General features: G+C 41.9%; 4 protein-coding genes across 14 annotated transcripts; 2 read left to right on the forward strand and 2 right to left on the reverse strand.

Annotated features, from left to right (window-relative positions):
* Positions 1 to 26,465: 26,465 nt before the first annotated feature.
* On the forward strand, positions 26,466 to 91,676 carry LOC101118514 (boLa class II histocompatibility antigen, DQB*0101 beta chain). Of its 7 annotated transcripts, none has more exons than XR_009597737.1 (6): positions 26,466 to 26,652; positions 28,354 to 28,623; positions 34,583 to 34,864; positions 35,042 to 35,115; positions 35,341 to 35,451; positions 91,312 to 91,676. XR_009597737.1 is itself a non-coding variant. In XM_042237015.2 (6 exons), exons 1-5 carry the CDS (start codon positions 26,544 to 26,546, stop codon positions 39,002 to 39,004), a joined length of 804 nt encoding a protein of 267 aa, XP_042092949.1. In that variant the 5' UTR covers positions 26,466 to 26,543; the 3' UTR covers positions 39,005 to 39,022; positions 41,247 to 49,617. The 7 variants fall into 7 exon arrangements, 5 of the variants coding, with proteins under 5 accessions (XP_042092949.1, XP_027814917.1, XP_060259711.1 ...); XR_009597738.1 differs by lacking the exon at positions 91,312 to 91,676 and adding an exon at positions 38,973 to 38,995; XM_042237015.2 differs by lacking the exons at positions 35,042 to 35,115; positions 91,312 to 91,676 and adding exons at positions 38,973 to 39,022; positions 41,247 to 49,617.
* DQA (HLA class II histocompatibility antigen, DQ alpha 2 chain) lies at positions 53,294 to 64,589 on the reverse strand. Of its 4 annotated transcripts, none has more exons than XM_027958340.3 (5): positions 64,443 to 64,589; positions 60,098 to 60,346; positions 59,371 to 59,652; positions 58,933 to 59,107; positions 53,294 to 53,441 (listed from the first exon to the last, which is right to left on the reverse strand). In XM_027958340.3, exons 1-4 carry the CDS (start codon positions 64,522 to 64,524, stop codon positions 58,953 to 58,955), a joined length of 768 nt encoding a protein of 255 aa, XP_027814141.1. In that variant the 5' UTR covers positions 64,525 to 64,589; the 3' UTR covers positions 53,294 to 53,441; positions 58,933 to 58,952.
* Positions 78,546 to 91,676, forward strand: LOC101120392 (boLa class II histocompatibility antigen, DQB*0101 beta chain). 2 transcript variants are annotated; one of them, XM_027959118.2, is made up of 5 exons: positions 78,546 to 78,714; positions 80,125 to 80,394; positions 89,458 to 89,739; positions 90,238 to 90,348; positions 91,312 to 91,676. In XM_027959118.2, the coding sequence occupies exons 1-5, from the start codon at positions 78,606 to 78,608 to the stop codon at positions 91,323 to 91,325; spliced, it is 786 nt and encodes a 261-aa protein (XP_027814919.1). In that variant the 5' UTR covers positions 78,546 to 78,605; the 3' UTR covers positions 91,326 to 91,676. The 2 variants fall into 2 exon arrangements, with proteins under 2 accessions (XP_027814919.1, XP_060259709.1); XM_060403726.1 differs by having other exon boundaries at positions 90,238 to 91,676.
* A 10,343-nt stretch (positions 91,677 to 102,019) lies between these two features.
* LOC101108696 (SLA class II histocompatibility antigen, DQ haplotype D alpha chain-like) lies at positions 102,020 to 106,084 on the reverse strand. The gene is made up of 5 exons (XM_042237016.2): positions 105,948 to 106,084; positions 103,643 to 103,891; positions 102,907 to 103,188; positions 102,493 to 102,666; positions 102,020 to 102,329 (listed from the first exon to the last, which is right to left on the reverse strand). The coding sequence occupies exons 1-4, from the start codon at positions 106,027 to 106,029 to the stop codon at positions 102,512 to 102,514; spliced, it is 768 nt and encodes a 255-aa protein (XP_042092950.1). The 5' UTR covers positions 106,030 to 106,084; the 3' UTR covers positions 102,020 to 102,329; positions 102,493 to 102,511.
* Between the last annotated feature and the right edge of the window lie 38,095 nt (positions 106,085 to 144,179).

Below are 144,179 nucleotides of genomic sequence, written 5' to 3' on the forward strand. Positions count from 1 at the left end.
GACTGTAGCCTACCAGGCTCCTCTGTCCATGGGATTTTCCCAAAAAGAATATGGAGTGAGTTGCCATTTCTACCTCCAGGGCATCTGCCCAGCCCAGGGATCGAACCCTCATCTCTTGTGTCTCCTGCATTGGCAGGCAGATTCTTAACTACGGAGCTACCTGGGAAGCCCAGCTTGTAGTGACTGTGAGTTACATGATTCCAAGATGGTCAGAGGTGCCAGAGAGTCTTCTTCTAATACTTGATCAGTTCCAGAAAATGCTGGGAGTGAAATCCAGTCTGAGGCTAAGAAAGAGCATAATTTGTTTAAAAGATTAAACAAATTGTTTAATCTTTTTGTTTAAACATAAACAAATCTAATTTGTTTATGTTTAAAAGATTAAAAAAATAGTTGAGATAACCAAAATGCCAAGCAAGTAAACAGTCAATTTCTGACGTTCAGAATGGGGTTTTACTACAAGAAATAAAGGTAACAGAAGAAGGAGTTGGAGGCAGATAGAGCATTTTCACCTTGGAGAGGTCTCAGAAGGAGAATCAGGGAAATCTCACCCTGTTCAGTCCTGAGGGATTTGGGGAAGAGGAACTGACAACGTGGTAGGCAGAGCAGATAATGAGACACATATCCTAAGAGAGGAGGTCATGTCGGATCAACTGAGGGAAACCCCAAGGGCAGAAGGGCTGGCTTCACCTTCCATGTGGGTCTTAGAGGAGGCAGCTGTGCAAAGGTCTCGTGTTAACTTAGTCTAGTAAGTTTAGGAGAGGGAAAGAGGAGAGTGGAAGGTATTGCATTTCTGAATTCCTGTGATTCTTCAAGTGGATATACTGAGTTAAGAACAATGGAGCCCAGTATAAAGATGGTGAGTTGGCCCTACATCAAATCCCGAGCCAGCGGGCAGGATAAAATATGAGACAGATGCTCAGGGGGTCTGCAACTCAGTAGGGACTGGAGGAGGGCAAGGCAGTGGTGGTGGTGGGTCAGGAGGGATCACTGCCATTGCTCTCACCTAGCTGGGAACAAATCAACCTTGGAGTCACCAGTGGCAGGAGATGCTTGCAGAACGTGTGTGGCTTGGATGGGATCAACTGTAACCCTACGGGCACCAAACCAGCCATAGTGCAGATGGCCCTAAGGAGGCTCTGAAGCACTGTTCCCTGGGGACCCTGCACTGTCTTCTGAGCTCACATTAGCCCATCTCCTCTGATGTATCAAATCCCATCTTGGCAGAAGTAGCAGTACAGCTGAAAATAGTGATGGTGGGGTGCAAACAATGAGACTAACTAGACAGTTATCTCCCCAAAATGAACATTAGCTGAAAGCACTGTTTAAATGGTTTAATCAGACTAAGAGGTACATTGGCTTAGCATTTTGTTAATCTTGCCTTCTCTTTAGCAGGTGGCCTCTTTTGGGGTGATGGATTGTTGTTGTTGTTCAATTGTTCAGTCGCATCCATGGGCTGCAGCACGCCAGGCTTCCCTGTCCTTCACCTTCTCCCATGATGCATAACGGACAAAATAAACTACATTCTCTGAGTGCACCAAAGGTTGCAATCCTTTTATATGAGCAATAGAGTAGAAAGAAAGCTTTATAAAAAAATATATGACTGTGAATTCTTGTCCTTAATAAGAAAAAGATATGAGTAGAGAAACAGGCAAAGGATTAGAAAAGTCAATTCATAGAAGAAAATAAAATGATCCATACATATACGAAAAGATGCTCAAGATCTTTTAAGGAACTACAGAGTAAAACAACAATGAGATTTTTCTTTTTACTCAGTATATTGGCATACAAGAAAAAGGTGGATAATAACCTTAACATATTTTATGTTTTAACATAAGTGTTTGCTAAAGTTTTTGATACTTTGGTTGACCAGATGGCTCCTGATTGAAAATCCATGTACATTCTCCTAATTAAGGTCATCAGTGAAATTGAACAGAAAGTCCTCTGGAAGAAATCTCAGGAGGCCCAGAAGCTAGTGGCAGCTCTGAAGCAGATTTCTTCAGTGACCTTAAGTGTAGACTTTCAGTGCCATATTCTCCTTCTAAGATTTAAGGAGGATGAGACCTACTTTTTCCATGTATCACTGAAATGTGATCAAGATTAATGGCTTAAGACAGAAACTGTTTCTAACACCTTGGAAGACCAGGCACATTATTCAACATCTGAACCTATAAATCTGGCAAAACCCGTCTAATTACTTAATTTGGAGAAAATGCTCACTTAGAACCTTACCATTTTACAACGTGCGTGGTGTTTAAAGCTGATCAAACTCAGTATTTTTCAAAACGTCCCTCAGATTGAGAGTGCTAACTCGGACTGGTTATTAACTGGTTGATTCTCAGAGGGTGTAGATTTAGAAGCCACACACACAATATCAACTAAACAAACACAGCTATTGTACTTGTTTCACATGTGAAGTACCCTTTACCCCACCCTGGGCTACACTATGGTTATGACCTTTATGTAAACAGGCATTGAAACAGTACAAAAACGCTTTGTTGCATTTTATAAAAAATGTTTTCTTAAATGATGTAACGTTATTTTTCTGAAGTAAACTAAAACCCAGTTTCTCATAGTTCATGCTGCCTTCTTTAGTAGCATTTGAGGGAGGATCTTCTGTACATTTGTAATAAGTGAAAAATAATACAGATTGTAAGTCCTGTTTTATTTTTTTCCTTTAAAAATTTTAAACCATGTAAAACTTTGGTCCAAATTATGCTAGGTTAAACTAAATTACACTGTATTAATAAATATAAATGTATTCCTGTAAATGTATTTAAGTTAAAATACACTATGTTTAAATGAAAAACTCCCAGCTCACCTAGAATCCACCCTGGGGGTGGGAGCTTGGCCCTACCCCTCCTCAACAATATGCTAAACATACAAATGTCTTCCCTGTAATAAGTGATGCTCTATGTCATGTGTTATACTTTTCTCAGCTTATTCTACCCTCAAGGTTCTATTCTCACTTTATGGATGACAGAGCTGAGCCTGGGAGGGGTTCAGTAACTTACCCAAGGTCCCACAGATGCTAGAGCCCACAAGCTTAAGAACCAAAAAGTACTCTGCCACTTTCTTCTTAAAACAAAGCAGCAACATTTTTATTGATTTTAAATATTGAGGGTTTTTTTTTCCCTGAAACTGTTGAATGCTTTCCATGGAGACTTTAGGTAACTAAAATGCAAATCTAACAGTGTTATTTCTTGGCTTGAAACCCTTGAGTAGCTTCTCATTACCTAGGGCAATGATTCTCAAAGTGTGGTCCCTGGGAGCATCGCCTGGGAGCAGACCAGCAGCATCACCTGGGAAGTGCCAGAAATGCAAATTCTCAGACCCCATCTCAGACATACTGAGTCAGAAACTGAGGGCAAGGCTCAGAAATCTGGGTATAGACAAGCCCTCTGGGTGTTTCTGATGCTGCACGCTCAAGTCGGATCTCTGCATGACATTCCACACGGCAGTATGGAATGGATTACCTACTCTAGCCTTATCTTGCTGTTCACGGGTTCACTCCTCAAAGTGCATTTGTATCCGCTAAGCATACTACAACTATTTCCCATCCAAGGACAGTGTCCCCTGGTGGTTGACAGCAAGGATTCTGGAGCCAGACTGCCTGGCCTTGGATGTCATACTAGCACTGTGATCTCCGTCAAGTGACTAAATTGTCTGAATCTTCGTTTCCCCACATATAAAATGGGGATGAAGATATGGATTATATCTAATATCTTCAAAATAGATAATAGTATCTACTTAATTTGTTGTTATGAGGATTAAATGAATCACTACCTGTGGACACCTAGAATGATGTCTGGGACACAGTGTTACTCTACAAATACATTATTGTACAGATGGTCCCCAACTCAGGATGGGATTGATTTATGATGGCTCAGCTTATGATTGTTTGACACTATGATGATATGAAAGTGATATGCTTTCAATAGAAACCATGTTTTAGCATTTTGAATTTTGATCTCTGGGGCTAGTGATATGGGGTAAGATGCTCTCTGGTGATGCTGGGGAGTGAGCCTCAGCTCCCCATAAGCCACACAATCATGAGGGTGAAAAACTGATACACCCACGTCCACTGGTGCCCAGATAACCACTCTATTTTTTCACTTTCAGGAGAATGTTCAGTTAAATTATATGAGATAGTCAAACACTATGATGAAATAGGCTTTGTGTTAGGTGATTTTACCCAATGCAGGCTCCTGGAAGTGTTCTGAGCACGTTGAAGGCAGCCTGGGCTAAGCTGTGATGTTGGGAAGTTAGGTGTATTAAATGCATTTTTAACTTTTGCTATTTTGAGATTAATGATGGATTTTATTGGGACATAACTCCATTATAAGCTAAAGAAGACCTGCATTTGCTTGTTGTGTTAATTTCATGTGGCTTTCATAACAAAGTACCACAAACGTGGTGCCTTATACACGATAGGCGTTGATCTTTCCAAGTTCCGGAGGCTGGAATTCAACATCAGTTTCGCAGGGCTGAAGTTAGGGTTATCGGTAGGTCAGCACTCCCTCTAGAGGCTTTAGGGGAGACTACATTCCTGTCCCTTCAGCTCTTGGTAGTAGCCCGATTCCTCTACTTACGGACAGGTCGTGCTAATCTCTGCCTGAATTTTCACTTTGCCTTTTTCTCCTCTGTGTGTGTAGTCTCTCTCTACTTCTCTCCTAAGGACACTTGTGACTGAGTTTAGAGCCCACTCAAATAATTCAGGATAACCTCCCCAAGGCAAGGTTTTTAATCACATCTGCAAAGGCCCCCTTTCCTTACATTTGCAGGTTCCAGGAATCAGGGCTTGACATCTTTGGGCAGCCATCATTCAGCTTACAACACGTGTGCTCTCCTGTTTTCCCCTGGTACCCTTTCCTCTGTTTCTGCCTTCTCTTTGACTCAGAGTTCGCCTCCTTCAGGAAGCCTTCCCTCACTTCCTCTGTGCCAGGTTTAGTTTGGCTCCTCTATGCTCCCATAACATCCCAAACACATCTTCTCACTATCATTTATTTAAAAATAAACTTTATTATTATTTTTAATAGTTTTTTCTCCCAGTTTAAAAACTGTTAGTTTTATCCATCTGTTTGGCTGTACTGGGTCTTAGTTGCTGCGGCAGGATCTTAGCTGTGGCATGTGGGATCCAGTTCCCTGACCAGGGGTCGAACCGGAGCCCCCTGCATTGGGGGCATGGGGTCTTAACCGCTGGGACCATCTTCCAGTTTTATTGAGATATAGTTGACACAGCACTGCATATGTTTAAGATGTACAGCATAATGACCTAACTTACTTTATGAAATGATTACCATAGGTTTAGTGAACATCCATCATCTCATATAGACATAAAATTAAATAAATAGAAAACAAATGCTTTTCTTTTGATGAGAACTTTTAGAATTTACTCTCTTTACCCCTGTTATATACAACATGTGCTTGTGTGCTAAGTCACTTCAGTCGTGTCTGACTCTTTGTGACCCTTTGGACTGTAGCCTGCCAGGCTCCTCTGTCCATGGGGATTCTCCAGGCAAGAAAACTGGAGTGGGCTGCCATGCCCTCTTTCAAGGGGATCCTCCCAACCCAGGGATCAAGCCCGTATCTCCTGTGGCTCCTGCATTACAGGTGAATTATTTACTCTGAGCCACCAGGGCAGCCCCACATACAACCTACAACAGGGTAAGTTGTATTTATCATATTGTACATTATATTCCTACTCCTTACTTTTCTTAAAACTGGAAATTTGTACCTTTTGACTGCCTTCATTTTTGAGCAGTTTTAGTTTTATACAAAGTATGGAAAGTACAAAGAGTTTCTATATACACCCTCTTCCTGACCCCTCTTTACAAGTTCCCCTATTAATAACATCTTGCACTAGTATGGTGCATTTGTTATAATCGATGAATCAGTATTGATTCTTTATTAGTGGAAGTCCGTAATTTACATTAGGGGTCACTCTTCCTGTTTTATTGCTCTAAGGGTTTTGATACATAATGTTTTGCATCCACCTAACACACAGAATGGAGAAGACAATGGCACCCCACTCCAGTACTCTTGCCTGGAAAATCCCACGGGCAGAGGAGCCTGGTGGGCTGCAGTCCATGGGGTTGCGAAGAGTCAGACATGACTGAGCGACTTCACTTTCACTTTTCACTTTCATGCATTGGAGAAGGACATGGCAACCCACTCCAGTGTTCTTGCCTGGAGAATCCCAGGGACGGGGGAGCCTGGTGGGCTGCCGTCTATGGGGTCGCACAGAGTCAGACACGACTGAAGTGACTTAGCAGCAGCAGCAGCAACAACAGACAGAATAGTTTCACTGTCCTAGAAGTCTCTGGTGCTTCACCTATCCATCCTGTTCCCCATTCCCCTGAATTCTCGGCAACTACTGATCTTTTTATTGTCTCTATACTTTTGCCTTTTCCAGAATGCCATGTAGTTGGAAACACACAGTACGTGGCCTTTTCAGATTGACTTCTTTCACCTAGCCATATGCACTTAAGTTTCCTCCAGGTTTTTTGTAGCTTGCAAGTTTATTTCTTTCCATTGCTGAACAATATTCCCTTGTTTGGATGTCCCACACTTTATCCATTCACCTATTGAAAGACAACTTGGTTGCTTTCAAGTTTTGATAATTTTAAATAAAGCTTCTATATGACATGCCTGTGCAGATTTTTCTGTGGATGTAAAGTTTCATCTCCTTTGTGTAAATATCAAGGAGTGCAATTGCTGAACTGTGTGGGAAGAGTAGGTTTAGTGATGTGAGAAACTGCCAAAATAATCTTCCCAAGTGGCTCTTCCATTTTGCATTCCCACCAGCTGTGAGTGAGCGTTCCTGTTCCTCTACTTCCTTGCCGGCATTTGGTGTTGTCAGTGTTTTTGGATTCTTACAATTTCAATATGTGATATATGATTGTTCTAATTTGCATTTCCCTGATGACATGTGGTGCAGAGTGGATTTCATATGCTTATTTGCCATGCGTCTATCTCCTTTGATGAGGAGTCTGTTTAGAACTTTTGTCTATTTTTAAATTGGATAGTTTGTTTTCTTATTGTTGAGTTTAATGTTTCTTTGTGTATTTTAGATACCTGTCTTTTATCAGATATGTGTTTTGCAATATATCAGAGAAGTCTCCCAGTCCATGGTTTGGTTTTTCATTCTTTTATCAGTCTTTTGCAGAACAGTTATTTTAATTTTAGTGAAGTCCAACTTAATTTTTTTTCCCATGGATTGTGCTTTTGGTATCTAAAAAGCCATTGCTAAACCTAAGGTCTCTTAGTTCTAGCCAGATTTGATATATCAGTATTTATTTATAAAAAAATGAATGTATTTAGACTTACCATGTATCTTCTAGTAATTTTATCCTTTTGCATTTTATATTTAGATCTGCCTTCCCTTTGAGTTATGTCAGTGTCTTTTGATTGTTCTTGCCTCCTGCTTTTTGTTACCTGTCTGTGAGTTTTCCTTGAGATTATGGACATCTTATGTATTCTAGTACTCTTACTAATAAGTAGGCCTCAAAAAATAATTGAGGGTGTTGACAAAAATAATCAACAAACAATCTATAATAGGAATAGAAATGAGTTTTATTTGAACTAAACTGAGAGCTATAGCCCAGAAGTCAGCCTCTCAGATAACTCTGAGGCATTGCTCTGCAGAAGCAGGGTTTTCAGCACAGTTTTATGTCTTGTTACAACAAAGAACAGCAAATAAGTCAGGGGATACTTTCCCTTAGGATTTCAGGAAACCAGATCAGCATAGACACAGCAAGTCAGCATGGCCCTGGCACCTGGGAAAGGAGTTTTATGATCAAAGTAGGCCCAGCACTGTCCACAAGGGAGACTTTTAATCTTTGTTGTTAGCATGGACATTCTTTACTTCTGGTCCATGTGCCCTTTTCTTTAAAAATTAAATCAGATGTACAGTGTATGAGGGCTTTCTTGGTGGCTCAGTGGTGAAGGATCCACCTGTAAGGCAGGAGATGCGAGTTCAGTTCCTGGGTCAAGAAGATCTCCTGGAGGAGGAAATTGCAATCCACTCCAGTATTCTTGCCTGGAAAATCCCATGGACAGAGGAGCCTGCTGGGCTACAGTCCATGGGGTCATAAAAGAGTTGGACATGCCTCAGTGACTAAAACAACAACAACAACAAAATGTACAATCGACAGGTCACATCCAGGCAGTTCTAGTTAGCATCAAATTCAAGTTAACTCATGTATGTGCCCAAATGACTTCCCCACACCTTACAGCTGAACATTTTTTCATTGCTATCAAAGGGAGTATCTTTATCTTGCTCAAAAACCCAACCAATCTTTTTTTTAGTTGAAGTATAGTTGATTTATAGTATTGTGTTAGCTTTAGGTATACAGCAAAGTATATATACTGTATATATTCTTTTCCCATATAGGTTATTACAAAATATTGAATGTAGTTCCTTGTGCTATAAGTAGGTGCTTATTGTTTATCTATTTTATATATAGTAATGTGTATATGTTACTCGTATATTCCTAATTTATCCCCACCCCTGGCTGCTACCCTTTTCCTTTGGAAACCATAAATTTGTTTTCCATGTCTGTGAGTCTGTTTCTATGTTGTCAATCAGTTCACTTGTATCGTTTTTTAGATTGCACAGTCTTTCCCTGTCCGACTTACTGACTTACTTCGCTTACTATGATAATCTCTAGGTCCATCCATGTTGCCGCGAATGGCATTGTTTCCTTAGCAGCTCAACCCTTCTTAAAGCAGCATGGCTGCTTGGGGCTTGGCCTGCAGAAAAGACTCAGGACCCTTGGGCAGGCCCTTGCTGCATAAACATGAAGCAGCCGCTTCCTCAGGCCTTCAAGGACTCGCGCGGTGGTGCAGGAAGGTCTCCGAGTGTCAACAATGCTGTCTTGTTAAAAGACAAACAATAGATGAGGCTTTTGTTTTCCTTGGAACTGGACTGACTTACTTCCAGCAGCATCCTACAAAAGAATGTCCTATGGGAAGGGGTCAAGGTGGGATTGGAGAGTCAAAGTTCAAGGGTTATGTGCCCATTCACCAATTCAACGTGACTCAATGTTTCCTGGGTTATATATTATTTTTCTACTTATATGCCTATGGATTTGTAAATAAAAGCAAGCCCCTTAATCAGGGAAAGAATATAGAATATGTGTTTCTATTCTAATGAGAGAAATATCTGTATTAACTCCAATTTCCTTTTTCACGGGGAGATATACACAGAAATCAAATGTGAGATTCTATTGGTACAGTGATCAAACACACCATTTTTCTGCGACAGTGTCAAACAAATGTGATTTAACTTAAAGTTTCAAAAACTTTTTATACAAACACATTCACAAATTAGGAAAATTCTTTTTTTGGTCTCTCTTGGAAGATGTCCCTGGGACATTCCTCTCTTGGAGCCTGAGGTTCACCAAGCCAACATTACTTTGGTTCCAGATTCTCCTTTAAAGTCTTAGAGCATCACCCTTAAGCTTAACAAGTCAAGCTGCAATTAAAGTACAGTGCAGCGATTTTGTTTATTCCCCCTGTGCTCTTTGGGTTTCCCAGTGGCTCAGCAGTAAAGAATCTTCCTGCAGTGCAGGAGACAGAGGAGACGTGGGTTCGATCCCTGGGTAGGGAGAATCCCCTGGAGTAGGAAATGGCAGTCCATTCCAGTATTCTTGCCTGGACAATCCCGTGGACAGAGGAGCCTGGTGGGGTACATCCATGGGGTCGCAAAATAGTCGGACATGACTGAGCAACTAAACAACAGCAGTGTGTTCTTCGCAATGAAAACGTGTACTTATCCTTTTGAGTATTTTGGGGGAATATATTTTTAAAGGATCGGTGGTTTACTTGTGTTTGGTGGACTATTTGACCATCTAGTACAAGTCAGATTTTACTTCTGGGCCTTCCAGCAGGGAGGGAATGTCAGTAGGGAATGTCCAGTGGTCAGTTTTGCATGGAACAGTGATTGGGAACCACAGAAATCTGAAACAAATCACCTCTGACCTCCAGTTCCCCACCTTTCAAATATGAAGATGAAAACAGCTCTCAGTCCTTCCAGGTGCTCAGAATTAAAAAGCCAGTTCTCTTTTTGATAAATCATAAGTCTCAGTTTCTTAATCCAGCATCTTTCTTCATATTAGTGAAACTTTGAGGCTGTTCAAACCTTGTTGGCAGAGATATGAACATCAGCTCTAGTGACAGTCATTAAGGGTGCTTACAAGAGGGAAATTCATTACAGTTTTCCTCCTCCATCTTTTTTTAAGCACACTAGGAAGTTCAGACAAAAATTGTGAATTGTTAATTTACCTTCTTGCAGTTTCGAATAAGTCCAAGCAGAGACACCTTCCTAGGTAAGGTTGGCAGCTGCAATCATGTGCTTCATTGACTCAAGTAGTGCATTTGCTGAATTTTTTAAGGTATATTTTGTTGTTCAGTTCAGTCGCTCAGTTGTGTCTGACTCTTTGGGACCCCATGGACTGCAGCATGCCAGGCTTCTCTCTCTTTCACTATCTCATGAAGTTTGCTCAGACTCATGTCCATTGAGTCAACGATGCCATCTGACCATCTAATCCTCTGTTGCCCCCTTCTCTTCCTGCCCTCAATCTTTCCCAGCATTAGAATCTTTTCTAATGAGTTGGCTCTTCACACCAAGTGGCCAAACTATTGGAGCTTCAGCTTCAGCATCAGTCCTTCTAATGAATATTCAGAGTTGATTTCCTTCAGGATTGACTGTTTGGATCTCCTTGCAGTCCAAGGGACTCTCTCAAGAGTTTTCTCCAGCACCACAGTTGAAGAGCATCAATTCTTTGGCACTCTGCCTTCTTTATGATCTAACTCTCACATCCATACATGACCACTGGAAAAACCACAGCTTTGACTATAGGGACCTTACATATGGGCCCTGAGAAGGATGAGTCTTAAAAAATGCTAATAATTTGGAGCACGATGGGATCTTATTAATCTTTGGTTATAGAAAGAAGTACAGTTATGAGCATAGAGGTTAATAGATGTTCAAAAAACAGTTCAAAAAATTTTTTCCATCATCCACTATGTAACACATAGAGAAAACGCATATTTTTATATTTCAGTGGAAGATATTATGACATAGGACAAAATACCAGTAAACACAGAATTTTCACTTTCACAAATTTCTTAATGATTAAGCTTTACATACACACACATATAAACACACAGAGCCCTTCCTGTTCAGTCTGTCATTCACTCAGGAAGGTCGGTTCTGATCCAAAGTGGATGCAGCCTTAGATTCTGAGGTGGTGTGGGTAGGTCATTGCCATGAGCTTTCCATTCTCAAGGCCGTCTAGTATAAGCTTGAGCAAGTTGATTAGACCTCTCTGCCTACGCAGATCTCCCTAACCAGGTAGTGTTCAATGAAGCAGGGACATATTTGATCTTGGGTTAAGGGCTCGATGCCACTGGATAAAACTAATAGTCAGAGGCTGAAAACAGAGACCCCAGCAACAGCAACTGCTGCTGCTTCACTCCCCAGACCACTGGCCAAACGCGCAAGGCTCGAGGGCCAAGGTCAACCCTGGCTCCGATAGAAGAGTGACTTAAAGAAGGAGGCTCAGAGCCAACAGGGAGGCCTGGCGTGCTGCGATTCATGGGGTCGCAAAGAGTTGGACATGACTGGGTGACTGAACTGAACTGAACTGAACAGAAGTGGTGCCCACTGCTTGGCTTTTCGGGGTGTCACAGATCTGAGCTGGGAAAACTTCACTGCTCTCCCTAAATAGGGGAATCCCTGCAAAGCAGACAGAGTGGCACAAGGGAGGGGATTAAGAGAGAATATGACCATTCAATGGTTCCATTCACTCTCACTTTTGGAGAAGGATGTAGGAAATTGCCTAAAAGGAAGTGTTTAGGTGACTGTGATTTCAGCTTTTATGTGTAGCCATGCCTTCTATTACCAGGAATAATAGTCAACTGACTTGCAGGGAAATGAGGAGAAGTCAGTGGTTTAATGATTGATGGCAGTTTGGAATGAAAAGCAAGATTATTACTGTGAGAAAAGTTCCTCAAAATGTTGCAGAAACCAGTACTCGAGAAACCAAGCACCATACTCAGAGAGTTGGAGAACTCCGGTTTATTAGGCCAGTGGACCCAGAGGAGTTAACAGTCCAAGCTCTCAGCCCCGAACAAAGGGGTTACCGAGTTTTTATAGACAGACTATAGTGGGCAACACTAGCTGTTAGTAGGCTGGTATAAACTAAGGGGCTTTGTGCGTGCAGGAACAGCAGTCAAGGTGGCGAGCAGGATGCCTGACCTTTGCACGGAGAGGCATGATTAAGCAGGTGTGCAGGGGCCGGGCAATTGCAAAGAGCAGGACAAGGACAAGTGTGATAAGCTCCAGTTCCTAGTATTGTAAGTCCCCACTTTCTGAGACTACGTGGCGCACATGATCCAGACTTTGCAAGGAGCAAGCTGAGTTACAGAGGCGGAAGGAGCAGGAGGTTATGTAAAATTTTAACTTTTCCTCTTCAGGTACACTGGTTGATGAGTGAGGAGAGGTGCTGGCCTTCTGCAGGCTCCAACCAAACATCCCAGATTCTTTAGGCAAATGCTTTTTATCTAGGGAAAATGACATTAAAACCTAGGCTATGCTTGTTCTTTAAGGCAAGCTGGCAAATAGAACATAGACTTTCAAACATTTTAACTATGAGTCACAGTGAGAAGTACATTTTATATCATAGTATATTTGCCCTCTGAATCTCAGTCTCATACACACGCACACACACCCCCACACCCACAAACACCCCAACACCCCCCCCCCACACACACACTGGAAATAAGTTTTAAATGCAATACTCTTTGGGAATAACATGCTGAGATATTTTCTATTCTTCTCTGCCCTAGTGCATTAAAATTACAATTATTTGCAATCCACTGAATTACTTTACTGATGGGTCATAATTTGCCATTTGGAATTTGGTAATGTAACAGAGGATGGACAGAACTAACACCGTGTTGAACTGCCTCCCTCCTTCTTTGTCTATATATTCTATTACCAGGGCCTTCCTATTGCTTCCTCCTCCCAGACCCTGGAAACCACCAATCTGCTTTCTGTTCACCCTCTCTGGATATTTCATATAAAAGGAATCAAACAACATGTGGCACTTTGTGTCTGACTTCTTTCCTGTGGCATAAAGTTTTCAAGATTCACCTATGGGGTCACATCTATCCGTTCCTCATCCCCTTTTATGGCTGAATAATACTCCATTGCATGGATAGACCACAGAGAAGGCAATGGCACCCCACTCCAGTACTCTTGCCTGGAAAATCCCATGGACGGAGGAGCCTCGTAGGCTGCAGTCCATGGGGTCGCTGAGGATTGGACACGACTGAGCGACTTCACTTTCACTTTTCACTTTCTTGCATTGGAGAAGGCAATGGCAACCCACTCCAGTGTTCTTGCCTGGAGAGTCCCACGGATGGGGGAGCCTGGCGGGCTGCCGTCTATGGGGTCGCACAGAGTTGGACACGACTGACGCAACTTAGCAACAGCAGCATGGATAGACCACATTTGTGTGTCCATTCATTCCCTGATGGACATTGGGTTACTTCTATTTGTTGTCTGTTGTGTATAGTGCTGCACAGAACATGCATGTGGAAAATAACGCTCTTCCTTGAGCCGCCTCAAAAGATGGGGATTGGAGAAACTTCACCTGACTTTACTCCAGTGCTTCTTCTACTTCACCTCTTCAGTTTCCGTCTTATCCCAGATGAAAGCCTGTTTCATCACTGGACGGGAACAGGCAGCGCTCATGTCGCCTTTGGAGGCAGCATAGTGTGTTGGTGTGTGTCTGCTTGGTGCATGCCCAGTAAGTTCAGTACTGACCCTGCAGATGACCAGGAAATGCTGGAGAAATGATTCCCACATGTGGTCAGCTATACGAAACTCTTAACTTGGTCCATGATGATAAATGATTTTTCCAAAGCCTGGAAGGTGTCAGTTCTTTGTGGTGACAGGCCAGGTTCCCCGCCCTTCAATCCTTCTCTTCTACACTGGATTACTTCTACCCACCATAGTTCTCTGCCTCAGAGCCCACTCTATAAAACTGGGAGTCTGCTTTTCACTTAGTAAGTCCTTCAGGGCACTAGGGCCTTTGATGGGCTCTGTCTTGAGACCTAAATCAACATTTCCTCGGCAGCTCTATCACTGTTGCCGACCCGGGTTCTTGGACACTTTAATCAAAAGACATTGATGAGGCCAGACGAGGAATTCAGGCAAGGCTTTGCTGGGACCTGCAGACCTGGAACAACTAACATGTGCCTTTGCTCTTTCCCCACAAGGGGGCGAGCTGGTTCCTTAAATGGGGTGAAGAGCAGGGGCGGATCAGCAAGTCAGCCTGGAGGGGTGCCTTAGGCGGTCTGCTCACCCCTGGGTGGTGCTGTGTGCAGGGGTCACACGCAGGACCCTGCTTTTGCTCAGTTCAGTTCAGTTCAGTCGTTCAGTCGTGTCCAACTCTTTGCGACCCCATGGACTGCTACATAACGCCAGGCCTCCCGGAGGAGTAACTCCCGGAGTTTACTCAAACTCCTGTCCATTGAATCGGTGATGCCATCCAACCATCTCATCCTCTGTCGTCCCCTTCTCCTGCCTTCAATCTTTCCCACCATCAGGGTCTTTTCTAATGAGTCAGTTCTTTGCATCAGGTGGCCAAAGTGTTGGAGTTTCAGCTTCAGCATCAGTCATGTCAATGAGTATCAGGACTGATTTCCTTTAGATGGACTGGTTGGATTTCCTTGCAGTCCAAGGGACTCCCAAGAGTCTTCTCCAATACCACAGTTCAAAGAGCAGCAATTCATTGTTGCTCAGCTTTCTTTATAGTCCAACTCACACATTCATACATGACTACTGGAAAAGCCATAGCTTTGACTAGATGGACCTTTGTCTGCAAAGTAACATCTCTGCTTTTTAATATGCTGTCTAGGTTGGTTATAACTTTTCTTCCAAGGAGCAAGTGTTTTATTTCATGGCTGAAGTCACCATCTGCAGTGATTTTGGAGGCTGCCCCCCCCCCCCCAAAAAAAACAACTCTGTCACTGTTTCCATTGCTTCCCCATCTATTTGCCATGAAGTGATGGGACCAGATGCCATGATCTTCGTTTTCTGAATGTTGAGCTTTAAGCCAACATTTTCACTGTCCTCTTTCACTTTTATCAAGAGGCTCTTTAATCCTTCTTCACTTTCAACCATATGGGTGGTGTCATCTGCATATCTGAGGTTATTGATATTTCTCCCAGCAATCTTGATTCCAGCTTGTACTTCATTCAGGCCAGTGTTTCTCATGATGTACTCTGCATATAAGTTAAATAAGCAGGGTGACCATTTACAGCCTTGACGTACTCCTTTCCCAATTTGGAACCAGCCTGTTGTTCCGTGTCCAGTTCTAACTGTTGCTTCCTGACCTCCATACAGATTTCTCAGGAGGGCAGGTCAGGTGGTCTGGTATTCCCATCTCTTTAACAGTTTTCCACAGTTTGTGGTGATTCACACAGTCAGAGGCTTTGGTATAGTCAATAAAGCAGAAATAGATGTTTTTCTGGAACTCTTTTGCTTTTTTTGACGATCCAGTGGATGTTGGCAATTTGATCTCTGGTTCCTCTGTCTTTTCTAAATCCAGCTTGAACATCTGGAAATTCTCGGTTCACGTACTATTGAAGCCTGGCTTGAAAAATTTTGAGCATTACCTTGCTAGCGTGTGAGATGAGTGCAATTGTGTGGTAGTTTGAGCATTCTTTGGGATTGCCTTTCTTTGGGATTGGAATGAAAACTGACCTTTTCCAGTCCTGTGGCCATTGCTGAGTTTTCCAAATGTGCTGGCATATTGAGTGCAGCACTTTCACAGCATCATCTTTCAGGATTTGAAATAGCTCCACTGGAATTCCATCACCTCCACTAGCTTTGTTCATAGTGATGCTTCTTAAGGCCCACTTGACTTGGCATTCCAGGATGTCGGGCTCTAGGTGAGTGATCATACATTGTAATTATCTGGGTTGTGAAGATCTTCTTTGTACCGTTCTTTTGTGTATTCTTGCCACCTCTTCTTAATATCTTCTGCTTCTGTTAGGTCCGTATTATTTCTGTCCTTTATTGTGCCCGTCTTTGCACCTTGGTATCTCTAGTTCTCTTGAAGAGATAGCTAGTATTTCCCAGTCTATTGTCTTCCTCTATTTCCTTGCATTGATCACTGAGGAAGGCTTTCTTATCTCTCCTTGCTATTCTTTGGAACTCTGCATTCAAATGGGTGTATTTTTCCTTTTCTTCTTTGCCTTTAGCTTCTCTTCTTCTCACAACTATTTGTAACGCCTTCTCAGACATGCATTTTGCTTTTTTATATTTCTTTTTCTTGGGAATGGTCTTGATCACTGCCTCCTGTACGATGTCACGAACCTCCGCCCATAGTTCTTCAGGCACTCTGACTATCAGATCTTTGCTCTCTGCTTTTGCTTTTGCTCTCTGCACCCCAGAAGTGGCAGCTGAGTTTTGGTCTTTTTGTATTTCGTTCATAATTTACCCCAAGTATGCACATAGTTATCGTTAGTCCCTTAACAGTTTCTTTGCATTCTGTTGCTGGAGATGTTTATCCAGGTGCAAGTACTGCAGCAAAAGGTCCCAGATCCCAGGTTCCCCTGTCTCATCACCACACTCCTTATTGTCACAATACTTACTTCTCTGAGCTACAGTTAAATTATTTCCATAACCACTATGCCCACTCATGAAAAATGGGGATCCTGACTTCTACCACTCAATGATTACGTAAGATAAGCAATGTTCCTCCCAGTACATGGAAGGCTCACCTTAAATGAGAGTGGTTGTCTTACTACAATCCTCCTCTCCTTACCTCTTGCTGAATCACTCTGAAGTTGGTCCCTGTAATTTTCCTTTCCTGCCAACTGCTCCCTGCCTGCATGCTTGATTTCTGCTTCAATCCTTTCCCCACTCCTGGGCCTGCCCCCAGTCATACATTGCATTCCAGGACTCATGTATCCTTTACATGTGCAGGCCTCTCCTACAGGGCAAGACCATGAACTCTGACCTCTCAGTCTAGGGTGATTCGCTTGGTCAACATGACTACAGAAGAAATGAAGGGCCGCTTAGGTACATACGGGCAGCTTTCTTATTTGAAAGGTAAAACAGTTGTGTTAAGGATGGAAATGGGCCCTGTAGCAATATAAGATGCTGCTCTTTGTCACTCTTCTGAATCACTGTAATCAAAGCTGGCACACAACCAGATCAAGCTCTCGTTGTTTCTCCATTATGGGAGAAGGAGCTGAAGGTGGGAGGTGGAGGTTGGGTGGGGTGGGGAAATGACTTTTCGAATGCGGCAGTGAAGTCTCCCAGGCCAAAGGTTTGGGGCAATAATATGCATCATTTTATATTCCTTTTAGTTTGTAAGAAACATTGCATTTCATCCTCACAGAAGCCAAGGGTAGCACAGCCCACATGTGCAACCTGTGAGGATGCAAAGAAAGAAAGTGTAAACAAGAATGGTGTCTTGCACATATGAGTGAAGTGAGAGTCACTCAGTCGTGTCCGACTCTGCAACCCCATGGACTACACAGTTCATGAAGTTCTCCAGGCCAGAATACTGGAGTGGGTAGCCTTTCCCTTCTCCAGGGGATAGTCCCAACCCAGGGATCAAACCCAGTTCTCTCGCATTGGAGGCAGATTCTTTACCAGCTGAGTCACTAGGGAAGCCCCTTGCACATATGAGGGCATCCCTAAATGTCCCTTTCATTTCCTCCCTGGCTGCCTATTCCTCTTTCTTAGTTTCTGGTGTCAGTTAGGCAATGTTTCTGGAGAGACCTGCAGACAAAGGATCCAGGCTGCCACTAGCCTCTGGCCTCCTGGATGCCACCCACTGCCTAACGCACCCTAGCTTCCGATTCACCTGAGAGAGGTGGCTGAGCAGGGGCACAGAGGCTAGTATTGACCAGGTCATACGGAAGACAAGAAGGTATCAGTGTCTTTCTTAAGACCTACCCTAATGTGGCTTCAACCTAAGTTTTAAAATTTACTTCTCACCATTTCCACCACATGCCTTCACTCTACTTGACAATTTTCTGACTCAGAAACTCATAACCACTCCCTGCCGCCCTGCCTTTCTTGATTTCCTCTACACAGAGCTTTTTCCCCACTTCTCCTTTGAAAGCCCACAGTCTTTAAAACGCATCATTCCCAAGAAGTCTGGTGCCCTATAAGCAAGCCTTCTTACTACTGTTCCTCACTCCATAGCCCCATGGTGCTCAATCCACCAGACGATGCAATCTATTTCCCTTGAACTCGCAAATTCTATCTTTGCATCTCTCATGCAACATATATTTTGCATTTCTACCCTGTCTTCACACAGAAAGGAATCAAGGCATGTGCTTCAGTTATTTCCATTTCTCTGTGAAGTGTCTAGGGTGTAAACTCCTTGAGGTCAGCAGTTATATCCTCATCTTTGCACGTCCCTCCACTACCGAGCTGATTTTTCCCAGAAGGGGCTAAAATTTTATTGAACTGATTTCAACTTATTTCCCCCTGTTTTACTGGAAGCTGAGGGGAGGGAATGGGATCCTCAGAGTTGTCAGATAAACCACAGGATGGTCTGTTAAATATGAACTCCAGATAAACAGAGAGTAATTTTCAGTATATCTCAAATATTGCACAGGATATACTTAAACTAAAATTCTATGTGTTGTGTAAAGTTCCAACTTAACTGGCTAGCCCATATTTCTATTTGCTACACCTGGCAGCTCTGGGAAACATGCTGCAATGGGTAACGGTGGGGGAACACACCGTATTCATCTGAAGTATGTTAGAGGCAGAGACTCAAAGTGGATGCAGTTAATGCAGTTTTTTGATGCGCTCCTTAGAAAACTGCGGCAACTTTTGTGTCTCACCTCTTCTGTCTGTTGCCAGCATTCACCTCTTCCACAGTAGCATCTTCTCTCACCTGAGAGACACACAGGCTGCTGTGGCCCTAACGAAACTCCCATGATGTCAGCAGGTGGGCCCAAAGCCTGTTACACCTTGCTGTTCCCGCACACCTTCTTGAGCCAGATCATTAGTTCAAACAGAGGAGAAGGATCAAGGAGATCAAGGAGATGATTTTTCTAGACAAAAGCACTAGGTTAACCCAAGTGACGTATCAAGCCAGGAATGACCTCCTTCTGCTATATCTGAGTAAACATTTGTGCCCTTTATGTAACTTTGTATGTAATCTGCATGCTCAGTCAAACAAACGAAGCAGCAGCCTCTCAAAGGTTGCCTTCTTACCTCTCACTCTCCTTCCACCCGCTGCCACAAAGCAGCTCATCTGATGTCTCCTAGTCTGTCCATGGCCCGTCCTGGACCCTGCTCTCCAGGCCTTCACTCTGTTCCTTTTCTTGTTATCGTTTCTTCTACCTGATCTTGGATGTAATTCTATCAGTTCTTCCTCCATAACATCTCTTGGCTCTCTCCCTTTCTTTTGATTCCCATGCCTCCTTCAAGGTTGAAGTTTATTTTTTAAAATTAACTTTTTCATTGAAGTATAGTTGATTTGCAATATTATACTAGTTTTAGATATACAGCAAAGTGTTCAAAATGGTGAAGACTTTCAAGCCAAGGGCAGCAGAGCATTCAAACAAGTGTGGGGCCTTTCGGAGTACAGGGCCCTGTGCGGCCACTGGTCCTGCACCCTTGAGGCTGGCCTTGACTTTGAATGTGGCGTTTGGGTAGAGGGACAGCTCACATTGGCCTCCTGCTCATTTAGAGCAGAGGAATGCAACCCACTGTCAGAGTAGTGGGCCCCAGATGGAACGGTGCAGGAAATTCTCTTACAATCATTTCACTCTCTTTAAAGAGAGGATGGAATCAATCTTCCACACTGTTGTTCTGAAACAACAAGGCTCACACACGTGAGCATGCACACATGTGCACACACACACACACACAAACACACATAAACACACATGACATTTGAGTCAAATCCACACCAGCCTTACCTAGAGTCCTCTCTGTATTCTCAGGGATGCCCAGAGGCCCGAGAATGTTAAGTTAGAAATCAGCTGGAAACAGCCTTTATTCAGCCTGTTTCCCAGGGCTCACTGCAGGCTGGGTGCTGTCCTAGAGGCTTACAAGGCACTGCTGAACACAGAAGCCCCTGCAGCCTCAGGACTCACTGGCAGAGGCAGACGGTAACCATAACATGTAAATCATAACATACAATCAGATCATGACATGTGCAATGAGGGAAAACAGGAGAGGTGTGGAGCGTGACTGTGTGACCTCTGTTTAGACAGGGGTCAGTGAAGGCTTCCTGAGAGGGCTCCATTTGTAGGAAAAGGCCTGGACTGAGGAGTGAGTTGCCCGAGGAGTGTGGAAGAGAGTGGAGAGCGTCCCAGGCAGGGGGAATGGCAAGCACAAAGGCCCTGGGGCAGGGTGTGCCTCACAGCTAGAGCGATGGGAAGGAGCCCAGTGTGATTGAGCGGAGTGAGCTAGAAGATGAGATCTGAGAGGTAATGAGGGAGTCCTGTGCCGCTTGCAGACTGAAGGTGGGTTTGGGGGTTTAAGAGACACCGACCTCAATTTTGAAAGATGATAACAATCACCCAACAGATAGGAGGTTGAAAAATTCCAAGTAGTGAAACAGCTCAAGCAGTGGTGCCGAGATGGGGCTGGCCGGTGTCTTGGGAGAGTAGCTGAGAGTTGATATTGGTGGAGCTGAGGGCGAGGAGAGGTGAGCCTGTGAGGGAGGTGGGGGCCAGGCCAGCCCCCTACGGAGCCGCCGCAGAGTGGGCCTGGTGTGACGGAAGGCCCTGGGGGGAGGGGTCTGCTGAGATCTGTGCTGTCCCCAGCAGAGAAGAGCTCATCCAGTCCTCGGGGGATTTCTTTCGCAGCCATTGTGTCCTCTTTCCTGAGCTCCGAAGCTCTGCTACTTCTCCCTGAGATGGGAGGAATTTCACAACTGGGCATGGCTGTGTGCTTGGAGCTGGGAGGCTGAAGGGTAAAGCACAAAGCTTGTGGAGGAACGAGCAGTTTGGGGCAGGAGGGGTGGACCTGCTGGGAGCCAGGCTGGAACCTGAGGGACAGAGTCTTCTCTCAGTCGGGGAGGGCCTGTTCCCACGGGGCCTGCTGCAGCCTCATCTCACGCCGCCCTCACATCAGCTCCCGGGAAGCAGTGCTGGCTGGTTTTTGCTCTGGTCTCAGTGACAGTGTCAGCGGCTTGGGCTTCACGGTCACTGCCATCAGGGTACTGGGAGGCTTCTGCATCAAGTACTCATTCCCAAAGGCCAGGCGAGGGGCCTAAGTTTGGGTGGAACGGGCAAAGAGCCACTCACTTCTGAGATTGGAGATTGGAAACTGCGCTTTTGCTCGCTTTGCCTACAAAGAAAGACATGATTTTAGAGCAGTGCTTAATCTGATGAAGGAAAGCCTCTGCAGTGACTGGTAGTGGAGAGCTGTAATGGAATAGAGCTTGCCTCCTTCTGTGGAAATTATGTGTTCCCTCATTTCTGTGACCAAAATTTTTGGAGTACCTCCTATATGACAGGCGTTGTTCAAGCTGCCCCAGTTATAAAAGTAAACATATATCCTGTTGTTAAAGTAAACATATATCCTGTTGTTTCATATTTTAATATTATTTAGGGATAAGAACAGAATCAAAGAAGATTGGGAAAAATCTTTCTCCTCTCCTAGTATATCTTAATAATGAGTCATCACAGAACATTCTAGAACACTGAGAGGGGCTGGTGACCTGGCTAGATCATTCGAGAAGCTTAGCACATGTCAATCATTTCTGACTGGCCAATCAACTGGGGGGCTCAGACTAGGAGCCAGTAGGTAAGTAATGTTGATTAGTCTTTAATTTGTGTCTGATTCTTTGCAACCCCATGGACTGTAGCCTGCCAGGCTCCTCTGTCCATGGGATTCTCCAGGCAAGAACACTGGATTGGGTTGCCATTCCCTTCTCCAGGAGATCTTCCCGATCCAGGGATCAAAGCTGATCTCAAGCAGATTCTTTACTGAGACACCAGGGAAGCCCCCAGAAAAATAATAGGTATTCTAAAAGGTAGGTAAACTTTGAAAATACAGAGATATGCTTCATCCAGTAATCACCAAGTTTCAGCTCTTTCTGATTACTTTCCTAAGGCTGCTGTTAACAGTACAACTAACAAGTTGGTTTAAAACGACAGAAATTTTTTCTCTCGTAGTTCTAGAGGTTAGAAGTCTGAAACCAAGGTGTCTGCAAGGTTATGATCCCTCTGAATGCTCTAGGGAAATATTCATCCTTGTCTCTTCTAGTTTATGGTGGTTTCTGGTTGTCTTTAATTTTTAATATTTTAGTTATAATGTATCTTGGTATGGATCCTTTGGATTGTTACTTGAACTCTCAGCTTCCTGGATCTGGACGTCTATTTCTTTCCCCAGGTTAAGGAAGGTTTTAGCCATTATTTATTCAAATAAAATTTATTCAAATAAAATTTCTGCCCCATTTTTTCTTTTCCTCTAGGACTTTTAGTGAAGTTGCTCAGTACTGTGCGACTCTTTGCGATCCCATGGGCTGTAGCCTACCAGGCTCCTCTGTCCATGGAATTTTCCAGGCAAGAGTACTGGAGTGAGTAGCCATTCCCTTCTCCAGGGGATCTTCCAGACCCTGGGGATTGAGCCCAGGTCTCCTGCATTGCAGGCAGACACTTTACCCTCTGAGCCACCAGGGAAACCAAGCAAGTTAGTTTGCTTGAGGTTGTCCTGTAAACCCCTTAAGCTTTACCTTTATTCCCCCACTTCCCTGCCTTTTTTGCCTTTTTTTTTTTTCCTGCTCTGATTAAACAAGTTATTGCTCTGGTTTTTCTCCAAGTTTGCTGATCCTTCTTCTGCCTCATTTATTCATGTGTTTGAACCTCTCTCATGTATTTTTCAGTTTAGTTATTGTATTTCAACTCTGTGTGTTCTGTTTTAATTTTCTTATATTTTCCCTTTCTGTTGAAGTTCTCACTGTATTCATTTAGTTTTATGATCCCATCATCTACCCACATGAAGTACACACTTCCCTCATCCTAAGCTCCCTGTAGGGTGATTCAGGTGACCACCTGGAATCAGAATGTTTGTCCATTTTGCCTTCTCGCAGGCCAGGCCAGCAGTGACTGTCCTGAGTAACTCAGCAGAGATAAGGATGGTGCAGAGAACTCTAGAAAATGTAGAGAATGCAGTCTGGCTTAGGGGGAAGCAGCAGGCAGAAGCCCAAACCACAGCCTTGCAGATGAGGTTTTAGCCAATCAGAAAAAGGAATTTAAGCTGACACCCTTGTTGGTAGTAGAAATATTGCATGAAGAGGCCTGTGAGATCCAGCAATTCCCAGATGTGTTGCAGCCTCCACTGTACAGCCCCAGAATAGAGCGGAGGCCACTTCCCCCTTATGACAAGGGGGAGGGGATGGGCCAGAAGCCTCTGTTTATTCTGAGAGACCTTGAAGTGGAGCCTGAGGGGACTGAGGCACCTTCAGAATCCCTCTCTGAATTTCTTTGTTGCCCCCTTCAACACTATTACTGGTCTCAGTTTTAAGCTTCTATCCCACCCTGTAAACCCTCCTAGCCTGGAGCTACCCTGGTCCTGAGTGCACCACTGCGGTTGTGGAAGCCCAGTGACAGGTTCTAAGTCTCAGGTGCTCTGAGATTATGCACATAATTCAGAATATTGAAATAACTCATTGTCTTCATGTGCACTAAAGGAAACTTCTTGATGTTGCTTCTTCCCTATTTCTTTTTACCTGGTAAACTTACTTATTTATTTTTTAAAAATCCTGTTCACACTGTTTTTGGAGAAGGCAATGGCAATCCACTCCAGTACTCTTGCCTGGAAAATCCCATGGATGGAGGAGCCTGGTAGGCTGCAGTCCATGGGGTTGCTGAGTTGGGCACGACTGAGTGACTTCACTTTCACTTTTCACTTTCATGCATTGGAGAAGGCAATGGCAACCCACTCCAGTGTTCTTGCCTGGAGAATCCCAGGGACGGGGGAGCCTGGTGGGCTGCCATCTATGGGGTCGCACAGAGTCAGACACGACTGAAGTGACTTAGCAGCAGCAGCACACTGTTTTGAAAGGAGACCCTAAAATTCAGGAGAGAGAAAGAAAAGAGACACTTACTGTCTTATTAATTTTTCCAGGTACTATTCTAATTGCTCTATAATCTTTTAATACTGCCCCTAATTATGGGTAAGATGCATCTGATAAATGAAAAAAATATTAAAAAAAAACACAATTGATATTTCTGCTATTGGAGATTTGATGCTTAGGCCTGGCACAATTCAATCTGTATCTACAAGCATCCATTCCCTCATTAACACTATAGAAGCTCCAGGAAATGCTTCTCCACAACTTTTGCTGTCTTCTGTGTCTGAATGGTGTTAATATTTTTGGATTGTGTCTCTGCTGACATCAGATGGTTCAGGGAGGATCTGAATAGCTGAAGAGATTTTTAAGAGAAAAGTCAACTTAATTTTCTAAACATTTTCATTCAAAGAAAAGAATGCAGTGTATTCTTGTATAATAAAAAATCACTTTCCAACAGGACTGGTTGACAAATTTTGTTTGTTTTCTTGTTCCACATATCGACCTCATGGTAGATGAGGAACATTTAACAATATTAAACAAGTCATATCACATGCTAGCAATGTAATGTTCAAAATCCTTCAAGCTAGGCTTCAGCAGTATATGAACTTCCAGATGTACAAGTAGGATTTAGAAGAAGCGAAGAACCAGAGATCAAACTGCCAAAGCCGTTGGATCATGGAAAAGGCAAGGGAATTCCAGAAAACATCTACTTCTTCACTAATTATGTTAAAGCCTTTGTGTGGATCACAACAAACTGTAAAATTCTTAAAGAGATGGTAATAACAGACTACCTTACCTGCTTCTTAAGAAACTTTTATCCAGGTCAAGAAGCAACAGTAGAACCAGACATGCAGCAACACACTGGTTCAAAATTGGGAAAGGCATATATCAAGGCTGTATATTGTCACCTGGCTTATTTAATTTATATGTAGAGTATGTCATATGAAATGCTGAGTTTTATTGCTCTAAGTACAGAGGGATGAATCACAAGCTGGAATCAAGGTTACTGGGAGAAATAGCAACAACCTCAGCAAGATGATACCATTCTAATGGCAGAAACTAAGAGGAACTGAAGAGCTTCTTGATAAGGGTGAAAGAAGAGAGTGAAAGAGCTGGCTTAAAACTCAACATTCAAAAACTAAGATCATGGCATCTGCTCCCATAACTTCATGGCAAAGAGATGGGGAAAAAGTAGAAACAGTGACAGATTTTATTTTCCTGGGCTCCAAAATCACTGCGGATAGTGACTGTAGCCATGAAGTTAAAACATGCTTGCTCCTTGGAAGAAAAGCTGTGATAAACCTAGACAGCATATTAAAAAGCAGAGACATCACTTTACTGACAAAGGTCCAGATAGTCAAATAGATGGTTTTTCTAGTAGTCATGTACAGATGTGAGGGTTGGACCATAAAGAAAGCAGAGCACCGTAGGATTGATGATTTCAAATTGTGTTGCTGGAGAAGACTCGTGAGAGTCCCTTGGACTGCAAAGAAATCCAACCAGTCCATCCTAAAGAAAATCAGTCCTTATTATTCATTGGAAGGACAGATGCTGAAGCTGAAGCTCCAATACTTTGACTACCTGATGCGAAGAGCTGACTCTTTGGAAAAGGCCCTGATGCTGGGTAAGATTACAGGCATGGATGAGAAGGAGGTGACACAGGATGAGACGGCTGGATGGCATCTCAGTGGACATAAGTTTGAGCAAATTTGGGAGACAGTGAAGAAAAAGGAAGCCTGGCAAGCTGCAGTCCATGTGGCTGCAAAGAGTTGGACACGTCTTAGCGACTGAACAACAACATCATTCTTAAGTTTGTAAATATGAGGGCCTAGATATAAAATGAAGCAGGATTCACATTTTACATAGAGAAGTCTGAGTCAAAAAGGTTTAGTATTTTGCTGATTGCCATAAAGCATATCAGTGGTAGAACTGCAGCCCCAAACCATTTCCTTCAAGAGCTCTGTTCTTCCCATGGAATCTTAAGACCTCTCAGAGTGTCTAAGCTAATACGGTGATCATCTCTGTGACAATAATTTTATCTCCTTGAAATATGATCTCCACTTATTTTCCCCTACCCTCAAACCCCAAAACAATAGGTTTTAGTAAATATCACAGACGTGTCTACTTTTGAATCACTTTTTTCTTTTCATTCTTTAAACACCTGAGGCATTCAATCTTCAGATCTTGTATAACAGAGAAAATCTTCACCTGAAATGTTTATTCAGTGTAATTTGATGAAGACAGTGCCAGGCATTAGATTGAGAACCTTTGAAAATAATGGTCTGCCCAGGGACAGATGAGGTATTTCAGCTCCAGTGCTGATTGGTTCCTTTCTGAGGGACTCTCCAATCCTGCCATACATGGGAGCACCCATAGACTTTTATTCTGTGAAGTGAGTTCACCAGATCCACCGTGTTTGAGCTGTGTTGGCCACCATTACTTCTTCCTTTGTTCTCTATTATGTCTGGGATGGTGGCTCTGCAGATCCCCAGAGGCCTTTGGACGGCAGCTGTGATGGTGACACTGGCGGTGCTGAGCACCCCAGGGGCTGAGGGCAGAGACTCGCCACGTAAGTGCAGGGCAGCTGCTCCCTGGAGCCACCACTCTGGGGAGCAGGCTCTGAGGGACCCTTGGGCTGGGGTATGATCTCCCGATACTGTCTTTCATCACACATTTCCTCCCATCGGGAATGAGGGCTATGTTACATTCTCATTTCCACCCTCTAAGGACAAGGTGAGGACAATCCCCCTCTTAAAGGTTTGAGCCTGGGTGTAACAGGGAGGAGGAGACAGAGTGTGTATCTACTGTAAGTGCCAGGACAAAGTGCGCATGGGCATCTCCCCCTCCCCTTTTTAGAAGATACCAATTTCTCCAAAGAAGACACAGCATAATTTGTCATTTCAGGGTCCCCCAAGATCTTGTCTGGACTAAATACTGTGGGGTCCTGGGTTGGCAGGAAATGTAGGCCAGTAGTAGTCTCTAGGTTCAGAATTTGAGCAAAAGACTGTACAGTCCTGACTCTGAGTGGAAGGTTTATGAAAGCAACTCCTGGTATTGGAGGAGCTCCTTGGGTGACCACAGACAGAAACTTAGCCTCAGGTTTCACTGATTTATGGTCAAGTAGTGACTTGAGTGGGATTCAGAGACTTAAGTGGGGGTGGACTGGATTTAGGAGCAAAGAAATTGTAAGAACGGAATCGGAATGATATAAATGTTGAGAAACCATTCACTTTAGACACAGGATTATAGGATTAATAATATAGGATTAAGGATTAATATCTTAATATAAATTCGCTCTCAATCTTCCTAAAAGCCCTACATGTAGGTATAATGACTTTTTCCACAATTATACTTATGATACATTTACTCTATTAAGGAACCTGCCCAAGTTGGTATCTATCTCAGTTTAATTGGAATCCAATTTATCTCATTTGAAAGTCTGTGCTCTTTCCATGAATAAGATGTTCCTTTCTGTGACTGGGAAGTTGTTGGTTCCTTCTAAGCACATAGGTGTCGGTGGGGGTGGCAGAAACTAGGAGTAAACCCAGGTGTTGTAAGGAAGACACTTTGTCGGGGAAAAAGAGAATATGTATGCCGGTCAGGCTGATTCCCTGGTGGCTCAGACCGTAAAGTGTCTGCCCGCAATGCGGGACACCCACGTTCGATCCCTGGGTCAGGAAGATCCCCGGGGGAAGGAAATGGCAACCCAATCCAGTACTCTTGCCTGGAAAATTCCATGGATGGAGGAGCCTGGTGGGCTGCAGTCCATAGGGTCACAAAAAGTCGGACACGATTGAGCGATTAGATTTCACTTTCTTTCAGGCTGAGGACAAACTTCTTTTCTCCGCCTCTTTTGTCATTCCCTGAACTCTTGCGTTTATGTCGACATTACTTTGCCTCTGAGGTTCCCAGTAGTTAAGGGAAACTGAGATTTCTGTGAGAACATCCTGATCTCTCTTAGTACAGAGCGATGGATGATCAAGCCGACAGACACGGCCCCGTTTACTGAGTTCTCAGCCTCCTGTTTCCTGACGTCCCAAGGCCTCCTCACATCCTGGGGGCCTCAGAGGGGGCGGGAGGCCGGGGAGGAGCCGCGGGAGGACCCGGGTCGCAGCGGGAGGCGCAGGGCCGGGCAGGGAACAGGGGCTGAGCGGCGGCGGGTTGCCGGTTTCGGGACCCCGCTGGCGGCGGCCGGCACCTCCGCATCTGGCCGCGCGGCCCCGCGTGGGGCTGTGGGGCCGAGCCTGACCGAGCGGCTGTCTCCCCGCAGAGGATTTCCTGGTCCAGTTTAAGTGCCACTGTTACTTCACCAACGGGACGGAGCGGGTGCGGTACGTGACCAGATACATCTACAACCGGGAGGAGTACGCGCGCTTCGACAGCGACTGGGGCGAGTACCGGGCGGTGACGCCGCCGGGGCAGCGGCAAGCCGAGTACTGGAACAGCCAGAAGGACATCATGGAGCGGGTGCGGGCCGAGGTGGACACGGTGTGCAGAAACAACTACCGGGTGTATGCCCCCTTCACCTGGCAGCGGCGAGGTGAGTGCCGGCCGCCCTCCGCCCGGGACTCAGCGCGCGAGGGGCCGGGTCTCCGGGGCGGGGTCCCCAGGCCCGCGGAGGGGTCAGCGAGGCCGGGGCGCCGGCGCGGAGGGCGGGGGCGGAGGCGCCGCGGGGAATGGACACTCGCAGCCCCGGACCTCTCCCCGCAGGGGCGGCGCGGCCTGCCCAGGGTGGGCCCCCTCTGAAGGCCGCGCGCTGGGCAGCTCTCTCCACTAATTCAGCTCGTTCCCGCCTCGCTCGCGCCTTTGGTGTGTTCCGATGTCTGACCGCCCCGCCTGGTCACGGCAGCTCCACTGCTTAGCTCAGGGCACCCTGCGCGCGTGGTGATAAATAACAGTCATGAAATAATACCTTTTCACTTTTTGGTTTCACATCATTATTCACCTTAATCTTGGTTTCCTAAATGGATGTCACTGTATCACTTGTTCTGGACCTCTTTCGAGTAAGGGACGGTGTTGATTATTACCGTGTGCCTGTTCGCACAGTGGCAGGTAGTGTGAGTTCTTTAAACCTCTGTTAAATAAATCCATAAATGGACTCGGTTTTTCATCCATTTAGGTTCACGAGAAAACAAGTAAATAGAGCCTTAAAAACTGATTTTGTTAATTATTCTTTACTATTTTACTTAACTCTTTAAAGTTAACTCTTATTGACTTGGATCTTAACAACTTAAAATTTGTGAAAGCAAAGTCTGAGGAAAAAAATGTTTACTAAGAATAGAAACAACTCTTGAATGGTGTTGTAAGGCTGAGTTACAATTTCTTAGAAAAGCTCAACAAATGGCATAATAAAAAGAGTTGGAGTTTTGGGGTAAATAAGTCTATGCCATTTAATTGAATAAAAATATCTTCAGGTTTATTTTGGCCTAAACCCTATCCTCTCCCTCCAGGCCCCAAAAGTCACCATGCATCTCAGGGATACACCTTCTGAAAGTTAATTATACCCATTTAATGGGAACCTATTTGTAGACAATTATATTACCAAATACTGTCTGTATTATGCCACTTAATTTCACAACAACCTTGGGTTTTAACAGTTAGCATCAACACTTTATATATGTTAATGTTGGCACATATAAACAGCTTAAGTAGTTAGGCACAGTTATTCACTGTTATGAAGTGTCCCCGAATACACAGCAGTCATCATGTTCTTTACTAATGTATATAGAGTCTAATGGAAGCAAAGCCTCCTTAAAGTCAGTTATGACCAGAGACAGCGGTGTGAGTCTGTTCCTGCCTATTTTCAAATTGGTGGGACAAAATGATACATTGAGGGGATTGAAAACTCACTGATTAATCCCTAGTCTGACCTCAGTGTTATCTATACACGTTCACATAACTTTTAGCTTACTTTACACTCTTTTACCTTCTTCATCCTAATGATACCAAGTTTAATATATGCTTATATTTTTTGCTATTTCAGTTCTTTTCCTATAAACATTACTCTAACAATTCTCTCTTGAACTTGTGACCTTCATTTTTCACTCCCAATCTGTTTGAGATGAACAGATTTTGTAAGTCCACATACCTGACCAAGATTTCAATCAGACTCCAGCAACGAGGACCTAAACAAGAGTTAAAGTCCCAATTGAAAGCATGATTCTTTCCAGATGATGGCTCATGAGTACCATGTAACTGGGGTGACAAGATTGCCTCCTGACCTCAGCAAGTCCCAGTTATACTTTATGTTCACAGTGCTTTCTCATGAACCCTGACCAACTTCTGCAAGAATTGCAAAATGTTTTCTATAGAGAACATACATGATAATCATGTCTGATTTCTGAACAAGGAAGTTATTCTTAAAAGCGAGAGGATGGAATAGGGTAGGCAGCTAGTAGTTAAATTCACTTGAATGTTAAAAGGAAATTAGGGGGGGAAAGAAAAGAGTATGTAGTATGTTATTAAATAAATAAGTAAAACATGTATGAAATATTTACTATAGTTTCACACTAAGAGAATGAGGGAGATGCAGTGAAACAACTGGAGAGGTCGAGGATAAGATGTGTAGAATAGATGAGGAAGTGGGTTGTATTTGACCATGACTAACAAGCTGTTTTTAGAAAAGGCAGAGGAACCAGAGATCAAATTGCCAACACCCAGTGGATCATCGAAAAAGCAAGAGAGTTCCAGAAAAACATCTATTTCTGCTTTATTGACTATGCCAAAGTCTTTGACTCTGTGGATCACAATAAACTGTGGAAAATTCTGAAAGAGATGGGAATACCAGACCACCTGACTTGCCTCTTGAGAAAACTATATGCAGGTCAGGAAGCAACAGTTAGAACTGGACATGGAACAACAGACTGGTTCCAAATAGGAAAAGGAGTACGTCAAGGCTGTATATTGTCACCCTGCTTATTTAACTTCTATGCAGAGTACATCATGAGAAACGCTGGGCTGGAAGAAGCACAAGCTGGAATCAAGATTGCTGGGAGAAATATCAATAACTTCAGATATGCAGATGACACCATCTTTATGGCAGAAAGTGAAGAGGAACTAAAAAGCCTCTTGATGAAGGTGAAAGAGGAGAGTGAAAAAGTTGGCTTAAAGCTCAACATTCAGAAAACAAAGATCATGGCATCTGGTCCCATCACTTCATGGGAAATAGATGGGAAACAGTGGAAACAGTGTCAGACTTTATTTTTTTGGGCTCCAAAATCACTGCAGATGGTGACTGCAGCCATGAAATTAAAAGACGCTTACTCCTTGAAAGGAGAGTTATGACCAACCAACCAAAGATAGCATTTTGAAAAGCAGAGACATTACGTTGCCAACAAAAGTCCCGTCTAGTTGGTTTTTCCAGTGGTCATGTATGGATGTGAGAGTTGGACTGTGAAGTACTGAAGAACTGATGCTTTTGAACTGTGGTGTTGGAGAAGACTCTTGAGAGTCCCTTGGACTGCAGGAGATCCAACCAGTCCATCCTAAAGGAGATCAGTCCTGGATGTTCATTGGAAGGACTGATGCTGAAGCTGAAACTCCAGTACTTTGGCTACCTCATGCGAAGAGTTGACTCATTGGAAAAGACCCTGATGCTGGGAGGGATTGGGGGCAGGAGGAGAAGGGGACGACAGAGGATGAGATGGCTGGATGGCATCACCAACTGGATGGACATGAGTTTGAATGAACTCCAGGAGCTGGTGATGGACAGGGAGGCCTGGCATGCTGTGATTCATGGGGTGGCAAAGAGTCGGACATGACTGAGCAATTGAACTGAATTGAACTGAACATCCTAAGACGATAAAGGAATTGAGGTATGGGCAAACAAATGATGTTTTATCACTGTTGCTTGTTTTCAGGTTCCCTTTCTTTTCTTTCAAAATTTATAAAATGTTACTTAGTTTATATAATGTTACAAGCCAGGTTTCAACATATGTGAACCGTGAACTTCCAGATGTTCAAGCTGGATTTAGAAAAGGCAGAGGAACCAGAGATCAAATTGCCAACATCTGTCATATCATCGAAAAAGCAAGAAAGTTCCAGAAAAACATCTACTTCTGCTTTATTGACTATGCTAAAGCCTTTGACTGTGTGGATCACAACAAACTGTGGCAAATTCTGAGAGAGATGGGAATACCAGACCATATGACCTGCCTTCTAAGAAATCTGTATGCAGCTGAAGAAGCAACAGTTAGAACTGGACATGGAACAGACTGGTTCCCAATTGGGCAAGGAATATGTCAAGGCCCTATATGGTCACCCTGCTTACTTAACTTATATGCAGGGCACATCATGAGAAATGTTGGGCTGGATGAAGCACAAGGTGGAATTAAGATTGCCGGGAAAAATGTCGGTAACCTCAGATATTCAGATGACATCACCCTTATGGCAGAAAGCGAAGAAGAACTAAAGAGCTTCTCAATGAAAGTGAAAGAGGAGAGTGAAAAAGTTGGCTTAAAACTCAACATTCAGGAAATGAAGATTATGGCATCCAGTCCCATCACTTCATGGCAAATAGATGGGGAAATAAATGGAAACAATGAGAGAGTTTATTTTGGGGGACTCTGAAATCACGGTAGATGGTGACTGCAGCCATGAAATTAAAAGATGCTTGCTCCTTGGAAGAAAAGCTAGGACCAATCTGGACAGCATATTAAAAAGCAGAGACATTACTTTGCTGACAAAGGTCCATCTAGTCAAAGCTATGTGTTTTTTTTTTTTTTCCAGTAGTCATGTGTGGATGTCAGAGTTGGACTATAAAGAAAGCTGAGCACTGAAGAATTGATGCTTTTGGACTGTGGTGTTGGAGAAGACTCTTGAGAGTCCCTTGGACTGCAAGGAGATCCAACCAGTCCATTCTAAAGGAGATCAGTCCTGAATATTCATTGGAAGGACAGATGCTGAAGCTGAAACTCCAATAGTTTGGCCACCTGATTGGAAGAACTGACTCATTTGAAAAGACCCTGATGCTGGGAAAGATTGAAGGTGGGAGGAGGAGGAGTTGACAGAGGATGAGATGGTTGGATGGCATCACCGACTCAATGGACATGAGTTTGAGCAAGCTGTGGGAGTTGGTGATGAACAGGGAAGATTGGTATGCTTCAGTCCATGGGGTCACAAAGTGTTGGACACGACTGAGCCACTGAGCTACTGAACTGACTAAGTTTGTAACATTGTGTGTGTTTGCTGTTACAAGATTGCAAAGTCTATAAAAGCAGGGACTATGGTCTGTTGTTATCTTTGGATTACCAGAGAATCTAAATTGTCATATATATAATTGTTGAATGAATGAATAAGTGAATCAATAGATCAATCAAATAAGTATATGTGGCATAAATGAAGTAGAGACAGGCTGCATGCAGTGTATGTACAGGGCTTCCTTGATAGCTCAGTTGGTAAAGAATCAACCTGCAAAGCAGGAGACCCTGGTTTGGTTCCTGGATTGGGAAGATCCCCTGGAGCAGGGAAAGGCTACCTATTCCAATATTCTGGCCTGGAAAATTCCATGGAATGTATAGTCCATGGGGTTGCACAGAGTCAGACATGACTTTCACTTTTGCATATGTGGCATCAATGAAGTAGATACAGAGTGTATGTATTTAATTATGTAGATTTCTATGGGGTGTTCATCACAGAATGGCATTGGAGCTAACATAAGGCTAAAGCTGAGAGAGATGCTTTGTTGACCAGCAACATATGGGAAGTGCTCTTGCTCTCAAATGTTATGGGGCTGAGGATTATAGATGTAGCCCATGTGAGAAGAATTGCTTTGTAGGAAGGATGTGATGGTCACTCTTCTCCTATTTTATTGTACATAGAAATGTTTATTGATCCCTGGTTAAGAAAGATCCACTGGATGAGGGCGTGGCAACCCTCTCCAATACTCTTGCCGGGAGAATCCTATGGACAGAGGACCCTGGTGGGCTACAGTCCATAGGGGTGAGAGAGTCGGACATGACTAAAGCAACTTTGCATGCATGCATGCAGAAATGTCTGTGCTTTCTTAATTCTCAGTCCGTGTTGCTATTCCATGACTCTTGATCACCTCATGACCAGCAGATGGGAGTCAAAACAGCTAGATTTTCTCTATAGTGAGGAGCACTGGGACTAACCTCGCATAAGTCACTAGAGCTAGTCCTGAAGAGCACCTTCAATAGGTGTGGGGGAAAACAAGTCTGGGCTTTTTATTTTTATTTGAAAAATTTTAATGAATAGCAGCCTGTATAATATAGTAATTTATAATTAAAAGTGCTTCATGTTTATCAGTGTCAACAAAGTAACTCCCATAGAATGATGACATTTATCTCTTGAGGCTCCAAAGAGTAAACTGATGAATGTTTCTATTCAAGCTAATAATGTGGACAAGTTTGGATCCAAATCCAAGACTTGGAATCTGGGGATCTTCCCACTCTGGAACCGAGGAAGGACTCTTCTCCATGGGAGACGTGCTGTGCGGTCTCACGTATCACTGTGTCTTTTCCTGTCTGTTCCTCCCTCAGTGGAACCTACAGTGACCATCTCCCCGTCCAGGACTGAGGTTCTAAACCACCACAACCTGCTGGTCTGCTCCGTGACAGATTTCTATCCAGGCCAGATCAAGGTTCGGTGGTTCCGGAATGACCAGGAGGAGACAGCCAGAGTTGTGTCCACACCCCTTATTAGGAATGGGGACTTGACCTTCCAGATCCTCGTGATGCTGGAGATGACCCCCCAGCGAGGAGATGTGTACACCTGCCGCGTGGAGCACCCGAGCCTCCAGAGCCCCATCTCGGTGGAGTGGCGTAAGGGCACTTGGTTTCCTTTCATTGTGGGGCCTACAGGACAGGGCAGACAAGGCTTCCTGGGTCCATCCCATCTCACCTCTTGTCCCCAGCATCCCTACTGAAATCAGAGGACACAAGAGTGTTCATACCTCATAGCAGGGGCATTGGAAGAGCCTAATTACATTGTCTTTCCAGATACAGGAGCTCACTGCACACACCATGGCCCCAGAGCCCAGCCCAGGGAGCTCTGCAGGATTGACAGGTCCAAGGTTATGCATGTGTCCTTGAGGGGCAGGGATCTGCTTTCCCTGCTCATTCACCTGCCCACTCTGTCCAAGGATCTTTTGCTGGGTCCCTCACCTGGGGGTAGTTAGAATGAAGAACTGAGTTCCCCTGGTACTTCCACTTCTTGTACTTCAAACTGGACTTCAGGATTCTCAAGGGACACTGTGAGATGTGGGGACAAATGCTGACACTCAGGCTCTGTTCCCCAGGGGCGCAGTCTGAATCTGCCCAGAGCAAGATGCTGAGTGGTGTTGGGGGCTTCGTGCTGGGGCTGATCTTCCTCGGGCTGGGCCTCATTGTCCGTCACAGGAGCCAGAAGGGTAAGGAACTTTGGGGAAATGGGGAAGACTTTGGCTGAGACCCTCTTATCAGGGAGGCTTCTGTCTCTAGATGTAGCTCTTTTTCCTGATTGTAACAGAAAGGAAGTTAAGGTGGTGGCAGGAAGAAACAAGCAACCTAGGGAGACACTGAAGTCTTACTTTACGGATTGAAAGGTAGCGCTGCCACAAAACTGGCAGGTGGAATTCATTCTAGGGCTTCCTTAAAGTTCATCATTGTCTCATAGACTCCTTTCCAAAAGCTTCCTCTTTTAAGAGGGTCAGAGCACTGACTTCCCTGTCTTCCAGTGACAGTTTCATTCGTCTGGGGGATTTTAACTTTGGGCAGTTAAGACCTTGTGACTGATGGATAAGGATGAAATAAATTTAAAGAAGGTGAGTTATCATGAAATTTACTGAAAAGATTGAAATCTTCATATCCCCCAGAAGGATAACAGCTGCTCCCCAGCCTCCCGCACATCTGTGTCAGCCTGGAGCACTGCCTCCTCTTTGGGAGAGTCACCTTACCCAGGTGTTGGGGAGGTGATGATAATATGCCCTGGAGCTCAGCTTTCTCTGTCTGATGCTGCAGGGACCTTAGAGGAGGTGAGGGGCGCCTCCCTCAGGGTGCTGTGTGTGATAACTCTTTCTTCTACAGGGCTTGTGCGCTGACTCCCGAGGATACTTTGATGGAGATTGGACTTCGCTCTTCTGTAATGGCTGCCTGTTCTTGCCCAGAATTCCCAGCTGCCCGTCTCTCTGTTCCTCTGAGATCAGATCCTATAGTGACTCTGATGCAGTCACCAGGTCACTTCCTGTGACCACCTGCCCCAACAGGGATCTGGCTGTAATGATGCTGCTTCCTGCACCTTCCTGTGTGCTGCCAACTGCATCTCCTCAGACCCTGAGAATTGTTTCTATTCCCATTTTCATTCCCATGTTCAGCCTGTCCTCCTCTGAGATCATAGTCTTTCTTAGATTAACTCTGACACAGTCACCAGGTCACCCCTTGTGACCCCTGCCCTAAGGATTTGGCTGCGATGCTGCTTCCTGCATGGACCCTGGAGCCTCTGCCTGTGCACTGCCAGCAGCATCTACACAGACCCCAAGGGATTTTTCTGTTTCCATTCTGCCTCTGCAGATCGTTCAAGGGAAGCACATTGAAACATTACCTGGTTATAGAGTATATCATAATTAAACATGAATATAAATTATCTGTACCTTGAGCCTTCTTGTTTATTAAGAATTTCTATTGAGGCATAATTGATATATAACATTAATTTCAGGTATACAGCATGGTGATATATTTGTTTATATTGTAAAATGACCACTATAATGTCTAGCTAACAGACATCCTATGTGACAACTGAGACATCACATAAGATACAGTAGGCAGAGCAGTACTCCAGCCTTGAAAGCTGCAGCTATATCTTCATTCATTTAGTCACATCAGCATATTTCCATGTGTTGAAGTTTATTGTGCCCTGTTAAAGAAATTTGTGGACTATTTTAGTTTTCAAATAACAGAATTGCAAATAGTGGAATCTTTACAATATTTTGAATGAAATGAGGAATACCCATCACAATCTTTTGTGTCACAGAGAGGTTTGTGAGTTGTCATGGGTCAATAAAGTATAGTCAAACTTAAAAAGATTGAGCAACTTTCAAATATGCAATACAGTATTTTTAACTATGGTAGCCATGCTGCACATCACATCCTCAGGACTTACCTATATTATTAATATAACTGGAAGTGGATTCTTTACTGTTTGAGCCTCTGGATGTTGGCAGCGGGTATGTCATACATGGCCTTTATTATGTTGAGGCTTCCCAAGTGGCGCTAGTGTAAAGAACTCACCTGCCAATGCAGGAGACACCGGAGACGTGGGTTTGATTCCTGGGTTGGGAAGATCCCCTGGAGGATGGCATGGCAACCTGCTGCAGTACTCTTGTCTGGAGAATCCCAAGAACAGAGGAACTTGGCCAGTTATAGTCCATAGAGTCAGGAAGAGTTGGACATGACTGAAGTGACTTAGCACAGCACATGAACCCTCTATACCCACTTATGTTGAGAGTTTTTATCATAAACAAGTGTTGAATTTTATAAAAGGTTTTTCTGCATCTATTGAGATAATCATGGTTTTTATTCTGCGATTTGTTAATGTGATGTATCACATAAATGTTGAATTTTGCAGCCACAAAATCCAGGGTCTCAGATGGGTGTAAGAGTTCCCTTCTGAGAGCCACTGGCACTGGGCAGCATAGCAGAGGACAGTGAAATGACAGTGCCACCCTGAAAGGTCTCTGGAGAGGGTTAAAGTCAGTCCTTAGATCTTTGTTTAGTTAGAAACCTACCCCTCAGGCTACAGCTATGGTGGTAAGCTAATAGGCCTCTTTCACAGAAATGCTGTTGCCTCTTGCTGTGCCCTGGGTTGGTAGCTATTTAAGAACTTCTCTACATTTGTTATAGTGCTTTGTGACCCATGAACCTAAGCGTCACTAATCACCAGAGCGACAGTGTAGAATTATCTTCTGGTACCAGCTGGAAGAATTAGGGCACCAGACAAATGTCTAAGCTGCTTTCTGAGAGATCCCAGTGAGCGGGAGCAAGGCAGGGGAAGTGTGCAAAGATTTTGTCTACTGGCTTTGGATTCATGAGAGCACCTCTGTAGCCCCCTAGAACTGTGTCAAACCAGAAACCTGCCCTCATACCAAAGCTCCTGGATAAAAAAATAGGCCTCTTTCTTAGAAAGACCAGGAGTGTGTTTCAGTCTGCTCTTTGTGCAGTACTCTGATGGACTGCAAACTTCCATAGCCTCCAGAGCCAGGTGATCCAAAGGCATCCTCTGGGTGGCAAGCATAAAAATTGGGACACCCAGCCTATGTAAAAACTCACCTGGATGGCATAGTGGTCCTCTGGAGGATGGCACAGGAGCTACAGTGATGCAAAGGAGGAGTTAAAGACTGAACCTCTGAAAAGAAAAAAAGAAATTCCTAGAATAAAAATATAGATGCCTGCCCACTTTAGCACAGAAGAAAGAGAGAGCAAAATGGTGCCTGCCAGCCTCTGTCCCGGGAGAGTATCCTGCCAGCCCCTGTCCCTTAGGCTGACACTTTAAGGTCATCAAATGAGCCTCATTCCCATAAAATCTGAATGCTTTTCAAATGGCCGCTTCTGTGCTGGGACCTGGGTCAAATGAGTCTGTGTGTGATTCTTTTGAGAGCCCTTTTTGAGTTCACTTAAAACATGAGACCCATTGGCTTTCAAAGCTAGATATTTGTGGGGCTTATCTCTTAGGTGCAGGCCTTACCGGTTGGGATGCCCACTGTTGTGATCATACCCCTTGCTCCTCAGGAGAAGCTCTTGGTTTTGAGTTCCTTCCCAACTGTGGGTTGCTGTGCCCAGGGTGGGGTTTATGGCAAGCTTATGACTCTCCTTCTCCTGCCTTGATGTGGGTTTCTTCTCATTTGCCTGATGTGCAGGCATTGTTGAACAGATTTTTAGATTTTTTTTTTTCTTCCAGGGGAAATTATTCCATTTGTAGCTGTAGACTGAGTGTGTCCATTGGAGGAGGTGAGTTCATGACCTTCCTTCAGCTACCTCATGACCCAGACTCTTTCAGCAAGTTTTGAATGTGTCATCATTCTCTGTCCTTAAATGTAAAGTTTCTGTTGAGAAATCTGATATCCTTATTATGTTTTCTGTGTAAATTACCAGCTTAGTTTCTCTTGTTGCTTTTAAGATTATCTTCTTATCTTTGATTTTTTGCAGTTTTATTATAATGCATCTTTGAGAAAATCTATTTAAGTTGCATTTGTTTCTTAACCTTTGAGCTTCATGAACTTATATCCAACTCTCTCCTCAGATTTGGTAAGTTCTCAGCTATGGTTCGGAGAAGGCAATGGCAACCCACTCCAGTACTCTTGCCTGGAAAATCTCATGGATGGAGGAGCCTGGTAGGCTGCAGTTCATGGGGTCGCAAAGAGTCAGTGAATTCACTTTCACTTTTCACTTTCATACATTGGAGAAGGCAGTGGCAATCTACTCCAGTGTTCTTGCCTCGAAAATTCCAGGGACTGCAGAGCCTGGTAGGCTGTTGTCTATGGGGTCGCACAGAATCGAACATGACTGATGTGACTTCGCAACAGCAGCAGCAGCCATTGTTTCTTTAAACAAGCTTTTTGTGCCTTTTCCCCTCTCTCTTCTTTTGGATGCCAGTAATTCACAGAGGGTTACATTTGATGGTATTCTATAGATCACTTAGGCTTTCTTCACTTTTCATTCTTTTTTCTTTGTTTTACTCTGACTTGGATAATTCCAAAGTTCTTAGCTTCTAATTCTTTCTTCTGCTTGATACACTCTATTCTTGACACTACTGCATTTTTCATTTAATCTATTGTATTTTTCATATTCCTAATTTCTGTTTTTTATGATTTATATCTCTCTATTAAACTTCTAATTTTGTTCATGTATTGTTTTCCAGATTTTACTGAATTGTCTTACTGTGTTTTCTTGTGACTTATTGAGTTTCTTTAAAAGAGCTATTTTAAACTCTTCATTGGGTAAATTAAGGATTTCCATGTCTAGGTGTCAGTTACTGGAAGATTATTTTGATTATTTGGTGATACTATGTTTCTTTGATTTTTCATGTTAATTGAAATCTTCATTTCTGTCTCTGCATTTGAAGTAGCAATCATCTCCTCTCAGTTCAGTTCCGTCACTCAGTCGTGTCTGACTCTTTGCCACCCCAGGGACTGCAGCATGCCACTTTTCCCTGTCCATCACCAACTCCTAGAGCCTGCTCAGACTCATGTCCATTGAGTTGGTGATGCAGTCCAACCATCTCATCCTCTGTCGTCCCCTTCTCCTCCTGCCTTCAATCTTTCCCAGCATCAGGGTCAGTTTCCAATGAGTCAGTTCTTCCCATCAGGTGGCCAAAGTGTTGGAGCTTCAGCTTCAGTATCAATCCTTCCAATGAATATTCAGGACTGATTTCCTTTAGGATTGATTGGTTTGATCTCCCTGCAATCCAAGGGACTCTCAAGAGTCTTCTTCAACACCACAGTTCAAAAGCATAAATTCTTTGGTGCTCAGCTTTCTTTATGGTTCAACTCTCACATCCATACCAGTCTTTACTAGCTGACTTCAGGAAAGAAATGTTGGGTTGGCCAAAACATTCATTCAGTTTTCCTATAATATCTTTTTTTTTGCCGGTTCTTCTGAGACCCTCTCAAACCTTTTATGGATGTGTCTGCACCACACTTCTTGTTCTTTCCGGTGACAGAATTCTTGAACTTGTATGCCTTCTCATGATTCTGCGATGCAACATGCTGGATGCTGACAGCTTCCCTTTTGCTTTCCCAAGAATGGAGCTGAAGTTCAAGTTCCTGTTCTCTCCGTGGCCTACAGGGACTGGCTTTGGACTGGCTTTCTGTGCTGCTTTTTAGTTGTCTGCCAGAGCTCACTCTTGCTGCTGTCAGGAGTGCACACAGGGAGCTGACTACAGTGTGGAGTGTGTGGGTGAGGTGCAGGTACTGCTAGGAGTGCCTGGGCAGGTTGACGGGATTCAGTGATGAGGCCTCCCCAGTGGATTGTTAGTAGACTTCTTGAGGAATCTGTGCCTTTTTCATATCTTCCTAGAGTTCTATTTACCACCTTACCAGCCTCTTCCCACCCCAGTTATGTAGCTCATGACATAGTAGTCTGGATAGGGTAAGAGAGAAATGAATCTCTGGGAGTTTCCCGCACAGTTGTAGAAGACAGATGTTCCCTGACAAGTTTTCACTTTCTCCTCCAGGATAATTTGCACCAGCTGTGCTGCTTTGGGGAGAAGTGATGCTCTTCCTCCTACTCTCTCCAGTGTGTCCAAGTCATATTTCTTTGCTCCAGTGGTGTCCTTGAAGTTCTCCACTGGAAAGTTGGACTTCTACAGAGTGTCTAAGGTTGTTCTCCAGGGGCTTCCAGATCATAGCTAAGAAGCTCTGAGCCAGTTTATGGGCCATTGCAGGGTCCCTAGCCATGACCATAGTCTGTAGGCTTGTTATGTGATGCTTGGGTGGGTGAGACTCCTGGATTCTTTAGCATATGCTGTTGGATGCCATAGCTCCCACAAAGACATCTTTGTCCAGGGATGGATGTCAGATTGTTGTTGAGAGGGAGATACGAGTGAAAGACTCTTTTTTGATCATGTTGCTGATGTCATTCCCCAAGTACATTCTTATTTCCTGATTAACAACCCCACTTTACTAATTCACATTCTTAATCAGCTTTCAATAAAATGGTATGTGGTAGATACATTTTGTACCCTTTCATGTCTAACAGTACTTATATTCTTTCTTTGTACCTGATTGTGGTTTTGCAAAGGTATCTATTTATTAACAGAAAATAATTTTCCTTCAGAACTTCCAGGCATTTCTCATTTCTTAATGATAGAAGTATAAAAAAGATCTTCATGACCCAGATAATCATGATGATGTGATCACTAATCTAGAGCCAGACATCTTGGAATGTGAAGTCAAGTGGGACTTAGAGAGCATCACTACGAACAAAGCTAGTGGAGGTGATGGAATTCCAGTTGAGCTGTTTCAAATCCTGAAAGATGATGCTGTGAAAGTGCTGCACTCAATATGCCAACAAGTTTGGAAGACTCAGCAGTGGCCACAGGACTGGAAAAAGTCAGTTTTCATTCCAATTCCAAAGAAAAGCAATGCCAAAGAATGCTCAAACTACTGCACAATTGCACTCATCTCAAATGCTAGTAAAGTAATGCTCAAAATTCTCCAAGCCAGGCTTCAGCAATACATGAACCGTGAACTCCCTGATGTTCAAGCTGGTTTTAGAAAAGGCAGAGGAACCAGAAATCAAATTGCCAACATCTGCTGGATCATGGAAAAAGCAAGAGAGTGCCAGAAAAACATCTATTTCTGCTTTATTGACTATGCCAAAGCCTTTGACTCTGTGGATCACAATAAACTGTGGAAAATTCTGAGAGAGATGGGAATACCAGACCACCTAACCTGCCTCTTGAGAAATCTGTATACAAGTCAGAAAGCAACAGTTAGAACTGGACATGGAACAACAGACTGGTTCCAAATAGGAAAAGGAATATGTCAAGGCTGTATCTTGTCACCCTGCTTGTTTAACTTCTATGCAGAGTACATCATGAGAAACACTGGGCTGGAAGAAACACAAGCTGGAATCAAGATTGCTGGGAGAAATATCAGTAATCTCAGATATGCAGATGACACCATCCTTATGGCAGAAAGTGAAGAGGAAATAAGCCTCTTGATGAAAGTGAAAGAGGAGAGTAAAAAATTTGGCTTAAAGCTCAACATTCAGAAAACGAAGATTATGGCATCTGGTCCCATCGCTTCATGGGAAATAGATGGGGAAACAGTGGAAACAGTGTCAGAGTTTATTTTTTTGGGCTCCGAAATCACTGCAGATGGTGACTGCAGCCATGAAATTAAAAGACGCTTACTCCTTGGAAGAAAAGTTATGACCAACCTAGATAGTATATTCAAAAGCAGAGACATTACTTTGCTGACTAAGGTCCGTCTAGTCAAGGCTATGGTTTTTCCAGTGGTCATGTATGGATGTGAGAGTTGGACTGTGAAGAAGGCTGAGCGCCGAAGAATTGATGCTTTTGAACTGTGGTGTTGGAGAAGACTCTTGAGAGTCCCTTGGACTGCAAGGAGATCCAACCAGTCCATTCTGAAGGAGATCAGCCCTGGGATATCTTTGGAAGGAATGATGCTGAAGCTGAAACTCCAGTACTTTGGCCACCTCCTGCGAAGAGTTGACTCATTGGAAAAGACTCTGATGCTGGGAGGGATTGGGGGCAGGAGGAGAAGGGGATGACAGACGATGAGATGGCTGGCTGGCATCACGGACTAGATGGACGTGAGTCTGAGTGAACTCCGGGAGATGGTGATGGACAGGGAGGCCTGGCGTGCTGCGATTCACGGGGTCGCAAAGAGTCGGACACGACTGAGTGACTGAACTGAACTGAATGATACAAGTATTTGACAGTTTAACATAGGTCTGTTTTGTTTGTTTTGTTTTGTTTCCTCTACTGAGATGATCTTCTTTTAACACTAGAGATTTTCAGAATCCTGTTGTTGTTCAGTCTCCAAGTCGTGTCTGACTCTTCACGAATCCACGCTAGGCTTCCCTGTCTCTCACCATCTTCTGGAGGTTGGCCAAGTTCATGTCCATTGAATCGGTGATGCCATGCACCATCTCATCCTCTGTCATCCCATGCTTCTTCTTGCCTCAATCTCTCCCAGCATCAGGGTTGTTTCCAATGAGTTAGCTGTTCACATCAGGTGGCCACAGTATTGGAGATTCGATTCAGCATCAGTCCTTCCAAGTAGCCCTGAGTATTCAGGGCTAACCTCCTATATGATTGACTGGTTTGATCTCTCTGTTGTCCAAGGGACTCTCAAGCATTTTATCCAACACCACAGTTCAAAAGCATTTCTTTGGTGCTCTCTCTTCTTTGTTGTCTAGCTCTCACATTCGTATGTGACACTGGGAAGACCATAGCCTTGACTATACGGACCTTTGTCGGCAAAATGATCTCTTTGCTTTTTAACACACTGTTTAGGTTTATCATAGCTTTCCTTCCAAGAAGCAATCATCTTCTAATTTCATGGCTGCAGTCACCATCCACAGTGATTTTAGAGCCCGAGGAGAGGAAATCTGTCACTGCTTCCACCTTTCCCCTTTACTTGCCATGAAGTGATTGGACCAGATGCCATGATCTTAGTTTTTTTTAAATATTGAGTTTTACGCCAACTTTTTCACTCTCCTTCATCCTCATCAAGAGGCTCCTTAGTTCCTCTTCACTTTCTACCATTAGAGTGGTGTCATCCACATATCAGAGGTTGTTGATATTTCTAGGGACAATCTTGATTCCAGCCTGTAACTTACCCAACCCAACTTTTTGCATGATGGGCTCTGCATATAAATTAAGTAAACAGGGTGACAATAAACAACCTTGTCATACACTTTTCTCAATCCTGAAGCCTTCAGTTGTTCTATACAAGGTTATAAATGCTGCTTCTTGACCTGCATAGTGGTTTCTCAGGAGACAGGTAAGATGGTCTGGTATTCCCATCTCTTTACGAGTTTTCTACAGTTTGTTATGTTCCACACAGTCAAAGGCTTTAGCACAGTCAATGAAACAGAGGTAGATGCTTTTCTGAAATTTCCTTGTTTTCTCTAAGATCCAGTGAATGCTGGCAATTTGATTTCTGGTTTCTCTGCCTTTTCTAAAGCCAGCTTGGACATCTGGAAGTTCTCAGTTCACATACTGCTGAAGCCTAGCTTGCTGGATTTTGAGTATAACCTTACTAGTTTTGGAAATGAATGCAATTGTCTGGTGGCTTGAACATTCTTTAGTACTGCCCTTCTTGGGAATTGGGATGAGGATCGACGTTTTCCAGCCCTGTGGCCACTGCTCGGTTTTCCAAATTTGTTTACATATTGAGTGCAGCACTTTAATAGCATCATTTTTAAGGATTTTAAATGGCTTTGCTGGAATTACATTACCTCCACTAGCTTTATTGGCAGCAGTGCTTCCTAAGGCCCAGTTGACTTCACACTCCAGAATGTCTGGGTCTGGTGTGGTGAGTGACCACACCGTTGTGGTTATCCAGATTGTTAAGGTCTTTTTTGTACAGTTCTTCTGTGTGTTCTTGCAATCTATTCTTGATCTCTTCAGCTTCTATTAGGTCTTTACCGTTTCATTGTGCCTATCTTTGGATGAAATGTTCCTTTGGTATTATCAGTTTTGTTGAAGAGATCTTTGTTGTTTTCCTCTATTTCTTTGCATTGTTCATTGAAGAACACTTTCATGTCTCTCCTTGCTATTCTCTGGAACTCTGCATTTAGTTGGGTGTACCTTTCCTTTTCTCCCTTGCTTTTTGTTTCCCTTCTTTCTCTGTTTATTTATAGGAGATATTTATAAAGCCCCCCGGACAAGCACTTTCCCTTCTTGCATTTCTTTTTCTTTGGAATGGTTTTGTTCACTGTCTCTTGTACAATATTATGAAACTCTGTCCATAGATCTTCAGGCATTCTGTTTACTAGATCTAACCCCTTGAATCTATTCATCACTTCCACTGTATATTCATAGGGGATTTGATTTAAGTTGTACCTGACTGGCCTAGTGGTTTCCCCCACTTTCTTTAGTTTAATCATGAATTTTGCTATGAGGAACTGAGTTGATGAACTGAAGCTGACTGTATAGAGCTTCTACATCTTCAACTACAAGGAATATAATCAATCTGATTTTGGTATTGACCATTTGGTGATGTCCATGTGTAGAGTCTTCTCTTGTATTGTTGAAAAAGGGTGCTTGCTATGAACAGTGCATTCTCTTGGCAGAATTCTGTTAGCCTTTGCCCTGCTTCATTTGGTACTCCAAGGCCAAACTTGCCTGTTACTCCAGGTGTCTCTTGACTTCCTACTTTTGCATTCTAATCCCCTGTGGTGAATAGGACATATTTTTTTTGGTGTTAGTTCTAGCAGGTCTTCTAGTCTTCACAGAACTGATCAACTTCAGCTTCTTCAGCATCTGTGGTTGGAGCATAGACTTGTATTATTGTGATGTTGAATTGTTTACCTTAGAAACAAAACAAGATCATTCTGTTGTTTTTGAGGTTGCACCCAAGTACTGCATTTTGGACTCTTGTTGATTATGAGGGCTGCTCCATTTCTTCTCTGGGATTCTTGGCCACAGTAGTAGATATAATGGTCATCTGAGTTATATTCACCCATTCCTGTCCATTTCAGTTCACTGATTCCTAAGATGTTGATGTTTACTCTTGCCATCTCCTGCTTGACAACCTCCAGTTTACCTAACCTAGCATTCCAGGTTCCTATGCAATACTGTTCTTTACAGCATCAGATTTCACTTTCATTGCCAGACACATCCACAGCTGAGTGTGGCTTCTGCTTTGGCCCAGCCGCTTCATTTTTTCTGAGCTATTAGTAGTTGTCCTCTGCTCTTCCCCAGTAGCATATTGGACACCTTCTGGCCTGGGGAGAGGGTGGGGCTCATCTTTTGGCATCATATCTTTTTGCCTGTTTATACAGTTCATGGGGTTCTCACAGAAAGTATACTGGAGCAGTATGCCATTACCTCCTCCAGTGAATAATGTTTTATCAGAACTATCTGCTATGACCTGTTCATCTTGGGTGGCCATACAAGACTTGGCTCATGGCTTCACTGAATTATGCTATCCCATTTGCCACAAGGTAGTGATCAATGAAGAAGTTTAGAAGTTTAAAATGACTTTAAAAATTTTAAATGTATATAGTGATGAGTCTTTTTCCATTAATTTTGCTAAATATATGAAAGTTCTCATTCTATGTAAAAAATTAGGTCATTCATAACTGGAAAATTTTCCTTTACTTGCTTTCATAATTTCCCTCCTTCATGTTTCTCTTTCTCTCTGTTACTTGATATTCTGAGGTCGAGTCTCTGTGTCTTATTTTTGTACTATATATTACATTTCTTTGTCTTCTTTTTCAAGGAGATTTTGTTGATTTAATTTTCAATCTTTCTATTACATTTTCCATTTTTTTAGCCTTTCATTATTATTTCTAAAAATACAATTTCTTTTCATTAGGATTCTAGTTAGAAAGAATTTAAATAAATTTCTTGCTCTTACATAAACTTTTTTTTACTAAGTCTGTGATAATTTTATTTTTATAATCTCTTTTGTACTGCAAAATTTTCTCAAACATGTGCTCTGCCCTCCTTAACCTTGTCTTTCACTTACTATAAACCATATTATTTCATCTCACTTATTCAAGTCTTCTCTAAACTCTACCAAATTATACTTGGTTTCTGTGTAATACTTTATCATATTGCATTTCTATTTTCCTTAGCATTTATAATTATATATTTGTGAAATTATTCCATATGTGTATATTTTCTCCTCAGTTCAGTTCAGTTCAGTCACTCAGTCCTGTCTGACTTTTTGCGACCCCGTGAATCGCAGCACGCCAGGCCTCCCTGTCCATCACCAACTCCCAGAGTTCACTCAGACTCACGTCCATCGAGTCAGTGATGCTATCCAGCCATCTCATCGTCTGTCATCCCCTTCTCCTCCTGCCCCCAATCCCTCCCAGCATCAGAGTCTTTTCCAATGAGTCAACTCTTCACATGAGGTGGCCAAAGTACTGGAGTTTCAGCTTCAGCATCATTCCTTCCAAAGATATCCCAGGGCTGATCTCCTTCAGAATGGACTGGTTGGATCTCCTTGCAGTCCAAGGGACTCTCAAGAGTCTTCTCCAACACCACAGTTCAAAAGCATCAATTCTTCGGTGCTCAGCCTTCTTCACAGTCCAACTCTCACATCCATACATGACCACTGGAAAAACCATAGCCTTGACTAGACAGACCTTAGTCGGCAAAGTAATGTCTCTGCTTTTGAATATACTATCTAGGTTGGTCATAACTTTTCTTCCAAGGAGTAAGCATCTTTTAATTTCATGGCTGCAGTCACCATCTGCAGTGATTTCGGAGCCCAAAAAAATAAACTCTGACACTGTTTCCACTGTTTCCCCATCTATTTCCCATGAAGCGATGGGACCGGATGCCATGATCTTCGTTTTCTGAATGTTGAGCTTTAAGCCAAATTTTTTACTCTCCTCTTTCACTTTCATCAAGAGGCTCTTTAGCTCCTCTTCACTTTCTGCCATAAGGGTGGTGTCATCTGCATATCTGAGATTATTGATATTTCTCCCAGCAATCTTGATTCCAGCTTGTGTTTCTTCCAGCCCAGTGTTTCTCATGATGTACTCTGCATAGAAGTTAAACAAGCAGGGTGACAAGATACAGCCTTGACATATTCCTTTTCCTATTTGGAACCAGTCTGTTGTTCCATGCCCAGTTCTAACTGTTGCTTCCTGACCTGTATACAGATTTCTCAAGAGGCAGGTTAGGTGGTCTGGTATTCCCATCTCTCTCAGAATTTTCCACAGTTTATTGTGATCCACAGAGTCAAAGGCTTTGGCATAGTCAATAAAGCAGAAATAGATGTTTTCTGGCACTCTCTTGCTTTTTCCATGATCCAGCAGATGTTGGCAATTTGATTTCTGGTTCCTCTGCCTTTTCTAAAACCAGCTTGAACATCAGGAAGTTGACGGTTTACGTATTGCTGAAGCCTGGCTTGGAGAATTTTGAGCAGTACCTTACTAGCATTTGAGATGAGTGCAATTGTGTGGTAGTTTGAGCATTCTTTGGCATTGCCTTTCTTTGGGATTGGAATGAAAACGGACATTTTCCAGTCCTGTGGCCACTGCTGAGTTTTCCAAACTTGCTGGCATATTGAGTGCAGCACTTTCACAGCATCATCTTTCAGGATTTGAAAGAGCTCAACTGGAATTCCATCACCTCCACTAGCTTTGTTTGTAGTGATGCTAGAAAGCATAACTTAGATAAGGCCCACTTGGCTTCACATTCCAACATGTCTGGCTCTAGGTGAGTGATCACACCATCGTGATTATCTGGGTCATGAAGTTCTTTTTTGTACAGTTCTTCTGTGTATTCTTGCCACCTCTTCTTAATATCTTCTGCTTCTGTTAGGTCCAGACCATTTCTGTCCTTTATCGAGCCCATCCTTGCATGAAATATTCCCCTGGTATCTCTAATTTTCTTGAAGAGATCTCTAGTCTTTCCCGTTCTGTTCTTTTCCTCTATTTCTTTGCATTGATTGCTGAAGAATGCTTTCTTATCTCTTCTTGCTATTCTCTGGAATATTTCCTCCTACTGGAGTGTAAATTCTTCAAAGATGATGAATGTGTCTCTTCTCATATGACATTAATACACTTGGGGGACTTCCCTGGAGGTCCAGTGGTAGAGAGTCCACCTGCCAGTGCAGGAGACACTGGTTTGATCCCTGTGCAGGAGAATCCCACATGCTACGGGGCAGCTGAGCCTGTATGCCACAACTACTGAGCCAGCGTGCGGCAGCTGCTGAAGCCCACGAGCCCTAGAATCCACGCTCCACAAGAGAAGCCACCACAATGAGAAGATGGCACACCACAACTAGAGAGTAGCTCCTGCTCTCCAAAACTAGAGACAGTCTGTGTGCTGCAACAAAGACCCAATGCAGCCAAAAATAAATAAATAAATCTATTTAAAAATTGCACTTGGAATGTAGTATGGTATGTGTCACAACATTGCTGCTTAATGACCATTTGTGCATTATAGATTGAATTAATAATCATATCAATAGTCTGGGGCTTAGTTCAGCCAATAATAAAGTGAGCATTAACTTTGCTTTCCTTTTCTGTTATTCCTTGTGGCATGCTCACTCTTTAGGGTTACATATCTGAGAGGTTCTGTGCTCTAGAGCAGAATTTGAACTCTCTGGGTTTCCTAACTGCAATAAAAATGAGGAAAGCCTTAAAAAGCTTCATAACTTCATACAGAATGTTTCTCTGCTCTTTGGGCATTTCTGAATACTTAAAAAGACCATTGTATTATGGAAAATTTCAACTATATACAGTAGTAGGGAGAACAGGACCATGTATCAATAGTCCAGTTTTAACAAAGACCAATTCATGGACAATTCTTTAAATTCACCCACAATATTACATGCCTACTGGATTATTTTTATAATAATCTTAGATATTATGTCATTTCATTCCTAAATATTTTACTATGAAAATCTAAAATATAATAACCCTGGGAATATAAAAACAATGCCATTACCATACCTAAAGTTAGGTAAATAATTGCTTAACACAGTCACTGTTCATTTTTTCTGATTGTCTCACAAGAAGCAACTGACAAACAACTAATCTCAAAAATATACAAGCAACTTATGCAGCTCAATTCCAGAAAAATAAATGACCCAATCAAAAAATGGGCCAAAGAACTAAATAGACATTTCTCCAAAGAAGACATACGGATGGCTAACAAACACATGAAAAGATGCTCAACATCACTCATTATTAGAGAAATGCAAATCAAAGCCACAACGAGGTACCACTTCACACCAGTCAGAATGGCTGCGATCCAAAAATCTGCAAGCAATAAATGCTGGAGAGGGTGTGGAGAAAAGGGAACCCTCCTACACTGTTGGTGGGAATGCAAACTAGTACAGCCACTATGGAGAACAGTGTGGAGATTCCTTAAGAAATTGCAAATAGAACTACCTTATGACCCAGCAATCCCACTGCTAGGCATACACACCGAGGAAACCAGAATTGAAAGAGACACATGTACCCCAATGTTCATCGCAGCACTGTTTATAATAGCCAGGACATGGAAACAACCTAGATGTCCATCAGCAGATGAATGGATAAGAAAGCAGTGGTACATATACACAATGGAGTATTACTCAGCTGTTAAAAAGAATTCATTTGAATCAGTTCTGATGAGATGGATGAAACTGGAGCCAATTATACAGAGTGAAGTAAGCCAGAAAGAAAAACACCAATACAGTATACTAACACATATATATGGAATTTAGAAAGATGGCAATGACGACCCTGTATGCAAGACAGCAAAAAAGACACAGATGTGTATAACGGACTTTTGGACTCAGAGGGAGAGGGAGAGGGTGGGATGATTTGGGAGAATGGCATTCTAACATGTATACTATCATGTAAGAATTGAATCGCCAGTCTATGTCTGACGCAGGATACAGCATGCTTGGGGCTGGTGCATGGGGATAACCCAGAGAGATGTTATGGGGAGGGAGGTGGGAGGGGGAAAAAAAATAAAATAAATAGTTGTTTAGTTTGAATATGAATCCAAAAAAGCCTAGCATTTGGTTTATATGGTTCTTCAGTTTTGTTTTAAATGTGCAAGTTTCTCTGTTCATTATTTTTCCTTGCAAATTATGTGCTGAAGAAATGTGATTCTTCAATTATGTAACTTTAAAATAGTACTATATTAGATATTAACAAAGCCTTTAGTTTTTAGAATTAAACTTTTAAAGTTTGTATTCTTTATTATTTATTTCTGATTCAGAATATGAGATATATTTTAAAATAGTGTAAGCTTATTAGTTTCAGTTCAGTTCAGTCGCTCAGTCGTGTCTGACTCTTTGTGACCCCATGGACTGCAGCACGCCAGGCTTCCCTTTCCATCACCAGCTCCTGGAGTTTACTCAAACTCATGTCCATCGAATCGATGATGCCATCGAACCATCTCATCCTCTGTCATCCCCTTCTCCTCCTGCCTTCAATCTTGCCCAGCATCATGGTCTTTTCAAATGAGTCAGCTCTTCTAATCAGGTGGCCAAAGTATTGGAGCTTCAGCTTCAGCATCAGTCCTTCCAATGCACACTCAGGACCGATTTCCTTTAGGATGGACTGATTGGATCTCCTTGCAGTCCAAGGAACTCTCAAGAGTCTTCTCCAACACCACAGTTCAAAGGCATCAGTTCTTACTAGTTTACACTAAGTTAATTATATTATATTATACCTTCATTAGTCATTCATAGCAAAATAAATTCCAATTAATTAATTCTAATTTTGTTTTCATACTGTTCATGGGGTTCTCAAGAATACTGAAGTGGTTTGCCATTCCCTTCTCCAGAGGACCACATTCTGTCAGACCTCTCCACCATGACCCACCCATCTTGGGTGGCCCCACATGGCATGGCTTAGTTTCATTAGGTTAGACAAGGCTGTGGTCTGTGTGATCAGATTGACTAGTTTTCTGTGATTATGGTTTCAGTGTGTCTGCCCTCTGATGCCCTCTCGCAACACCCATCATCTTACTTGGGTTTTCCTTACCTTGGACGAGGGGTATCTCCTCACGGCTGCCCCTCCTGACCTTGAACGTGGAGTAGCTCCTCTCGGCCCTCCTGCGCCCGCACAGCTGCTGCTCCTTGGATATGGGGTTGCTCCTCTAGGCGGTTGCCCTTGACCTCAGACATGGGCTAGCTCCTCTTGGCCGTGGCCCCTGACCTTGGGCGAGGGGGAGCGCCTCTCAGACATGCTTCTGCGCGGTCCATCGCAGCTAGTGACGGACCTCAGATATGCAGATGACACCACCCTTATGGCAGAAAGTGAAGAGGAGCTAAAGAGCCTCTTGATGAAAGTGAAAAAGTTGGCTTAAAGCTCAACATTCAGAAAATGAAGATCATGGCATCTGGTCCCATCACTTCATGGGAAGTAGATGGGGAAACAGTGGAAGCAGTGTCTGACTTTATTTTTTTGGGCTCCAAAATCACTACAGATGGTGACTGCGGCCATGAAATTAAAAGACTCTTACTCCTTGGAAGGAAAGTTATGACCAACCTAGAGAGCATATTAAAAAGCAGAGACATTACTTTGCCGACTAAGGTCCGTCTAGTCAAGGCTATGGTTTTCCAGTGGTCATGTATGGGTGTGAGAGTTGGACTGTGAAAAAAGCTGAGTGCCAAAGAATTGATGCTTTTTAACTGTGGGGTTGGAGAAGACTCTTGAGAGTCCCTGGAACTGCAAGGGGATCCAACCAGTCCATCCTAAAGGAGATCAGTCCTGGGTGTTCTTTGGAAGGACTGATGCTAATGCCAAAACTCCAATACTTTGGCCACCTTATGCAAAGAGTTGACTCATTGGAAAAGACTCTGATGCTGGGAGGGATTGGGGGCAGGAGGAGAAGGGGACAACAGAGGATGAGATGGCTGGATGGCATCACTGACTCAACGGACATGAGTTTGAGTAAACTCCGGGAGTTGGTGATGGACAGGGAGGCCTGGCGTGCTGAGATTCATGGGGTTGCAGAGTCAGAGACGACTGAGCGACAGAACTGAACTGAACTGAATTTTGTTTTATATATCAATTATTTCTAGTCCCATAAACTTTTTGTTACATAATGCATAGTTTTATTTGTTTTTATTTTTAAAATTTTATTTTTTAATTGTTGTTCACAATGTTATATTAGTTTCAGGTGTACAGAATAGTGATTTGAAATTTTTATAGGGTTATACTTCATTTAAAGTATCCAGCAGATTCATTCCAGGGTAAATATCTGAAGAAAAGAAAAAAAAAATCTAATTCAAAAAGGTATATACTCCCCAATGTTCACAGTAGCATTACTTATGATAGCCAAGATATGGGAGCAAACTAAGTGTTCAACAGATTAATGGTTAAAGAAGATGTGGTATGTGTGGTATGTGTGGTATGGAATATTATTCAGCATAGAAACGAATGAAGTTTTCCTTTTGCAACAGCACAGGTAGACCTGGATTGTATTATTATGCTATGCTGAGTTCTTACCTTATGAATCATTGATACTTAAAATTTCTTACTCAAAATCCTATTGCCAAAATTCTTCTTAGTACACTTGTTCATAGGCAGGTGATCTATATTTTTTTACTGAAATTTTAATTTTATATGTTTAAGATAATAATTGCTGATATTTTCTTTCACTTAAAAATATATGTAGTATATTGATGCATATACATGGCATCTGAAAAAGTTGATTTAGACAATCTTATTTACAAAGCAGAAACAGAGACACAGATGTAGAGAAACAGATGTGTGGATATGGAGTCTGGGGGGGGGAGGGGGATGAATTCGAAGAGTAACATTGACATATGTTCACTACCATGTGTGAAGTAACTAGCTAATGGGAACATGCTGTATAGCTCAGGGAGCTGAGCTTGGTGCTCTGTGATGACCTAGATGGGTGGGATGGGGGTGGGGTGGGCGGGAAGCACAAGAGGGAGGAGTATATGTATACGTATAGCTGATTCACTTTGTTGTACAGAAGACACACAACATTGCAAAGCAATTATACCCCAATTTTAAAATTTCTAAGCTAAAAATAAAAGTAAACAATCTAAAAAAAAATACACTCTATTTTAGAGAAGTTTTAGGTTCACAGCAAAGTTAAGCAGAAGGTGAAGAGATTTCTCACATACCGTTGCTCCACTAACCATATCCTGTGCTACTATCAACATCTCCTGCATTTTTTTTTACACTAGATGAATTTACATTGACACATCATTATCACCCAAAGTTCATCGTTTACTTTAGGGCTCACTCTTGATACGTATTCTATAGGACTGGACAAATGTATGACATGTATCTCCTACTACAGTTATCAGAGTAGTTTCAGTTCCCTAGAAATCCTCTGTGCTCTGTTACCTACATTTTCTTGATCACCTCTGGCTCAGATTTCCTGCATTTACTAATTCCTACTCTGCATTTTAAATTATTTTTTTATTTCTACCTTGCCGGGGTCCAGCCTTGGTGGATCCAGGGTAATTCGAAGGTGGGGACAGAATTGGCGTTCTAGGAAAAAACTTATCTAATTACAGATATAGAGAAAGATTAGAAACGGATAGTGTAGTAGGAAATATTAGTGGAGAAAAAGAGGCTGAATAACTTGGTTTATGTGGAATACCAGTCACCACCTATGTAGGCCACAGGCGTCTTTCCGTTCTCCCGGAGAGGAGGCACTGAGGCCTCCCCAGTCCTATCTTAGAAGCCCAGGCAAAATTAACAGGCTTGGTGAATACCCACATTCCAGATGGGAATTCAGCCAGAAAAATGGGGAGCAAGAAAGAAACGACATGGGGGAATCAGTCTTTCTAGAAACTGATCCGAATTTTTTATTTTTAGGTTTGCTTATATACCTTTTGTTACACATAGGGATGAATACAGAGTCACACGGGGGTCAGCAGTCCAGACCTTTATCAAAATCAGGTGCTTTACATAAAAAAAAGATCTTAGGGGTTTTACATTACCTTCTGGCCATGAGGCCTGCTGACATTTTACAACCCTTTCTTTCTGATAACCAAAAAACTTATTTTTTCCAAGAGTGTTTTTTCTTAAACCAGGCGCCACCCTCTGAAGGTAGCAGATAAAGTTGCATTGCTATGGGGTGAGGGTGTAATGGGTTACAACTAAGAAAGGAATTGATTTAACCTAAGGTTAACATGATTAATCTTAAAAGTTAATATTTATTTCTCCTATATGCTAGTTATATTCATTATAAGGGCAAGGAATATGGAGATTTAGCAGCAAACATCAGCCCAACAAATGAAAACCTTTCACCAATGTTCCCCTTAAGATCTATTTACTCTTAAGATAGTGATAAAGTTACATTTTTACATAGCAAGGACACAGTGATTTATAACAAAGTACAGTGATCTATAACAAAAGAGAAAATTCATTAACTCAAAAAGTCTAGTATTGCTAACATCAAAAACTACTATATTTCCTTTTCTATATTCCAAATACATCAATTAATATATTCCCAGGTGCCTAAGGATATGGAGGCCTGGCGGCAATCATTGACTCAACAATGAGAAAAGCCCTATGCTAATTAAGACTCTCAAAATACTCCAAACTCTCTGTGCTGTTTATGGTTGAGAGGTTGTCATACAAGCTAGTCTGTCAGCAGAGAGGTTTGACCTGAGACACCCTTGTCACACCCAGGGCAGGGAATTAACAGTAATTATTGGCACAACAAATGAAAAAACCCTTCACCAATATAATTCCTAACCAACCCACTATACTAATAATTTCTAACTTCCCAAAAGAATCTGCCTTTAGTAAGTCTAAAACATCTTGTGCCTCTCATGGTTGGGAGGCTGTAAACAATCACATATGGCCAGATGAACCTATACAGGCAGGCTAGATAACCTTCAGAGGAATTTGTAAGTTGAAACACTCTTGTCATGCCCAGGAATTTTTATTGACTTGGAGCTGCACGTTTACTCCTTCTCCAAGAGGACCGGTGGGGAACAGCCCCCCATAAAGTCAGAGGTGTAGGCGAGAGCATGAAACAGTAAAGCAGGTAGACTCTGGTTTTGGGGTAGATGCTCGGGAACAGGGGGTTTCCTGAGGCTTGATCATGCCTTTGCGTATGCTAAGCCTCCTTCCTTGTGACCTTTGCCATGGGCGGAGTTCCTCATGCTAGCTCCTGGCACTATCTCACAGCTAGCTTTTTCTCCTTGAATCTTCCCTACTCCTCCAAGTAAACATGCATAAATATCCATTTACATGTAACATAGCTCGACTAAAAATTATAGGTCATGGGAGAGTGGAACATATTTTTTGTTAGAGAGTAACAAATCCAAAATCAAATGTTACAATTTTCCTGAAGAGTTCTCTTAGCAACCCCTTCACCAATGATAGGTCATTGACAACTGGACCCTACTTATCCTCTCAGTCTAACTCAATCTCAGCTTCTCTCATTCTGGAAAAAAATAATTGTTCAACTAATATGTGAAAAAGTTAATCCATACTCCATGTATGGAGTCTCTTAAATCATTAAAACAAATCTCTTAAAACATTAAAAGGCCCAGGAAAAGTGCTTTCTATATGATTTGATCTATTCTTTTTAATAAACTAATTGTGAATATAACTAGCAATGTTTTTCTTATGTATTTGTATACTATGTGTAAGACATTTCCTATGTAACAAGATTATTTGAATTCTGTCACTAGGCCTACAAGAAACATATCAACACCCCATATAATGGATGAAAAAACTACAGCTTGGAAATGTTAGATACTTTAGCCAGGGTTATAAAATATAAATACTAGGTATAAAGTACTGAGTCCTGAACCTGGATTTAGGTTTCTTTGTACCAAACTAAGCTGTACGATATTGTGTTGATATTGTGTCTTTTTTCACAATTACATTTTGAGCTCCCTGATGTAGGCATGGGCAGGGACAGTCTCATACATTTCATAGCTGTTCCATAATACCTTCCAAGATGCAATGCATAGACTCAATAATTGCAGAGTGGAAAGTCTGAGGCAATGTGCCTAAAACATTCTCAAAGGCACAATGATTCCAAGTCAAGTCACTCACACTCTCGAGAGTGACGTTTGGACACACTCAGGAAAGCCAGAGGATCCATCTGTTGATTCACTTCCTCCACACGGATTTCCACTGGAGACAGTGAATCTAGAGGAGAACATCGCACTCATAGATGCTGCTACATTACCTCAATGATGTTGTCTCTCCTGGGATTTCTCTCTCATAGATTCATGCTTTCCTTAGCCAGGAGGGTCATGGGCAGAGGGCTGGGGATATTGGGATATTTTGCTATTTCCAGGGCAAACAGGGATGCACAGGAATCCAGCGTGCCTGGCTTAGGCTTATCTGCCTGGAGACACCCTGCAGTCATATTCACTCTCCCATTCCTCACAGGCCACGTCAGGAAAGTCTGTGTGCTTATATAGCAGGAATTCACCTAGCAGGTGAGACAAACTACACCTGTCTTCTAGGGACCCCAAGCATGCCTGTGATTTCTACTCCCTCCCCTCTCCCATTAGGGTTACTAACCCTAAGTAAGGACAAGTTTTTGGTCCTCAAATATCCACATTATTATCTTATTCTAATCCTCTCCTAACTGACTTTCAGTTCTTTCTATATCTAGAGAATTCTTATCCCCTAAGGGTGAGGAGAGGAGACAATGCTTTTGCTGTTATAATGCAGTCCTCACAAATTTAAGGTATTGGAAACAAATTTTGATGTTTGATACCAAAAATTTGACTTTTGGTACTTTTGAGTTCAAAATTCTTTTCTCTAATTTTTGTCATAGCTTTATAAAGCTGTATTAAAATGGGTACAGAATTGGGAATTCCCTGGCATGCCAGTGTTTATGACCCAGTTTTCTTTGCTGTGGTTCTGAGTTCGATCCCAGTTTGGGGAACTAAGATCTCACAAGCTGGACAGTGCAGCAAAAAAAAAAAAAAAAAAAAAACAAACAAACAGATGAGTACAGACTTCTCTCTTGGTTTTTGTATTTCTGCTATAAAAAATCTATACCAAGGGAAAAAGGTATATATTACTTTCACTGATGCCTGAATTAAGAGGTGGATGGCAATGCCAAGAGCCAAGAGTGGAAACAGTAGGAAGAGAGAAATATTAACCATAGTGAAATACTGAAATATTATGATTTTATACAAGTTGCTCTTATGTTCCTTGGCATGAAACATGATCTGAGAAATGAAATGAAGGGGCCTAAAGCATAAGAGAATATGATCTTGGTTAGCCCTGAGATGAAAGACAGGAAAAATTTCTATTGAAGGGGAGTTTATTGCTTCCATGGTGATATGGGGTCCGGGTCACTAGGGAATAGGTAGCTGGGTGGAATACCCCAGTGATATCATGGTAGGCAACTATTGAGAACAGAAAAAATATCAGAAAGTTAGGGGAGAACTCTGAGGTATATGTGAGGTCTGAGATGATACAGCATCTTAAGTCCCAGAGAAGAGAGGAGGGGCAGAGTATAGGGGGAGAGAGACTATATGATGAACTTGGCCAGAAAATAGTTCTAGGTTGTCTAGCGCGTCCACTCTTCTGCTCTCATAGATGGGCAGAGCACCTGCAACAGGAAAGGCATGAGACTGATGAGTCCTAGGGAGCTTCTGTGCTGTAGTCATGCTGGTTCCCAATTCTCCCACAACGTTTCAACCACGTTTGTGTCTGCAACTTCTTCCCGCTTCGCTTTCTCCTGAAGTGTGTCTGTGGCACTGACAAATATTGATCCTTACCTTCCTTTCTAGGGTGCGACTCACAAGGGACCCTGGTGTCTGGAGGCCCCACCTGAGCGCAGGCCTTGGATGATGAAGATGGTGCCCACCACGATGCCCACGAGGCCCATGGTCAACCCCAGGGCACAGACCACAGTCTCTGTCAGCTCTGACATAGGGGCTGGAATCTCAGGCTCTGGAAACGTGAAGTTATGAAAGTCAGAATACTGAGTGTTGGTTCATGTGCCTGTGCATGAGATTGGGCAGGAGGTGTGTTGTTCATGCTACAAAAACTCAGGGCACCAGGCTTAGGGAAGAGAATGAAGGTTTCTATAATTTTAGAAACCTTGAAGTGTGGAAAACCAGCTTTGGACTGTGAGATTGAGGGACCAAAACTCAGCGTGTTTTGTACTTGGTAGAAAAAGAGAGAGTACTGATAGGAGTGGAGCTTGTACATACCCCAGTGTTTGAGCAGTGGCTCCTCCAGGCCCCAGTGTTCCACTTTGCAGTCATAAACGTCATCATCAGAAGGGAGGAAGGTGAGATAACCAAACTTGAAGAAGGAATGATCATCCTTGGGGAGGAAGCTGGTCTCATAAACACCCTTCGTGACTGCATGCCCGTTCTTCAGCCATGTAATGTTGATCACAGGGGGGAAAATGTTGTCCACGTGACAGATGAGGGTGTTGGGCTGACCCAGCATCACGGGAGACTTGGAAAACACAGTCACCTCAGGAACCTCTATGGTGAGGAAACAGCACAGATGTGAAATGGGAAAAGCTTGGCCCTGATTCTGCACTGCCTCCTGGGGGAGCCCGCCCACCAACGTTTCCCAGTCTGAGAGGAGGAGGAGCTCTTGTTTGCCTTCTGCTGGGAGATGCTATACTCTGCCCACGCTTTATCCCCGTGCTGTCTGTGGGCATGCTTGTTAAGGAGGGAGGCGTGTGGGACTCCTCCTTGAGGGATTCAAGGAATATGTTATGGGAGTAAGGGTCCTTATATTACATGGAAATATGTGATCTTTGAGATGGGAGAGGATGAGTGGTCAATAATTACTATGACACCTGGGGACCCTTGGAAAAGTTTCATAGAGTGGTGAAGGATATCCCTCCTTAGAGAAGAAGGGAGTGAAGCCTGATATGAAAGAATAGATTCAGGAAAGAGAAGTAGAATGGTGGACACTTACCATTGATAACTGGGGTAAAGTTGTACCATTTAGTCATGACATCCAAGTTGTGTTTCTCTGTAGCTATGTTACTCAGTGCAACTTGAATGTGAAAACCTGCAAACTGGCCAAACATAGGCAGCCGCCAGACAGTCTCTTTCTTCTCCAGGTCCACATAAAGCAGCTCGTCTTCGTCAAATTCCTGGGTGTACTCGCTAGAGGGACCATGAGATTGGTAGAATTCTGCGCCATAGGTGCCAACGTGGTCAGCTGATAAGTGAGGGTGAGAAGCAGGAAAGTGGAAAACAGAGAGAAAGAACATATTAAAAAAAGTAGAAGAGACTAACTTTCAAAGACTGCGGGGTTCATCTTTAGCACAAAGTCTCTAAGCAAAATTCCCAGTATCGGCTTCCTTCTCCCTCAGTGTTGGTAGCTGTCCTGTTAGAATCCTCGCTGTTTTTGCACTGTAACACGTGTGATTCTTGGGCTTCCTTTGTGGCCTGGTGGGTAAAGAATCTGTGTGCAATGCAGGAGACCTGGGTTCAGTCCCTGGGTTGGGAAGATCCCCTGGAGACGGGAAAGGCTACCCACTCCAGTATGCTGGCCTGGAGAATTCCATGGACTACAGTCCATGGGGTCGCAGAGTTGGACATGACTGAGCTGCTTTCACTTTCACTTTCATATGCTCACAAGGGCAGGATTTCACAGGCTTTGTTTACTGCTATTTCCTGCCTGCCCAGCTCAGTGCCTGGCACATTGTAGGTCTGTAATAAAGAATATAATGGAAAGAAAGAAGAAAGAAGGGAATGAATGAATTATCCTGGTATTAGCTTTCTTCTCGCTTCTTCAAAAGTTTTTTCTCTCACTTAATTTTTCATCAGATAAAAATACATTCATTGTGATTCTTCTCCCCTCAGGCTGACTCAGAGCAGAACATTTACTGCATAGAGATTCCTTCTTTTTTTTTTTTTAACCAAGGAGAAGCCCACATGATTTTACTAGTTTAAAAGAATATCCTCTTTTATAAGATATAAGAAACAGTATGACAAGGACAGTGGCAATGTAACAAAGCATATAAAGAATAAACAATGCTTCTAAGGTGTACATCTTGTTAACTGTAGTGATTCTTAAAGAAGAATGCCTGATTCTTTCTGAAATTAAAAAAATGGAAGTTTTATTTTGCATTTCTGACATTTCCTCCCCCTATTTTTTTTCTTTAAAGTGAAAGTCACTCAGTCGTGTCCGACTTTTTGCGACCTCATTGACTTGAGCCTGCCGGGTTCCTCTGTCAGTGGAATTCTCCAGGCAAGAATATTGTAGTGGGTAGGCTTTTCCTTCTCCTTCTCCAGGGGATCTTCCCAACCCAGGGATCAAACCCAGGTCTCCCGCATTGCAGGTGAATTCTTTACCATCTGAGCCATCAGGGAAGACCATTTTTTTTTTTTTTTCTTTAAGGAGGTAATGAAACTTTTTCTGATTCAACACATACTTGTTGAAGACTCAGAGTGAATTATAACCCTTTTCTTCAAATGGACAATGTACTTTTCTGAGGATGCTAAAGAAAAATGGCAACCAACTCAGTTTGACTCTGCCAAAATCTGGACAGTTTTGTCCAGACACATATTAGTCTTTTAATATTTTCTCTTTCCCAGCTTCCTCATTTCATGAATATCAACAGGGTTTCAGACATTGGCAGAGACAAAGAATAAAACATCTATCAGGCATGTCTCTGTCAACAAGGAGTCTGTTGAGTAATGGGAGTCAGGTGAGAAAAGGACCAAGTGCTGTGTACTGATCAGTGTACTGTGATGGGTATATCCTATGTCCTCATCTGACCTCATCTGTCAATCAAACCAAATGAGATTTTCCTTTCATGTTCATTGGTCTTTTCAGGGGTCTGTTTTTCGCCCTTGGAATGAAATGATCTTTTAAGATTTTTTTGGACACCTCTAGCTCATTCCTGAAGTTTCTACTTAGTTATCAACTGTTTTAATCAAGTTCTCTCATTACACATTTAAAAAAATTGCATTATAATTTCCAATCTCCCCATTCCAATGTCCTGCTTTCAAGTTAGTCTATTGCTCATCCTTTACCCCCTTTCTGGATCAGTTATAATTAAAGGCCTTCTAACAAAATTTCTTTATCCTTGTAATGAATATTCTTGACTCCTTTTCAAACATGAATATATGCAATTATTCCTTTTCATCTGGTACTTGTCCTGGGTTGCCCACAGTGAACCGCATCATACTGCTGTGCCAACTGGAACCAATCACTTTTATAGCTTCACCCTCAGCTGGGTCCATTGCCCTGCTCAGCAATACTCCTGCTTTTCTACACCATTTTCTTAGCATGACTAATCTTAGCACTCCGAATGAGGCAGATAGCGTGTCTTTTCATTTTTGATTCCCCCAAAACTTAGCTTGCTATATGCTCAAAATTGTGTACAAAATGTCAATTACTATTCTTGAGGATCAAAGAAACTTTGGGGAAGACTTAAAGACACAGAGGTAGCAGAGCTATATGAAGGTCAGAATCAGCAGTGACCAGGGAAGCATTATGACTTGTGAGCCTTAAGCACTGTTGCTCAGGTGGGCCCACCTCCATAAAAATACTAAAGGCCATATTTTATGACCATATTGGCATAAAGACAAAAATAATACAGGCTAAACTAAAATTAAAACATTTTCTTCTACCATAAATTTTCACTTTTTCTAATTAAAATAATAAAGTATTTTCATGGGGCCTTACAAGCATTCAGGCCCTTGGCACTGTGCCCACTGTGCCTAATGGGTAAGTTGAGCTTGACCAGGACACTCTGGTGTGATGCTGAAGAAAGAAAATGTGGAAGTGCTCTGGAGAAGCAGGTGAAACTTGCTATCACACAAAATTAGAAAGGGAGCAGCCACGGCTAATAAAGTTGCTGAAGATTAGAGTAACCTCCTTTTCTCTTCCCCTTTGAACTATCTGGCCATTCTACTTTGGTTTTACAAACTCACTCTTCTTGTTCATAAACAACAGAGATGTGGGCAAGGGATGGATCTTGGAAGGAAAGGAAGATAAAGAAATGTATGAACAGAGGGTAGAAAGAGGGGGACAGCAAAGGCAGAGTGGCCTAAGGGACCAAAAAAATAACCTGTGCTTGCCCATTCTTCTTGAAGGACTTCTATAGATGGGGTGAAGAACAGGTAATTTGGACTGACAGTTTGAAAACAATACAATTTAATTCAGCAAGTTTTTTTTATCATAAAGTTCTCAATTTTAAAATAAAAAGGAACATTTTTACTTTGTTAAAGAAAAAAAATCAAGCTACACTTATAATGGTAATACTAAAAAATAAGAGTCATCTTTGACATTTGTGTATCTTAATTACTTAGAAAGCATGCCTCACAACTTTATTTGTGAGGTGACATATATGAAGTAACTGAGATCAAGTGATGCCCGTGTGGCAAAGTGCTTTATATAAAGGTACTCGACTGAGCTTGCTCATCTACCCGCTGTGCCAGATGCCAGCATGGCAATGTACGTAGATCTGAGACTAAGAAAAGGTCAACCGTCTTCATATCCACACAGTATTCATAATTCATGGAACTATTCACCCCAAGATAAACTTTAGAAGAAATATATAAAAAGCTTCCAAAGTTGTTCAGATAAATTTGGGAGCGATAGTTTATGGAATTTTTGGTAACAAGACGTCTACTTGTGATAACATCGCTAATCTTTCAGGCAATAAAAAATGAGCTCATTGCCCTAGAGCCTCCAAACACATTCACTGGCTCCAGCATCAGAAACTGAGTGACGACCTTGGTGAACTCTGCAACAGCACAGGTAAGAAAGAGAGCGTGTCTGGACTCTGGTTTCCTGAAGGATAAACAACTGTAATTTTTAGATTTGCCTAATATTGAAAAGACTCTTGAGAGTCCCTTGGACTTCAAAGACATCAAACCAGTCGATCCTGAAGGAAATCAGTCCTGAATATTCATTGGAAGGACTGATGCTGAAGCTGAAGCTCCAATACTTTGGCCACCTGATGCGAAGAACTGACTCATTGGAAAAGACTCTAATGCTGGGCAAGATTAAAGGCAGGAGGAGAAGGGGTCGACACAGGATGAGATGGTTGGATGGCATCACCGACTCGATGGACATGAATTTGAGTAGGGTCTGGGAGTTGATGATGGACAGGGAAGCCTGGTGTGCTGCAGTCCATAGGATCGCAAAGAGTTGGAAACAACTGAGCGACTGAACTGACTGACTGAATATGGAGAAAGGTGTGAGGGTCTCTACTATTTCTAGGCCAATCTTTCTTGATTTTCCCTCTGATTCCCTGTTCCCCAATGCTAATCTCTACATCCCTCAACTGTGCACTCACCTACGATGTCTTCACCTCCACTGGGGCTCATCATGGTGGTCAGGGCGAGGGCCCCCAGAATCAGAGCTCTGTTCAGGACCATCCTCTTCTCACAGTGGACTCAACAGTGGCTGTTTTGAGTTGCAGAGCAATGATGAGGGCTGAGCTGAGAAGCAACTTTGAAGACACCCAAACCATACTCTGCCAGGTCAGGTTGTGGCCAATCAGAAAAATCCCCTTTGATGACACCTCAGTTGCTAGATGAAGGCTTTGTACTAAGAGGCCTGGAAGGAACTGGGAAATTCCCTGGTTCTGATGCAGCCTCCACTCAGACTGGACCAGAGGGATCTGTCTATGAATGGAGGGACAATATTAGATCAGAGTCTTTTCACATGTGTGTAAGCCCGCTCCTGACAAGAGGGGTGGGAATTTCAAAGAAACTTCATGGACAGATGAGGCCATCACTGATATGGTGTCCCAACAGGATTTTCTGGATTACAACTCCCAAGAACTCTCCCTTGAGTTGGTCCCCTCCCTGGGAGGCCCTGCCACCTCCCACCTCCCCTTTCCCCTGCCTCCATGCTGTGCTGTGCTTAATCTCTCAGTCATGTCTGACTCTTTGTGACTCTATGGACTGTAGCCCGCCAGGCTCCTCTGTCCATGGGGATTCTCCAGACAAGAATACTGGAGTTGATTGTCATGCTGTCTTTCAGGAAATCTTCCCAACCCAGGGATCGAACCCAGGTCTCCCACATTGCAGGCAGATTCTTTACCAGCTGAGCCACTAAGGAAGCCCAGGAATGCTGGAGTGGGCAGCCTATGCCGTTTCCAGGGGATCTTCCTGAGCTAGGAATCGAACCGGAGTCTCCTGTATTGCAGGCAGATTCTTTACCAGCTGAGTTACCAGGGAAGCCCAGTGCCTCCATATGTAGATTAACTGTCTTTCTCTTTGCTTCCATAGTGCAACAGAATTCTCTAAATATTGAGCTGACCCAGGGGAATTTTGTTAGTGGCAGCCAAGAAATACCATTGCCCATCCTCCACCCAGCAGCACTGGTTGGTCCTAGAAGTGCTTTCTGCCACCATGGATGACACAGGCTTGGTCTGAATGGAAGTCCCAGTGGTATAACATAAATGAAACAGACCAGAATAGCACTAAAGGGGATCCTAAAACAAAACTTTTTAGAACCACAGCTTGAAAATTAGGCCAGGAACAAGTGCCAAGATCAAGAAGAGTGTTGTTGTTCTGTCTCCAAGTCGTGTCTGACTGTTTGTAATACCATAGACTGTGGCACACACATCCTTCCTGTCCCTCACCATCTCCTGAAGTTTGCCCAAGTTCATGTCTATTGAACCCACTCACCCCAGTCATCCACCCCCAATGCATTCCAGCTGCCATCAGTCTCCTGATAAAAAAAAATCAGAGTTCACCTGAATTACAGCCAAACTCTAGGTGTTGTGACATGCAAGGGATCTCTTAATATAGTCTTAATATAGTCCAAAATGACACATCCATACCTATTGGAGACAGATTCCTCAACTCTTAGAGTGATCCAGACCTGTAGACATTATTTACCAGAGACTCTATCTTGTGCTTATTTCTTCCACAAATCAACGCCAGAGAATCAACATTACTCATTATGATGGAGAACTAGTAGACAGCTTTGAGACAGTGAAGCTTTGAATAAAAGAAGCTCACCATGCCATGAATATCAAGTTGTTGTTGTTCAGTCACTAAGTCATGTCTGACTCTTTGTGACTCCATGAACTGCAGCACGCCAGGCTCCTCTGTCTTCCGCTATCTCCTGGAGTTTGCTCAAATTCACACCCATTGAGTCGGTGATGCCATCTAACCATCTCATCCTCTGCCCCCCACTTCTTCTTTTGCCTTCAATCTTTCCCAGCATGAGGGTCTTTTTCATTGAGTTGACTCTCTGCATCAGGTGGCCAAAGTATTGGAGCTTCAGCTTCAGCATCAGTCCTTCCAATGAGTATTTAGGGTTGATTTCCTTTAGAACTGGGTGACCATCAGCTAAAATAAGATATTTGAACTGAGTCCAGAGTTTCCTAACATAATAGCCAAAATGTCCAGGTTATAATAAAATATTGCTCTTGTCATACCAAGAATCAGGAAGAGAACCTTGAATGAGAAATTACAATCAACTGATACCAAGACAGGTCAGATATCGGAAGTGTCTGAGAAGAAATTTAAAACATCTGTCAAAAAGTGCTTTGATTAGCAATTATAAATTATCTCAAAACTAATGAAAATCATAGAAAATTTAAGTAAAGAAGTAGAAGTTATAAAAAAAGAGCCAAGTAGAAATCACAGAACTAAAAAATAAATAAAATAATTGTCAAAAAGATTCAATAGTAGACTGGAGACAACAGAGAATAAAATCAGTGAACTTAAGGACAGATTAATAGAATTTACTCAATTTGAGCAATAGAGAGAAAACAAACTAAAAAATATAAACTGAGACTCTGAGACTTATGGATTAATAACAGAATACCTAACATTTTAATTATCAGAGCCCAGGAGAAGGGAAAGGGAGTATTGTTGAAAAGTAGTCAAAGAAATAACGGCTAAAGAATCCCCAAGTTTGGATAAAGACATAAGAATCCTACAGATTGAAGAATCTGAACAAAACTCAAATAGGTTATACCTAAAGAAATTCACACCAAGAGACATGGATTATTAAACTTCTGAAATTAAAGGGGAAAGAAGTCTTAAAATCTGTCAGAGAAAAATGATACATTATGATAAGGGAACATCAAATTTTATGACAGATGACCATGGATTTGTCACCTGAAGCCACAGTGCCCAGACAGATGTGACACAATGGTTTGCAAGAGTTGAAAGTAAGGAACTGCCAATCATGAATTTTTCTGTATCTGACAAGACTATCCTTCAGGAATTAAGGGGAAATAAAGACATTTCTAGACAAGAGAAAACTAAGAAAATGTTTTTGGTAGTAAATCTACCCTTAAACAATGGCTAAAGGAAGTTCTCCAAACAGAAAGAAAATGATAACAGAAGAAAGTTTGGAATTTCAGAACAGAGGCAACAAGTGAATGGATAGGAATGAATTATACCTGCTGGAGTCCAGCCCCGGTGGATCCAGGGTGATTTGAAGGGGAAACGGATAGGTGAGGAAAAACTTATTTACTTAGAAATATAAGATTAGGAAAAAATAGCATAGTAGGAAAATTTAGTGGAGAAAAGAGGCTGAATAACTTGGTTTACATGGAGAACTAATAAAACTTCAGGATAAGAAGTTTGCACCATCTACGTTAGGCCACCGGCGCCAGTTTGAATATCGGAGGGTGCCCCGCCTTGGGCTCCCTCTGTCACGGATCTTAGAGGCCAGGGCAAGTAAGTAGACATGGTGAGCCTCCACGCCCCAGATGGGAATTCAGCCAGAAAATAAGGTAAAGAGGACACAGGGGAAACCAGTCTTTCCAATGACTTGCCCATCCTCTATTGTCCGGAAAGGCCTTTTATACCTTATTTTTTTGTACATAGAGATCAATGGATAATATAAAATTATGCAGCATCAGCAGCCCTGACTCTTATCGAGACCAGGCTTTCTCTCTGCATACCTAGTTGTATACACAAGTCTTAGGTGATTTACATCATCTTCTGGCCAGAAGGCCAATTTACATTTTACAGCCCTTTTCTGATAAGGGTTTGTCAACCAGAAGACTTATTTGTCCTAACAGTGTTGTTCTTCCCAAAGTCTGGTGCCACTCTCAGAAAGCACTAAATAAAGCTGCATTCTTACATAGCAAGGCTACAACAATTTTTAACAAGTAAAAGGAGTACAGTGATTTATAACAAAAGAAAAGTAATTAACTCAAAATCTAGTGTTGCTAATATCAAAACTACTATATTCCTTTTTCTATATCCCAATTGATTAATATTCTTCAGGTGTCTAAAAGATAAAGAATATGGAGGCTTGGCAGCAATCATTGATTCAACAGTGAAACCCATCACCAATATAATTTTTAGCTTTTTAGAAAAGGTTCTGTATCTTTAAGATGCTTTAAGCTTTGTGCCTCTCACGGTTGGGGGGCTGTAAACAATTCACAAGTTGTAAAAAGTCCTGGGGAACTTGTCAGGCAAGTTAGAGAGCCATCAGAAGGGTTTGAGCTGAAACACTCCATTTTTATTATATGCAGGAGACTGTTAACTGGAGCCCTGAGTTAACTCTTTCCAGAGAAAAGTGGTGGTGTGTGGAAAGCACAGTACAATAAGGCAGGCAGACCTCTGGTTTTGGGGGGTAGATGTTCAGGAAAACTCAGGTGGAACCCCTGAAGCCAGATCACGCCTTTGCGTTTTGTTGGGCTTCCTTCCTCATGACCTTTGCCATGGGCGGGATTCCTCACACTGGCTCCCGGCATGTACCAACATCCAGCAAGTTTGGGAGAGGACCTTACCCTTTAGATGAGAATTGCAATCGCAGTTTGTGACTTCAGTATGGTGAGACCTTAAGCAGAGAGACTGGCATGCACTTCTGACCAAGAACACTGGATAATAAATGAATATTCCTTAAACTGCTGAGTTTGAATTAATTTATGACAGTGGCTAAAAATAAATACAGCATTGCTGGCTCATTTAAGTTTTACATACTGAATCTTAAGCATTTCAAAAAGAATTATTTTATTGAAGTATAGTTAATTTATAATATCGTGTTGTTTCTGCTGTACTGCAGAGTGATTCAGAGAAGGCAATGGCAACCCACTCCGGTACTCTTGCCTGGAAAATCCCATGGGTGGAGGAGCCTGGTAGGCTGCAGTCCATGGGGTCGCTAAGAGTTGGACACGACTAAGGGACTTCACTTTCACTTTTCACTTTCATGCATTGGAGAAGGAAATGGCAACCCACTGCAGTGTTCTTGCCTGGAGAATCCCAGGGACGGGGGAGCCTGGCGGGCTGCCGTCTATGGGGTCTCACAGAGTCGGACACGACTGAAGTGACTTAGTAGTAGCAGCAGCAGCAGAGTGATTCAGTTATACACACACACACACACACACACACATATATATATATATACATATGTTATTTTTCATATTTTTTTCCATTATGTTTTAAATACTTATTCAAAAACATAACTAGAAAACTTAATGATTGATATGTGTTTCACATAGTAATTCCTGATTTTTCATGTAACTTGTGGTCATATGATGACTTTTTTTCCTCAGAAACTATTTTTAATTAATTTTTATTGGACTGTAGTTACTTTACAGTGTTGTGTTAGTTTCCTGCTGTATAGCAAAGTGAACCAGTCATATGTATACATATATCCACTCTTTCAGATTTCAACTTTTGAATGTAGAAATAAGAAGCTTTAAACATACAGTTGAACATTATTTTCTCTATAGTTTGTTTTTTGTTATTTAAAAGCATCCTACCACTTTAAAGAAAATAAATATTAACTTATACATATTTTTCTATATTTTGAGTTCCTTATTATTTTTCATTTGAACTTTTAATCCATCTTAATACTATTTCTGCTTGATTGACTATGCCAAAGCCTTTGACTATGTGGATCACAATAAACTGTGGAAATTTCTTAAAGAGATAGGCATACCAGACCACCTGACCTGCCTCTTGAGAAACCTGTATGCAGGTCAGGAAGCAACAGTTAGAATTGGACATGGAATAACAGACTGGTTCCAAATAGGAAAAGGAATACTTCAAGGCTGTATATTGTCATTCTGCTTATTTAACTTACATGCAGGGTACATTATGAGAAATGCTGGGCTGGAAGAAGCACAAGCTGGAATCAAGATTGCTGGGAGAAATATCAATAACTTCAGATATGCAGATGACACCACTGTTATGGCAGAAAGTGAAGAGGAACTAAAAAGCCTCTTGATGAAAGTGAAAGAGGAGAGTGAAAAAGTTGGCTTAAAGCTCAACATTCAGAACACGAAGATCATGGCATCCGGTCCCATCATTTCATGGTAGATAGATGGGGAAACAGTGGAAACAGTGTCAGACTTTATTTTTATGGGCTCCAAAATCACTGCAGATGGTGACTGCAGCCATGAAATTAAAAGATGGTTACTCCTTGGAAGGAAAATTATGACCAACCTAGACAGCATATTAAAGAGCAGAGACATTACTTTGCCAACAAAGGTCCGTCTAGTTAAGGCTATGGTTTTTCCAGTAGTCACATATGGTTGTGAGAGTTGGACTGTGAAGAAAGCTGAGCACGAAGAATTGATGCTTTTGAACTGTGGTGTTGGAGAAGACTCTTGAGAGTGTCTTGGACTGCAAGGAGATTGAACCAGTCCATCCTAAAGGAGATCAGTCCTGGGTGTTCATTGAAAGGACTGATGTTGAAGCTGAAACTGGAATATTTTGGTCACCTGATGCAAAGAGTTGACTCATTGGAAAAGACCCTGATGTTGGGAAGGACTGGGGGCAGGAGGAGAAGGGGATGACAGAGGATGAGATGGCTGGATGGCATCATCGACTTGATGGACATGAGTTTGGGTGAACTCTGGGAGTTGGTGATGGACATGGAGGCCTGGTGTGCTGCAGTTCATGGGGTTGCAAAGAGTCAAACACGACTGAGCGACTGAACTGAACTGAATTGAATACCATTCGTGTGTTTGTTCACCTATAATAAAGCAATTGACAATGCCATTTTTAGCACATTTTCGTCACTCCATTGAATTAAAAAGATTTACTTTTTATTATGCTTATACTACTTTCTGAATTTATCCAACATCAAAGTAGGATAACTTGTTCTGCCTTGAAAGTAGTCCCCAGTGTAGAATTCTTTAAATAAGCAAGAGTAAATTTCCCTGCATATAATTAAAACACAGTTCAAACCTTTATTTTAGTCTCTTGAGGAATATCAAATTGAATTATATTTCTAACACCAAGAAGTATGATGTAAAATTCTTTTCAAATATCATCTTTCCCTAAGATCTTACACTAGAATTTCCTCACTCACTGCATTTCCTCACCACCATGCTGCTTTCATTTCCATTCCACCTGTAGGTGTCATGATGATCAAGCATATCTCAAAAGTCTCTCAAAAGACTTGTCTCCTGACCTCTCATACCCCACTGACTTCCTGTCCCCATGAGCTACTGCCCTTTATCTGACAGACCAGGACTGACTACAGGGGTGTAAAGTGGCTCCCTCTGTGCCATGAAAAAGTGGAGAACACAATCTATAATATGAAAGCTTCTGTTTCCTATCTTAAAATTTTCTCACAGAACTAAACGCTTCCTCAAAATACTGTAAATAAATTTTTCAATCTCATGAATCTTAATATAATTCAGTGCAATCAATCTTATTTGACAATTGTCTTTTTTTGGTAGCTCTACAAACATATTTTAATTATTTAACTTTATAATCACTTGTACACATCTACAGAAAAACTTGGGCTTCCCAGATGGCACAGTGATCAGAAATCTGCCTGCCAATGCATGAGACACAAGAGATGAGGGTTTGATCCCTGGGTCAGGAAGGTCCTCTGGAGTAGGAAACTGCAATCCACTCCAATATTCTTGCCTGGAAAATTCCATGGACAGAGGAGCCTGGTGGGCTACCATCCATGGGGTCACAAAGAGTTGGACTGGACTGAACAACTGAGCACAGAGAAACTCATCCCACTTTTCTTATTAATAACTATTTTTGTAATGACTATTTTGTATTTATTATTACTGAAAAAAAATTTTAGTAAAAATCTATCTTATTGATATTTAGATTAAAGTAACTCCAAATCTATATCTTGTTTGGGAAATTGACAACAGCTTGCCTGTTCCAGATCATGGTATCTTTATTTATTTATTTGTTAAACTACTTTCTGTTCAACTCCTATTCTTTCCTTTAGACTGTACAAATGGCTGGTAGAGTTTATTGCTTTGATATTTTGTACATTTATTGCTCTTCTAAGTAAGTTGTTTTCTAGACCAGTCTTAGTGACTTAGTCTGCCAGAGACAAGTGACGCTGCATTATTAGCTGGAAAGGAAAGTATTTAATGGTTTGATCTACATTGTTGATTTACAACTTCTGTAATTTTTTTTAAAAGCACCATTCCATATTTGGTTACTCTGTGGTGAAGTAACCACTTTATGCTGCCAAGGACACCATCCGCTGCTCCAAGAGCCAGGCATGTGATTAAAAAGAATCCTCTGTGGTCACTTAGCTATCGTTCCTCTTGTCCTAAGTGTTTGGGCTGCTAGTTTGATAAATTAATTTCTAACTAAAGCCTTTCTTCTCAACTTCATACAGTAACTTTGGATTCACAACTATTTCAAGCTGATCTACAGTGTAATAATTTCCCACAAGTGAGAAGAATATAGATATATGTAGTTTTGAAGTAATATCCAGTACAAGAGCATAGGACAGACTGCCCAGATTCAAATATAATTTTCAACAAAGTTGTCTTTCTATAAGGTGCTTTCAAAATAATAAAACATTGATTTGATCCATGTAGACTTAGGAGGTAATATGTCAATGAAAGGCAAACACTACGTTCTGATTCAGCACATGAGAAGATGAGAGGTCAGTGAGGAAAAGGCCTTGCCCTAAAGGATAGGATATGAAATGGGCAGGATTGACATGGTCTGAATTCTAGACACATACCCTAGCTGCTAATTTGGCATCATCAACTTGAATGTTTTTGTGACATCCTGTGTTACATCTCTAATAATTCTAAGATCCAAATTGAGAGTCATTTCATTGAAACCTGTCCATAGAAACCATTAAATGGTCATATTCTCCTTTATTTTTCTTCATGCTTTTCTTGGTTTGTTTTAAAATTCAACTTATTTTGAATAACTTATACACGTTCATAGCAAAAATTTGGAACAAAGAATCATTATAGTAGAAAATTCATCATCTATTTCCCCAACCCAAACAGAGTTATCAAGTGTCCCTCCGAGAAGGCAGTCATTGTTAGCCCTTTCTGGTTATCCTTTCAGAAATATTCTAAATATATGCAAGTAAAAAATCATTTATTCCATCTAGTATCTGAATATCTGTCTATAATTAACATTAAATCATAATCAGTTCAGTCCAGTTCAGTCGCTCAATTGTGTCTGACTCTTTGTAGCAGACCCCATGGACTGCAGCACACCAGGCCTCCCTGGCATTATATGTTATAGATATTTTGATTTTTCTAATTAATCATTTATCTTTAATGTGTTTTCATATCTGAACCTAAATATCTGCTTCGTTTTGAAAATAGCCACTTAGTTGTCCGATAGTGAGAGACAGTCATGTTGTTTTCTATCTTTGTTCTTTTAAACAATGATGCAATGAATAAATTCATAAATTCATTAATTTATACACCTTCAGATATATGAAGGATAAATTGTTAGAGGTAGAATTGCTAGGTCAAAGACTTCATATTTGAAATCTTGGTCATTAGTGCCAAATTTTCCTCCATTTGCAGCTCATCATCAATGTATGAGAGTTTATTAACACTTCTTGAGATTTGCTTATTCTACAAGTAAAAATTGACTGCCTCAAAATTTCCTCCTATATTAATTAGAGTGGGTCCAACTGCTGTAACAAATTCATGAATGTATGATGGCTTCAAATACAGAAGTTTGTATCTCACTAGATAACAACAGGCAGTTGATGTTGATGATTAGTAACTCCTCTAGGTGGCGATGCAGGGACCCAGGCTCCCATATTTCAACATGTCTCCTTCCATCTTTAAATGAAAATGAACACCTCAATTTTTCAAGAAGAGACATCAGGAAAGGTGGACAATTTTGATCTGGAAGACTAAATGAAGAAGGTTAGTGAGATTTGCAACAGTGTCCACTGCTACAATCAACCTTGTGACTGTAAGTAATCTGTATCATGTCTCTCCTTCACAAGCCATTCTTGATTCCCCCATCCTATGAATTTAGTCTAGATTATTTTTCTGATTTGATTATAGAGGCTACCATCCCATAAATGTCTGTATTCTTGTTTATTCTCCACTTGTTGGATTATGATTGTTTTAGCATCTGTTGTCAGTTATTACCATACATAAAAGTACTAAAAGACTGTCAAGTAAAATTCATGGGTTGCAAATATATTCCTCCCTGTCCTTATTGGGTGTGAGCAACCTGCCTTCTATCACAATTAAGATTAGTTTCTTCATTCTGTACATTAACTCCTTTGTTTACCTCTTGGTCCACTGGCAAGCGATGGCAATCATAGTCAAATTTTATTAAAATCTTACTGTGTCATTTTGCAGAAGCATTTCTCTTCCAGGAATCAGGACATCTAAATTGGGAGAACCCAAGTTTATAGAACAGTTAGCATTAATTCCACAACTAAGTTTCATAGTAAGAGGAGTCACTCCATCTTGGTTTACATCCTTAGTTTAAGGCTGATATCACATCTTAGAGGACAGTGTCCTCCAGTCAACACTGTTCAATCATTCTATTGGGTAGATACATCTTTATAATGGGCCATGTTGCCCAATGCCTTTACTCCTTTGTTCTTAAATGGGTTCTGTGATCTGAGGCAATATTGTGGCTGGGTATTATGCCAATAAATATGATGTATCATGAATTCTTGGATGGTAATAATATTGGAGGCACTGTGGGCAAAAATAGTGAACCCATATGCGAAATACATACCAAATCTAGGAAGGAAAAATCACTTACCTACCAAGGTGGAAGGTTTTGATATAGTCAGTCTGCTGCCAATTAACTTGATCTTCCCAACGAATGATGCTATATTAAAAGTTCAGTGTCATTCTCTATTTTTGGTATGTTGGGACTCAGCTATGCCATTAACTAGATCACCCTTGTTGAGAAGAAGTCTATTAGTGAATGCATGTATATCTTTCTTCCCTGCTGTTATGGCCATGCTATTCATGGGCTCATTGCACAATCACTGCTGTGGCCAAGGAGAGAAGCAAGAGGATGTCTATAAGGTAAGTTCTCCTAGTCACGTTCAAGAATGATATTTGATGTAGGTGATTTCTGGTAAGACTTTATATGAAACACATTAAGTCTTAACAGAAAAAAATAACATAATAAAAAAAAATAAATAACATTTGCTATCTTTCATAGAGATCCATTTATATACCTCTTTCACATTCCTCTGTCCTAGATCTACTAGGCTTGTTCCTTTTAGAAGTTTGATCACTCAGATGAACTATTCCCCACTGCCCAAGAGTGAGTATCTATACCTCAGGCCACATCTCCCGATATTCTAAGGTGGTAATCAACTCCTGGAGAGCCATCATCAAGTGAGTAGCAACAATCTACTTTCAAATAACGTCACTGTGCAATCCAACCCTTTTGGGAACTGAGTCAGAATTCTTTCTTCCTCCACTAGTTGTTTAAGCATAATCATCATGATGTAGGTTCAGGGAGAAATGATAGCTCAGTAGAAGTAGGTAACATGTGGGAGCTTAGACTGTTCATTCATTAATGTACCTTAGTGAAGTGAAGTCGCTCAGTTGTGTCTGACTTTTCGTGACCCCATGGACTGCAGCCTACCAGGCTCCTCTGTCCATGGGATTTTCCAGGCAAGAGTACTGGAGTGGGGTGTCATTGCCTTCTCCAAACGTACCTTGAATCTATTAAAATCTGGTTCCATATATATCACTCTAATTACACAATGGATTGTGGTTGTGTATGCCCAAACCTAAGACTCTATGACTCTTATAACATCCAGCATCAAGTCACATAGTGATTTAATATTCTAAGTGCTTAAGGGAAGAAGATGCACATTTGGTCTTATCTCTAGAGGATGTGAGTTCATGCAAACCTACTGTAACAGAAGTTTTCCAGTGGTCAAATTTTGGAACATGTGGTGTGATAAAAATGGTCAAAATTTTGAGCTAGGACTTTCACTTTAGGCCATGATAGAGTAATTAGTAACAGACATCACCTGCTGATGTTAACAACTAGAAAACAGGAAAAATATATAAGGTGATTGTTTTCAAATATTGGACAACAAACCCTATTGGATTGTGATTCCTGAAAAAGGGACATAAGCAAGAGGAACACTATGATTCATTTGGATTTCTGCCTGAAGTATGTTTTCAAAGCATGGCACACAGGAGGAAGTCTCAAGCGGAACAGAATGAATTTGATGAGCTGAAGAGAAAGTGATTTGAGTTTGGGAACGCTAAGAAGGATAAACTTTAAAAGGCAGATATCAGAGAAAAGCAAAAGCTGAAGAGCTCCAGAAATCTACATAGTGTCCCTTTGAGTCTGTAGCTTAATATCAAATGGAAATTCATTAACCACAAAGGGACGCTATGCTCTTTCTGATTAAAACTTCTGTTCCACTCAGTGTGTGTCCTCTAGGAACTCTTCAGATTATAGCTACTGGATTACTCTTTTCTAGACCTTGTAGTTTCACCCTATGAATTATTACCAAGCCCAGTATCAAGGATCTTACCACCTATGCTGTTTTCTAAGAATTTAATGGTTTCAGAACTTTAATCTGTTTTGAATTAATTTTTGAGTATGATGTAAAATAGTGGTTCAGTGTAATTTTTTTTTTTTTGCATATAGTTGTTAAGTTTTTGCAACACTTTGTTGTAGAGACTGTGATTTTTTTTGGTGTATATGTTTAGCTTCCTTTGTTGTAAATTAATTGACCCATAGAAGCTTGGGTTTAACTTTGGGTTCTCTATTCTGTTTCATTAATCTGTGTGTCTATTTTTATCTCAGTATCATACTGTTCTGATTACTATAAAATTAGTCAGGAAAACTATACTACAAACACAGTTTAAAAACATATCTATCTATCTATTTATTTGGCCACCTTGGGTCTCTGTTGTGTTATGCAGGATATTTGTTGCAGCTTATGGACACTAGTAGGAGAAGGCAATGGCACCCCACTCCAGTACTCCTGCCTGGAAAATCCCATGGACGGAGGAGCCTGGTAGGCTGTAGTCCATGGGGTCACTGAGGGTCGGACACAACTGAGCAACTTCACTTTGACTTTTCACTTTCATGCATTGGAGAAGGAAATGGCAACCCACTCCAGTGTTCTTGCCTGGAGAATCCCAGGGACGGGGGAGCCTGGTGGGCTGCCCTCCATAGGGTCACACAGAGTCGGACACGACTGAAATGACTTAGTAGCAGCAGCAGCATGGACACTAGTTCTGACCCATGGGATCAGTAGTATGGCATGAAGGTTTAGTTGCTCTGAAACATGTGGGATCTTAGTTCCCTGACCAGGGATTGAACCCAAGTCCTCTGAATTGAAAGCTAGATTCTTAACCACTGAACCATCAGGGAAGTCCTCACAAATATATTAATAGTTTTAAAATATAGTTTGAAGTTAGGAATATGTGATACTTGTAACTTTGTTTCTTTCTCAAGATTGCTTTCACTATTTGGGGGTCTTCTGTGGTTCTATACACATTTCAGAATTATTTCTTCTGTATGTATGAAAAATGCCATTAAAATTTTGATGGGGATTGCACTGAATCAGGTAGGTTGCTTTGGGTAGTATGGACATTTTAACAATATTAATTCTTCCAATCCATGAACATAGAATATCTTTCCATTTATTTTTGTCTTCTTCAATTTCAAATGTGAACTGAATCTACTCTTGAATCATTTTTTTTTCATTATTTAAACTCTTAAGGCATTCAATATTCAGATATTTTATAACTGAGAGAACATTTTCATCTCAATCCAGTGTAATTTGATTAGGACACCGTTCCAGGCATTAGATTCAGTTCAGTTCAGTTCAGTTCAGTCGCTCAGTAGTGTCCGACTATTTGCAACCCCATGAATCACAGCACGCCAGGCCTCCCTGTCCATCACCAACTCCCGGAGTTCACTCAGACTCATGCCCATCGAGTCCGTGATGTCATCCAGCCATCCCATCCTCGGTCCTCCCCTTCTCCTCCTGCCCCCAATCCCTCCCAGCATCAGAGTCTTTTCCAATGAGTCAACTCTTTGCATGAGGTGGCCAAAGTACTGGAGTTTCAGCTTCAGCATCATTCCCTCCAAAGAAGTCCCAGGCATTAGATTAAGAACCTTCAAAAAAAAATGTCTACCCAGACACAGATGAAGTTTTTCAGCTCCACTGCTGATTGGTCCCTTTTCTAGGGACTCTCCAATCCTGTCATACATGGGAGCTCTCATAGGCTTTTATTCTGTGAAGTGAGTTCACCAGATCCACTGTGTTTGAGCTGTGTTGACTACCATTGCTTCTTCCTTTGTTCTCTATTATGTCTGGGATGGTGGCTTTGTGGATCCCCAGAGGCCTCTGGACGGCAGCTGTGATGGTGACCCTGGTGGTGCTGAGCACCCTAGGGGCTGAGAGTGGAGATTCGCCAAGTAAGTACAGGGCAGCTGCTCCCCGGAGCCACCACTCTGGGGAGCAGGCTCCGAGGGACCCTTGGGCTGGGCTGTGATCTTGGGATACTGTCTTTTATCACACATTTCCTCCCTTTGGGAATGAGGGCTATGTTACATTCTCATTTCCACCCTCTAAAGATAAGGTGAGGACAATTCTCTTCCCACAGGTTTAACCCTGGGAACGTTATAATGGGGAGGAGGAGACATAGTGAGTATTTACTACAAGTGCCAGGACAAAGTGAGCATGGGTATTTTTTTTAAAGATGTGACTTTCTCCAAAGAAGGCACTGCAGAATCTGTCATTTCAGGGTCCCCCAAGACCTTGTCTTGGAGAAGGAAATGGCAACCCACTCCAGTGTTCTTGCCTAGAGAGTCCCAGGGACGGGGGAGACTGGTGGGCTGCCGTCTATGGGGTCACACGGAGTCGGACACGACTGAAGCGACTCAGCAGCAGCAGCAGGAAGACCTTGTCTGGACTTACTGCTGTGAGTTGGGGATGTGTAGGGCAGCCATGGTCTCTGCAGGCTCAGCATTTGAGGGGAAGACTGTATATTCCTGACTCAGTGGAGGATTTGTGGAAGCAAACTTTTATTTCTTGAGTGGAGCTGCCTGGGTGACCACAGACAGAATTTAAGTTTCACTGATTTGTAGTCAACTGGTGAGTTGAGTGATATTCAGAAACTTGAGGATGGACAGGATTTAGGACAAAGGAGAACATAAAAAGAGAAATATATATACATATATATATGATTATACATTAGCTCTAATTTGAAAGTCCATACTCTTTCTGTGAATAAACTGTCCTTTTTAGGACTGGGGGGTTGCTGGTCCCTTCAAACCACACAGGAATCGGGTGCGGGTAGCAGAAACTCAAGAGTAAGCCAAGGCGTTGTAAGGACACTTTGCTGGGGACCAAGAGAATACACCTGTCAGGAGGAGGACAAGCTTGATTCTACAGGTCCTTTGCCATCCCGTGAACTCTCCTGCTCTCCTTTCTTTGTCTTTGAGGTTCCCAGGAGTTGAGGGTAAAATGGGATTTCATGTGAGAATCTTTAAGTACCGAGATGGATGCAAAATCAACCTGCCGCCCCGTTTACTTGATTCTGAGCTTCTAGGGATCACAGGTCCTAGGGCTCCCTCAGCGACAGACCTCCTCACATCCTGGGAGCCTCAGAGGGGGCGGGAGGCCGGGGAGGCGCCGCTGGAGGACCCGGGTTCGCAGCGGGAGGCGCAGGGCCGGGCTGGAGCGGAACAGGGGCTGAGCGGCGGCGGGTTTCGGGTTTCGGGTTTCGGGACCCCGCTGGCGGCGGCCGGCACCTCCGCATCTGGCCGAGCGCCCCCGCGTGGGGCTGTGGGGCCGAGCCTGACCGAGCGGCTGTCTCCCCGCAGAGGATTTCGTGGTCCAGTTTAAGGGCCTGTGTTACTTCACCAACGGGACGGAGCGGGTGCGGCATGTGACCAGATACATCTACAACCAGGAGGAGTACGCGCGCTTCGACAGCGACTGGGACGAGTACCGGGCGGTGACGCCGCTGGGGCGGCCGGACGCCGAGTACTGGAACAGCCAGGAGGACATCCTGGAGCAGACGCGGGCCGAGGCGGACACGGTGTGCAGACACAACTACCAGAACGAACTCATCACATCCTTGCAGCGGCGAGGTGAGTGCCGGCCGCCCTCCGCGGGGCCGCCCTCCACCCTCCGCGCGGGAGGGACTGAGTCCTCCGGGGCGGGGTCCCCAGACCCACGGATGGGACAGAGAGCCGCTGAGGGACAGGGGACCGAGGGCACAGCGTGAGGGCGGGGGCATCGAATTTGGCAGCCCTGGAGCCTTTCCTGCAGAGGCGGCCGGCCTGCCCGGTGTGGGTCACCTCTCGAAGACCCCGTCCTGTGCTGTTGTTTCCACTCATTCTGCGCCTCCCCGCCTGGTGCCTTTGGCGTATTTGCTTCCTGGAGGCCTGACAGCGCAGGCTGGTGGCCTTAGGGTTACTTTGGGTACTCTCAGGGCATCTTGAACTCGTGGTGATGTATTACAGTCATGAAATAATACATTTTATCTTTTTTGTTTCAAATTATTATTCACCGTAATCCTGGTTTCTTAAGTGGACATCACTATTTCACTGGCCCGGGACCTCTTTCAGACAAGGGGCTGTCTTAATTATCCCTGTGTGCCTAGTCTGACACACTGGCGGGTAGTATGAACTCCATAAAACTTTCTTAAAGTAATGAATAAATGTACTTGGTTGCCCATCCACTTAGGCGCAAGAGAAACATAAAGGTAAATAGGGCCTTAAAACTGACTTTATAAATTATGCTTTACTATTATGCTTAATGCTTTAAAGTAAATTCTTATTGACTTGAATGGCTTTAGAATTTGTGAATGCAAAATTAGCAATTTAGAATTTGTGAATGCAAAGTCTGAGGGAAAAAGTGTTTGCTAAAAAAGCCCCCAGCACTTGAATGGTATTGTAAGAGAGAGTTTTAATTTCTTAGAAAAGGTCAACAAATGGCATAGTAGAAAGACTGAAATTTTGGGATAAATAATGTCATTAAATTACTGAAAAAAAATTAGTTTTAGTTTCTTTTGGTCTAAACCCTGCCTTTGCACCCTTCCTCTCCCCCCTCCCAATATTTCCATCCACTTCAGGAATTATACCCATTTAATAAGCAGCTGCTGCTGCTGCTAAGTCACTTCAGTCATGTTTGACTCTGTGCGACCCCAGAGATGGCAGCCTACCAGGCTCCCCCGTCCCTGGGATTCTCCAGGCAAGAGTACTGGAGTGGGGTGCCATTGCCTTCTCCGTAATCAGCAGCTCAGTTCAGTTCAGTTCAGTCGCTCAGTCATGTCTGACTCTTTGTGATCCCATGAACTGCAGCAGGCCAGGCCTCCCTGTCCATCACCAACTCCTGGAGTTCACTCAAACTCATGTCCATCGAGTCAGTGATGCCATCCAGCCATCTCATCCTCTGTCCTCCCCTTCTCCTCCTGCCCCCAATCCCTCCCAGCATCAGAGTCTTTTCCAATGAGTCAACTCTTCGCATGAGGTGGCCAAAGTACTGGAGTTTCAGCTTTAGCATCATTCCTTCCAAAGAACACCCAGGACTGATTTCCTTTAGGATGGACTGGTTGGATCTCTTTGCAGTCCAAGGGACTCTCAAGAGTCTTCTCCAATACCACAGTTTTAAAGCATCAGTTCTTCAGTGCTCAGCTTTCTTCACAGTCTAACTCTCACATCCATACATGACCACCAGAAAAACCATAGCCTTGACTCAATGGACCTTTGTTGGCAAAGTAATATCTCTGCTTTTCAATATTCTGTCTAGGTTGGTCATAACTTTCCTTCCAAGGAGTAAGCATCTTTTAATTTCATGGCTGCAATCACCGTCTGCAGTGATTTTGGAGCCAAAAAACTAAAGTCTGACACTGTTTCCCCATCTATCTACCATTAAGTGATGGGACTGGATGTCATGATCTTTGTTTTCTGAATGTTGAACTTTAAGACAACTTTTTCACTCTCCTCTTTCACTTTCATCAAGAGGCTTTTTATTTTTTTCTTTTTTTCTTTTCTTTTTTTTTTTTTTAAATTTTAAAATCTTTAATTCTTACATGCATTCCCAAACATGAACCCCCCTCCCACCTCCCTCCCCATAACATCTTTCTGGGTCATCCCCACGCACCAGCCCCAAGCATGCTGCATCCTGCGTCAGACATAGACTGGCGATTCAATTCACATGATAGTATACATGTTAGAATGTCATTCTCCCAAATCATCCCACCCTCTCCCTCTCCCTCTGAGTCCAAAAGTCCGTTATACACATCTGTGTCTCTTTCCCTGTCTTGCATACAGGGTCGTCATTGCCATCTTCCTAAATTCCATATATATGTGTTAGTATACTGTATTGGTGTTTTTCTTTCTGGCTTACTTCACTCTGTATAATCGGCTCCAGTTTCATCCATCTCATCAGAACTGATTCAAATGAATTCTTTTTAACGGCTGAGTAATACTCCATTGTGTATATGTACCACAGCTTTCTTATCCATTCATCTGCTGATGGACATCTAGGTTGTTTCCATGTCCTGGCTATTATAAACAGTGCTGCGATGAACACTGGGGTACATGTGTCTCTTTCAATTCTGGTTTCCTCGGTGTGTATGCCCAGAAGTGGGATTGCTGGGTCATAAGGTAGTTCTATTTGCAATTTTTTAAGGAATCTCCACACTGTTCTCCATAGTGGCTGTACTAGTTTGCATTCCCACCAACAGTGTAACAAGTGGTGCTGGGAAAACTGGTCAACCACTTGTAAAAGAATGAAACTAGACCACTTTCTAACACCGCACACAAAAATAAACTCAAAATGGATTAAAGATCTAAATGTAAGATCAGAAACTATAAAACTCCTAGAGGAGAACATAGGCAAAACACTCTCAGACATAAATCACAGCAGGATCCTCTATGATCCACCTCCCAGAATTCTGGAAATAAAAGCAAAAATAAACAAATGGGATCTAATTAAAATTAAAAGCTTCTGCACAACAAAGGAAAATATAAGCAAGGTGAAAAGACAGCCTTCTGAATGGGAGAAAATAATAGCAAATGAAGCAACTGACAAACAACTAATCTCAAAAATATACAAGCAACTTATGCAGCTCAACTCCAGAAAAATAAACGACCCAATCAAAAAATGGGCCAAAGAACTAAATAGACATTTCTCCAAAGAAGACATACAGATGGCTAACAAACACATGAAAAGATGCTCAACATCACTCATTATTAGAGAAATGCAAATCAAAACCACAATGAGGTACCACTTCACACCAGTCAGAATGGCTGCGATCCAAAAATCTGCAAGCAATAAATGCTGGAGAGGGTGTGGAGAAAAGAGGCTTTTTAGTTCCTCTTTACTTTCTGCCGTAAGGGTGGTGTCATCTGCATATCTGAGGCTATTGATATTTCTCCTGGCAATCTTGATTCCAGCTTGTGCTTCATCCAGTCCAGCGTTTCTCATGATGTACTCTGCATATAAGTTAAATAAGCAGGGGCTAGTTCTAGACAGTTATCTTACCGAACACCATCTATATTATTCTACTTCATTCCACAACTCCCTTAGCAAATAGCATCACCACTTTATATACACTAATCGTTGTTATTCAGTCAGTTAGTCATATCTGATTCTTTGTGACCCCATGGACTAACACTGGGACATAATAAACAGCTTAAGTAATTGCATCATAGTTATTCGCTAAGTTGTGGCATGTCCCCCAAATACAGAACAGTCATCATGCTCTTTACCATGTGTATAGCATCTAATGGAAGCAAAGCCTCCGTTAAAGCCAGTTATGACCAGAAGCAGCAGTATGAGTCTGTTTCTGCCTAGTTTCAGCGCTAGTGCCATGAAATGATATATTCAAGGGGCTGAAAACTCACCCCAGTGTTATCTATACATGTTCATATAACTTTTAGCTTACTTTACAGTCTTGCCTTCTTCTTTATCCTAATGTCACTGAGTACTTACATTGAGGGCAGAGGGTGAAATGGTTGGATGGCATCACTGACTCAGTGGACATGAGTTTGAGTAAATTCTGGGAGATAGTGAAGGATTAACTGAAGCCTGGCATGCTGCAGTCCATGGGGTCGCAGAGTTGGGCATGACTTAGCAAGGGAACAGCAACTTATATTTTTGTTATTTCAGTTCTTTTTCATAAAAATTATTCTAACATTTTTCTCTTTAACTTGTGCCCTCTACTTTTACTCCCAATCTATTTAAGATGAGCAGATTTTATAAGTCCACATAGTTGACTATGACTTCAGTCAAAGCCCAGGAAGAAGAGCCTGATCAAGAGTTAAAGTCCAAACTAAAAGCGTGCTTCCTTTGAGATGACGGTTCATGAGTGATATGTAATTGGGGTGATGAGACTGCCTGCTGACCTCAGCAAGTCACAGTTACATATTTACATAACATTCTCATTAACTCAGGCCGACTGCTGCAAGAATCTCAGAATATTTTCTATAGAGAATATATGACATAATGTCTGATTTCAGAACAAGACAGTTATTCTTAATAGCAGGGGAATGGAGTAGGATAGGGAGCCAGCAGTTAAACTCACTTGAATATTAAAAGAAAAATAGGAAAAAAAGAGGAAATGAGAAAACTTATCATATTATCAAAAAACTAAACCAGACTTGAAATATTTACTATGGTTTCAGACTAAGAGAATGAGGGAGATTCAGTACAATGCCAAAAGAAATAAAAGATAAGATGTGTTAAAGAAGTTGGGAGGTAATGTTGCATTTGATGATGAGTACCAATCTGAGAAGATAAAGGAATTGAGTCATGGTCAAACATAGTGTTTTATTATCGTTACTTGTTTTTAAAGTCCCTTTTCCTTTACTTCAAAAATTACAAGCTTTTAAAAAAACATTGTTTGTTTGTTTCTGTTACTAGATTGCAAGTTCTGTGAAGTCAGGGGGCATGTTCTTGTATATCTTTGGATTCCTTCTGCCTGTCAAATTTATGTTTGTTGATTGGATTAATAAATGAATCAAGGAATGAATAAAGTATAGGTAGCATATATGATGTGGAGATGGAAGCTCATTTATCTTTTAAAATTATATATGTAGCTCATTTTATTTATCATTATTATGTTTGGCTACCCTGGGTCTTCACTACAGTGCTCGGGTTCAGTAGTTGCAGAAAGTGAGATCTTAGTTGCCCCACCACAGATGGAACCTGTGGCCCTTGCACTGAGAGTGTTGAATCTTATCCACTGGACCACCAGGGAAGTCCCTGAAAGTTTATGTATCTTGATGTAAATTCTGTGTGTGTGTGGGTGGGAAGTTCACTGTAGAGTGGCATCTGAGCTAAGGTTAGGCTAAAAGATGAGAGAGATGCTTTGTTGACTGGCAACATGTAAGAAGTGCTTTTGCTCTCAAATTTTGTTAGTATTGCAGGCTAAGAATTATAGAATATAACTTGTTTGAGAAGCATTACTTGCAGGAAGGATGGAATAGTCACTGTTGTCCTACTTTGCTGGACATGGAAATGTCTATACTTTAATTCTCAGTCCATGTTGCTGTCCCTGAGGCCATGACTAATGTTGAAAATCTCAGCCTGCAGGTGGGAGTCAAAGCTGCTGGATTTTCTCTACTGTGGGGAGCACAGGGACTAGCAGAAAATGGTATCACTGTCCCAGCACAGGTCACCAGTGCTGATCCTGATGGTCACCTTTAATATGTGGGGAAGAAAACAAGTCTAGGTGTTTTATTTTAAAAAATTTCACAAATAGTGGTAAAATATAGCAATTTATAATTTTAAAATGCCCCATTATCAATTAGTATTGACAGAATTAATCTCATAGAGTAATTACAATGATCTCTTGAGACTGAAAAGTAAACTGACCAATATGTTTATTTAAGATAATAAAGTGGCCCAGTTCAGTTCAGTTCAGTCACTTGGTCCTGTCCGTCTCTTTGCAACCCCATGAACATGGGGGCATGCCAGGCCTCCCTGTCCATCACCAACTCCTGGAGTCCACCCAAACCCATGTCTATAGAGTTGATGATGCCATCCAGCCATCTCACCCTCTGACATCCCCTTCTCCTTGTGCCCTCAATCTTTCCCAGCATCAGGGTCTTTTCCATGAGTCAGTTCTTTGCATGTGGTGGCTAAAGGATTGGAGTTTCAGCTTCAACATCAGTCCTTCCAATGAACACCAGGAATGATCTCCTTTAGGATGGACTGATTGGATCTCCTTGCAGTCCAGGGGACTCTCAAGAGTCTTCTCCAACACCACAGTTCAAAAGCATCAATTTTTCAGCACTCAGTTTTCTTTACAGTCCAACTCTCACATCCATACATGACCACTGGAAAAACCATAGCCATGACTAGACAGACATTTGTCGGCAAAGTAATGTTTCTGCTTTTTAATATGCTATCTAGGTTGGTCATAACTTTTCTTCCAAGGAGTAAGCGTCTTTTAATTTCATGGCTGCAATCACCATCTGCAGTGATTTTGGAGCCCCCCAAAATAAAGTCTGACACTGTTTCCACTCTTTCCCCATCTATCTACCATGAAGTGCTGGGACCGGATGCCGTGATCTTAGCTTTCTGAATGTTGAGCTTTACGCCAACTTTTTAACTCTCCTCTTTCACTTTCATCAAGAGGCTCTTTAGTTCTTCTTCACTTTCTGCCATAAGGGTGGTACCTCATCTGGATATCTGAGGTTATTGATATTTCTTCCGGTAATTTTGATTTTAGCTTGCGCTTCATCCAGCCCAGCATTTCTCATGATGTACTCTGCATATAAGTTAAATAAGCAGGGTGACAATATACAGCCTTGATGTACTCCTTTTCCTATTTGGAATCAGTCTGTTGTTCCATGTCCAGTTCTAACTGTTGCTTCCTGACCTGCATATAGGTTTCTCAAGAGGCAGGTCAGGTGGTCTGGTATTCCCATCTCTCTCAGAATTTTTCACAGTTTCTTGTGATCCACACAGTCAAAGGCTTTGGCATACACAATAAAGCAGAAATAGATGTTTTTCTGGAACTCTCTGCTTTTTCGATTATCCATCAAATGTTGACAATTTGATCTCTGGTTCCCCTGCCTTTTCTAAAACCAGCTTGAACATCTGGAAGTTCATGGTTCACGTACTGCTGAAGCCTGGCTTGCAGAATTTTGAGCATTACTTTACTAGCGTGTGAGATGAGTGCAATTGTGCAGTAGTTTGAGCATTCTTTGGCATTGCCTTTCTTTGGGATTGGAATGAAAACTGACCTTTTCCAGTCTTGTGGCCACTCCTGAGTTTTCCAAGTTTGCTGGCATATTGAGTGCAGCACTTTGACAGCATCATCTTTCAGGATTTGAAACAGCTCAACTGGAATTCCATCACCTCCACTAGCTTTGTTTGTAGTGATGCTTTCTAAGGCCCACTTGACTTCACATTCCAGGATGTCTGGCTCTAGGTGAGTGATCACACCATCGTGATTATCCGGGTCATGAAGATCCTTTTGTACAGTTCTGTGTATTCTTGCCACCTCTTCTTAATATCTTCTGCTTCTGTTAGGTCCATACCATTTCTGTCCTTTTTTGAGCCCATCTTTGCATAAAATGTTCCCTTGATATCTGTAATTTTCTTGAAGAGATCTCTAGTCTTTCCCATTCTGTTCTTTTCCTCTATTTCTTTGCATTGATCACTGAGGAAGGCTTTCTTATCTCTCCTTGCTATTCTTTGGAACTCTGCATTTAAATGGGAATATCTTTCCTTTTCTCCTTTGCTTTTCACTTCCCGTCTTTTCACAGTTATTTGTAAGGCCTCCCCAGACAGCCATTTTGCTTTTTTGCATTTCTTTTCCATGGGGATGGTCTTGATCCCTGTCTCCTGTACAATGTCACGAACCTCATTCCATAGTTCATCAGGCACTCTATCTATCAGATCTAGGCCTTTAAATCTGTTTCTCACTTCCACTGTATAATTATAAGGGATTTGATTTAGGTCATACCTGAATGGTCTAGCTGTTTTCCCTATTTTCTTCAATTTGAGTCTGAATTTGGTAATAAGGAGTTCATGATCTGAGCCACAGTCAGCTCCTGGTCTTGTTTTTGTTGACTGTACAGAGGTTCTCCATCTTTCGTTGCAAAGAATATAATCAATCTGATTTCAGTGTTGACCATCTGGTGATGTCCATGTGTAGAGTCTTCTCTTGTGTTGTTGAAAGAGGGCGTTTGCTATGACCTGTGTGTTCTCTTGGCAGAACTCTATTAGCCTTTGCACTGCTTCATTCTGTATTACAAGGCCAAATTTGCCTGCTTCCCCAGGTGTTTCTTGACTTCCTACTTTTGCATTCCAGTCCCCTATAATGAAAAGGACATCTTTTTTGGGTGTTCGTTCTAGAAGGTCTTGTAGGTCTTCATAGAACTGTTCAACTTCAGCTTCTTTGGTGTTACTGGTCAGAGCATAGACTTGAATTACTGTGATATTGAATGGTTTGCCTTGGAAACGAACAGAGACCATTCTGTCGTTTTTGAGATTGCATCCAAGTACTGCATTTCGGACTCTTTTGTTGACCATGATGGCTACTCCATTTCTTCTAAGGGATTCCTGCCCACAGTAGTAGATATAATGGTCATCTGAGTTAAATTCACCCATTCCAGTCCATCTTAGTTCACTGATTCCTAGAATGTCAACGTTCACTCTTTTCATCTCCTGTTTGACCACTTCCAATTTGCCTTGATTCATGGACCTAACATTCCAGGTTCCTATGCAGTATTGCTCTTTACAGCATCAAATCTTGCTTCTATCACCAGTCCCATTCACAACTGGGTGTTGTTTTTGCTTTGGCTCCATCCCTTCATTCTTTCTTGAGTTATTTCTCCACTGATCTCCAGTAGCATATTGGGCACCTACTGACCTGGGGAGTTCCTCTTTCAGTATCCTATCATTTTGCCTTTTCATACTGTTCATGGGGTTTTCAAGGCAAGAATACTGAAGTGGTTTGCCATTCCCTTCTCCAGTGGACCACATTCTGTCAGACCTCTCCACCATGACCCATCCATTTTGGGTGGCCCAGGTCTAACTCAATGAAGTGGCCCAGCATGAATCTAAATCCAAGGCTTGGACTCCAAGGATCTTCCCACTCTGGTACCAAGGAAGGACCCCTGCCTGTGGGAGATGTGCTGTGTGGTCTCATGTCTCACTGTTTCTTTTCCTGTCTGTTTCTCCCTCAGTGGAACCTACAGTGACCATTTCCCTGTCCAGGACTGAGGCTCTAAACCACCACAACCTGCTGGTCTGCTCAGTGACAGATTTCTATCCAGGCCAGATCAAGGTTCGGTGGTTCCGGAATGACCAGGAAGAGACAGCTGGAGTTGTGTCCACACCTCTTATTAGGAATGGGGACTGGACCTTCCAGATCCTTGTGATGCTGGAAATAACTCCCCAGCGAGGAGATGTCTACACCTGTCACGTGGAGCACCCCAGCCTCCAGAGCCCCGTCTCGGTGGAGTGGCGTAAGGGCACTTGGTTTCCTTTTACTGTGGGCCCAACAGGACAGGGCAGACAGAGCTTCCCCCGTCCATGCCCTCTCATCCCTTATCCCCAGTATCACTACTGAACTGGAAATCACAGGACACAAGAGTGCTCGTGCCTCCTAGCACAGGCATCAGAAGAGCCAAATCACATTGTCTTTTCACATACAGGGAGCTCACTATACACATCATGGCCCCAGAGCCCAGCCTGGTAGCTCCGTAGAACTGCCTGTTGACCACAATCTTAAGGTCTAAAATTATAGAAGTGTCCCTGAGAGAAGGGATCGACTTTCACCTTCTCTCACCTGCCCACTGTGTCCAAAGATTTGTTGATGAGTCCCTCCCCTGGGGGTGGTCAGAATGGAAAGCCAGGTTCCCCTGACACCTTCACCTCCTGTATCTCAGACTACACCTCAAGCTTCTGAAAGGGATACTGTGAGATGTGGGGACAAATGCTGACACTCAGGTTCTGCTCCCCAGGGGCACAGTCTGAATCTGCCCAGAGCAAGATGCTGAGTGGTGTTGGAGGCTTCGTGCTGGGGCTGATCTTCCTTGGGCTGGGCCTCATCATCCATCGCAGGAGCCAGAAGGGTAAGGAACTCCGGGGAAATGGGAAGATGGGCTGTGACTGCAACCCTCTGTTCAGGGCAGCCTCTGCCTCTGGATGTAGCTCTTTCTTCCTGATCCTGAAAGGGGGAGGTGGGGCTGGGGGTGGGAGGAAATGAACAACCTGGGGAGACATTGTAGTCTGACTTTATTGGTTGAAAGGGTAGCCCTGCCATGGAGATGACAGGTGGAATTTATTCTAAGGCTTCCTTAAAGTTCATCATTGTCTCATGGGTTCCTTTCTGAAAACTTCCTCCATTAAGAGGGTCAGAGCACTGGTTTCCTTTCCTTCTAGTGACAGTTTCATTCATTTGGGGGAATCTTAGCTTAGGGAAGTTAAGGCCTTGTAGTTAATGGATAAGAAAGAAATACATTTCCCCTTGAGTTGCTTATCTCACTTCCCTTTGGGGTGAGTAAGGCAGTGGCTGTTTGTGTCACGAGAGCTTTTGTGGACATTGTGGGCCCCTACCAGCAGGTGCTCTATTTCAGTTCTGTGTCAGTGGGGATTATGGGGATAGATAAAGGAGGGAAGGGTGTGAGATGAGTGTACCTGGGCGCAGTGTCTCGTTCATGACCTGTTCCCTGCTATGGAATCAAGTTAGGGAAGAAGTTTCTGTAGGAGGTTCTGTAGGAAGCTCCTGAGGTTGTTCCCCAGAACCAGGCCGTAACTTTGATGGCATCTTTCTGTGACACTTGGAGCCAGAGCTCTGGTTTGAAAGATAGACACCAGGATGGTGCGTACTTTGTGCCACATGTTGGTGGCTACTGCCTGTGGGCATTTATAAGTGGTTGAATGTGGTGGAAAGAAGGTGAGCTATCACTGAATTTACTAAAAAATGGAAATCTTCATATCCCCCAGAAGGACAAGAGCTGCTCCCCTGCTTCCCATGCCTCCTTGCCAGGTTGAAGTGTGGGTCCTGTGTGCTGATCACTCTCTCTCTTCTACAGGGCTCACGCGCTGACTCTTGAGGATATTTTGAGATTGGTGTTTGCTCTTCTATAATGCGTGTCTGTCCTTGCCCGGAATTCCCAGATGCCTGTCAGCCTATCGCACTCTGAGATCAGAGTCGGTCACCAGGACATTTCCCGTGGCCATCCCCCAACCAAGGATCTGGCTGTGATGCTGCTTCTTCCTCTGACCCTGGAGCCTCTGCCTGTGCATCGTCAGCTGCATCTACTCAGACCCCAAGAGCTTCCTCTGCTCCCATTTTTACCCAACAGAGTGTGCAAAAGAAGCACATTGCAATCATTTACTGGGCTGTAGAGTTTTTTTTTCTTTAATCATAATTAAACATGATTATGAGTTGTCTGTACTATGAACCTCCTAAATGAGTAGAGGTAGGAACCACTGCAGAATGAAGGAAACTATTTTGAGGTGAACCAGCCAACTGAGGACCAGAAGGAGACCAGAAGCACCACCGTGTGCCTTGTAGGGGTGGGTGGACAGAAGAGAAAGAGAATCAACTTTTCTCTGTCTACACCTTTGCCATTCTTTATCTGCATCTCTCTTACATCTCACATCGCATCTCTGTTTCTGTTTGTGTGTATGACCCTATCTCTGTTGTTTGTTTCTGGATTGTCTTCCAGAGTTTTAATTATTCTAGGAAAGATTCTGTCTGGCCCAGCCTTGGTAACATGCACACCTTTCAGAAACATCATCCTGCACATGGCATGCAGACTCCTGGCATTGTGCCCATCCCCCTGACTAGGAAATGACTTCCCAACATGGAGATGTTTGCATCTGTCAAACAGAGTATTCCAGTCTACAGAGCCTCCTTAGTGTGGAGTGGCTTAAGGGGAGTTTGTTTCTTGTTGACCCCGAAATACAAATGGCAGAGTTCCCTCCAGCTCTAGGGTCTCTCATTGGAGGTACTGACTCACATTCATCCCAACCCGCATGTCCTGCACAGTCATCTGATGGCACTGCTGAGGTGAAATTCTCAGAAGATAGAGTTCCTCTGTCAATTCGTGATGAGACTTTCTTCTCAGGTCACTGTACCTGGTGGCTCTGAAGATGTTGATCCAATCCTAAAAGCTAGTCTTCATCTCAGTCCCTGGGATTAATCACTACGATGGGTGGCTGAGTGCTTATCTTTGAGGTTATGGACAGCTATGCCTCTGAGGACCAGACATCCCCTTTCCTCTGATCCCTCATCCACTCACTGTACCCAAAGAGGCAATGGCAGGTCATTCCCTCTCCTGGGAAGTTCAGGCTTTCTTGAGATCTTTATCTGTTGTACCCCAGGATGAACTCCAGGTCATCAACCAGGAACATGGTGGAGTGTGGAGACTCCAGATTCTGCTTCCCAAGGAGGTCATATTCTGAATCTGCCCAGAGCAAGATGCTGAGTGGAGTCAGAGGTTTTGTGCTGACTTTGCATCTTCCTTAGGGTGGACGTTGACATTCATAATAGGAGTAAAGAGAGAGTGATATTATGGGGGAATTGGGAGGGCTTGTGTGGGGTGTCCAGGGAAACTTGGGCTCAGTATGTAGCTCTTAGATTTTGATCCTGCAAAAGCAAGAGGCAGGACTGGAGACTGAACCAGATTCACAGTTTAGGGAGACACTGAGATCTGACTTTTCTAGTTGAAACATAAGACCTATTACAGGAGTGAAAAGAGGAGTGTATTCTGTGACATTCTTACAGTTCAACTTTGTCACGCAGGCCCCATGCAGGAAGATTCCTTCTTAATGAGAGGTCAATATTTTCTTTAGTTCCTGCCTGTGACAGTTTCATAGAAATATATATATATATATATTTGCATCCAGATTTCATTAGGAAATGTAATCCTTTATTGATCATTTAATTTAAAATAACAAGTACGTTTCTGGGGAGGTGAAGTAGAAAAAATAGTTTTACTGCTTTGCCAGGCAAAGGGGCCACAGCAGGCTCCTGCCTTTGAAACAAGCATATCTTTCATAAACAAGTTTGCTGGCCAAAAAATCTCAAGTCTTAGTAAACATGTAGCTTGGAGAGAAGTGCATGTACTAGAGAACAACCTGTTTGTCATGAGCATTTGGCCTTATCATCAGTTACATCAGTCAGTATGTCTTTCAGGGACAGCGGTGTTCAACAATATTCCGTGAGCTTCTGTACATTTCCCAACCTCCTCTGCAGTTAGGTTGCAGTCATGTGACTGGCACCAGCCAATGAAACTTAAAAGTCAGTGTAAGTTCTGCATGCTCTCCCTGTTATTGCAAGCCTGGAAGCCATTGTTGAGGTGATGGTGTACAAGATGTTGGAAACCGTATAACGTGAATTCCTTGAATGACGGTGGAATGGAGTCCCTTTTAGTGAGCTAAGCCACTGAGATTAAATTTTTACTGCAGTTTAACATCTTACTGTAACATAACTTTGCTTGACTATAATGGAATGCTTACCTGAAGAATAAAGTTCTTAAGTTAGAAGATGAGCCAGTGGAGTTAATGGAAGTTAAGAGATAATGAATTTTTAAAAACATTTATTTGTTTGTTTGTTCTCTTCTACCTTACAGTATAAGTATTCCCAGTGACTAGAACAGTGCTTCTGCAGGGCATTCTGTTGAGAGGGTAACAGGTAGGAAAGCCAAGGGTCTCCAAATGGAGGAAATAGGCTGCAAGTGTCTCTTAAAATTCTGTGTTGCCATGAGGACACCTGGTTCCACCAGAACTTAACTTTTTTCAAACCTTGGGCTGATAATAGCTCAACAAACCAGTATTCATATCAATTGTTTTATGGCTGGGGGATGACACACCTCGTGCCATCTTATCTCAAAAATGCATATTGTGGGAGGGGGCCTGGTGAAACTCCATCATTCTTGAGGTGTCTCTCTTATCTGATTAATAGCTTTCTAAACATCTGGCACTAGTAAAGTAATGCTCAAAATTCTCCAAGCCAGGCTTCAGCAATACGTGAACTGTGAACTTCCTGATGTTCAAGCTGGTTTTAGAAAAGGCAGAGGAACCAGAGATCAAATTGCCAGCATCTGCTGGATCATCGAAAAGCAAGAGAATTCCAGAAAAACATCTATTTCTGCTTTATTGACTATGCCAAAGCCTTTGACTGTGTGGTTCACAATAAACTGTGGAAAATTCTGAAAGAGGTGGGAATACCAGACCACCTGACCTGCCTCTTGAGAAACCTATATGCAGGTCAGGAAGCAACAGTTAGAACCGGACATGGAACAACAGACTGGTTCCAAATAGGAAAAGGAGTACATCAAGGCTGTATATTGTCACCCTGTTTATTTAACATATATGCAGAGTACATAATGAGAAACACTGGGCTGGAAGAAGCACAAGCTGGAATCAAGATTGCTGGGAGAAATATCAAGAACCTCAGATATGCAGATAACATCACCCTTATGGGAGAAAGTGAAGAGGAGCTAAAAGCCTCTTGATGAAAGTGAAAGTGGAGAGTGAAAAAGTTGACTTAAAGCTCAACATTCAGAAAATGAAGATCATGGCATCTGGTCCTATCACTTCATGGCAAATAGATGGGGAAACAGTGGAAACGGTGGCAAACTTTATTTTTTTGGGCTCCAAAATCACTGCAGATGGTGATTGCAGCCATGAAATTAAAAGATGCTTACTCCTTGGAAGGAAAGTTATGACCAACCTAGATAGCATATTCAAAAGCAGAGACATTGTTTTGCCATCAAATGTCTATCTAGTCAAGGGTATGGTTTTTCCAGTAGTTGTGTATGGATGTGAGAGTTGGACTGTGAAGAAAGCTGAGCGCTGAAGAATTGATGCTTTTGAACTGTGGTGTTGGAGAAGACTCTTGAGAGTCCCTTGGACTGAAAGGAGATCCAACCAGTCCATTCTGAAGGAGATCAGCCCTGGGATTTCTTTTGGAAGGAATGATGCTAAAGCTGAAGCTCCAGTACTTTGGCCACCTCATGTGAAGAGTTGACTCATTGGAAAAGACTCTGATGCTGGGAGGGATTGGGGGCAGGAGGAGAAGGGATGACAGAGGATGAGATGGCTGGACAGCATCACTGACTCGATGGACGTGAGTTTGAGTGAACTCCGGGAGTTGGTGATGGACAGGGAGGCTTGGCGTGCTGAAATTCATGGGATCGCAAAGAGTCAGACACGACTGAGCGACTGAACTGAACTGAACTGAACTGAAACATCTGGCTAAAGACTAGTGGCTGGGGGCACTCTCTGTCCCCCTTCTGATGTCTATGTCAGAAACTTTGTCCCTTTTCATACTTTAATAAAACTCTGCTATACAAAAGCTCTTGAGTGATCAAGCCTGGCCCCTGGTCCTGAAGCTACATCTTCAGAGATCAAGAATCCGACACCGTTCACCGTAAGCTAGCACTGCTCTGAACCACCTAGTCTCCACCCTTTGGGAATGAAGGGTTTATTCCCTCAGTTGTTGGGAATGTTCCTGACTGATACTTCTCAGCTGTTTGTCCTCCTTTGGAATTTCTTTAGGTGAGGAGAGCTATCTATCCAGTTTTGTACCACTTCCCAAAGGAATTCACTTCCAATGGCAGCTCACTGCAGGGCTATAAAGGCCCTGAGTCTTGCCTTAACTTGGGTCAATTCTGAAGGACTCTTATAGCTTTGGAACTCCCTGGGGTTAAGCTGAGGACATTTTCTTGACTGCATAATGGCCTAGCTTCTAAAATCAAGAGTCATCTTATGTAATTCTTGTTTTAGTTTCTATTATAATTTTAATATATTTATTTTTGTGTCTTCTTCTCTTCAATATGACCAGTGTTTTTATCACTCTTCTTCGAAGATGAAGGTATTGGTATCACTATGCTTTCCTTCACCTCTTCTTTATGCTTCCACTTGCCAAATTGTGGTGTCAGGTCTTTTAAAAAATATATTGTCAATGCTGAAAATATTGGCATTGTTCTGTAATAGTAATTGTCTTTGGTCTTTGCTCATAGCTTAATTTTAAAAGTTGGGTGGGGGGAAGTTCTTTATCACTTTTAAAACAACTTTATGTAATCATCTTAGGCTTGTCTTGGAGCTTCAGTAGTATGATTTCTTTTCTTGTCCTGGGTTGAATCCACTGTTTCTTGGATTCCTTGCTTTCCTATTTTCTGAATAACAGCCTCACTTTTCCAAGTCATATTCTTAATAAACAAGTCATGATTTTAATCAACAATCAGTAAAACTGTGTGGTAGGCAAATTTATATCCTTTCATTTCTAACACTATTTTTATTCTTTCTTCATCCCTGATCATGATTTTGAAAAGGTACACATTTGTTAATAGAAAACTAGCAAGTTCGTTTAGAACTTCTAGACCTTTCTATTATGGTAGTATCTGGCAATCTGATTTTTGTCTGTTGTAAGTTTATTTTTTCCACCACCAGGATGCTTTATGGTCTTCTTTTAAGCCTTGGTGAAGGTGAAGGTGAAGTCGCTCAGTCGTGTCCGACTCTTTGCGACCCCGTGGACTGTAGCCTACCAGGCTCCTCCGTCCAGGGGATTCTCCAGGCAAGAATACTGGAGTGGGTTGCCATGAGGTCCTGAAAAACTTTAAATGATGTATTTAGGAATGTCTTTTCCCACTAATTTTGCTAAATATATGATAGTCCCCTTCCATGCAGAGAGTTAGGTTCTTCATATCTGGAAAATTTCCCATTGCTATTTGTTTTGGTAATGCTGCTGCTGCTGCTAAGTCGCTTCAGTCATATCTGATTCTGTGCAACCCTATAGGTGGCAGTCCAGCAGGCTCCCTCGTCCCTGGGATTCTCCAGGCAAGAGTACTGGAGTGGGGTGTCATTGCCTTCTCCATGTTTTGGTAATATTTTATCTTAATTTTTTGTTCCTCTCTCTAGCTCTGTTACTTGATGTAACAATAGACTTTCCTGAATGTATTCTCTATGTCTTATCTTTTCTTCTATATATTACTTTTCTTTGTTTTCTTCTTTTTTTAATTTCAGAGAGATTTTCTTGGTTAATTTTCCAAGCTTTATGTTAAATTCTTCATTTTTAGCCCCCATTATTAACTTTATATTGGTAAAGAACCCACCTGCCAGTGCAGGAGACATAAAAGACATGGGTTTCATCCCTGTGTCAGGAAGATCCCCTGAAGTAGGAAATGGCAACTCCAGTATTCTTGCCTGGAAAATTTCATCAACAGAGGAGCCTGGTGGACTACAGTAAAGGGGGTCGCAAACAGACATGACTGAGCACACACAAGCAAGCAAGCATTACTTTTATTAGATGCAGTATCTTTTTTCCTTCTGATAATTCTAATTAGAAAGGTTTTAAAGTTTGTTTAAACAATTTTGTTTGCTCTTTTTTTTCAGTTTATTTGTTCTTACATTGAACTTTCTTTGCTAAGTATGTGATGATTTTTATTCTCATCTTTTATTTCATGTTGTAAGATTTTCTCAAATATTTGCTCTGCCCTCCTTAACTTTGTTCTTTACCTACTATGCACCATCTTATTTCATCTCAAAATGCATTTCTTCAAGTCTCTTCTAAACTCTACCAAATTTTACGTGGTGTCTGTGCAATACTCTTTTGTGTTACGTTTTATTTTTCGTTAAATTTTTCAGAGCTTCTGATTATATCTTTGTGGAATTATTTCATGTGTGTATATTTCTTTGCCTGGAGTGTAAATTCTTTGAAGACAATGAACATATCTGTTTTCACATTATTTAATATACTGAGAACATAGAATTGTATGTGTGATAACATTGGTACTCAATAACCATTTTTGCATTACTAATTAAATTAATCATCAGGTTACCAGAGTTTGGGGATTAATTCAGCCAATAATAAAGGGAAAATTACTTTGCTTACCTTTACTATTATTCTTTGTTGCATATATATATCTTTAGGGTTACATTTCTGAGAGGTTCCTGTAGTCTGGATTAGCATTAGCCAAGTTTCCTAAGTATGATAAAACTGAAGAAAACTTTAAAAAATGACAAAAGTTTAAATAGAATGCCCCTCTGCCTACTTTTTTTGCTTTCACTAAATTTTTTTTTAAAAACTTTGTATTATGGAAAATTTCAACTATATACCATAGTAGGGAGCATAGTATCAGGTATCAGCAATCCAACTTTAACAATTATCAACTCATAGGGAATTTTGTAAACCCATCTACTTAATTTTACATGCAGACTTGGAAAATAATCTCAGAATATCATTTCATTCCTAAATATTTTACTACAAAAATATAAAATGTAATGAGTTTTTAGAAATAATAATGCCATGAGCATACCTAAAATTAGATACATAATTCCTTAGTGTTTTTAGTGTTCCAGTTTTTCTGATTGTCTCACAAGAATTTTTTAAGTTATTTTATTTGTATATGAATCCAAACAAAGCTTAGCATTTGGTCCATATATATTTTTTAATGTATAGTTTATCTGTTCTTTATTTTTCCTAGCAAATTATTTGCTGAAGAAATGGAATTATTTGTCCAGTAGAACTTCCCATGTGCTTAATCTTGGTTGCATCCTTCTGACATAATTTACCATGAGATTTATGGTTTGGGTTCCAGAAAATAACAATAACACAAATTGTTAACATCTGTTGACTGCTTAGTATGTGTCAACTATGTGTGAAGTGCCTGATTTGTATATTAAATCCTTCAAAATCCTTGTCTGTATGTGGTAAGTACAAACTTGATATATTTTTATGTGATTTTTAATTTATAAATTTAAAATAGCATATTGAATATTAAAGTCTTATTTTATGCATGTACTCTGAAATAATTCAAATAATTGTTCAATAATCATACAATTTGAAATCATGAGGACTGATTTCCATCTTTGTTCATAGTAATGTCATATAGTGGCTGATAGAAATAAATATTTGCTCTTATTTTTTGGAATTAATTTCATTTCTGTTTAACTTACACAAAGACTTAATGAATGAATCCCTTCAATAAAATGCAACTGCCATGAAATTTGTTTTCTTTAGTATCTCTTTGGGAAGGAGTAAAGCATATGTCCATTTCCAGGACACTGATAGTAATGCTATACAATATAACCCTATATTATGATAACACATATAATGTAAACACACACACTACCTCCAATATTCTGGGTTGTTAGCTGATGAATCATATATTTACATAACATTTACTTGAAATTCTATTGCCAAAAAATTCTCAGCCTATTTATGTATTTTTAGGTGACCTACATTTCTTTCCATATTAAAACTGTTATTTTATATATTTGAGATGATAATTACCAATCTAATTTTATTTAATCAATCATTTTAGAGTAGGTTTATTTTCATAGCAAAATTAAATGGAAGGCAAAGAGTTGGACACGACTGAGCAACTGAACTGAACTGAACTGAGCTGAAAGAGATTTCCGTATATCTCCTGCCCTTATTGTAACTTCCCTATTATAAACCTCTCCTAACAGTGGTACATTTCTTACAAATGATGAACCTACATTGACACATAATTAGCATGCAAAGTCAATAGTTTACATTAGGATTCACTCTTAATGTACATTCTATGGCTTTGTATGACATGTATGTACTATTGTAGCATCATACAGAGTAGTTTCATTGGCCTATCACCTATATTTTCATGACCAGCTCTGGTTCAGATTCCCTGCATTTACTAATTCCTTGTCTGGACTTTAAATTTTTCTCTTGCTTCTACCTCACAGGTAGCTTTTAATTCTACTTCCCACTTTTCCTCAAAATAAGCATGGATAAAGATCTGTTGCATATACCGTAGCTTGACTAAAAATTCATAGGCCATACGGAGGAGACATACCTTTTATTAAAGAGTAAAAACACAAAGTCAAATATTACAACTTGCCCTGAGTTCTCTTAGCACCCCCTTCATCAGTGATGTGTCACTAACCACTTTACCCTGTGTTCTCTAAGCCTAACCCAGTCCCACCTCTGCTCATTTTGGAGAGGAAAAAAAATTCTCCGATAACATATGAAAAGAAATTCATCTATAGCTCCAAGTTTGAATCTCCTAAATCATTAAAGGGCTCAGAAATACAATTTTTGTATAACATAATCCATTCTTTTAAATAAAATATGGATATAACTAACAATGTTTTCTTCTGTATTTCTATACTATGTATAAGGTACTTTTTATATAACAAGATTATTCAAATTCTGTCAGCAACTCTGCAAAGAAAGTATTACCACTCCTACTTTATGAATGGGAAAATAAGATTCAGAAATGCTAGATACTTTGCCTAATGTTATAATTTAAAATCCTAGCTGTAAAGTGCTGAGTCCTGTATTTGGATTTAGGTTGCTTTGCATTAAAATCTACTCTATCAGTTACTGTGTTCATAGTGTGTCTTTTTTTCGCAGACACATTTTTTAAATATTTTTTTGATTTAAATATATTAAAAAAATCTTTACAAGGTAAGTCAGAAAGAGAAAAACAAACAGTATATTAACACATACATATGGAATAAAGAAAAATGATATGATGAACCTATTTGCAGGGAAAGAATGAAGATACATTCTTTCAAGGAATGGATTTGTGTTCCAATCACATTTTAAGCTCAGTGATGCAGATGGCCTGGGCAAGGGCAGTTTCATACATTTCATAGTTGTTCCATAAAATAATCTGCAATGCAATGTATGGACTTAGTAATTGCAGAGTGGAAAGACTGAGGCAATGAACCTAAATAATTTTCAAGGGCAAAATGACTCCAAGTCAAGCCACATACATTCCCAAGAGTGAGGCCTTGGACACACTGAGTAGAGCCAGAGAATCTCATCTGTTGATCCATCCCCACTTCAGGGACTTCGAGACTGTGAGTCTAGAGGAGGATATGGCACCCAAAGCTGCTGCCACATTATCTCTTCCATGCTGTTCCTCCAGAGATTTCTCTCTTGTAAGCTTATGTTTCCCTTTGCCAGGAGGGGTGAGGGGCAGGAGCTGAGGATACTGGTGGATTGTCTCCAGGGCAAATAGGGATGCACCGAGATTCAGTGAGCCTGACTTAGGCTTATCTGCCTAGGAGCATCCTGGAGCCATATTCACTTTATTGTTCCACACATGCCATGTCAGGAAAAGTCTACATGGTTTTCTAGCAGGGATTCGCATAAGACATGAAGCAAACTATGGCTGTGCTCTTAAATATGTCTGTGGTTTCCACATCCATCCATTTTCCCATTGCTTCTAACCTTAAATAAGGACAAAGTATTTGGTCCTTCTCAGATACCTGCCTTATTGTCTTATTCTAATATTTTCCTAACAAACATATTTCTTTTCCTACCTAGATAATTCTTATCTCTTCAAGTGTGAGAGGGAGAGAAGAAAGTTTTTCTTATCACCACTAATTCTTTGAGAATTAAAAGTTCTGAAAACTAATTTTGACTCTTGGTACTTATAGAGATTTAAAATTCCTTTTTCCCAACTTATTTCTCTGTCAAAAATTTTAAAGTGATATTAAAATAAGTATCACTTTACTTCTTGGTTTTTGTATTTTTGTTTTAACAAATCTGCACCAAAGGCAGAGAGTATATATTACCTTCACTGACGTCTGAATTTGGGGTGTGTGGCAGTGGTTAAGGATGGAAAAAAAGGGAGACAGAAATATTAACTCCAGCTAAGATACCAAAATATTATCAGTCTCTACAAGCTGCTCTTGTGTTACTAGGCATGAAACATAATCTGGGAAATGAGGTTAAATGGGCCTGAAGCAGAAGAGGCCATTGTTCTAATCAGCCCTGAAATGAAAGATGGGAAAAAGTAAAGACCTCATAAAGGCATTTATTTCTTCCATGGATATATTAGTTTAAGGTCATTGGTGGATTAGGTAGCTGGGTGGGATATCTCAGGGATCCCATAATAGGTAACAATTGAGAAAAGAAAAAATTAGAAGGTTGGGGGAGAATCCCAAATGTATGTGAGCTCCGAGATGATACAGCACCTTAAGTCCCAGAGAAGAAGTATGAGGAGGAGGGCAGGAGGAGAGAAGGTACATGATGGACTTGGCCAGAAAATAGCTCTAGGTCATCTAGCAAGTCCGTTTTTTCTGTTCTCGAAGATGGACAGTGCACCTGCAACAGGAAAGACATGAGATGAGCGGGCTCAGGGGCCTCCTGTGCCACTGCCATGCTGTTTCCCACTCCAGCAACTTTCAGCCACATTTGTGTCCACAGCCTCCTCCCACTTTCCCTCGTCTGTACTATGTCCCCAGATCTAACAGATCTGAATTCTTACCTTCCTTCTGGAGTGTGACTCACAATGGCCCCTGGTGTCTGGAGGGGCCACCTGAGCGCAGACCTCGGATGATGAAGATGGTGCCCACCACGATGCCCACGAGGCCCACGGTCAACCCCAGGGCACAGACCACAGTCTCTGTCAGCTCTGACATAGGGGCTGGAATCTCAGGCTCTGTGAAAGTGAGGTTGTGGAACTCAGAATAAAGAACGTTTCTGTGTATGTGTATGGGATGGGGCGAGGAAGGGTTGGCTCTGCAGACTTGGGGTATGGGGCTTAGGGAGGAGAGTGAGGTCTGTCATTAGAAACCCTTGGAATGTGAAGTCGAGGGCCATGAGGTTTAGCAGATAACAGGCAGGGTGTTCTGGACTTGACAGAGAAAAGAATGTCCCAAAGGGTGGAGCTCGTACATACCCCAGTGTTTGAGCAGTGGCTCCTCCAGGCCCCAGTGCTCCACTTTGCAGTCATAAACGTCATCATCAGAAGGGAGGAAGGTGAGGTAACTGATCTTGGAGAAGGAATGATCATCCTTGGAGAGGAAGCTGGTCTCAGAAGTACCCTCTATGACCGAGTGCCCATTCCTCAGCCATGTAATGTTGATCACAGGAGGAAAGATGTTGTCCACGTGACAGATGAGGGTGTTGGGCTGACCCAGCATCACAGGAGACTTGGAAAACACAGTCACCTCAGGAACCTCTGTGGTGAGGAAACAGCACAGATGTGAAACGGGAGTAGCTCTGCCCTGATTCTGCACTGCCTCCTGGGGGAGCCAGCCCACCAACAGTTACCAGTCTGACAGAGGAGGAGCTCCTGTTTCCCTTCTGTTTGGGAGGCACATGTTGCTTCTGCTTTATCCCCGTCCCCCTATTTTTGACGACCTGCCTGTCAAGTGGGATGTCTGTGGGACTTCTCCATGAAATATTCAAAGATTGCAATATGGGAGTAGGGATCTTTCTATCATATGGAAATACGTGAGTTGAAAGAAGGCAGAGGATGAGGATTCAGCTATTACCATGAGAAAATATGGTGACTCCTTGGAAAGGAGAAAGTTTTATAAAGTGGTGAAGGGTATCTATCCCTAGGGAAAAAGGGAGTGAAGCTGGCATGAAGGGGAAGATTAATAAAGAGAGGCAGAATGGTGAACACTTACTGTTGGTAGCAGCAGTAGAGTTGGACCTTTGAATCATGATCTCCAAAGTCTGTTTCCCCGACGCCATGTTTCTCAGTGCACCCTGAGGGTCAAAACTTGTAAATTTACTAAACTCAGGCAGACGCCAGACAGTCTCCTTCTTTTCCAGGTCGACGTAGAACTGTTCATCTCCATCAAATTCATGGGTATAGTAGCCAGAGGGACCATATGAGTGGTAGACGTTTATGCCATAGGCGGCAATGTGGTCAGCTGAGTCGGAGTGAGGAGCAAGAAAGGGAAAAATAGAGAAAAGATCCTCATTAAGCAAGTGAAAGAAGAAATTGACTATCAAACATTGTGGGCTTCATTTGTGGCCCAGTTTCTAGACAAAATTCTCAGTACCTGCTCCTTCTTCGCTCTGTGTTGGTAATTGTCCAGTTAGTTAAAAAGCCTTGCAACAAAGCCTCCTTATCTTTGCAATGCATCTCGACTCCTTTTCCAGACAGGAATATACGTAATATCCTTTTCATCTGGTACTTGTCCTGGGCTACCAACTGATGCTGAAGAGTATCACTCTACTGTGTCAATTAGAACTAATTCACTTTTACAGTTTTAGCCTCAGCTGGATCCACGGTTCTGCTCAGCAGTGGTCCTTCTGCTTTCCTGCATCATTTCTTTTCATTGCTAATCTGTATACCCTCTAGAGGACAGAAATCACGTCTTTTCATCTTTGAATCCCCCAAATTTAGCTTGCTGTGTTCTCAAAAATGTGTACTAAACATCAATTGTTATTCTTGAGAATTACAGAGATTTGGGGGAAGACTGACAGATGTAGGGAGCCAAACCATAGGGAAGTCAGAATCAGCAGTGACTGGAGCTGCATTATGACTTGTGAGCCTTTAGCATTGTTGCTCTTGTGAGTGCCTCCTTTTATAAAAATATTAAAAATGTATTTTATAGACATATGATACAAAGATAAACATAATTCAGCTTGGATTAAAATTTAAAGCATTTCCCCCTACTCTAAAAGTTTGTTTTTCTTCTAATTTTTTTAAAAAACAATTTTTATGAGCCCTACAAGCAATGCAGGCCCTTGGCACTGTGCCCACTGTGCCTAATGTGTAAATCAAGCCTGACAAGGATGCTCTGGTGCAATGAGGAAGAGAGGAAAATTGGAAGTTCTCTGGAGAAGCAGGTGAAACTTGCACTACCATACAAAATTAGACTGGTGGCTGCCGTGGTTAATAAAGTTGCTAAAGGTTAGAGTAACCTTTCTTTCACCTCCCCTTTAAACGATTTGGCTTTTCTACTTTGGTTTTTAGAAACCCACTTTTCCTGTCTATGAAACAACAGACATATGAGCCAGGGATGGCTCCTGGAAGGAAAGGAAGATGAAGAAATGTATGAAGAGAGGGTGGAAAGAGGGGGACAGCAAGGCAGAGGGGCCTAAGGGACCATGTAATTAACTTGTGCTTGCCCAGTTTCCCTATACAGGTCTTCATTACATGAAATGAAAATAGGCAATTTGGGCTGACAAATTGAGAATAATATAATTTAAATCTCCAAATTTTTCTTCATAAAGTTCTTAATTTTAAAATAAAGGTAAATATATTCTCTACTTTGTTTTAGAAAAATATGAAGTTGTATTTGTGATAGTAATAATTTAAAAATAAGAATAATCATTGATATTTATGTGTCTTCATTACTTGGAAAGCATTTCTACATGCGTTTTTATTTGATTATTTGTGAGGTGACACAAATAAAGTAACTTAGATTAAGTGAGAACCATGTAATAAAATGCTTTGTCTAAAGACATTCAGCTGGGCTTGCACACCTAGTTGTGCCAGAATGCCAGCACAGAAATGTATGTAGATCTGAAACCAAGTAAAGGTTACCTTTCTTCATATCCACACAGTATTCGTAATTCATGAAACTATATACCCCAATATAAACTTTAGGAGAAATACATAAAAAGCTTCAAAAGTTATTCAGAAAATTTGGGAGCAATAGCTCATGAAACTTTTTGTAACAAAACATCTACTTGTGAAAACATCACTAATCTTTGAGACAATTGTGAGTGAATGCCCTGGAGCCCTCCAGAACATATTCACTGGATCCAATATCAGAAACAGAGTATGCAACAGCACAGGTAACAGAGAGAGTGGGTCTGGACTCTGATTTCCTGAAGGTGCAATGACGGTAACTTTTAGATTTGCTTAATATTGAGAATGCTTCCAGGAGTCTCTATTTCTAGGCCAATTCCCTCCCACCCCTCCAGTTCCCTGCTCCCTAACTTCAGTCTCCTATCCTTCCACCGTGCACTCACCCACAATGTCTTCACTCCCAGAGGGACTCATCATGGTGGTCAGGGCGAGGGCCCCCAGAATCAGGGCTCTGTTCAGGATCATCCTGTTCTCAAAGTGGTCTCAGAAGTTGCTGTTCTGAGTTGCAGAGCAATGATGTGGGCTGAGTTGAGAGGGAATTCTAAAGATAGCCAAGCCACACTCTGTCAGGTCAGCTTTTAGCCAATCAGAAATATCCTCTGTGATGACACCTCAGTTGCCAGATGAAGACTTTGTACTAAGAGGCCTGGAAGGGACAGGGAAATCCCCAAGTTCTGGTGCAGGCTCCACCCAGAGTGGACTTGAAAGATTTTTCTATGAAAGGAGTTCAGTTCAGTTCGGTCGCTCAGTCGTGTCCGACTTTTTGAGACCCCATGAATTGCAGCGCGCCAGGCCTCCCTGTCCATCACCAACTCCTGGAGTTCACTCAGACTCACATCCATCGAGTCAGTGATGCCATCCAGCCATCTCATCCTCTGTCATCCCCTTCTCCTCCTGCCGCCAATCCCTCCAAGCATCAGAGTCTTTTCCAATGAGTCACTTCCCATGAGGTGGTCAAGGTACTGGAATTTCAGCTTCAGCATCATTCCCTCCAAAGAAATTCCAGGGTTGATCTCCTTCAGAATGGACTAGTTGGATCTCCTTGCAGTCCAAGGGACTCTCAAGAGTCTTCTCCAACACCACAGTTCGAAAACATCAATTCTTTGGTGCTCAGCTTTCTTCACAGTCCAACTCTCACAACCATACATGACCACTGGAAAAACCATAGCCTTGACTAGATGGACCTTAGTTGCCAAAGTAATGTCTCTGCTTTTCAACATGCTATCTAGGTTGGTCATAACTTTTCTTCCAGGGAGTATGCGTCTTTTAATTTCATGGCTGAAGTCACCATCTGCAGTGATTTTGGAGCCCCCCAAAATGAAGTCTGACACTGATTCTACTGTTTTCCCATCTATTTCCCATGAAGTGATGGGACCAGATGCCATGATCTTCGTTTTCTGAATGTTGAGCTTTAAGCCAGCTTCTTCACTCTCCACTTTCACTTTCATCAAGAGGCTTTTTAGTTCCTCTTCACTTTCTCCCATAAGGGTGGTGTCATCTGCACTTCTGAGGTTCTTGATATTTCTCCCAGCAATCTTGATTCCACCTTGTGTTTCTTCCAGTCCAGCGTTTCTCATGATGTACTCTGCATAGAAGTTAAATAAGCAGGGTGACAATATACAGCCTTGACGTACTCCTTTTCCTATTTGGAACCAGTCTGTTGTTCCATGTCCAGTTCTAACTGTGGCTTCCTGACCTGCATACAGATTTCTGAAGAGGCAGGTCATGTGGCCTGGTATACCCATCTCTTTCAGAATTTCCCACAGTTTATTGTGATCCACACAGTCAAAGGCTTTGGCATAGGTCTTGTAGGTCTTCATAGAACCGTTCAACTTCAGCTTCTTCAGTGTTACTGGTTGAGGCATACTGGTTGAGGATTACTGTGATATTGAATGGTTTGCCTTGGAAACGAACAGAGATCATTCTGTCATTTTTGAGATTGCATCCAAGTACTGCATTTCAGACTCTTGTTGACCATGATGGCTACTCCATTTCTTCTAAGGGATTCCTTCCTCAGTAGTAGATATAATGGTCATCTGAGTTAAATTCATCCATTCCAGTCCATTTTAGTTCACTGATTCCTAGAATGTTGATGTTTACTCTTGCCATCTCTTGTTTGACCACTTTCAATGTGCCTTGATTCATGGACCTAACATTCCAGGTTTCTATGCAATATTGCTCTTTACAGCATTGGACCTTGCTTCTATCACCAGTCACATCCACAGCTGGGTATTGCTTTTGCTTTGGCTCCATCCCTTCATTCTTTCTGGAGTTATTTCTCCACTGATCTCCAATAGCATATTGGGCACCTACTGACCTGGGGAGTTCCTCTTTCAGTATCCTATCATTTTGCCTTTTCATACTGTTCATGGGGTTTTCAAGGCAAGAATACTGAAGTGGTTTGCCACTCCCTTCTCCAGTGGACCACATTCTGTCAACTTCTCTATCATGACCTGCCCATCTTGGGTTGCCCCACGAGTGTGGCTTGGTTTCATTGAGTTAGACAAGGCTGTGGTCCTAGTGCGATTAAATTGACTCGTTTTCTGTGCGTATGATTTCAGTGTGTGTGCCCTCGGATGCCCTCTTGCAACACCTACCATCTTACTTGGGTTTCTCTTACCTTGGGCGTCGGGTATCTGTTCACAGCTGCTCCAGCAAAGCAGCCGCTGCTCCTTACCTTGGACGAGGGGTAGAGTCTTCTCATATATGTGTGTATGCCTGTTGGTGATAAGGGGTGGGGATTTCTGAGCAGCCTCATGGATAGATGAAGATACAGCTAATTTGATGTCCAACAGGATATTCTGGGCTATAGCTTCCAAAAAATCTTCCCTGAGTTGGTTCCCCTCCCTGGCACATTCCATTCCCTCCCCTTCCATTGACTCTGTATGTAGGTTAACTGTCTTTCTCTTTGTTTCCATAGTGCATGTGGAATTCTCTAAATACTGAGTTGATCCAAGTGATTTCTGCCAAGTGGTAGCCAAGGAATACCTTTGCCTTTTCTACCTGTAGAAATCCTGTTGAGTAAATTATTCTTCTCATGTTCTCAAAAGCTCCAGTATTTGCACTCAGGGGAATAAAAAGACTTATAAGGTCATATTGCGCTGCCTAAAGTAACTGCATGATCTTTCATTTGAATTTTTCCCCTGCCTTAAGTATTCTTTATGTTCTATGTTCTGGTGAACCTACCTACATTTAAAGGAATTTGGGGATCATTGCAAGGAGAGTCCATTCTAAAGGAGATCAGTCCTGGGTGTTCTTTGGAAGGACTAATGCTAAAGCTGAAACTCCAGTACTTTGGCCACCTCATGTGAAGAGTTGACTCATTGGAAAAGACTCTGTTGCTGAGAGGGATTGGGGGCAGGAGGAGAAGGGGACGATAGAGGATGAGATGGCTGGATGGCATACCCACTTGATGGATATGAGTTTGGGTGAATTCCAGGAGTTGGTGACGGACAGGGAGGCCTGCTGCTATGGGTGTGCTGCAATTCATGGGGTTGCAAAGAGTTGGACATGACTGAGTGACTGAACTGAACTGAACTGATTACATTAAAGGACATTCTGGTTGACTTACTGTATAATTAAGTATGTCAACTCAAACATTGAGAGTAGAATTCAGGGAATTGTCCTGACTCAGAAAATTAGTTTTCTTCCTTTACTCTATATTTTAGTATTATTTATCCTACCACATTAATACGCCAGATATTTGTGAGGGATGAATGACCGAGCTAAAGTCAAAGGCAATTTTTAGAGGGAGAACTTATTTTTTGAAAATAATTTATGTTTCTGTGTATGCTATGAAAGCCACAGGTTAATGGGGGTTCCATTTGGAATCAATCACCCTGTCGCTGTTAGATGTACCTCAGTTTCTCAGCACTGTCTTATTTCACAGTGACAAAGACTATAAAGAAGAGTGAGACTGAAAAAGCCCTGGTGTCTAGAGCTGCTTGTAATTAGGCCTTGTTGTTGCCAGGGGCTGGCCTGCTGCTCACAGCTAGGTTTTGGTGTTTTCTTGTTGAACATAAGCAGTGTTGTACAACAGCATCAGACAGCCATTCTGTGACCAGGATGGATCAAAACAGAAAACAAGGACCCTCAGAAATCATGACACAGACAAAACATGAACATGAACAGTGCCCAAATCATGAAAATGACCAAGCATACTTCTGTCCTAGATAATATGAATGACCTCTGCTTCTTTACTAATTATAGCTTTAGCCTCAGTGCCTTCTACGTAAGAGTTACTTAGATGGCTGATTATAGAATTACCCCCCTCCACCACCTATTATAATTCCTGACAGAATCTAGTTGAGAACAAAGTCACTGTTTCTTAAATCATCCTCGAAATCGCCAACACAAGCCTAAATCCTACAGTAGTTTAAAGGTCAGTTTCATGTGTTGCCAAGGCTATGGTCCTCAGTTATTTACTCAAATACTTATCTAGGTGTTGTTCTGAAGGTATCCTGTACATGTGATTAAAGTCCATAATAAGTTGACATTAGGTAGGAGAGGTTATTCTAGATAACCTGGGTGAGCCTGGACCAATAAGTTGAAAAGTCTCAAAAACAGAGCTAGATTTCCCTGAGGGAAAAGAGATTCCACTGTGGGCTACAGCATCAGCCTGTGCTGAAAGTTCCAGCCTTTGCTGAGAATTCCAGCCTGCCTTTCCTGACAATAGCCCACCTTATGGTCTTGCACTTCTCTAGTTCACCCTCAGTTCAGTTCAGTTGCTCAGTCATGTCCAACTCTTTGCAGCCTCATGGACTGCAGCTTGCCAGGCTTCCCTGTCTATCACTACCTCCAGAAGCTTGCTCAAACTCATGTCCATCAGGTCAGGATGCCATCCAAACATATCATCCTCTGTGGTCCCCTTCTCCTCCTGCCTTCAGTCTTTCCCAGAATCAGGGTCTTTTCCAATGAGTTGGTTCTTTGCATGAGTCACTCTCACACTGTGTAAACTAATTCCATGCAATAATTCTCTTAATAGATCTCTCCAACAAATTCTGCTTCTTTGGTTCCAACATTATCACACAAAGATACCCCATGATTCTCCATGGTAAGTTTATGAGCAATAAAACCAACTTGTTCATCCATGGATATATTTCTGATGGACTTTGACTGAAGACATTAACAGCACTTCATTATATTGTTGTGAGGAACATACATATATTGCACGTGGAATGAAAAATTCCCAGGACTTTTACTATACTTGTAATCAGTTCGGTTCAGTTCAGCTGCTCAGTCATGTCTGACTCTTTGTGACCCCATGAATCGCAGCATCCCAGGTCTCCCTGTCCATGACCAACTCCTGGAGTTTACTCAGACTAACATCCATTGAGTCGGTGATGCCATCCAGCCATCTCATCCTCTGTCATCTCCTTCATTCTCCTTTTTCATTCTCCTCTTTCACTTTCATCAAGAGGTTCGTTAGTTCCTCTTCACTTTCTGTCATAGTTCAGTTCAGTCGCTCAGTCATGTCTGAGTCCTTGCCACCCCATGAATCGCAGCACGCCAGGCCTCCCTGTCCATCACCATCTCCTGGAGTTCACTCAGATTCATGTCCATTGACTCAGTGATGCCATCCACCCATCTCATCCTCTGCTGTCCCCTTCTCCTCCTGCCCCCAATCCCTCCCAGCATCAGAGTCTTTTCCAATGAGTCAACTCTTCGCATGAGGTGGCCAAAGAATTGGAGTTTCAGCTTTAGCATCATTCCTTCCAAAGAAATCCCAGGGCTGATCTTTAGAATGGACTGTTTGGATCTCCTTGCAGTCCAAGGGACTCTCAAGAGTCTTCTCCAACACCACAGTTCAAAAGCATCAATTCTTCGGTGCTCAGCCTTCTTCACAGTCCAACTCTCACATCCATACATGACCACTGGAAAAACCATAGCCTTGACTAGATGGACCTTAGTCGGCAAAGTAATGTCTCTACTTTTGAATATGCTATCTAGGTTGGTCATAACTTTTCTTCCAAGGAGTATGTGTCTTTTAATTTCATTGCTGAAGTTACCATCTGCATTGATTTTGGAGCCCTCCCCCAAAAAAGTCTGACACTGTTTCCACTGTTTCCCTATTTCCCATGAAGTGATGGGACCAGATGCCATGATCTTCGTTTTCTGAATGTTGAGCTTTAAGCCAACTTTTTCACTCTCCTCTTTCACTTTCATCAAGAGGCTTTTGAGTTCCTCTTCATTTTCTGCCATAAGGGTGGTGTCATCTGCATATCTGAGGTTCTTGATATTTCTCCCAGCAATCTTGATTCCAGCTTGTGTTTCTTCCGTTCCAGGTTTCTCATGATGTACTCTGCATAGAAGTTAAATAAGCAGGGTGACAATATACAGCCTTGATGCACTACTTTTCCTATTTGGAACCAGTCTGTTGTTCCATGTCCAGTTCTAACTGTTGCTTCCTGACCTGGATATAGGTTTCTCAAGAGGCCAGTCAGGTGGTCTGGTATTTCCATCTCTTTCAGAATTTTCCACACGCTAGTAAAGTAATGCTCAAAATTCTCCAAGCCAGGCTTCAGCAATATGTGAACCGTGAGCTTCCAGATGTTCAAGCTGGTTTTACAAAAGGCAAAGGAACAAGAGATCAAATTGCCAACATCCGCTGGATCATCAAAAAAGCAAGAGAGTTCCAGAAAACATCTATTTCTGCTTTATTGACTATGCCAAAGCCTTTGACTTTGTGGATCACAGTAAACTGTGGAAAATACTTATAATACATTAATATTAATATCATCTCCATTTGACAAGGAGGACACTGCATTTCAGAAAAGTGAAAGTATTTGCCTAAGGCCACACAACTGATGAGTGCAGAGCTGAAAAGTGACAAGGGCAAACAATGAGTAGGGAGGGGTGACCTGTATGACTTCAGAACACAATGTCCTAACATATTTAGGATAGATACTTGACCCTATAGGTGGTTTCATCATTCTTTTTAGTCTATTCTGTTATGGATGGATCAGGAGAAATTTTCAGGTTCTACTTGAGATATGGTCTTTTTACCACACAGCATCCTCCTTTCTATACAATAAATATTTCTCTCCCTCTCTTTTTTTTTTCTGTATCCAGATTTACCTGCTTAATATTTTATAGAAATCACTTATGATTTAGCAAAGAGTCAGAAGTTTTCTTGATGGTGTGTCAGAATTTCACGGACTAATATTATAGTTAAAAAATACAACTCAAACTAGGAAGTTAGGATGTTAAACCTCAAGATCAGAATTGTATCTTGGGTGGGAAGTTGAAGACCAGTCTCAGATCTCACATTCTGTGGGATGCAGGGAAAGTCCAAGCAAGGCAATGTCACTCACTAAGAGAAGATGGGCTCTCTGCATTTAACTTGACTCTGTATTTTCTTTCTCTGCTATGACGCAATGAATTTTGTTCTACTTGCTTCTGTCTTTGGGTCATCATTTTAACATAAAGTAAAATTATTAGTGAATTAGACTCAGATAGAGGAATGGTATACCACTTTGACAAAAACAAATTGCCACCTTTGTCTCAGAGGAAAATAAAAGACTCTTTTCATAAGTTAATGGTGGAAATAAAAATTACACTTGAAAATATTAATTTTGTCTAATAATTTTCCTAAAAATTTCCTGCTATAGATTTGATACCTAAAATTGGCAATGTAAATGGAATGTGTCATTGTAACTTACATCTTTGATCTCCCTCTAAGAAATTACTTAGGTAGAAGTCATGTTACTTCTAATTAGCATTTATAACATTCTCTAACAAGCTGTGTATTTTCAAATTCTTCAGTTCTTACTTTCAACTGTTTTGTCCTGATCCAACCCTTGTTACTACGATTAGTGAAATTTTACTAAAAATCTCAACCTCTACCATCTTGCAGTAAAGATGTGTCATAGTAACAACAGAGTTCAGAGTAGTAAGGTAAAAAAGAAGATGGGCTTTGCAATCAAATGAATAAGTATTCAATAATGTTTTTGATTTTGTTACCTGTCATCTTGGGCAAGTCACTCAGAATATAGCCTTAGGGTATTTTATCATAAAAATGGGATGAAAAATATTACATGATAGTTAATATGAATAAAATAAAATAAATACATACAAATAATAAGGTTCAAATACAGTCCAGTGCCTGGAACATAGCAAGTATGCTCAAATGAGAGCCACTATATAATGACAAATATTCTTCAAGAAAATTGGAGGTATCAAGGGACATTTTCCTGCCAGGATGGGCACAATAAAGGAAAGAAATGGTAAGAACCTAAGAAGCAGAAGAGATTAAGAAGGTGGAAAGAATACACAGAACTATAAAAAAAAAAGTCTTAATGACTCAGATAACCATGATAGTGTGGTCATTCAGCTAGGGCCAGACATCCTTGAGTGTGAAGTGAAGTGGGCCTTCGGAAGCAATACCATGAACAAAGCTAGTTGAAGTAATGGAATTCCAGTTGAGCTATTTCAAATCCTAAACGTTGATGCTGTTAAAGTGCTGCACTCAATATGCCAGCAAATTTGGAAAACTCAGCAGTGGTCACAGGACTGGAAAATGTCAGTTTTCATTTCAACCCCAAAGGAAGGCAATGCCAAAGAATGTTCAAACTGACTCACAGTTGCAGTCATTTCATATGCAAGCAAGTTTATACTCAAAATCCTTCAAGCTAGGCTTCAACAAGTGTTTCCCAGGTGTTGGTAGTGGAAAAGAACCCGCCTGCCAACATAAGAGACACAAGAGACACCAGTTTGACCCCTGGGTCGAGAAATCCCCTGGAGTAGGAAATGGCAATCCACTCCAGTATTCTTGCCTGGAGAATCCCCATGGACAGAGAAGCCTGATTATAGTCCATGGGGTCACAAAGAGTTGGACATGACTGAAGCGACTTAGCACACAGCACAGCACAGACTTCAACAGTATGTGAACTGAGAGCTTCCAGATTTACAAGCTGAGTTTAGAAAAGGCAGAGGAACTAGAGATCAAATTGCCAACATCCATTGGATCACGGAAAAAGCAAGGGAATTCCAGAAGAACATTTGCTCAATTGACTACGCCAAAGCCTTTGACAGTGTGGATCACAACAAACTGTGGAAAATTCTTAAAGAGATGGGAATACCAGACCACCCTACCTGTCTCCTGAGAAACCTGTTTGCAAGCCAAGAAACAATAATTAGAACCAGACATGGAACAACTGACTGATTCAAAATTGGGAAAGGACTATGGCAAGTTGTATATTGTCTCCCTGCTTATTTAATTTATATGCAGAAAACATAATGTGAAGGGCAGGGCTGGTGGAGTTACAAGCTGGAATCAGGACTGCCAGGAGAGATATCAACAACCTCAGATACGCAGATGATACCACTCTAATAGCAGAAAGTGAAGAGGAGCTAAAGAACATCTTGATGAGAGTTAAAAAAGTTGGCTTAAAACTCAATATTAAAAAAACTAAGATCATGGCATCCGGTCCTATCACTTCATGGCAAATGGAAGGGGAGAACGCAGAAGCTATGACAGATTTTATTTTCTTGGGCTCCAAAATCACTTCACACAGTGACTGCAGCCATGAAATTAAAAGACACTTGCTTCTTGGAAGAAAAGCTATGACAAACTTAGACAGTGTATTAAAAAGTATAGACATCACTTTGCTGACAAACGTCTGGATAGTCAAACCTATAGTTTTTCCAGTTCAGTTCAGTTCAGTCACTCAATCGTGTCCGACTCTTTGTGACCCCATGAATCGCAGCACACCAGGCCTCCCTGTCCATCACCAACTCCTGGAGTTCGCTCAGATTCACGTCCACCGACTCAGTGATACCACCCAGCCATCTCATCCTCTGTCATCCCCTTCTCCTCCTGCCCCCAATCCCTCCCAGCTTCAGAGTCTTTTCCAATGAGTCAACTCTTCGCATGAGGTGGCCAAAGTACTGGAAGTTTCAGCTTTAGCATCATTCCTTCCAAAAAAATCCCAGGGCTGATCTCCTTCAGAATGGACTGGTTGGATCTCCTTGCAGTCCAAGGGACTCTCAAGAGTCTTCTCCAACACCACAGTTCAAAAGCATAAATTCTTCGGTGCTCAGCCTTCTTCAAAGTCCAAATCTCACATCCATACATGACCACCGGAAAAACCATAGTCTTGACTAGACGGACCTTAGTCGGCAAAGTAATGTCTCTGCTTTTGAATATGCTATCTAGGTTGGTCATAACTTTTCTTCCAAGGAGTAAGCGTCTTTTAATTTCATGGCTGCAGTCACCATCTGCAGTGATTTTGGAGCCCAGAAAAATAAAGTCTGACACTGTTTCCACTGTTTCCCTATCTATTTCCCACGAAGTGATGGGACCAGATGCCATGATCTTCGTTTTCTGAATGTTGAGCTTTAAGCCAACTTTTTCACTGTCCACTTTCACTTTCATCAAGAGGCTTTTGAGTTCCTCTTCATTTTCTGCCATAAGGGTGGTGTCATCTGCATATCTGAGGTTCTTGATATTTCTCCCAGCAATCTTGATTCCAGCTTGTGTTTCTTCCAGTCCAGCATTTCTCATGATGTACTTTGCATATAAGTTAAACAAGCAGAGTGACAATATACAGCCTTGACGTACTCCTTTTCCTATTTGGAACCAATCTGTTGTTCCATGTCCAGTTCTAACTGTGGCTTCCTGGCCTGCATACAGATTTCTCAAGAGGCAGATCAGGTGTTCTGGTATTCCCATCTCTCTCAGGATTTTCCACAGTTTCTTGTGATCCACACAGTCAAAGGCTTTGGCATAGTCAGTAAAGCAGAAATAGATATTTTTTTCTGGAACTCTCTTGCTTTTTCCATGATCCAGCAGATGTTGGCAATTTGATCTCTGGTTCCTCTGCCTTTTCTAAAGCCACCTTGAACATCAGGGAGTTTACGGTTCAAGTATTACTGAAGCCTGGCTTGGAGAATTTTGAGCATTACTTTACTAGCATGTGAGATGAGTGCAATTGTGCGGTAGTATGAGCATAATTTGACATTACCTTTCTTTGGGATTGGAATGAAAACTGACCTTTTCCAGTCCTGTGGCCACTGCTGTTTTCCAAATTAGCTGGCATATTGAGTGCAGCACTTTGACAGCATCATCTTTCAGGATTTGAAATAGCTCTACTGGAATTCCATCACCTCCACTAGCTTTGTTCGTAGTGATGCTTTCTAAGGCCCCCTTGACTCCACATTCCAGGATGTCTGGCTCTAGATGAGTGATCACACCATCATGATTATCTGAGTCATGAAGATCTTTTTTTGTACAGTTCTTCTGTGTATTCTTGCCACCTCTTCTTAATATCTTCTGCTTCTGTTAGGTCCAGACCATTTCTGTCCTTTATCGAGCCCATCTTTGCATGAAATGTTCCCTTAGTATCTGTAATTTTCTTGAAGAGATCTCTAGTCTTTCCCATTCTGTTCTTTTCCTCTATTTCTTTGCATTGATCACTGAAAAAGGCTTTCTTATCTCTTCTTGCTATTCTCTGGAACTCTGCATTCAGATGCTTATATCTTTCCTTTTCTCCTTTGCTTTTCACCTCTCTTCTTTTCACAGCTATTTGTAAGGCCTCTCCAGACAACCTTTTGCTTTTTGCATTTCTTTTCCATGGTCTTGATCCCTGTCTCCTGTACAAGGTCACGAACCTCATTCCATAGTTCATCAGGCACTCTATCTATCAGATCTAGGCCTTTAAATCTGTTTCTCACTTCCACTGTATAATCATAAGGGATTTGATTTAGGTCATACCTGAATGGTCTAGCTGTTTTCCCTACTTTCTTCAATTTGAGTCTGAATTTGGTAATAAGGAGTTCATGATCTGAGCCACAGTCAGCTATTGGTCTTGTTTTTGTTGACTGTATAGAGCTTCTCCATCTTTGGCTGCAAAGAATATAATCAGTCTGATTTTGGTGTTGACCATCTGGTGATGTCCATGTGTAGAGTCTTCTCTTGTGTTGTTGGAAGCGGGTGTTTGCTATGACCAGTGCATTTTCTTGGCAAAACTCTATCAGTCTTTGTTCTGCTTCATTCTGCATTCGAAAGCCAAATTTGCATGTTACTCCAGGTGTTTCTTGACTTCCTACTTTTGCATTCCAGTCCCCTATAATGAAAAGGACATCCTTTTTGGGTGTTAATTCTAAAAGGTCTTGTAGGTCTTCATAGAACCGTTCAGCTTCAGCTTCTTCAGTGTTACTGGTTGGGGCATAGACTTGGATTACTGTGATATTGAATGGTTTGCCTTGGAAACGAACAGAGACCATTCTGTCATTTTTGAGATTGCACCCAAGTACTGCATTTCAGACTCTTTTGATGACCATGATGGCTACTCCATTTCTTCTGAGGGATTCCTGCCTGCAGTAGTAGATATAATGGTCATCTGAGTTAAATTCACCCATTCCAGTCCATTTTAGTTTGCTGACTTCTAGAATGTCGACATTCACCCTTGCCATCTCTTGTTTGACCACTTTCAATTTGCCTTGATTCATGGACCTAACATTCCAGGTTTCTATGCAATATTGCTCTTTACAGCATTGGACCTTGCTTCTATCACCAGTCACATCCACAGCTGGGTATTGTTTTTGCTTTGGCTCCATCCCTTCATTCTTTCTGGAGTTATTTCTCCACTGATCTCCAGTAGCACATTGGGCACCTACTGACCTGGGGAGTTCCTCTTTCAGTATCCTATCATTTTGCCTTTTCATACTGTTCATGGGGTTCTCAAGGCAAGAATACTGAAGTGGTTTGTCATTCCCTTCTGCAGTGGACCACATTCTGTCAGACCTCTCCACCATGACCTGTCCGTCTTGGGTGGCTCCACAGCATGGCTTAGTTTCATTGAGTTAGATAAGGCTGTGGTCCTAGTGTGATTAGATTGACTAGTTTTCTGTGATTATGGTTTCAGTGTGTCTGCCCTCTGATGCCCTCTTGCAACACCTACCATCTTACTTGGATTTCTCTTACCTTGGGTGTGGGGTATCTCTTCACAGCTGCTCCAGCAAAGCAGCCGCTGCTCCTTACCTTGGACGAGGGGTATCTCCTCACTGCTGTCCTTCCTGACCTTCAACATGGGATAGCTCCTCTAGGCCTCCTGCGCCTGTGCAGCCACTGCTCCTTGGACGTCGGGTTGCTTCTCCTGGCCTCTGCCCCTGGCCTCAGATTTGGGTAGCTCCTCTTGGCCATTCCTGCACCATCGCAGCCTGGCACTCTCGGCCGCTGCCCCTGACCTCGGACGTGGGGTTACTCCTCTTGGCCACTGCCCTTCGGGCATGGGTGTTAAGGTACCAGACCTGAGCCATGACAGGCTCAACAAGCTACACTGGGCCTAAGTTTCAGGTTCTTGTAGACCTGAGTCATGATTTCGGGAAGTTACATCCAAGCCTATCAGGAAAGTCCCACTCATGCCAAACTTGAGCCAATCCAGATAGGGATGCGGTATTTAAAATTCACGTGCGCGCGTACAGCTTAGCCAATCATTACCCGCCAGCTATGCTGTTGCAGAGACAAAGAACTGCCTGTATAAAAGCAGCTGTGATTCAGAGCTCGGGGCTCTCGTCAAGACTCCACTACGCTGGATGAGACTTGAGCCCTAGCTCGAGCTAGCAATAAAACCCCTTTATGCTTTTGCATTGCTGTGGATGTCTTATTCTCTCAGTTTTGGGGACTTGGACCTTGGGCATAACAATGGGGTCCTCCTGGCTTCTGCTCCTGACCTCGGATGTGGGTTAGCTCCTCTCCGCCATGCTTAGTGTGCCGGTCGCAGCTGCCCACGCTTAGTGCGCTGGTTTTCCCAGTGGTCATTAAAGATGTGAGAGATGAACCATAAAGAAGGCTGAGAGCTGAAGAATTGATGCTTCTGAACTGTGGTGTTGGAGAAGACTCTTGAGAATCCCTTGGATGGCAAGGAGATCAAACCAGTCAATCCCAAAGGAAATCAATCCTGAATTTTCACTGGAAGGACTGATGCTGAAGCTGAAGCTCCAATATTTTGGCCACTTGATGCGAAGAGCTGGCTCATTGGAGATGACGCTGATGCTGGGAAAGATTGAAGGCAGGAGGAGAAGGGGATAAGAGAGGATGAGATAGTTAGATAGCATTACCGACTCAATGGACATGAATTTGAGCAAGCTCCAGAAGATTGTGAAGGACAGGGAAGACTGGTGTGCTGTAGTCCATGGGGTAGCAAAGAGTTGGACAGGACTTAGCAGCTGAACAACAACTCCTTGTATGTTGAAATGATAGCATTTTGTATATATTGGATTAAAGTATATTATTACAATAAAGAAGACAACTTAGTATTAGCATAAGATTCAGTTCAGTTCAATCACTCACTCGTGTCTGACTCTTTGTGACGCCATGGACTGCTGCATGCCAGGCTTTCTTGTCCCTCACCAGCTCCTGGAGCTTACTCAAACTCATGTCCATTGAGTTAGTGATGTCATCCAACCATCTAATCTGTTGTCCCCTACTCCTCCCGCCTTCAATCTTACCCAGCAACAGGGTCTTTTCAAATGAGTCAGTTCTTCACATCAGGTGGCCAAAGGATTGGAATTTCAGCTTCAGCATCAGTCCTTCCAATGAATATTCAGGACTGATTTCCTTTAGGATGGACTGGTTGGATCTCCTTGCAGTCCAAGGGACTCTCAAGCGTTTTCTCCAAAACTATAGTTCAAAAGCATCAATTCTTTGGTGCTCAGCTTTCTTCTCCAACTCTCATATCCATACATGACCACTGGAAAAACCATAGCCTTGACTAGATGGACCTTTGTTGCCAAAGTAATGTCTCTGCTTTTGAATATGCTATCTAGGTTGGTCATAACTTTCCTTCCAAGGAGTAAGCATCTTTTAATTTCATGGCTGCAATCACCATCTGCAGTGATTTGGAAGCCCCCCAGAATAAAGTCTGACACTGTTTCCACTGTTTCCCTATCTATTTCCCATGAAGTGATGGGACCAGATGCCATGATCTTAGGTTTCTGAATGTTGAGCTTTAAGCCAACTTTTTCACTCTCATCTTTCACTTTCATCAAGAGGCTCTTTTGTTCCTCTTCACTTTTTGCCATAAGGGTGGTGTCATCTGCATATCTGAGGTTCTTGATACTTCTTCCGGCAATCTTGATTCCAGCTTGTGCTTCTTCCAGCCTAATGTTTCTAATGATGTACTCTGCATGTAAGTTAAATAAGCAGGGTGACAATATAGGTACCTGATAATTTAATAGCAGAAGACTGATCATTTCAATATATGGTACTATATAAGTTAATATCTGTACAGAAAAATGAATCCTGACTCCTAATGTATACAAAAATTAATTCAAAATTGTCTCAAATTTATTAGCTAAAACTTTGAAGTGTGTAGAAGAAAACAGGACAGTATCCTTGGATCTGAGGTGGCAGTGACTTAGAATGCAAAATCACTAACCATAAAAGACTGATTTATTGCATTTCATGGGAATTGAAAACTTCTTAAGAAACACTTGCAAACATTGAAATGCAAGCTACATAATAAGGGGAAATACTTGCATCATACATCTGATAAACTATCCAAACTACTTCAAGAATTCCAATAATTCAGTAATAAATAGACAAAGATGTCAATAATAATAAAAAGTGAAATATTTCATAAAAGACTTTAGGTACCTTGCCAACAGATGAATAACAAACGTTCAACACCTTTAGTCATCAAAGGCAAGCAATTGGTATTGTCCCTCCTCCCTTTCCCAGAGTAGCATACAATATGATCCTTTCTTGAAAGTGAAAGTATTAGTCGCTCATTCATGTCTGACTATTTGCAACCCCATGGACTGTAGCACACCAGGCTCCTCTGTCCATGGAATTCTCCAGACAAGAATACCAGAGTGGGTTGCCATATCCTCCTCCAGGGGATCTTCCTGACCCAAAGATCGAATCAGTGTCTCCTGAATTACAGGCAGATTCTTTACCAACTGAACCACTCAGGAAGCCTTACATGCAGGTTAATGCAGACAATTATTTACTCTGAGTTTCTGGAACAAATGAATTAGGGAGAGGATTTGCTGAGGTGTTATTTTTAGTATTTTGGAATTAGACTTTGTGATCAGGCTGTCTGTCTCAGCCACCTGAGCCTGAGGTCAGTGTTCTCTCCTTTCTTTCTTGTAGTTCCGTCTTTAACTCTGCACCTGCACTAACACCAGATGCCTCACCCTTTGTGTTTCCTAATGTGCTCACTTGGATTCCAGAGTCTGTAGCTCAGGAGTATTTCCTCCCATTGTGACTGATTGTAAAGTAGACTGATTGTAAAGCTTTAGTGCCGAGGTTCTCAGCCCTGGGTGTAAGAATTACCTGGGAGATTTTAAAATATGCTTGAGCTCTACTCTCATATATTCTCATTTAACTTGCTAGGAAGGAGGCTGAGGATCAGATGATTTTTATGTGCAGCTCTGTTTGAGACCACTGCTGTGAAGCAGGGTTTCTAGAACTTTATTGTACATCCAAATCATTTGGGGATATTGTTCAAGTACAGATTCTTATTTACTAGGTCTGGATGGGTCCTGAGATTCAGCTTTTCCAACAAACTCCCAAAGTCTACAGATCCCTCTTTCAGGGGCAAGGCTCTGCAATAGGATTTCTAATCTCTGCACTATTTTATTTAATTATAATTTAGTTTTAAACATTTATTTTATTAAAACTACTCACACTAGGTGCAGTATAATTGTTTGTTGTTAGGAGACTGTTTTGTGCTTTGTAGAAAGTTTAGCAGCATCCCCTAGAGCCATCCAGATCTTTAGATGTTGTTGAAAACCAAAAATGCCTCCTGTGTTGTCAAATATCCTCTTGGCAGAGAGTGAAGGGGATTGTCTTGAGAATCACTGCTCTATAGTACTAGCCCCCCGAGCTGGCTGTATCCTGGCATCATCTGGAGACCTTTAAAGATACTGATGTTTGGGTCACAGATCCTCTCTCATAGATTTTGAGTTAATTGATCTAGGGTTCATCTGGGCATCACAGGCTGAATCTCCTTTGCACAGCGGAAACTCCAGGATGCTCTTATATTTCGTTTTCTTAAAGAGTGGATTCATGGAGGGATATACTGGTGGTGGCTTGCAGGAGATGATAGTTCTAGTTTGCGTAGTGATAATCAGTCAGTCCTAAAGAAAATCAACCCTGAATATTCATTGGAAAGACTGAGCCTGAAGCTCCAATACTTTGGCCACCTGATGCTAAGAGCAGACTCATTGAAAAAGACCCAAAGGATCGAAGGCAAAAGGAGGAGAAGGTGGCAGAGGATGAGAGGGTTGGATAGCATCACCAACTCAATGGACATGAATTTGAGCAAACTCTGGAAGATAGTGGAGTACAGCCTGGCATGCTGCAGTCCATGGTGTCACAAAGAGTCAGACACGTCTTAGTGACTGAACAACAACTTGATATTCAAGGCATAGTAGGCTTCTTTTATCCAACGCTTCATTGCCTCAAAACTGTTTACTACTTCAAGTTTCCCCTCATAATGAGTAACATAGATTCTCTGGTTTAGTTGATTAGTGCAAGAAATAAGTACAAAATACAGTCTCTGGTCAATAAGGTACATGGCTCTGGATCAGTCTAAGAGTTGAGGAATCTGTCTCCAATACATATGAATGTGTCAGGCTGGACTGTTAAGAGATGCCTTGCATTTCACAACACCTAGGGTGTGGCTGCAGTTCAGATGAAATCTGATTCTTTATTGGGAGACTGATGGCAACCAGAGTGGGTTGGGGGTGCGTGAGTGGGGTGAGTGGGTGGGGAGGGTGTTTGTCAAGCTGCTGAAATTCAAAATAAAATACTAGTAGCCTATGAAAATGATGTCTCTGATATTTTTGAGAGGTTTGCCAAATGAACTGCAATCACTTTACTTGTAGAGTCATCTAGATACTTAAACATAGAGGCTGTGCTTTAGTACCTGTAGATCTAATTTTTGTTAAGTGGGCAAAGTCTGGACAAGAGACATGCACAAGTCTGGAGCCCAGATTCAACTAACCATGTCTATCAGGTACACAGTTTTCCTTCTCCTACTCCTGCCAACTTGGTTTTCTTCTTTCTGAGTCTAGAAGGTCAAGGGACCTGTAAGTCATGAACTTTTAGAATATGGTAGTGAACAGCCGAATTAGCAATGAGTCAGTGTTCTTGGTGCTATAATCACATTAAAAAGATGATATTGCAACTACTCTTTTATAATATGTAAATTGGTTTTCTCACTCCCCACCCCATGGATTACTATAGTGAATAAAAAGAGCATCTGTTTTCCTTAGACCCATTCAGATCTTTGCGGCTGAAAAGGAGAGATTCTTGGTCCTTCAGAAAGCTGAACACAAGCTTCATAAACCTGGAAAAGTTTACTTCTTTAAAATACCTTGGTGGGACTTCCCTGGTGGTCCAGTGGTTAAGACTTCCCATTCCAACACAGGGGGTATGGGTTTGATCCCTTGTCGGGGAGCTAAGATCCTATATGCCTCATGGCCAAAAAACCAAAACATAAAACAATATTGTAACAAATTCAATAAGGACTTTTACAAAAATGGTCCACATCAAAAAAAAACAGTCTTAAAAAAAAAACACCCAAGCAATGGAGTTTGAAAGACTGATGAGACAAGTTTTTGAAGGGGACAGCCTGAGCATCTGGTACGGAAAGGGTAGATATGTTTGTGAAGGTCCCTCCTCCAGGCTGCAAGCATATGAGGCAGTCATAGACTTAGAAAAATGTGTTTATGTATTAGACTCTGTGGGGTCTTAGTTGTGGCACATGGGATCTTCACTGGTTCATGTGTGATATTTTGTTATGATGCATGGACTCTCTAGTTGTGGCACAAGGGTTGTGGAGTGCATGGACTCAGTAGTTGTGGTTCATGGGCTTAGCTGCTTCGTGGCATGTGGGATCTTAATTCCCCTACCAGTGATTGAACCCATGTCCCCTGAATTGCAAGGTGGAGTCTTTACCACTGGACCATCAGGGAAGTCGCAAGCATAGACTGTTGAGAAGGCTTTTTTCCAGCCTTATATTTCTCAGATACCTTGCATATACCATTTACATTACTGGTTGGCTGTGAGGTGACAAGAGATTGTCAATTTACAGTTAGAATGAAGGTGAAATTCACTATTCAAATGTCCAGCTCACTTCCATGATAAATGCAGACACCACGAAGTCCCACCTGCCTTTGTTTCATCGTGTAGGGCTGGAGAGTTAGTTCATACCTGTGTGTCCCTTCCAACTACTGACTCTAGGAAAAGTTTCATCCCCTCAAAATACAGAAATAATTGACAAATTACTGTCTCCTTAAGAAAAGAGAATGCATGCTCATAAAGGAAACATTTTTGAAAATTAGTGTAGTTAAGAAGAGAGTAATTACAAACAAAATGGTAAAGTTAATAAAGTGTTCATTGGTCTTACCTAGTTATCATGCCTACTGACTTTTAGAATCACATTGTTAATTTTACAGTTTCATGTGATATTTGATTTATATTGTGTCTCTTCAGCTCTTTATGTTACATTAAATACATTAGTAAAGTTCTGTTACATTCTTTGCTTCTTACATATTACATTGTGTTGTTATTGTGAAGATGGACACTTTTTCTGTACACCGTAGCTTTATTACTGTGAGTTCTCTGGATAACTTCCTTTTCCAGAGACAAGTGATGTTGCCCTACACTTGATCCTCATTGGCTGGAGAGAACATGTTCAATGCCACATTGCTGTTCCACTTAAACACAATTTTTGCAAATGTTATTTGTCAGCTTTAGCTTATGCTCTCTTTGTGGGCAAGGGGTGGTAATGGGGTGGGATTTGAGCTGAGCAAGACAAGGCTGTAAGGCCACCCTGGATGTGTTCTTTCTTTCCCTCTGGTAACTTGAATCTGTCTCTAGGATTTATTTCTGTCGGCCCAAACTATAATTACTAATATGGTGATCAGAGATAATGGAGTAAGTCATCTCTGTATAAGAAAAACAAAATAATACTAAAAAGAAGCAGCAGTTTTGAAAATTAAGCAACCTAGTAGAGAAGAAAGCTAACTATCTTATTAAAAATTGCTCAATAGAGTAGCTGCTGCTGCTAAGTCGCTTCAGTCGTGTCCGACTCTGTGCGACCCCATAAATGGCAGCCCACCAGGCTCCCCCGTCCCTAGGGTTCTCCAGGCAAGAACACTGGAGTGGGTTGCCATTTCCTTCTCCAATGCATGAAAGTGAAAAGTGAAAGTGAAGTCGCTCAGTTGTATCCGACTCTTAGCGACCCCATGGACTGCAGCCTACCAGGCTCCTCCATCCATGGGAGTTTCCAGGCAAGAGTACTGGAGTGGGGTGCCATTGTCTTCTCCGCAATAGAGTAGCAACCTTGTATAAATAGCTACTTTTTAATATTGATTTTTGAAAGTGCAATATCCCATGTAGCTTTTGATGGAAACATCATTAAATCTATGTGTTATACTCCTTTCTCAGAAAAGCATTTTCTCCCCTGCTTATTCATCTTCTTTTGTGGTCTCAGAAAAGTTTTGTAATATTTTCAGTAATGACTCCTTGTTAAATGTATGACTTTAGGCCCCATTATTGTTGTTCAGTCACTCAGTCGTGTCTGACTCTTTCCGACCCCATGAACTGCAGCATTTGCCCTCATTAATGGATACTTTTTTCTTTTTAAACAAAATTTTTAAATTAATTAATCAGTTAATTTATTGACCATGCTGGGTCTTCGTTGCTGCTTGGAGGCTTCTCACGGTGGTGGCTTCTCTTGTTGCAGAGCACAGGCTCTAGGTATGCAGGGTTAGATAGTTGTATTACATGGGGCTCAGCAGTTGTGGCACTCGGGCTCTAAAGTGTGGACTTAGTGGCCCTTGGGCTTAGTTGCATGTGGGATCTTCCTGGACCAGGGTTCAAACCCATGTCCCTTGCATTGACAGGCAGATTCTTAACCATTGGACCACCAGGGAAGTCCTTCTTTTTCTATTACTACTTTTTCTTATAGTCTTTCATGGTTTAGTCTGCCAGAGACAAATGATGCTGCCTCCCATATGATTTTATTTCAATGTCTCGTTTTAGTTTTACTTAAACCCAACTTCTGCAAAGTTTGTCACCAAAGCGTGGCTAGAGAGGAGAGGCATTGTGGAGACTGGGGGAGACTGGGGGTGAGGAAATGTAGTTAGCACTTACACCATGGGTGCGCCTTCTAGGGTGCTCTGCTTCTCTGTCTAGAAAAGTGTACCAGGTGAAAAGAGAAGAGATGGGCTTAGCAGTCAGCTGAGGGAACATGTATTGTATTACCTTTATAATGTAGGTCACGATCAAGTGCTGGAATTTAAACCAAGAATGGGCTCTTACCCATACACCTGTAGAGAAATGACAACTGTAAATATGAATATCTTAAAGTGTTTCTACTTCTGGAAATGCTGAGGATAGTTCATTTCTTTATGTCCACTCAGTTCTAAGTGAGTTTCATGATATGCAAATTAGGTCTCATGGTGTAGGTTCCTGTTTACTAAACTGTATTTGCTCAGACATATACAGTTAAGTATATGAATAACTGTATTTGTAGTTCACAGTTTAAGACTGTCGTGTTAAAGAAGACTATTGAGAGTCCCTTGGGCAGCAAGGAGATCAAACCAGTCAACCCCAAAGGAAATCAACCCTGAATATTCATTGGAAGGATTGAAGCTGAAGCTGAAGCCCCGATTGCTTTGGCCACCTGAAGCGAAGAGCCGAGTTTTTGGAAAAGACCTTGATGCTGGGAAAGATAGAACATAATAAGAGAAGGGGATGACAGAGATGAGATGATTTGGATGGCATCATCGATTCAATGGACATGAGTTTGAGCAAGCTCCAGGAGGTGGTGAAGGACAGGGAAGCCTGTCGTGCTGCAGTCCATGGGCTCGCAAAGAATCAGATGCTACTGAGTGATTGAACAAACAAATATGCTGATAAAATCAACTGTGAATTTGACCCACTGATATGACAGTGACATTCTTTGGCATTGCCTTTCTTTGGGATTGGAATGAAAACTGATTTTTTCCAGTCCTGGGGCCACTGCTGAGTTTTCCAAATTTGCTGGCATATTGAGTGCAGCACTTTAAAAGCATCATCTTTTAGGATTTTAAATAGCTCAACTAGAATTCTACTTCAATTAAAAAAAGGCCAAAAGTATGTAAAAGGATACAAAGTGTGTCTGAGAGCTCACTAAGACTTGAAATTTACATATTTATGGCCACAGTCCCAGGGGAACCATGAATGCCTGTGGAAGAAGAAAGACAATAGACACAGTGGGGATGGTGTGGGTAGATAGCTTCACAGAAATTCTACATAGTGCTCCTTATTCGAATTTTCCTTATAATAATTTCACTAAAGTGAGATGTAAATGGAATTTCTTTCCCCTCATCCCTGCCCCACCACCACGACTTTGAGTGTGCCTTTTGAACACTTTAGTCTGCCAGAGACAAATGATGCTGCCTTCCTTTCTTCATCCTATTAGCTAGAAAAGAAAGTATTTTATAATACATCACGATTCATGTAAATGTGGTTTATGCAAAGATTTATGTCAATATCCTTCCTCTTCAAACCCAGCCCTGGCCTAATATCCACTTCCTAAATATCTCCTCTCTTCCTACAAGTATCAGATAGATTATTAGTTTCTCCGAGGTTTTTCAATGTAAGTTTTCAATAGTGATATAGTCTTTGATCAATCCTCCAACAATCTTCACATAAGATGTAAAAAATATAAGAAACTATTAATAAGGAAGTGAATCAAAGGGATGTAGGTTAAGGCTCTTAATTGTGAAGGCAATTTTCACTAAGACTATATTTTATAGGGTACTTTCTGAGCATATGAATCCAACATATCAGTAATAACATTGTAGAAGCATCTCCAAAAGAAAAAAAAAGCATTTAGGAAACCCATTGCAGTAAGAAGGATCTGGAATTGGCATAATAGTGAGAGCTGTGTCCAGCTCTCGGTCGAACAGAATTAGGGCCCCTGTTTCAGTATCTGACAGAGGCAGGTTTTGAATGGTGAGGACTGCATTATCCAGGGGGCAGGATCTACGCAGTTCACAGTTGAACAGAGGTTGAAACAAGGCTGACTGCCAGCTCTGGGGCCCAGGCCATGGAAAAAGCTCTCTGCTGGAGGCTAAACCTCAAATTCTGTGCAAATGTTGGACCATAGTAAGGTACAAGTATATTTTCTGGAACAGTGAACCCTTCAGGGTCTGCATTAAATTAGCCAACACCCTCTCTCCCTTCACCCCACCCAATGGTAAATCTGGTAAAGCAACCCTAATTTGCTTTGTATTACAGGGCTTGCTAAATGTGATGGCTGATATTTTGAGTCAAATAGCTATTACTACTGATTCAAGAACAGTGTATAGTGGTAACTTGAGTATAAGAATAGAATTATCCATTGATATAAAAATTTACCTGATAGCTCAGTTGGTAAAGAATCCATCTGCAATGCAGCAGGCCCTAGTTCAATTCCTGGGTTGGAAAGATTTGTTGGAGAAGGGATAGGCTACCTGCTCCAGTATTCTTCAGCTTCCCTTGTGGCTCAGCTGATAAAGAATCTGCCTGCAATGTGGGAGATTTGGGTTCGATCTCTGGGTTGGGGATATCCCCTGGAGAAGGGAAAGGCTATCCCCTCCAGTACTCTGGCCTGGAGAATTCCATGGACTCTATAGTCCATTGGGTGGCAAAGAGTCAGACATGACTGAGCGACTTTCACTATGCACCATAACCTCTGGAGAGATGACCAGTGTAGTTTCTTGCTTTATAAATGTGGTGTTGCCAGGATGGATTGGGTGACATTTGCAAGTTCCCCCAGGGTTAGGTAGCAGCCACTCCTAATCATCCTTCTCCCTATTGCTACAGGCACTGGGCCCCAGTAGTCCATGGGGTCGCAAAGAGTTGGACATGACTGAGCAACTTTCACATACAAATTTACCAGTGACAAATAATCTGTCTCACCGCCTACATTTATACCTGTTCTTTTTGAGTGTTGAATAAAGATATACATAATTTTAAACAGAGGGACACGGCTTGGGCTTCTCTGGTAGCTCAGCTGGTAAAGAATCCACCTGCAATGCAGGAGACCCCGGGTTGATTCCTTGGTCTGAAATATCCCCTGGAGAAGGGATAGGCTACCCACTCCAGTATTCTTGGGCTTCCCTTGTGGCTCAGCTGGTAAAGAATCCTCCTGCAATGAGAGAGACCTGGGTTCAAGCCCTGGGCAGGGAAGATCCCCTGGAGAAGGGAACAGCTACCCACTCCAGTATGCTGACCTAGAGAATTCCATGGACTATATGGTCCATGGGATCATAAAGAGTTGGACACGGCTGAGTGACTTTCACTTTTCACTTTCACTGTAACAACATTGGTACCACAAAATGCTCATTTTTGGCTTCCTTGGGTTTTCTCTCTTGTAGTTTGTTCTATCTTTCTTACTTCTACTGAGGCATTCTCAACTAAGCTTGTAAATTTTGTAGCTTCTTTCTTCCAGTAATTTCTTATATCTAAATTTTAAGACTAGTAATCCTTTCTGACACTTGGACACCGAAAGGCAGCATCTCTCTCTTCCCTTTACTTACCAGTCTTCCTATGAGCTGGTGAGTCTGGAGGTCACCAATACAACATGGCAACAGTAAGTTTCTCTGCTAGTTATCTTCACTGTTGAGATCTCCTTAATATGGGAGTCCTCACTATGTCCCTCGGGGAAAATGGAGGAATGACTGGCTTTGTGGGGTCGGTCATGGGAAATCAGCTGCACTGCGTCAAGTAGTTCAGTGAAAGGCACTGGTGTGTTCCCCTACTCTGAGTGTTTTGATCTGATTGACTTCATATCAAGCCTCTGAGGATCCCTATAAATGGTAAAAAGATTCTGAGAATGTTTCTGAGAACCTTTTCCATAACAGAATTCTGATTATTTCAATTTTTTTTTTCATTTGTTGTAATCATCTTTGCCTCTCTGAGCATCCTGGCATGTCTCCTGGTCCATGAGTGTAAGTTGTTTACAGCATGTGTAAGGATAGAATTTCCATGCATTGTATGTGTATTTATACTTTTACTAAATTTAACTGCTAGCTGTATGAATTTAAACCTCCACTACCAGTGTATAACTAATCCCATAATGGACTTTCTTGCCAATAGTTGGTATTTTCAGACTTTTTCATTTTGTCCATCTCTTGAGTATTAAATGGTGACTATTGCTGGTTTCAGAATGCATTTTACTGATTACTAATAAGGTTGTGAATCCTCACATGTGTATTAGGCTGCTAATTTCCTTTTTATAATCTAACTCTAGATGTTCCAGTGATATTGTTTCTTATTATTTTTATAAATATAAAAATAGACACATATCTAGATAGAAATAAGTTTATAGGATTTAGTTTAGTTTTTTCAATCTCGATTTTCTATATAAGATCTATGTATCTGGGGATGACCCAGAAAGATGTTGTGGGGAGGGAGGTGGGAGGGGGGTTCATGTTTGGGAATGCATGTAAGAATTAAAGATTTTAAAATTAAAAAAAAAATGAAAAAAAAAAATAAAAAAATAAAGTTAAACAAAAAAAAAAAAAAAAGATCTATGTATCAAAATAATTTCTCCCAAGTTGTTACATATTTCAAAAACTGCCTTACAGTTGATATAATTTTAAAAAGCATGTAATAAAGTCAATTTATCAATATTTTGCAATGTTTTTGCCATTGTGTTCCTGTTAAGAAATGCTTCTTTACCTAAGCTCATAAAAGTAGACGTCTAACTTTTTACTGGGAGTTAAAATTTTTTCTTCTTCACATTTAAGTATTTATTCTGCATGACATTGACTTTTGTTATGTGAGTGTTGAGTGTTCCCTCTGTGGCCAACTCTCACAGGATGATATATGAAAAACTGCATTATTTCCTAAGTGAATTCCAACGCTGACTCCAGTATGAATGGGTTGATTCTGGCCCTTGTTTGTGTCTATTTGCCTGTCCCTGGACCAATCTCACTCTCTTATTTATACTTGTTTAATGTCATTTTGGTCAGAGTAAAAATTTAAGAGTTGCTTTGTGATGTAAACATATGGTCTATCCTGGAGAATGTTCTGTGTGTGCTTGAGAAGAACATGTATTCTGCTGCTTTTGGATGTTCTATTTATGTCCATTAGAGCCATTTAATCTAAATTGTCATTCAAGTCCATTCTTTCTTATTAATTTTTTATATGATGATCTATTTATTGTTGAAAGTGGGTTATTGCAGTCTCCTACTCTTGTTACATTGTTGTTTGTTTCTCCTTTCTGATCCATTAATAATTGTGTTTTAATCAAATATATTGAGATGCTATAACAGCCATTGCTGAAGCCTGGCTTGGAGAATTTTGAGCATTACTTCACTAGCATGTGAGATGAGTGCAATAGTTTGAGCATTCATTGGCATTGCTTTTCTTTGGGATTGGAATGAAAACTGACCTTTTCCAGTCCTGTGGCCACTGCTGAGTTTTCCAAATTTGCTAGCATATTGAGTGCAGCGCTTTGACAGCATCATCTTTCAGGATTTGAAATAGCTCCACTGGAATTCCATCATCTCCACTAGCTTTGTTCATAGTGACACTTCCTAAGGCCCACTTGACTTCACATTCCAGGATGTCTGGCTCTAGATGAGTGATCACACCATCGTGATTATCTGGGTCATGAAGATCTTTTTTGTCAGGTCTTCTGTGTATTCTTGCCACCTCTTCTTAATATCTTCTGCTTCTGTTAGATCCATACCATTTCTGTCCTTTATTGAGCCCATCTTTGCATGAAATGTTCCCTTGGTATCTCTACTCTTTCCCATTCTGTTGTTTTCCTCTATTTGTTTGCATTGATCACTGAGGAAGGCTTTCTTATCTCTCCTTGCTATTCTTTGGAACTCTGCATTCAAATGGGAATATCTTTCCTTTTCTCCTTTGCTTTTTGCCTCTCTTCTTTTCACAGCTATTTGTAAGGCCTCCTCAGACAGCCATTATGCTTTTTTACATTTCTTTTCCATGGGGATGGTCTTGATCCCTGTCTCCTGTACAATGTCACGAACCTCCACCCATAGTTCATCAGGCACTCTATCCATCAGATCTCAGTTCAGTCGCTCAGTTGTGTCCGACTCTTTGCGACCCCATGAATCGCAGCATGCCAGGCCTCCCTGTTCATCACCATCTCCCGGAGTTCACTCAGACTCATGTCCATCGAGTCCATGATACCATCCAGCCATCTCATCCTCTGTCATCCCTTTCTCCTACTGCCCCCAATCCCTCCCAGCATCAGAGTCTTTTCCAGTGAGTCAACTCTTCACATGAAGTGGCCAAAGTACTGGAGTTTCAGCTTCAGCATCATTCCCTCCAAAGAAATCCCAGGGTTGATCTCCTTCAGAATGGACTGGTTAGATCTCCTTGCAGTCCAAGGGACTCTCAAGAGTCTTCTCCAACACCACAGTTCAAAAGCATCAATTCTTCAGCATTCAGCCTTCTTCACAGTCCAACTCTCACATCCATACATGACCACAGGAAAAACCATAGCCTTGACTAGACAGACCTTAGTCTGCAAAGTAATGTCCCTGCTTTTGAATATACTATCTAGGTTGGTCATATCAGATCTAGGCCCTTAAATCTATTTCTCACTTCCACTGTATAATCATGAGGGATTTGATTTAGGTCATACCTGAATGGTCTAGTCGTTTTCCCCACTTTCTTCAATTTAAGTCTGAATTTGGCAATAAGGAGTTCATGATCTGAGCCACAGTCAACTCCTGGTCTTGTTTTTGTTGACTGTGTAGAGCTTCTCCATATTTGGCTGCAAAGAATATAATCAATCTGATTTCGGTGTTGACCATCTGGTGATGTCCATGTGTAGAGTCTTCTCTTGTGTTGTTGGAAGAGGGTGTTTGCTATGACCAGTGCATTTTCTTGGCAAAACTCTATTAGTCTTTGCCCTGTTTCATTCTGCACTCCAAGGCCAAATTTGCCTGTTACTCCAGGGGTTTCTTGACTTCCTACTTTTGCATTCCAGTCTCCTATAACGCAAAGGACATCCTTTTTGGGTGTTAATTCTAAAAGGTCTTGTAGGTCTTCATAGAACTGTTCAACTTCAGCTTCTTCAGCATTACTGTTTGGGGCATAGACTTGGATTACTGTGATATTAAATGGTTTGCCTTGGAAACGAACAGAGATCATTCTGTCATTTTTGAGATTGCATCCAAGTACTGCATTTTGGACTCTTTTGTTGACCATGAGGGCTACTCCACTTCTTCTAAGGGATTCCTACCCACAGTAGGAGATATAATGGTCATCTGAGTTAAATTCACCCATTCGAGTCCATTTTAGTTTGCTGATTCCTAGAATGTTGATGTTCACTCTTGCCATCTCCTGTTTGACCACTTCCAATTTGCCTTGATTCATGGACCTGACATTCCAGGTTCCTATGCAATATTGCTCTCTAAGTAATGCTCAAAATTCTCCAAGCCAGGCTTCAGCAATACGTGAACGGTGAACTTCCATACGTTCAAGCTGGTTTTAGAAAGGCAGAGGAACCAGAGATCAAATTGCCAACATCTGCTGGATCATGGAAAAAGCAATAGAGTTCCAGAAAAACGTCTATTTCTGTTTTATTGACTATTCCAAAGCCTTTGACTGTGTGGATCACAATAAACTGTGGAAAATTCTTCACGAGATGGGAATACCAGACCACCTGACTTGCCTCTTGAGAAACCTATATGCAGGTCAGGAAGCAACAGTTAGAACTGGACATGGAACAACAGACTGATTCCAAATAGGAAAAGCAGTATGTCAAGGCTGTATACTGTCACCCTGCTTATTTAACTTCTATGCAGAGTACATCATGAGAAACGCTGGGCTGGAAGAAGCACAAGCTGGAATCAAGATAGCTGGGAGAAATATCAATAACCACAGATATGCAGATGACACCACCCTTATGGCCGAAAGGGAAGAGGAACTAAAAAGCTCTTGATGAAAGTGAAAGAGGAGAGTGAAAAAGTTGGCTTAAAGCTCAACATTCAGAAAATGAAGATCATGGCATCTGGTCCCATCACTTCATGGGAAATAGATGGGGAAACAGTGAAAACAGTGTCAGACTTTATTTTTTGGGGCTCCAAAATCACTGCAGATGGTGGTTGAAGCCATGTAATTAAAAAATTGCAAATAGAACTACCTTATGACCCAGCAATCCCACTTCTGGGCATACACACCGAGGAAACCAGAATTGAAAGAGACACATGTACCCCAATGTTCATCGCAGCACTGTTTATAATAGCCAGGACATGGAAACAACCTAGATGTCCATCAGCAGATGAATGGATAAGAAAGCTGTGGTACATATACACAATGGAATATTACTCAGCCGTTAAAAAGAATTCATTTGAATCAGTTCTGATGAGATGGATGAAACTGGAGCCGATAATACAGAGTGAAGTAAGCCAGAAAGAAAAACACCAATACAGTATACTAACACATATATATGGAATTTAGGAAGATGGCAATGACGACCCTGTATGCAAGACAGGGAAAGAGACACAGATGTGTATAACGGACTTTTGGACTCAGAGGGAGAGGGAGAGGGTGGGATGATTTGGGAGAATGACATTCTAACATGTATACTATCATGTGAATTGAATCGCCAGTCTATGTCTGACGCAGGATGCAGCATGCTTGGGGCTGGTGCATGGGGATGACCCAGAAAGATGTTATGGGGAGGGAGGTGGGAGGGGGGTTCATGTTTGGGAACGCATGTAAGAATTAAAGATTTTAAAATTTAAAAAATAAAAAACTAAAAAAAAAAAAACAAAAAAAAAAACAAAAAAAAAATGAAAGATGCTTACTCCTTGGAAGGAAAATTATGACCAACCTAGACAGCATATTCAAAAGCAGAGGCATTACTTTGCCAACAATGGTCCATCTAGTCAAGGCTATGGTTTTTCCAGTGGTCCTGTATGGATGTGAGAGTTGGACTGTGAAGGAAGCTGAATGCCGAAGAATTGATGCTTTTGAACTGTGGTGTTGGAGAAGACTCTTGAGAGTCCCTTGGACTGCAAGGAGATCCAACCAGTCCATTCTGAAGGAGATCAGCCCTGGGATTTCTTTGGAGGGAATGATGTTGAAGCTGAAAGTCCAGTGCTTTGACCACTCATGCGAAGAGTTGACTCATTGGAAAAGACTCTGATGCTGGGAGGGATTGGGGGCAGGAAGAGAAAGGGACGACTGAGGATGAGATGGCTGGATGGCATCACTGATTCGATGAGTGTGAGTCTGAGTGAACTCCAGGAGTTCGTGATGGACAGGGAGGCCTGGCGTGCTGCGATTCATGGGGTCGCAAAGAGTCAGACACGACTGAGCAACTGAACTGAACTGAACTGAAAAGCCATTGATTTCAACAGTGTCCTGGGGCATAAATTTCTCTATAAACAAATCCAATAAATTTGTGACTTCTGTAGGATAGTTTCTGAGGTCAGTGTTTGGTATTTGTTCTGACTCCAAGAGGGCACTTCTCAACTGTCTTATTCTCTGGTTTTTACTTGCAAACTAGCCAACCTTTAGTCTAGGCTATTTCTTCATTAGATCCATGAAAGACAACTCTCAGTCTCAGAGTACCTTTCTGTAATTATTTTCAGTTACTGAAAAGATCAGTGACACTAGAATAAAAGTTCAGTGTTTATTAACATTTCTCATGTTCTAGGAATCAGTTGGGGGTTAACATGGGAAATTATGTAATGCAGTCTCTTGATGTTAGTGATGAAGAATTAGAAGCTCAAAAGAGTAAGTCATTGGACAAGGCTAAAGATCAGGCCCCAGAATTCCAACTTTATGACCGTCAAAACTGCTTTTTCCACCTTATGATACATATTCACTGAGTCCAGTGTTCTCTGATCAAGTGAATGTTGCTCTGTAAGGAGGACTTTTAGAAGAGGAAATATTAAATTGAGGTGTGTGAAATGCATAGAATGAAGGTCCACTCAATTTTTGTTCCAGATACTCTTCTGATCTCATAAAACTAATATTTTCTGAATTTTTGAACTTACACAGAACCAAATTTGGATCCTAATAATCATGACTTCTTTTTATATAAAGAAGTCATATATGAAGTCTTTTTATATATGACTTCTTATTATATAATAAATATATAATAATATATTTCTTAAATTCACTCATTCTTAGTCGCTTATTCATTTATTGATTATTTGCCTAGCTAGTTATTGCATGCTAAGAACTATTCTGGGTGCTACAGATTCAGCAGTTAAGAAAAATGCAAGACTGTCATGATTAACAGAGAGAGACAATACATCTGGAAGTGCTGCTTCTCTAGAGCAAAATCATCAGCATGTGGTAATGCAACTTTCTCTCAAATTGTCCTGTGACAATCAGCAGGTGGGCCTGTGGACTTTTTCACAATTTCCATCTCGTCTGCCACAGGTACGTATGCATCAGAAGCAGGGAAAGTTCAGTGTCATAACTGTTTCCTCCGCTTTCAAACCTGAGCGGGGGCTTCCCACAGATGCACAAAAAATTCAGGTTCCCTCTTCTTTTCCACCCAACACTAGTACTTAGATATGTGTGTGCATGCTCAGTCTGTGACCCCAGGCAAGAATACTAAAGTGTTCTTGCCATGTCCTTTTCCAGGGGATCTTCCTGATCCTGGGATCAAACCCACATCTCTTACATCTCCCGCGTTGGCAGGCAGATTCTTTACCACTGAGCCACCTGGGAAGCCCAGTACTTAAATACTCACCATATACTCTGCTTCAAAACTACAAGATGTGGTTTCTTGGTACTTAAACATGGAATATAATTTTTTCCCCGTGACACTAGGTTGTCAGTCACTCCTCTCACCATATATTAGTCATTCCATCCCTTTTCCACCTTCTCCCCAAGACCTGGGATCAGATTAGACCTTCTTAAAAGATTCATCTGCTTAGAGACGAGTGATGCTGCTTCATTTTCTTTTCCTATTGGTTAAAGACAAAGTTCGAAGGGATGGGGATTTCTGGAAATGCTTTTCTTCTTAAAATGCCTCAATGTGAAAAGCTCTAATATTTTCCTAAAAAGGCATTAACCTGGACCTGAATGAATGGATGAGGCAGACTCTGAGTTTGAGTGCTGAGCCTCTAGATGCTGCCTTTGAAAAGATACGATTCAGAAGAACAGTAAGGAAAAATAAATAACCATGAATCACATGAGCAAAAAGAGTACTGGCTCGGGGTTGGAAGTATTGAGGAATGAGGGGTGATGTAATTTAAGGAGAAGCCCTGATTGACTGGAGTGAAAGTCCACAGTGAAGAACAGTGTGGGATAAGAGTAGACAGAATAAGGCTATTACAATAGTCCTGGTATTAGTGTGGTTTCAAGATTCTGTGAGAAAGGGACAAGTTATGAGTTATGTGCTGAAAAGAGTTTATGAAAAGAAACAGGGTATGACTATGTGGATTGCCAAGAGCTCTCCCTTTTAGGTTTTAAGCATAATTTAGATAGGCGTAGAGTGCTGTAAGGGCTTCCCAAGGTGGTGCTACCTGACTGCCAGTTTGGGAGATGTAAGAGACATGGGTTCAATCCCTAGGGTCAGGAAGATCCCCTGGAGGAGGGCATAGCAACCCACTCCAGTATTCTTGCCAGGAAAATTCCATGGACAAAGGAGCCTGGCGGGCTACAGTCCATGGGGGTCACAAAGAGTCAGGCACAACTGAAGCGACTTAGCACGTGCATGTACACACACACACACATGCACACACACACACAAACATGCAGAGTGCTGTAATCAAGATATCTGTTCCTTTTCGAGCATCTCTGGAAAGCCCCTGGATGGGATTAAGTGGAAAGGAAATTGCTATGATACTAGTATCTCATTGCGGTAAAAATTTAATCTCTGGTGGGGAGGAGAGAGAGGTGTTAAGGGCTATCTCTCCACCCGCTGGTTATCATGAGAAAGTGCAGGGACAACGATGGAAAAAGAAATCAGTAGTTCCAGGTCCCGATTAAGCATTTTCCAATGATCTCATTTAATCTTTATAAAAAGTCTGCAAATAACATTTTATACTACTTTTCAAAAGTGATAGTAGGAGTAAAGGATTTCTATCATGATTTCAAAAAGAAAGGAAGATTCTCTCTCTGAAAGCTATAAATTAGTGAAAATGTATTAGTGTTGAAAATTGAGCAAAGTATTCTTCAAGGATTCCCATGTGGCACTAGTGGTAAAGAAACTGTCTGCCAGTGCAGGAGATGGAGGAGACTCAGGTTTGATATCTGGGTCAGGAAGAGCCCCTGGAGGAGGTCATGGTAACCTACTCCAGTACTCTTGCCTGGAGAATCCCCTGGACAGAGGAGCCTGGTAGGCTACAGTCCATAGGGGCACAGAGTTGCACATGACTGAGGCAACTTAGCACACACTTAGCACACACACACATTCTTCAAGGTGCTGGCATTGCCAGCATGAATGGGACCTACAGACTTGCACCTAGGGGTTCAGAGCTTACCTACTCTTGTTATAATGCACTGTAACAAGAGCTGTGATAGATTTGCACTTAACTGAAAATATAATGTGATACGACACAGCTATCTCAAGGTTATGATGAGAACTAAATGAAAATATAATGTGATACGACACAGCTATTTCAAGGTTATGATGAGAACTAAAGCTTCTGGAAGTACATAACTCAGTGCCTTATAGAAAATAATTGACAATTTGTTATTTGATTTTCCCTTCATTTGTCTGTGAAACCAGAATTGGGACAGTAGACCTCACTCACAGTCCCCATCTCTTCTAGGCTAGGAACAGTGGGGGAGACACCAAAATCACAGCTTTTTATTCGTGCTTTTAAATCGTAGGCAGGGACTTCTCACATAGTTTGAAAAGTCAGGCATCATGTCTCTATCATTCTAAAGGCCTGTCTCCTCCAGTCCTCACTCCACACTTTGCTTTACTCTGCATACTCTCTTTCCTTCACAGCCACCTAACCATGTCCAGGATATTTTTGGCTTTTATTATCAACATCTAACTTAGTCATCCCATCCTTTCCTAATTTCTACCCAAGACTCTAAATAAGACTTTGTGGTTGTATGTATCTTAGTATCTGCTGGAGATAAGTGATGCTGCCTCATTCTCCATCTCCACTGGTTATATATATATAAACCCAGTTATCTGAGAAAGGATGTGGTTTTTCCAGAAAATCTTTCTCTTTCTCTTTAGATTTCTCCAAAGTGTCTTACTCAGAAGGAAACAACTGACACCCAGACTAATACGAAGAATGATCTTTTGGGTTCTGTCTCCAAAAGGAAATAAGAGACACGCTTATGAAAGACCTCAGGTTCCTCCCTTTGATAACAGGTTCCTCCTTGTTATCAAATATTAGTTGTAATACATGCCTGGATGTCCAAAAATGCATAATATTCCTACTGTCATCACACTAATCTCTTTGCCTAACTCATCATAATTAACCTTGGACTGCTAAGTGTTTTCCTAGTTAATATTTTTTCTAATCTCATTCCTTCCTTTCTAAACAATGTGACTTCTTTTCATTTTTCCAGTGCCTCACCTAGCATAGTTTAAACTTTGCATATCGGCTCTGATCGCCCAATGTTACTAAGGGAGAAATTTTAATTCTGTCAAAAGGACTCCTCACTATTTACCACCTCCTGACCACCCCTCCCCCTACACACATGATTTCACTGTGGTTCCTAATCCCCAGATGTCTCTAGACAACCTGAAACATAACCCCTTCCTCTATGTTCTAAGTCTCACTTCCTCCAGAACTCACATCTCTACAAATACTTCCTTTTTGTTGTAAAGTATGTTTTTACTTATTTTTAATTATTTTGTTTTATCTTGAAAATTACTGTCACCAAGTTGTGTTTTGCCTGTTTTTTTAACAGATGTGTCTATGGTAGGTTTTGTCACATTAAAAAAATTATTTTATATATCTATCTTTACTATGGGTTTTAGTCTTTTTAAAAGTAGAATCTAAGTCATGTGTATATTTTAAGGCTTAGCATTAGAAGAATTCTCTGCATATAGGAAGCACTCAATAAATATTGTGAATTGAATATTCCCATCTAGGGCTTCGCAGGTGGCTCAGTTAGCAAAGAGTCTGCCTGCGATGCAGGAGACCTGGGTTCAATCCCTGGGTCAGGAACATCCTCTGGAGAAGGAAATGGCAACCCACTCCAGTATTCTTGCCTGAGAAATCCCATGGACAGAGGAGCCTGGAGGGCTACAGTCCATGGGGTTGCAACAGTCGGACATGACTTAGTGACTAAATCTACTTATCTAACTAGATTGCATGTGTAATGTACCTGCACATGTGGTGGGTTCTCAGTGAAAATTTGTTAAATGGTGGTGAATGGTTAGCATCATTGTAGGGAAAAGATATGAGGGATGGGTATCAAGAATATTTTTCTGACTGTAAGGATATGAGATTTGAAAATATGTGAAATAGGGACAATTCCAAAATTGTCTTTTCACTAAATTACTGCTTACTACTGCCAATCTGTGAGATGCCAACAATTTCTCCCATGTAGGAACAGATAATTATTTCTTCCTAGAAAATGAGAGGATAAACTGACTAGTGACCAAGGGTTAACCAGTCCCAGGACCATTTCCCAGATTACACTCAGTGCTCCTCATTTCGTAATTTCTTATTAATCACAAAACATTTTCTGGATATAGGGTGTTTGGTCTTATGGATGCCCTCTATTCTACTTTCCCTGACTCCTCAATGTATCCAAAAAAGTCTCATCAAAACATAATTCTGATATTTTATAGAATTATCTGTTTCAGAGTGTCTTGAGATTGATCTCTTGTCTCTATTCTCCCATACCAGTGGAGAATTGAAAAGAGACTCTTAAAGGGCAGATTCATTTGCTCCAGGCACCAACACCTTAGCAGACATTGAAAAGTGCCCATGTGCAAAAGATATTCAATCTTAGAGCACTGACCAGAGGGACAGGGACCTGTTGGGATTCTCTCTAGGGACAGAGGCAAGAGCAGGCTCCATTTTGACCTCTCCCTCTGCCTTGCTAAAGCTGGCAGGCACTATTTTATTTAATTGTAGATTTTACTCCAAATTTTTTTCTTGGTGAATGGTACTTCACATTTCAACTGACAAGCATTGTCTCTGTGCTTTTGGTCTGCCTTACAAACCTGGCAGGCACCATCTTTTTATTTTCCCCTTCAGCAGGTGCCAACTTCATGCTGTCCATCTCTCACACTCCACAGATCCAGTGTCTCCCAGAGGGGGGCTCTTACACATGTCTGGTGCTCCCGCTTTTATGTCTGGTGCCCTGGTTTGTGGAACTGTGACCAGGAGACACTCCAAATTAACTGGTTCTGGTGGCTGTGAGGGTTTATGCACACAGGTCCTGCAGGACTATAATCAGCAGAGAAAGATTTTTCAAATAACTCACACCCTTAGGGCATAGCAAGAGACAACAGACCCAGGAGCTCAGTCTTTTTGTGAAAGAAACCTCTAATTTATTATCATGCTTGCAGGATGAAGGGCATGGTTCTCGTTAAATACACACCTAAGGGCTAACTGGGATAAATATCTACTTCTGCTTTATTGACTATGCCAAAGACTTTAACTGTGTGGACCACAACAAACTCTGGAAAATTCTTAAAAAGATGGGCATACCAGACCACCTGACCTGCCTCTTGAGAAACCTATATGCAGGTCAGGAAAAACAGACTGGTTCCAAATAAGAAAGGAGTATGTCAAGGCTGTATATTGTCACCGTGCTTATTTAACTTATATGCAGAATACATCATGAGAAACGCTGGACTGGATGAAGCACAAGCTGGAATCAAGATTGCCAGGAGAAATATCAATAACCTCAAATATGCAGATGACACCACGCTTATGGAAGAAAGTGAAGAAGAACTCAAAAGCCTCTTGATGAAAGTGAAAGAGGAGAGTGAAAATGTTGGTTTAAAGCTCAACATTCAGAAAACTAAGATCATGGCATCTGGTCCCATCACTTCATGGCAAATAAATGGGGAAACAATGGAAACAGTGACAGACTTTATTTTGAGGGGCTCCAAAATCACAAGCTAGAATCAAGATTGCCAGGAGAAATATTAATAACCTCAGATATGCAGATTACATCACCCTTATGGCAGAAAGTGAAGAAGAACTAAAAGCCTCTTGATGAAAGTGAAAGTGAAAAGTGAAAAAGTTTGCTTAAAGTTCAACATTCAGAAAACAAAGATTATGGCATCTGGTCCCATCACTTCATGGCAAATAGATGGGGAAACAGTGGAGACAGTGTCAGACTTTATTTTTTTGCACTCCAAAATCACTGCAGATGGTGACTGCAGCCATGAAATTAAAAGACACTTACTCCTTGGAAGGAAAGTTATGACCAACCTAGATAGCATATTCAAAAGCAGAGACATTACTTCGCCAACAAAGGTCTGTCTAGTCAAGGCTACGGTTTTTCCAGTGGTCATGTATGGATGTGAGAGTTGGACTGTGAATAAGGCTGAGCGCCGAAGAATTGATGCTTTTGAACTGTGGTGTTGGAGAAGACTCTTGAGAGTCCCTTGGACTGCAAGGAGATCCAACCAGTCCATTCTGAAGGAGATCAACCCTGAGATTCCTTTGGAAGGAATGATGATAAAGCTGAAATTCCAGTACTTTGGCCCCCTCATGTGAAGAGTTGACTCATTGGAAAAGACTCTGATGCTGGGAGGGATTGGGAGCAGGAGTAGAAGGGGACAACAAAGGATGAGATGGCTGGATGGCATCACTGACTCGATGGACGTGAATCTGAGTGAACTCCGGGAGTTGGTGATGGACAGAGAGGCCTGGCATGCTGCAGTTCATGGGGTTGCAAAGAGTCGGACATGACTGAGGACTGAACTGAACTGAAAATCACTGCAGATGGTGATTGCAACCATGAAATTAAAAGACACTTGCTCCTTGGAAGAAAAGTTATAACCAACCTAGACAGCATATTAAAAAGCAGAGACATACTTTGCCAACAAAGATCTGTCTAGTCAAAGCTATGGTTTTTCTAGTGGTCATGTATGGATGTCAGAGTTCATCTATAAAGAAAGCTGAGTGCCTAAGAATTGATGCTTTTGAGCTGTGGTGTTGGAGAAGACTCTTGAGAATCCTTGGACTGCAAAGAGATCCAACCAGTCTATCCTAAAGTACTTCTTTGGAAGGACTGATGCTGAAGCTGAAACTTCAATCCTTTAGCCACCTGATGCAAAGAACTGACTCATTAGAAAAGACCCGGATGCTGGGAAAGATTGAAGACAGGAGGAGAAAAGGATGACAGAAGATGAGATGGTTGAATGGTATCACCAACTCAATGTACATGAGTTTGGGTAAATTCTGGGAATTGGTGATTAACAGGGAGGGCTGGCATGCTGCAGTCCATGGGGTCAGAAAGAGTTGGACATGACTGAGTGACTGAACTGCACTGAACCGAAGGGCTGACTGTAAACCTTTCCAGGGACCCCGGAAGGCAGGGGCTGTCTTTGTGTTCTTCCTGTGCCACCCCAGAGCACCAGTGTCTCTCAGAGGGACACTCTTACAAATATCTGGTTTTTCATCTGCTTCCTTGTTTATTTTTTTGTGTCTGCCATTCAGGGATACCTTTTGATCTCTTGACTCTGGTGGCCAAGGGGGCTTGAATCCCTGTACACATTCCCAAGACATTT

The sequence above is a fragment of the Ovis aries genome, chromosome 20 (assembly GCF_016772045.2).
Source record: "Ovis aries strain OAR_USU_Benz2616 breed Rambouillet chromosome 20, ARS-UI_Ramb_v3.0, whole genome shotgun sequence".
NCBI lineage: Eukaryota > Metazoa > Chordata > Mammalia > Artiodactyla > Bovidae > Ovis > Ovis aries.

What these genes read in the sequence shown, in the direction of transcription:
- DQA (XM_060402991.1), bottom strand. Translation starts at nt 64,524, where the DNA reads ATGGTCCTGAACAGAGCTCTGATTCTGGGGGCCCTCGCCCTGACCACC. An exon ending in TGGAGGTGAAGACATCGTAG is followed by an intron (nt 60,347 to 64,442) that starts GTGAGTGCACAG and finishes CTCACTTATCAG; the next exon opens with CTGACCACGTTGGCACCTAT. An exon ending in CTTTACCCCAGTTATCAATG is followed by an intron (nt 59,653 to 60,097) that starts GTAAGTGTCCAC and finishes TCCTCACCATAG; the next exon opens with AGGTTCCTGAGGTGACTGTG.
- LOC101108696 (XM_042237016.2), bottom strand. Translation starts at nt 106,029, where the DNA reads ATGATCCTGAACAGAGCCCTGATTCTGGGGGCCCTCGCCCTGACCACC. An exon ending in TGGGAGTGAAGACATTGTGG is followed by an intron (nt 103,892 to 105,947) that starts GTGAGTGCACGG and finishes ACTCCGACTCAG; the next exon opens with CTGACCACATTGCCGCCTAT. An exon ending in CTCTACTGCTGCTACCAACA is followed by an intron (nt 103,189 to 103,642) that starts GTAAGTGTTCAC and finishes TCCTCACCACAG; the next exon opens with AGGTTCCTGAGGTGACTGTG.
- LOC101120392 (XM_060403726.1), top strand. Translation starts at nt 78,606, where the DNA reads ATGTCTGGGATGGTGGCTTTGTGGATCCCCAGAGGCCTCTGGACGGCA. An exon ending in TGAGAGTGGAGATTCGCCAA is followed by an intron (nt 78,715 to 80,124) that starts GTAAGTACAGGG and finishes GTCTCCCCGCAG; the next exon opens with AGGATTTCGTGGTCCAGTTT. An exon ending in CACATCCTTGCAGCGGCGAG is followed by an intron (nt 80,395 to 89,457) that starts GTGAGTGCCGGC and finishes TTTCTCCCTCAG; the next exon opens with TGGAACCTACAGTGACCATT.
- LOC101118514 (XM_060403727.1), top strand. Translation starts at nt 26,544, where the DNA reads ATGTCTGGGATGGTGGCTCTGCAGATCCCCAGAGGCCTTTGGACGGCA. An exon ending in CTTCACCTGGCAGCGGCGAG is followed by an intron (nt 28,624 to 34,582) that starts GTGAGTGCCGGC and finishes TTCCTCCCTCAG; the next exon opens with TGGAACCTACAGTGACCATC. An exon ending in CCCCATCTCGGTGGAGTGGC is followed by an intron (nt 34,865 to 35,340) that starts GTAAGGGCACTT and finishes TCTGTTCCCCAG; the next exon opens with GGGCGCAGTCTGAATCTGCC.